The sequence below is a fragment of the Aquila chrysaetos genome, chromosome 1 (assembly GCF_900496995.4).
Source record: "Aquila chrysaetos chrysaetos chromosome 1, bAquChr1.4, whole genome shotgun sequence".
Taxonomy (NCBI): Eukaryota; Metazoa; Chordata; class Aves; order Accipitriformes; family Accipitridae; genus Aquila; species Aquila chrysaetos.
The window spans coordinates 1,701,981-1,846,159 of record NC_044004.1 but is presented as its reverse complement, the minus strand read 5'-3'; the positions used below and the strand labels follow the sequence as shown (position 1 = coordinate 1,846,159).

Genomic DNA, 144,179 nt, shown 5'->3' with positions numbered 1-144,179 from the left:
TCCTCTGCCCAAGGCTCTCTGCCACCACTGGCAGACCTGCAGGTTTTTTGTTTCTTCTCGAGGCATAGCTGAGCTCACTGGGTCCATATTCAGCACAGCTGCCCAAGCAAGGTCTGACCCAAATCATAGCTTAGTTTAAGCACTTCTGAGCTTTAATAACCTAAGAAAGCCGTCATGCTTGCCAAACCTACTTCATTTCTGTCTCAGAGCTGTCTTGCAATTGGCTCCAACGATGAGCAGAGTGAAATCCATGCTGACACGTAACTCATGTCTTTCCCTGGACGGCAAGTTTGCCACAACTTGGATCTTTCTAGTGGCACTTTTCTGAATGTTTTCCAAATGGTCAATGTGCTTTTTGAATCGAGGACTTCATATTCAAATAGTTATGTCAACAGTTTTGGAGAAGGATGGCATATTCGACCCTCTGGATACTCTCTTGTCACATGTCCAAGGTCCCTCGGGACTTGCCAGCCCCATCCCTGATCTGAAACAGCATCAGCTAGAAGTCTCTGTAAAAATAAAACAACCCAGAAAAGCCAGGGTAATTTCTAGAAATGCAAACCCAAGTCCAAATTGGAGTAGATTGGACAATTTCTGCACACTCTGGAAGAGAAATGCAAGGAGTGTTTAAGAAACAGTTGGGGAGAAAGCAATCAAGAGGAGAACAACAAAAAAAAAGAGAAGGAGATGTGGAAAAAAACCTTGGTGTGCTGGAAACAGCAGTGGTTTAGCTGGAAAGAGACCCCCCCAAGAGAGCAAACAGATGATGTTGGGCGGGAGGAGAGCGGAGGAAGCAGCATCAGAGAAAAAAATATAGCAAAGAGACTGAGCTGGGGAAAGAGAGTGAGAGCCACAAAACAAGCAGAGAGAACACAAAACAATCATTAATTAGAGGAGGAAAAAGACATAATGTGCAACAAATTGCAGAGAGCATTGGCAATTAGAGGCAAGGAATCCATTCCCTTCTGCACACAATAGACGCCAGATAAGAACATCCATTTCAGGATGTTTTGCTCAAGTGTTGCTGGAGGGCAAGTAGCCATACCAGTGTGGGCATTTGTGCTGGCACTGCCTGTGCAAAAGGAGGAAAGATTTGTCATGAGAGGGAACAGCTGGCTGGGTGGGGGGGTGGAACGCAAAGAGATTGGAAAAATGTGGGTGGCAAAGGATTTAAGGAAAGCATTCCTGTTCAATAACACTCTTGAGTATTAGCTTTAAGACCCAGCAACATCAGGCACCTGCTTCCTCAGTGGGGACCGCACTTGGAGCGGATGCTAGGTGTCCCTAAACCTGTCTTGACATCTACAGCAGTGACCTTCACTGCCTTGAACAATGCGGGACGATGCAGGGTTAGCTATCCTTATTCCGTCTGGACTCAAGTGACTCCTTAAATAACTTAAGTGCTTTGTGCTGGAAAGCACTACAAAGATTGAAGGAACCAGTTCTCCACCCCAACGGCTCTTGAACCAATCCAGGGTACTTTTCATAGATATAGAGATCTGTCCAGCTCTGTGACTCAGCATGAGCAAACTACCAACGCTCCCCAGTGGCTGAAACCAGCGCATCCTAAATTAACGCATGCAAGATCAGTTACCCCTGGGTGGTACCTCTTTAAAGCACAATAGCTCAATTGTTTTTGAGCATGTTGCAAGAGCTTGCTTCTGTCCAAGTTTTCTGGACGACTCCCAGCTCTGTTAGTCATCGTGGCCTGCAATGGAAGGTGGAGATGATGGGGAGGTTGTTCCTTCGCTTCCTGCCTAGCAAAGGTATTGCCAAGTTACAGCTCAGGATCTGAGCGTGGATGGTCAAGTACAGCTCAGCCCCCACTCACTGCAGGTGGGATTTAATTCGCTGATCTCAACGCCCACATTTAGATGTCTCCACGTAGTTAGCCAAGGGTCTGAGTACTCACTGCAGACTTTGAAATCATAGAATCATTGAGATTGGAAAAGGCCTTTAAGATCATCCAGTCCAACCAGAAACCTAACATGGCCAAGTTCACCACTAAACCATGTCCCTAAGCACCACATCTACAGGTTTTTTAAATACCCCCAGGGATGATGACTCAACCATTTCCCTGGGCAGCCTGTTCCAATGATTGATCACCCTTTCAATGAAGAAATATTTCCTAATATCCAATCTAAACCTCCCCTGGAGAAACTTGAGGCCATTTCCTCTTGTCCTATCACATGTTACTTGGGAAAAGAGACCGACCCCCACCTCACTACAACCTCCTTTCAGGTAGTTGTTTGTAGAGAGCAATAAGGTCTCCCCTCAGCCTCCTTTTCTCCAGGCTAAACAACCCCCGTTCCCTCAGCCGCTCCTCATGAGACTTGTGCTCTAGACCCTTCACCAGCTTCGTTGCTCTTCTCTGGACACGCTCCAGCCCCTCAATGTCTTTCTCGCAGTGAGGGGCCCAAAACTGAACACAGGACTTGAGGTGCGGCCTCACCAGTGCCGAGTACAGGGGGACGATCCTTGCCCTGCTCCTGCCGGCCACACTATTTCTGATACAAGCCAGGATGCTGTTGGCCTTCTTGGCCACCTGGGCACGCTGCTGGCTCATATTCAGGCGGCTGTTGACCAACACCCCCAGGTCCTTTTCGGCCAGGCAGCTTTCCAGCTGCTCTTCCCCAAGCCTGTAGCGCTGCGTGGGGGTGTTGTGACCCAAGTGCATGACCCGACACTTGGCCTTGTTGAATCTCATATAGTTGGCCTCAACCCATCGATCCAGCCTGTTGAGATCCCTCTGTAGAGCCTTCCTACCCTCAAGCAGATCAACACTCCCACCCAACTTGGTGTCATCTGCAAACTTACTGAGGGTGCACTCGATCCCCTCATGGGATTGAGTTGACTGGAGACCCAGTCAACAAAGTCAAGGGATCCTGGAGACCCATTCTGTTGACCAGAGAGGTCTAATTCTGGGGTAGTTGAGTGGATCTATAGATCTCCAGTAGTCACACAGGAGCTTAAACACAGGTTGCACACTTGGGCACCTACCTAGGGCAGCTGGAGACGAGGCAGGATGCCCTAGTGTATTCAATGGCAGTAGAAATGTTTAGGCAACTGAACCACACACTGAGTTCACTCCCCATCCAGGGCATCCAGTGCCATTGGAGATGGTCTTGGGTGTCCTATCTGCCCTCCAGCATCTCCTCTAAAATGAGTCACCCCTTGTCACACATCATATCTGCCACCCTTGAGCAGATGCCTTGGAAATCTTAGAGAGTCTGAATGGTGGGAAGCGCCCACATCTTGGGAAATGTGGATGACAAGGATGGAGTGGTGGGAGGCATGGAGGAGGAAGAGGAGATGCAATAAAAGAACAGGCAGGGTTGGCGGTACACAGGTTGCACCTGAGGACAGTGAAGAAAGTGGCAGGCATCGATGGCCGAAGAGGTGTTGTGGGGCTCAGGGAGTGACAGGGAGGTAAGGGATGGGGGAGAGGGTAGACAGGTGTCTGATCCTTGGAGAGTTTCGTAACCCTGGAGCCGGTAGGAAAGTTCAAACCCTTCCTGTGCTCCTCCCAGAGCTGCCATCCTCTGCAGGGTGGACATCCTTCTTAGAGCGAAATAAATAACCCACCTCCCTCACTTTTCGATTCACACCTCTCAGCTGCGTTCAGCGAGTTAAACACCACTGAAAACCATGAGGACTCTGGAAAAGCCAGATAAAACCCTGCCCTGACTAAAGCAGTGCAAGTGCAGGGACAGGAGGTCTCACTTAGGTGATTTGTCAAACATCTTTGAAGACATCACTACTGCAGTATTGGAAGAAAATGACTTTCAGCCTGTGATTTTTTTTTTTTAAAAAGAGCATCTCAGAAGGTTTTATCTGTGAGATAAATGGTTGAAGCAAAGGGCTGGGGAGTGGGAAGAAGGAAGGAAGGAAGGAAGGAAGGAAGGAAGGAAGGAAGGAAGGAAGGAAAGGAAGGAAGGAAGGAAGGAAAGGAAGGAAGGAAAGGAAGGAAGAAAGGAAGGAAGGGAGGGAGGAAAACAGTCTGGAGCACAAACCAGTTAGAGAATAGGCAAGAAAGCAATGCCAGAGGTAGAAACTATCTGAGCTTGGAAACACACCATGAGACAAGGCGCACTAATGGGGCCATTGGGGCAGTTGTGATTTATAACAGGCAGGTAGGAAAAGACTGTGGGTTTTTAACAGGACTGGGCAAAGAACATCCAAGGCACGGAAATGACCTAAGGAGCCTAAATCTCCTTTCAAAGTAGATGTAGGCACCTACGTTGTTTTTTCCTTCAGATTTTAAAGACCTTTTTCACTGGCTTTCAACAATGCAGGCACATGCCACAGCATAATCTTTAGCTCCTGCAGAGCTGAAGGAAAACAAACCAAATAAATCAAACAGTCCCTTTGAAACTCATTGGTTTGGGATATAACTGAGTAAAATATTTATCCCCCAAAAGCGGAAGAGGGAAACATGAACTGAAGCAAGGGGGAAAGAAGTAGACATGGGATCTGTCTGTTTGGTAGAGCCAAATGGGAATTCAGATCCAAATACACTGGTGTTTAAAAATGAACATCTCACTGTAATTTTGTTTTCTAGGGAGAGCTCTCCTATTTCATCTTTTCTTATTCTTGTGGTGGGAATTCATGAAATAGCCAGGAAAACTCTTACATTTCAAATATGAGTCTTATGCATTTCACTTCCCCCCCCAAAAAAACCCTTTCAACAATTAAAAATGAGAAGAATTCAAATGAAGCCAAACTGAAGAGCACATCTTATTTTGTTTCTAAATTTCTTGGCAAAATATCAAGTCTTTCCATTTAAATTTCAACTCTACTTTTGTATCAGTATTATCCTGGGGAGAGAGTGTTTGGAAACCCCAATTTTGTCAACCAGCCCATGCTACTGGGAAATTACTCCTTCTGCGCAGCTAGAACAGCACGCTGACACTGAGAAAACCTCCTACATTAGATGTTAGAATATGAACCTCATGCATGTACCAGATATCTGGTTACCATGCATCATTTTACCTCTTTTCTTGAATTTTTTTCAACTCCTCTATCAGAGATGCCATTCACTTTTCAGCTAAGTATTTCATTCAGGAGCAATGGATTCTTTTTTTGGATAAATATCTGTCACTGCCTCCTATCAGCAGTAATTAAAGTCACATGATGCAGCTCAGCATCACAGGTGATGAGTGGTTCGTGGCTGTTGTTGATGGGTAACAAATTCTTTTGGGGAAGGAGCTGACAGTCACTGTACTGACATAAACCACTGCCAGCTCCTGGATCCTCCCAGGATGGAGAGGCTACTGGGACCCACCATCACGTTGTTCCTGGGATGCAGCGAGTCATTTGCATCAGCAGGAGACATTGATGCAGGAGCTGGCAATAAAACCTGACTTACTAAGGTCATCCTCGCCCTCAGGGCAGTCTTTCCCTGGCCCCAACCTCCTTCACTCAGCACTGAGTCCAGAAAAGCTCTGTTTTATCTTGTTCAAAAGTCCTCTGACCTTCCAGCCCCATCTCACTGACCTCCCACACCGGCCACCTCATGCATCGCCATCCAACGCAATCCACCTCCCCCTGCCCCGGTTGCTTATCCCATCACTCTGGCTCTGTATTGGACAGATATAAATATATATCTGTCCATATATATATCTATATATCTAAGCTTAATTGCCTTACATATTCATGCAGAAGAGAAGGCTGCTGTGACACCCAGCCATTTCATCAGAGCTCAGCCCACTGCTTTCCTACAAGTGCCCAAAACATTGTGTCCCAGGGACTGTCAAAAGGAAAATTAGGCCCCAAAAATTCCCATTCCGCCAGTGAAAGGAAAACCTGGATGCATCTCAGAAACACTGATAACTTGCTCCATCACTGTTTCTCAGACTAAGGTCACACCCTCTCTCCCTCCTGCTGCAGCCAAGCTCCTCCAGCACTCAGCAATGGATAGACCTTATCCTTACCCATATCCTACTCCTGTTTGCAGCATAGACCTGTGTTAGGTATGTCCCCAGGTCATGGCAAGGAGGTGGAGAGGCTCCATCTACTTTTGATCTCAAAGCGTGTGAGACTCCCCATGGCCAAACTGAGGGGACGGGGATGACGTGACAGTCCCTGGTCACCCTACAAACAGTACTTGTTAAGCTTAGTCACAGTGCAGCCAAGGAGACTGGAAGGAGACTGGAAATTTATGAACTGCATTCCCTTCAGTCTGCACCATACATCCATACAGCATCCCATGCACCAGACACCCTTCCATCCCCGGACACGCATGCACAAACCACGCAACACAAACCAGACACGCACTCCTGCTTTCTGCCCCCAGCACTGCTAAAGACCCCAGCTCTGCCTCCAGAGCTCAAACGTAAGTCAGAGCATGGAGGCCAAGCAGCGGAGGTGGTGGTTCTTATTTTCATTCCAGTTCAGTTCAGCATCCTCAAGAAGCAAAGCCGCGCACAGGCATTGATGGTGGATTTCATACAAAGTAATCAGAACGCAATAATATTCTCCCCAGCAACCATCCTGGCAAAAGCCTGGGAGATGTTGACATTATTTGCATCTTTATTGTTCCTGAGGAGTAGAGCAATGATGTTGCCGTGTTTTGACTAAATAGACAAAGAGAGATGTTTTGTTGCTTCCTTGAGTGTGGAAAGATTAAGCCCAATTACACATTCGCTCCATCTCCCCCCCCCGTTCACATACAGATTCTGCCTTTGCCGAAATTGCAGAACCACCCTGCAAGTTATTTAAGGTGGACAATAACGGAGAGTGAGTATCATCTGCAAGAAATGGAGAGGAATGCCACCCGCCAAGGAGGATTATAATGATTTTGTCTAGATGGGTTGAGGGTGGTGGTGCAAAGGAGGCTCACACCATCCCAGGAGGCTCGACGGTCCCAGTCCCAGCTCCAAACAATTTCAACGTGCCAGCGTTAGCACACCCAGCCTGCGGGCAGGCTGGTAAAAGGAGCTTGCATGCTTCATCGCATCCCCTTTTGCACTGTTGCAGAAGAGAGGACAGCTTCTGGTCCCCAACCTGCAGGAGCATCCAAGCACGGCCCTCAGGACTCCACGAACCACCTCCACATGGAGATCACACGTGGGGCTGCCCCACAGCTACGTCTGCAGCACCTCCAGGGAGGCAGCGGCAAAAACAGAGGCAGTGCTGATCACCCAGTCAAAGATGAGCATCCATCGCCAAATCTGCTGCCTTGCAGTCCAGAGGGAGCCGCAATCCAGCACACGCCCTGAGCAGACCAAACCCCTCCCTCCAAAATTGCTGTGAGCTTTACAAAGCAGGTCCCATCCTTCCTTCCTCCCTTTTTTGCTGTGCGTGTCCTCAGACAACCCACACCTCTGCAGTTCCCTTGCCAGGGAGAAAATTACGATGTCACTTTGGCTGTCAGGCTTCTGGCTTGGCATCAGCAAATGGCCAGAGGAGGAGGAGAAGGAGGAAGGGCAGGGGGAGCAGGGAGGGCAGGGCGAAGGGGGAGAAGAGGAAAGCGAGCAAAGGTTTGTGCAGTAAAGTGGGCAACAGCTGCTGCTGCAAAATATGAATGGCAAGGAGCCAGCACGAAGGATGGATTTTACTCTCTGGCCTTCCCACCTGGAGGGAAGGAGGAACCAGTGGTTGAGGCTCTGGAAGAGAAAATTAAAGTCCAGGTGGCGAGGCTGACTGAAGGCAGCCCACATTAACTGGGCAAAGGTGGCATTTGGTCTTACCTGGCTTCCTAAGATAAATAACCATCCTTTGCCATCCTTAAATCTAGTTTTGGGGGTGCTAGGCAGTGAAGTTGGGATCTACATGCAGCCTAAAGCTGGGGTTGCAATAGAGTGGGATGGAGGGACTGAGTAGGAAGGACCATCCTGGGCTCAGGAAATTAATTACCACCCTGCGTGGCAACTCTTCACCTTTCTCTAACCCTCCAGATTGGGCATTTGTGCACAAGCAGGTCATGATTCCAGCTAGCACTGCTCAAGAGCGCAACCCTCACATGCACACAAAAACCACCAAGGGTTTTTGTACCAAATGGTGCAAGCTGGGATGGCGACTCCTCATCCCACCTTTGCAAGGGCTGAGGTCTGCCGGTGCAGAGGACCTCCCTCGTTAACCTGCCTCTCCATCCCTCTGCTGACACCCTCCCCAAAGGACCTTTCCCACGGTCCCCGCAAGCTTCCCCTCCGCCAGCTGCAGCTCCCCAGCCTCGATGGATGGAGATTACTTGATCTGCCGTGTAAATAGCATTCGCCCACCCATGCACCACGAATCTCTCTTGCTCTGAGCAAGGCAGAGCACAGTCCTACTTCTTTCCGGCCTTCCAGGTGATTTATTTAAGCTCCTGTCACCCCACATCCACAGCTTAGCAAACTGATCTAATTTTCCACAAATGCAACAGAAAGATGTCTGAAAGTGCAGCAAGAAGCTGACCGTCACTAAGGAAGGAGATGCAGAGGCAAGGACCGGCTTTAGTTCCCCATGGTATCAGCTTCTTCAAAATAAAAAAATAACACTAGGATGATGTTTATGGGATGGCTTTGGCTTTGGGCCCTCCAAGGATCTCCATTCATCAAGCAACGTGTTCCCACGTAGGGGAGGAACCCAGCACCAAACGTGAAGCTGGTGAGGAACCTGGAAGCGCAGTGGTGATCACTTGATACGGTCCAGTTGAGATGAGTGCAGATAAATCCTCCTATGGCAGAGGGGCAAATCTGGGAGAGGGATGCACTGCCCTGTAATAACTCACCCTGCAGGATGGAAAGATTTGAATAACAGATGGGTGGTGAGAAATCCAATTTTTTTGAGCAGGGAGCAAATGGGAATCGCTGCAGAGATGGCCCTGGGGTGCTTGCTTTGGCCATGGGGTGCAGCATCTCTGGGGTTAATGGTACCTGGAAGTTTTTTCCCCCCAGTTCAGTCCCTGAAGAATGACTGCTGTCTTCTGTAGATGGCAGATCAGCCCTCAGCAACGAGCACCGCATTTTCTGCTCCCACCACCAACACCTCCTCCCAGGATTTGAGAAGGCTTTCATACAGCCCATTTTTGTCATAAGCTACCGAGAAAGAAAGGTTAGTTTCTTCTCTCCCTGGGTTGCCACTGCTTGAAGGCTGCGCGCGGAGGCAGCAGGCACAAAGGCACCGTTGATGCCAGTTGCTTTCAAGTGCCACCAAATCTCAGTGGAAAATAGGGAATGAGACTCACTAATTAGACAGACAGTTAACTTAAACCCCCTCCACAATCCTGCTCTGCCAGGATGCTTTTGTTGCTCTCCTCAGGTGAAGCTCACCCCCGGTGTAAGAGCCTGCATCAGGTCTGTGCACAATTTCAACCTGAATTTGAAAATATAATGAGCGCACCAGACCCGCGCAGGCGTGGATTTCCCTCTTACCTCACAGTTTACCAACCCCTTTCCACCTCCGCAGGAGCTCTTGCCTCTGCCCAACCATTGCACCCGATCCAACAGTGAATTTTTAAATATCCATCCCATTCAACCCAAGGGACAGCCACATATTGTCACTCATGAGTGTTTTTGAATATGCAAAAACCAGGCATAAATTTCTCCTTCTCTGGAGTGGAAGTTTTGTGCTTGTAAATCTTAATCCTACTAATACTTAGTTTTCAGACTTCACTGGGTTTTCAGCACCTCTGTTTATGATTTCCGTGCTCTGAGCCTTCTGAAGAGAAACCCCATGCATTCCCCATGAGCAATGGGGAGGAATCCCATTCTAAATCTAAAGCTAGGATTGGGTCAGACACCCTTATTTTTCCTCTAAGAGGAGAGCTTAATGGTTTCCCAACTCCAGATACTTAGTTTGAGATATGTATTTGGATTCATACCTTGTGAGTTTGGATCCTCTCCTTTTTGAAGCATTTCTTACCGGTAGCAACAACAGCAAGGAGCCCAGGGACATCTGCCCTGTGGTCCCAGCGATCCAGCATGGCCAGACCCCAGCCACCTCCAAACCAGTAACCTTGGCTGGTGTGACAGCTTCTACGGGATGCAGCATGGATGTCTCTCCACTTGTCAAGGGGGGTTACAGCCTCGCAATGTGTTATGTATTAGGCTACTGGTTTCACACAGTCACTGCTGCACCTGCTTGACACCCAGGACAACCTTTATCTGGTGCATCAATACCTCTGCTGAGCTGTCTGGGTTCCTGGGGTCATTAATGGAGAGCACTCAGCATGGTTTAGCTCATGCTTTGGTGGGCTAAAATGAAGGGAAGTAACCACAGACATGTCTGTTTCCCCCCACTTAAGATAAATGGGTTCATGACCTGCTGGAGACAGCAAAAGCAACATCCCACCCATGGTCTTGGGTGAAGACACCCTGGAAGAAAGCCCTCTCCTTGTATTACAGCTCATCTCCTCCTGGTCTCCAGAGAGACATGGCAATAGGAGAACTCACACGGCTTTAACCCCACCAGCTTGTGCCACAACCACATCTGTGCCCACCAGACACATCTGTATCTCAGTAGGAACCAATGGGATTTAGACACATTAGAAAAATCACATCCCTTTTCTTTCTCACCAAAGCTAGGAATTTTACAGAAGATTTTCTTCTAATTGGCTTTCAATACAATGTCCTCCAAAATCCATGGGGCACCCTGGGAAAAGGATCCTGAAACGCTGAGCTCTTGCTGAATTTCAGTATCGAGCACATTCCCCAGGAGACTGCTCAGGTCTCGGAAAAGCTGGCTTAGTTAACACCAAAAGGGTAAGAAAATCCTTCCCCGCTGAAACAAGGCTTAAATGGCAGCATTTCTGCACTTCTCGGTGACATCAGGGATGGTGATTGTGGGGCAGGGGGGGTGGCAAGAAAAGCTCTGTGATTAAGTGATTGAACTGAAGAAAAACATTCTTTTGGACCTATCTGAAAGGTATACTTTTCAATTTTTCACTGGCAAATCATCTGAACAAAATAAGCCCATTTTGTTTACTTGGGAACTTCTTTCCATTTAAAATAAATAATTCTGTGTTTTAAGTTGAAGTGAAGCAAGTGAAATATTGTTTCAAACTGAGACATCAAACTGTTTGGGGGGGGGAAGTAAATTGAAGTTTTTCTTTTTCAAAATTGTCTGGTTTGGTTATTTCAAGCCAAACAACGAACCAAGATTGATATAAAACCACTGCATGTTGCAGGTGACCTGAAAGTGTATCTTTCAGCATAAAAAGTTCCAGGTGAAAATGTTTTCCTGGCTCCAGCAACAATTGATTCATGAGCAGAATTAGGATTTAAAGTTTGGGCCACACAGTTTAATCCGCTCCCCCCACATCCAGTCAAATCCTCTTTGAACACGACCGGGGTGGAGGAGAAGGGGGGGGGGGCAGAGAAATCTGCAGGGGAAACAAAAGAGCAGACATAGAAGACTCTGGTATCCACTTAACTTGAAAACAAGAAAGAAAGCAGTGTAAGACCAGGACAATTAGATCCTGAGCAACACAGACCTTTCCAAAAATGAAAGACAGCAGGGGGAATTAATGGGCATAAATGCAACCCAGTAATTAATTGATAAATGGCATTAGAGAGTTTTCTAAAGAGGAAGACTCCAACGTGACTTATCTTCCCAAAGGCAGAAGACAATTTCTCCCTCCTTTCACCTTGCAGATAAGGACAGAGAACAGGGATCTTTCAGTGTTGAAGCTTAAGAGGAATCTGGAAGTTGAAGACAAAAGAGAAAAGAAAAAGCCCCACGCGGTGGGAGGGAACAGCACAGGGGGCTGTTGTTATTAACCGAGCTGCCTAAGCCAGAGAAGAGCAGCCTGCAACTATTTGCCACCAAATAATTCCTCTTGCAAGGATGGGAGCAAAGTGAGGAGTAAAATGGGAGCGGGAGAAAAGTGAGTCCTGCTGCAAAGGCAATGGGATTATATCTCGTAGGGAAGAGGGGGACCCAGGGGCTGGACTGGCCCATAGCTTTCTGCATAAATCCCTTTGCCTTCCCCACTAGGCAATGGGGCAGGTCTGCAGTGTGGGACCACTTCTGTTTGCTGCAACTTCCCAGCCAGCCCCTCAACCATGTGCATTGTCCCCCTTGGACAAGACAAAGCCCAGCTGTGGGCTCTCCATCTCCTCCCCTTGCTGTCTCCATGCCAGCTGGAATGTCTCATCTGTGCTTCACCCCAGCCAAGATGCTCAGGCCAATGCCCCCTACAGCTAACCTGCAGGGTCCACCATCTCCCGAGACATCCTGCAAGCAGCTCCGTCGCCGCAGGTGCCCAACAGTGCAGCAATGATTTTTTTCAAGGCTGAATAAGCCTAATAATTGAGACACTTCCCTCCTGCCCTGCTAGACACTTATTATTAACAACCACATTGAATCCCTAGGCAGGATTAACTGATAGATGGGAACACATAAATTTCAGTGTCTAGTGTAGGTGTCTACGCTCCTGTCACAGCCAGTGGAGACCAAAGGCTCAGTTCAGTTACCTGAAGTTAGGCATCTTGTGCCATCCCAGATGCCCAAAGGTACGCAAGACACCTGCATCCTTCTGGAGCAGCCCACAGAGGGCACATGAGTTACACCAGGGCATCAACGTGAAGACCTAGATGACTGGTCTCAGGAGGCACAAGCTTCTCAGTAGATAATGGCTGTCTCCGTTAGTCTTTTTAACGTGTGCTAAACAGTGGTTCCTCTCCACGCCAACAAGATATGTGCACTGTGAGTTACGCAGCTTCCTCCAAAAGAGACAGGCCCGGCTTGGTTTCAGAAGGAGAGGCTAAATTTGGGCAGAGCAGCAGGAGAAAAGGAGCTACGCTTGTTCATGGTCAACCCAAATGGAGTGAAGAGGCACAGCTGTTTGCTGGAGCCCTCCCAGCCTTGGGGGCAGGAGGGTAAGAGTATGGTGAGGTCAGGCCAGATGGGTCAGCAGGGATGGGACAAGAGCCAAATTCCCCTGAACAGCTGTCCGTACCACCGTCCAGCTCTGTGGTTTGTGCAAAAGCCCTTCATCCTCACATGGAGGCAGCTCTGCACTGGTTCATAAACGCACCCATTCAGACTGGTCCTGGAGCAAAACCATTTGCTGCCACGGTGTCATCCCAGCAGAGAACTTGGTCCAGTGATTTCAGCAGAGCAGCCAGGTGAGACCCAAAGACTGGCCTCCAGAACCACCTCCAGGGTATCACAGACCCTGTCTCTGTTTCCCATTCCCTTAAAAGACTCCTTTGCAGGAGATGACCTGGAGGCAGGCACAAGCACAAGGGGTGCTGTGTGTCTGGAGGGTCCATTCTGATGGACCAGTCAAGGTGTCCGGCTGCCCCTGCCGCTGACTGGGGTCCTCTTCTGCCATTCCTGCAGGCTGTACTCACGCAGGCTCCTCTCCCGTGCAAGAGGCTTTTCTGTGCTCGGAAAGCAAGGTAGGGCTTTGAGGTGGCACGATGCATGCCCAGGTCTTGTTCCTACATGGTCGATAGGATTTAGCTAGGACATATTTCTGGTTCTGGGAACTAGGAAGACCTTGGCTTCCTCAACCCAGGCACCACCTCTGGTCCCATGGGCTGGTGATGGTGAAATAAGGTGTATGACTGGAAATGCATCAAGTATTTATCTGACACCCTGACTCTTCCCGGAGCATTTCCTCCACTCCCAGTCCCTCTGGGTAGCAGGCAGACAGAACAGCTCAGCAGCTATTCATTCTTGTCATGAAAATAGGTGTAATCTCCAGTCAACATGCCAAGCCAATTCAGCGAAAACCTGCACAATTGCCCTGAGCTGAATCAATAGCCCCCCAGCTTCATCGCTGGAACAGGTCACCCGCTTATCAAGGGAGAGCTGAAATCATTCATAGGGCGCTTGTGGTTTCACCGTCCTTGCGATGGCTTTCCTGAACTCTGTCCAAAGCAGAGACATGTCATTTAGATTCTATTAAAACAAAAGTGCACGTCCACACACGCGGGAGGAGAAGGAGGGAAGAGAAAAGAAAGAGGGAGCTGGGTGTCCTTGAGGTCATGTAATCTAACAAATCACGGAGAAGCCATTAGCACCATGAAATGACAGGAGGCAAAACAAGGCAGAACGTTAAGTGCCCGGCGCTACCAAATCCATCAGCTGCCCCTGTTATTCTGATGGTATGTCGGTGCAGTGTATAATCATCAAAATTGGTATTCTGCTGCAAACCATCCGTCTCGTGCTTTCACTCCAGGCTGAGTTTTGCTGGTCATTAGGGATCAAGGAGAAAGTACAGAGTCCACCTCGCATCAGTTCTTGCACAAAGTCTGCTCGGCCCTTCCTCATCGGCAGGGCAAGCAAGCAGGGTCCTAAATGCAATAACTCCCGTTGTGTGCTCGTAAGGAGGGGAAATAACTGGGACAGAGGCTTAATCAGCCCTGGAGTCATGAAGACTTCGTGTGATGTTATTCTGGAGGTGGGTGGTGGCAAAGCTAGTAATGTGTTAGATTTTCAAGGCCTTGGGGCTGGGGCAGCGTTCGGCTGAGTCCTTGCGTTGTTCGCAGACCTGTGATGGTAAAAAAGTGAATCGCCACCATCGGAGCCAGAACAACCCGACCGTAGCAGACGGTGTAACCCACACACATGCACATATAGCTGTCACTCAGGGGGCAGCGGCTGAAAGGGGCCCTGAGGAGTCTTACAAGGAGGGACTGGCTCTTACTCAGCATGGGACAAGGTTTTATAAGACTCCGTTGTTGAAGCTGGCAGGGATGTTAGAACTGACCAGACGCTAATCGCCATCACCACCAGTCTTCTCCTGGAAAGAAAAAGAGGAAAGGCTTGGAGCAGACACTCCAGACATCCGACGGAGGTCCTTTCCAACTAGCACCTCTGCAATTCTTGGGAATGGATGAAATTCACATTCTGCAAGCCAAGAGAGTGCCTTGTCTTATCCAGAGGGTCACAGAGCTTTGCAGCACCAGGACATCCCCATAAGAGGCAGGATTTGCCCTGGGGTGGTTGCCAGCAACCCCATGGTCATTCCCTGGCTCTCAAGGAGAGACCAGCATTGCAAGCTCTACTGGGTAGACGTCCAAGGACCTCTGCTTTCTGCAGGTTAGCAAGGTCTGGGTAGCAGACTTCAAACCAGATGTGAAGCTACCAAGACCATTTCACAGAAAAAAGGGCCGGCAGCTCTCAAAGCTCTTTTTACACCAAGCTTTTGTCTGAATAGTGTTGGAGATCTAGCACATGGACATTCAAAAGGGCAGTCATGCCACCTTTACCTGTGCTCTTCCATCCTCCAGCCCTGCCACAGGACATTCCCAGTGTGCTGCAGGGAATCATCTGGATGTTTGGGATGGCCCACTCTCAGCTCTGCAAGTCTTGGAGAAGATCCTGACCTCCTGCTGAAAATACAGCAGAGCTCAATTTAACTATAGTCCAGGGCCTGTTGTCTAACAAGACAGAGCAGAAAAGAAGAGCAGCCATTTCCCATCCCAGAAAACATTGTGGGTTTTGAAGTTCAGTGGAGAAAGTTCTCCAGCCAATTGTCTGGTGGTTTTATTTTTTTAAAGTATTGTGCATGTCACTCAGTGCCAAGGATTTCAAAGTGTGTCATTGTTGATTTTCTTTTGTCATTAACTGCCAGGTTTGGGGGGTGGTTCAGAGCTGAGCCGGAGGAAGATCGGAGGCAAAGCTGACTTGATTAAGACTGTGTTTTGAAACCTTTCTGCATCTTGTTTAAATTGATTTTCTTCTGCTTCTGCTCTAAAAGGGGAAGAAAAAAAAAAACAAAGAGATCCATCCAAGGGAACATCAAAGGGAACTGTGCTATTTTCACTGCTGATATAAAAACGAAAAACATGCAAAGACCAAACTGCACAACTGATGCTAATAAAGTGCCTGAGAACAGAGCCCTGTAGACACAAGGCACAGAAATGGACGATAATACCTTGACTCAGTCCCGAGATGCTTGCAACACAAGAGCTTCACAGGTGCAAAACCCTCCTGGGAAAGACACTGTTGCGGAGACTGTGTGGTGAAAAAATCAGGCCAGGAATGATTTGAAACTCAGAGAATGACTAAACTTTGTCTTGCAGTCATGGTTTTTCTTTCTGGAAAGTGCAAGCAGGGGGAGAAAACCCAACAAAATTAAGCAGAAGAAAAAATAGTTGAAAAAGCCACATTTTTATTAAGCCCAGGAGAAAATCAGGTTGTTTCTCCAAACTGTGGCTCATTTTAGATTCACTAAGCAGTGCCAGCAGGATGGCTTGGCAGGTTGGACTCTGGCCTTTGGTCACCTCAAGTCCAATGGAGACCAGGTACCTCTTGTCACATGTTCCCTGGGTGACACCTCTAACTCTGTCCTGCGTGTTTGACCTGATGTGTACACTCAACTCAGGTCCTGCCCCAACACATATATCTATGGCTGAAGACCTTTGCACAGCCGGAGCAAGTCTCGATGGGGCCACCATGTGAGAGCAGGTCTCAGGCTCTGGAGACCCTCTGTTTCAGTCCTACCATGGTAGGTCCTGTTCTGCAGCTGTAAGCTCTGCCTTGCCCTTCCCCTTGTGCTTTCTGCCCTTCTTCACGTTAGCAGAATCTTGCTGCAAATCCAAAAGGGTAAATTCACACTTTGCTAGAAAATTAGTCCAAAAGCTGTATCAAGCTGATCCAGCTGGGAATGGTAAGGTGACTGTTCATAAATGGAAGGGGCCTTGCAAGGGTGCTAACATTTTTTATTCCTCATATACATCACTGACCACAGGAATAACTGGCTTCTCATAATGAAAGTGGATGTTGGCACCAGGGACTCCTCATCTAGACATTTAGAGGTACCTCTTAGATCAGTCTTTTGCACTAATATTGTCTAAGATGTCTTACGGAATCTTCTTTTGTCATCACCCATTCTCTACCAACCACAGCCAGAAGCAGGAGGGCCAAAAATGGACCATCCTTGGTTGAGGAGAGCCACAGAGATGAAATATATTCCTTCTCAGCCCAGTCCCAAAAGCTGTGTCTGTACTGGTGAACTGAACAGTGCACTGAACTCAAGCTGCTGAATTGTTAGTCCTTCCTGACACACATTTGGCCTTAGCACAAAGCACTATATGATTCTTGCATGGGTCAGCCACTTAGGTGGCCCATGAATCATCCCAGCAGACAGTTTGCTGATGGCCACTTTGTTTTGAAGGTAGGAGAATTTAGTAACACAGATGAAGACTGCTCTGTGCCATTGGCCTCAGGACCCCCAAAACGTTCCCAAGCTCATTTTAATCTACACGACATGACCCAAGCTCCTTGTTCTTCAAGCCTAGGGACCACAAAGTGCATGAAGTCCCTCAGTCACAGGAGGCTACGTTGGACTGAAACAGCTTCTTTATTTATTTTTATGCAAATCCAATGAAGATAAAATGATCTCTTTATGAAAGAAATTTCTACCTATACCTATTTCTTTAAAGCACCTTTGGGTACCAAAGAAGTGGCAGTAGTAGCAGTAAACAGCCCTCTTTCCCTGGGCGAGCATCCCACCAGCTTTCCCTGCCCAAGTAGGAAGGGTGGTGAGCAACACCCTGACCTTCAGCGCTTTGCTGTAGGTGTGGGCTGGGAGGGTGATGGCAAACTCAGCCATTCTCCTGGGCACTCTCAGCCCCATTCAGTCCCTGGCTGGTCATGACTGTCCTCTGCAAACGTCTCATAGTTTATCACCAGTGGCCGCTGCGTAAAGGATGCCAGGAAAGAGGTTTGAGATGTGTTTCTCAAGGCAGTAATTCAGTTCGTCTTTGCTAATTAGGCCAGAACAGCTCCTCCTTCATTTATATATCTCATCTGCTGACAAGAGCTGGACACCTGGGTCTCATGCAGTGCGTTTGAAGCCACACTGTGGTGTTTCCACCCCCATTTCTACATTTCCCAACTTCCTAATTTTACTTCTTTGGAATGGTTTGGTTTCGTTTGATTATCTCAGCTGAGCACCTGGGACCCAAGCAGGCACGTTGCACGTGCTCTCTGATATCCAGGTACAGCCCTGCCTCCACTCACCGGTGGTCTTCAAACCATGGTGGACGGCAGAAGCAGTGTCTTTGCATGAAGATGCCACATCACCATGAAGCCACAGGGCAGGCCTTCTCCTCAGCTCCAAACGTTGTCCAAATTTGCACTGTTTTCTTCATTTATTTCTCTGAGCAAGGATTTAAAACAGAAAGGAAAGTTGGAGAGGGAGAGCTGCAGCGCATCTTGCTTTGTCACTGCTGACACAAAAGTGCTCCATCTCCAAGCTCACTTTGTACTTCATAGCACTGGGACTTGAAAGACACTCACTTCTTTAAGAAAGACTTGGAAATTAGAGAGATAAGACATCAGCTTTAGGCAACACTTCAGTGACAGCACTCAACAGGACCTCAGTCTTTAGCATGTGTGTGTATAATATTATAAATTTATTTCTCTCCTTCTCTCCATATATATAGAAATGTTGATGCAGTGAATTAAAATCAAGCTGTGCTTTATACTTTCATTTTTAATGGGACCATTCTTGGCTCCAAGGAGAGAGCTATCAGCCCCTGAACGGCAGGAACGGGTGGAGAGAGCAATCGTTTTCTGCCAAAGACAAATAAAGTAAAAGGAAAGAAAACGCACTGCAAGATGATGAATTGTTCAACTTCCTTGGCTGCAGGAGCCTCTTCATTAACCGCTTCACTGCCTTTTTTTTTTCCTTTTTTCTTTGGTTTTCTTTTTTTTTCCTTTGGCTCTGTGCATGCATCTGTCTGCCTGCAGCTCTGTGTATGCCCGTGAGCGTGTTGCCTGCCTGCGGCTGTGTTCTCCCAGTTCAGGTGTCCATCCCCCTCATCTCTCCAACCCCAGGATGCAGCATTAAATCAGAAACATAAAAAGAAGTTGATTTTACATTTTACACTAGCAGTGACACCTCGTGCTGCATCCCAGGGGACAGAGCCTGCCTTGTGCCAGGACATCCACAGCAAACTCAGTGCAAGCGTGGTGCACCTCAAAATTCAGGCTCCGGGGAGCCAAGGAGGACACTCCTTGTCCCAAGGTGACTTCTCCAGTGTGCTCAAGAAAAGCTCCCCAATTTCTGAAGCTCACTGGAAGCCACTCAATTGCTGGGGACTCTCCCCTGTCCCCTCCATTTCTTGGCCCTTCCACTACATCCCCCTTCATCCCTTGGAAACCCCTGCAGAGCCCAAGCAGGTCAGAAGCCCATGGACCTGCTGTGGGGCAGGATCTGGCCCCTTGCTCTGGCTCCAGCACCGCAGGGTGACTGGGCAGGACAGGGCATGGGTGGGACAGATGAAGGACTGATGGCTAAGTTTCAGAAACTGAGGGCAATCGAGGCATGGAGACAGAGGCAACGACTTGCCCAAGGGCAAGAAGATCTTGCCAGCTTCATCACGAGTGTGGTGGGCGACGGTGACCCCCTGAAATGGCCAAGGAGGTACAGTCCTGAGTCCCTCTGCAAGCTGAGCTTGCTTCTGCTCCATGGGGAAAAGCAGCCAGTCCCAATGAGCCCATTAACGTGCTGGGGCAGCTATTCTGCGGCTGGACATCCAGAGAGCCATGGTGTCCTCCTCCCAGCAAGCTACATCAGTCCTGCCTCAAATGCAGGACCTAACCCAGGCCCAGTGTCCTGGCCAGGTCTGCCTGTGACCAATAGCTCAGTCTCAGGGTGGAGTTGCCAGCATGGAGATGAAGATGGCTGTAGCCTCCCTCCCACTGTCACTCGAGCGGTTTCCCTACAGTGTCACATCTCCTTGGCCACCTCCAGGACCAGAATGGGACCAAATGAGCCCTCAGCTCAGCAGGACCTTTCTCCTGGGTTGATGCTGTGCCTGTCATATCATCTGGATGTTTAACTCAAAGGAGGCCAGCGTGTTAAAAGGAAGCCTAGGAGATGTCAAAACACCCCCCCACGCACACTCCTACACCCCCTTATCAGCCCTGGTAAGAGTGAAAGCATCCAAAAAGCCCAGAGGCCCCTACTAATTTCATCCTAGGCTGGATCGCGAGCTCTCAGCTTTGCTGTTTGCAAAGTACCTGGTGTGCAGGGACCTCGGAAGTCTTGGCAAGAATCCTGATGGTGATGAGACACAATAAGAGAAGAGCAGCTGCGCAGAAAAAGAGACACCGATGGAGATGACTCACTCAAGTTACCCCAACTTAACTTCTCCCCCATTTCATTTGCACAGGACCTGGAACATGTCAGTGCAGGAGGAAGATGGAGACTGGTAAATCAGACCAAAGCTGAAGAAAAACGTTTGTACCATGGGCAGAAAGGCACAGGAGGATGCTCCCTGGAGTGGTGTGGTCTCTGCATCACTGGAGGGTTGAAGAACATAAGGGCAATTATACCAGGACAGAGGAAAGAGCTGGCACCGGGCTCCATCAGGGATCAGGTTAAAATATGAAAGGAGCTGGGCTTTGCTCCACCCATCTTCTGAAATGCCTGGATCTTGTTGCTGTTGGAAATTGGATATCGGACTAGATGGACCAAGGGGATGGGCCCATCCTGTCTTCCCAGATGTTACTGGGAATTAAGAAAACGGTTGCTCCCTCCACCGTGTACAATCTAAAGCCATTTAATTTGATATAGATGCTTTCTCCTGAGCTAGCCAGGTTTTTTTCTTACTCATTTCAATCTTACAAACTCTGCCAAATGGTAAGGACAAGTACCACTGGATAAATGAGAAATGTGCATGCACAGAGACTGCTCAAACCACCAGCGAAGCATGAGCTTGAGCCTCTCAGCTTCAGCCCTTGCTCAAGACCTCACTGGAGGTGGAGAGTTTCAGCACACTTCTCCGTAATCACGGTCCCAGGTTCTCCCTTACCTGACAGGAGGGGAAATGGTGATGCCCAACTTCCCAGCAGATGCAGCATTTTGTGGACAACTTTGTCACAAGAGACATCCAGGCCAATGCCAAAAAAATGCAGATGGGCTGAAGCAGGTTACAGCACTCTGTGTACTCACTGTGGTGCTGGTCTCCACCTCAAAGTGCATACAGGGACAGACGTGGTATATGAGTTGGCCTGTACAGCAGCAAAGCTGGGACAAGCACCCAGAAATGCCATTTTCAGCTCTCCTACTGTTGTTTTCCAAACTGGCAGCAGATCCCTTTATAAAGGGGAAAGCTCCACTTGGACGGACTGCAAGCTCAACGAGTCATTAGAAGCACTCGGCAGCTTTCATGTCCAGCTCACGCTTTTAATGGATTTGCAGGTGATGGGGCAGGGGAGAAAGAGCAAGGAGAAAAGCTGCACTTGAGGAGCTGGTCCCTGGAAATCCCAGCAACAATTGAGAGACGAGGCTGAGCAGGGGATTTCATGGTCATCTGCTGCCATCTAGTGTCTTCTGGACACCCAAAATCCCTGCCTGGCTCCATGAATTTCTCTAACCAGTCCTCAAGTCTTGCCCATCCCATGGACCACAGGCCACGTCTAACTTTTGTGGATGCATCAAGGTGGACATCACCCATCTGCACTCCCTGTGACCATCTCAGGTTAGACAAAGCCAGCAAACAGACCACCGTGCATCACCCCTAAATTACGATCTTCTCGTACCTCCGCTCCAAGCAGGGAGCCAGCTTGCAGCTCAAGGGCAGAGGAGCTGGATTGGTCTGGGCATGTGGACTGGGAGGGCTGGTCTCAGCACTGCTGCTCTGCCTGGGGATGTGATGGATCATTCTGCACCGCGGCACAGCCAATCTGCCTCAAGAAAAATCTGCTGGTGCATGCAAGGACATCTCCCAGGCAGAGAAAGGGTCTCTGAGAAGGGTGAGAATATCTTTTGAGTACTTACTGTGCTGCTGAGCAGAGCCCTAGACCAGTACGTCTTTGCAGAATCCCTGAGATCACAAAGGGGGGTTTCTATCAATTCCTTTCTAGCCTGAATATCTCAAATTTAGACCCCCAATGTGCGTGTCCTCGCTCTGCACTGTTGGTGAAGTTGGGATAGCTGTAGAGGGTGAACTCCCCATCTCTCCCCACTGGCAATAGGAGGAGATGAAAGGGAGTGTGATGCCCAGACAGGTGACATTAATGGGCAAGAATTCAAGCCCAGGGACATTGCATCAGCTTGATGTGATCATTCAATTGCTGGTCCCACAGTAAGGTGGTTTTTTGACTGCAGCACTGTCATCCCTCACTGTCATTAAGCTAAATCATCCAACTCATTGAGAAAAGTTTTTTTCCAACCAACTTCATCATTGCAGCAACTTCTCCAAACCCTCTCCAACTGTTTAACCCTCTACTAACACCTATACCGGACAGTGGAAGAGAGGCTATTCACAGGCAGGGAGCAGGGTTTCCCCTCTCCAGGAGCTCCGTAGGCTCCTCCTCAAATCTGACCATGTCAGAAGTTCTCAGGAGATCGCTAAAAACAGTGGGACCTTGGGAAGGTTTAGGGACCAGTTCATTTATCCTGTTCTCAGAAGGTCATCCGAGGATGATCTCAAGAGGTCCCTTTCAACATAAATGACTCTGTGATTTCGTGACTTGTTATCAGGGTAAGAGGAGATGCTGGATCCTAGAACCCACCTGGATATCCACCGACCAAGAAAGGTACAGAGGTACCAGAGATGCTTCAGGGAAGGCCCACGTGCATGACCAAAGACTACAAAACAAAGCCTGATCATAAGAGAGTAAGGACAGCTTAGGTTAAGGTGGCCTTAACCACAACCTGCAATTAGCAGCCCATTTTGTAACACTGGGGATAATGAAACACCAGAACAGTTTCTTGAGGCTTGTTCCTGAGCCTACATCATGGATAACCTTTACGTTGGTTGGACACAGCTCAAAAAGATTTGTCCTAGGTCAGGTGGGATCTACCCCAGGGTAGTTGACATGTCACACACAGTTGGACTGAATGATCCCAGGTTTAAGGGCTAACAGAAGGGGCTCCAGGGATCTGTTTGCACCACTGTGGTAGGAGACCTTGGTGTCTAAAGGGTCAGGGAACTGCTGCGCAAGAAAAGAGCCGAAGGAGCCAGGGGACTGTACAAAGCCTTTGTTCTCATTTCAGACCCTGACAGAGCCGCATGTCAAGTCATAGGAAAGTGGCACGGTATAATACTGTGCAGGTCAACAGCACCTTTCATCTGAGGATTGTAAAGCCCTTTCAAGACATCAGTTTGTTAAACCTCACAACACCCCTGTGAGGTAGGTATTACCCCCCCCCCCCCATTTTACAGGTGGGGGGAACTGAGGCACAGAGAAATGCAATGGCTTGGCCAAGGCCTTTGGGCAAGCCAATGACACAGGCAGGAGGTCTTCCTGCTCTTGTTCCTGGCTTGTGGCTCCTTCCCCCTTTGGACAGCAGAGTGTTAGCAGCTCACAGAGCCACTGCTGGGCTTGCCCCATGAGCAAGGAACATGTAACGTCTATGGAGGGCTCCTAAGCCCCTTGAAAGCACCCTGGTAACCAGCTGCCACCAGCACTTCAGACATTAAACCGTTTCCCAGACAGCTTCTCCTTCCAGGTACGACCCCAGAATTGTCACTGTTTTTTCTTGTGCAATCAGGCAGGAGGCCAGGAGGAGCCTGAGAACTTGGATCCTTCATGGAAATGTCCCAGCACCGTATGGCACAGTCCAAACTGGAAACCACTTTTCTCTCGTGGCAAATGTCTCCCCGGAGACAATGCCCAGCATTGAACTCTGGTGGCAATGGGTGGTGGGGGGCTCTCACCAGGCCTGGAGGAGAAGGAGGAGGTAGCTAGAAGGATATTACACGGCTTTCGCTGCCACTGTCGTCAGCATCTTAAGTCAGTGTTGGATGTTCTCTTGACCCCAAGTCACCCCAGCCCAGCCCATGTGCAATGTCAAGAAGAAACTAAAGCTGGGGGGATAAATTGGCAAGGAGGCAATGCCAGGAGCTGCGGTGGAGTCTCCATCGTGGTAACCCCACCGCCAGCCCACCCCAACCCTTAGTTATGTCACGGTACCAATTTCCCCTCTCCTCCCCCCACCGCTACAGTTTTTGTGCTGAATACATATTCTGTCTTATAAAAATAGTCCTCTGGTATCAAAAGACAAATAAAACAAGAGAGGAATAAAAGACCCCTGTCGCCAGCAGCAGTGCAAATCAGGAGAGCCAGCTCAGGAAGGATGGACTTCAGGTGTCCTTGGTTTGTCACTTCTTCAAGGGAAAGGAGGTTGATTGGAATTTGATGGCTGGGACCGGCCTAAAGGGAGGAGAAAGAGAAAGGAGATAACTCATGCAAGTGCAGAGACCAAGCATCCACCACCTCCACCACAACCATCCTTCCACAGCTCAGACCAGCTGCTGCCCCTGAGACCAGAGGGGACCTGGGACTGTCATGGTCACCCATGTCCTCTCTCAAAAATACAACCCCAAATTGTATCACTTTGAGGTGTTTTCCTTTGGCATACCCTCAAAACCCTGACAGGACGCAAAGTCCACCAAAGCATGTGGTGACACCGGGCAGCAACCAGCAGTGAGAACTGTGAGCCCACCAACTGTGGGAACCATGTCCCTGAAGGGTTACTGCTCTCAGCTTCCCGAAAACAGTCAAGGTAGATCGTGCAGTATCAAGAGACGTCACCAAAACAACCAATCCGGTATGGATCCTATAGTCCTTCCTGGGAATTATGAAATTTCTTACCTCATCCATCTAGGAAAGAAAACAGTTCCCCGGCCCGCTCTTACCATGTTGGTTATGTCAAGTAATGAATCCAGACTAGGACGTGGGCACGTCCTGCTCCCTGGCACAAGTCTGGCCCTGCCAGTCAACATTTTTTTACAGGGGCACCATTTCAAGAGAGGATGGCCAGGGACTGTTCCCGGTGGGGAGCAAGGACAAAACTACACCATCTGGGGAGGGACCTGAGTTTGGCTGCCAGGATGTGCCAAATCTTTCTCTTTCGGGACCACAGAACAGGTCTGTTTTATCTACTAGAAGAGATGACCCATAGGGATTGAGTTACACTGAGAAATTTTGGGGCATATTCAGCCTCCTTGTGGTGGCAGCTACAAAGACATAGGAACCTAAAATGGTCCAAGAGCGTCAAAGCAGTAATCATCAAAGCAGACTGTCTGGGGATGAGGGACAACTTCAGTCCAGCATGGTGCCTACTCTCCGTGGCTGGATACAGCCCACAAGCCTGGCTAGCAGGACCGGATGGAAGAGCAATCCCCTGAGGCTCCACTGACCTATTTCCAGAGGATTTAGCAACATAGCAAGAGCTGAAAGTCATAGTGATGTCGTAAAGGACTTGGACTGAATCTCCCAGCTCCAAACTGGAAAGCCCCTGTCCTCCATTCCCTTAGACACAGGTGCCCAAGCCCTACTATTATTTGGGTACCCAGAGGGGCTACGTCCTGCTCACTCAAGAGCCTCTGGGAAGGGGGACATTTAATCCCCAGTCTCCTGAGTGCCAGCCCAGTGCTTAACCAAAGGCCATCCCCCCCCAAGTAGCAAAGACCATCCCCCCGTGGTCCTGCACAGTGTCTGTGACTCACCTTTGAGGTGGCATCGGTCTGTAGGGAGGAAAGACGGAAGAGACCATCAGTGTCCATCCCTTCGCTCCACTGTCCCCCAGCAGCTCACCAACAGCCCCCTCCATGCTCTGGGACAAGGGGCCATATGCACCCACCAAAGGATGGCATCTCCCTTAACCCATCAGGACCCTGTAAGACCCAAAGTCCCAGCCTTGGTCACCACTGGCCAACTTTGGCCAAACTCTCTGGGCTCCTGACAGGTCAAGGCATGGCTGCAGACCCCAGACACCCACAGGTACCTTGCTCGGGTGGGCAGGCTCCTGCACCATGCAAGAGGGAGCATGGGCACACCAGGTTTTATGTACGTAGGGTCCCCACATGGACAAATGTTTCGGTTGTGGTTGCTCCCCAGGTAGCAGGATTTGGGACATCTTCTGATTTCCTTTCTGCCTGTTGCTGCTGCCCCCAGATGCCCCATACCAAAGATCCCCAATGCCCTACAGGCCAGTTACTTCAAAGCTGGCGGGCTTCAAACTCCTCTGTAGCTACAGCAGCGGGTACGGACCCGCACAGCCCACAGCACAGAGCATTTCTCCTGCTCCTCACCAGCCTGACCTGTACATGCCAGCCATATCAGGGAGGAGCAGGAGAAACCCAGGTCACGGTGAAGACACCACGAGGGGCAGACCAGAGCACACCACAGTGACATTTGGAACGTCCCACCCAAATGTGACCCACAAGACCCCCCACTGTGTCCACCTGCAGGACCCCAGCAGTGGTGGGAGATAGCTCAACTCGTCTCTCAACTTACTTTAATGGCCTCGTGGGGTGGCTCATGGCACTTGTACCCGACACCTTGAAGTTGGTAGGAGGGACCATGACCAGCAGGGTCTGTCCATGTGCAGGAGGCAACTGTTTGGCCAGAAGAGGACTTCCAGGCAGCGGCCGACGAGGGGGCTGGTGCTTTGGGACGACCTGGGATCACAAAGTGTATGGGGAGAGACAACATCCTCAGAGGAGCATCCAACGACCTCCTACAAGACTCTCTCCCCTGCTGCAGAGCTGAGATGCTTCAAAGCATGTAACAACACCCAAACTACCTTAAAATATTCTCATTATCTAATGAGCTTTCTTCACCATTGCAACAGATTTGTCTCTTAGGGTGGTGTGACAGCTCCTTAATAGACCCCAACCCAAAAGAGCCACAGGCAGCCAAAAACCAGGGAATTTCTATGAGTCTGGAAGAAAAGCACAGCCAACCAGCAAAGCTCACCAGTGGGGTCCTCACGGGGCTGCAGGGAAGAGGTTTCTTCGGAGGCGGCAGCTTTGCTTGGGAGACAACCGTCTTGGTGGGGACCATGGGGGATTTGCTGACTGGTGGAGGTGGCCTGGCAGGCTTGGGGTCTCTCGGACGCGAAGGGATGGAGTGGGGAGCCGGGCGAAGAGGGTGGACAACGTTGACAGGCTGGGAGCCGGGCTGGTGGGCGTTGGGTTTAGGGGGGAATGCAGCTCGCGTTGCCTGCAGGGATGAGAAAAGCAGAAGTACGGAGGAAAATCTTAGGTTTTCCTGGGTCCTGAAAAGCAGATGTCCCCTCAAGGTCTGGGTGCTAGAGAGTTGCAGGAGGAGCACTGGGTATTTATACCGCTTTCTGGGACTGCCACTTTTACCATCCCGCCCAAAAGCTGAACACGTTTGCTCCTCATTAACCATATGAGAGCACACAGGGATGAGAAAGGTGTTGGGGTGAGGAGATCTGGACCAGGGTCAGCTCTGGTGAATCCATAGCAGATTTCCACCAGACTGAATTACAGAGATGGGAGATGTCATCCATTCTGCCCTGCTCTCAGCCACTGTGGCTGTGCTCAAAAAACCTAAATTCTTCCTAAATTCAGTCCCGCGCTTACCCATCCCAAGGTCACCAGAGCTGACACAACCAGCAGCAGAAGCATCTGCCTCCTCAGAGACCCAGCACAAAGTCATCAGCAGGATTGCAGAGCCCCTGTAAAGCTTTGCCACGGTGATGGGCAATTTCCCAGCGGAGGCTCCTGGCAATCACCGGGGTCTTTTTGAGCAGGCAGAGCTCAACAGGCTCACTTTTAGGAGGCACGTGTACCACTGACCAAGGGCTCACAGCGTAGACACAATGCAAAACCAGCACAGTACCAGTTGCTTGCCCAGTTGCTAGAGGTAGATGCGATCACCCACAAGTATCAAGTCCCAGGGAGGGAGAGCAAACCTGGAAGGCGAGTTATTACTTACTTTATTAGTGTGGCTGGAGGTGGAAATGTTCCGCAAGGTGAAAGCAGCTTTAGGATGGCCACCGTTTGACTTTCGACTGATGGTTTTGTTCCTGCCCAGGATCACAAACAAATCACAGATGGCAAAATAAAGCAACCATTTTTGCAACAGCTGCCTCCCAAAATGCTGCACGTCAGCGAGATCCTGTCTCCGTTAACAGATTGTTAACAGACAGTCTTGCAGTGCTGGGTGAGCAGGGATGACAAGTCTGTCTTGAGATAATGAGGGTAATGAAGGAGGTTGTTTGGTTCTGGGCTTTTTTCTCAAATTATTGCAGCGGCTCTGAGGTATGTGTGTGTCTGTACCTGTACTGGGAGGGGAAATAATGAGAATATCTAAATTCAGCACCTCTTTAGACCCCCTCCAGCTCTTGCAGCCTGCTAGGAGCAGATGGCAAGAAAGATCCTCAGTACCAGGCCACCTTTGTCATCATGCTCTGGGGTTGTCCTGTCCAACTGATCATCCCTGTCCTCTGCTCAGGGGAGAGCTGAGAGCCTCAAATTGTCCCAGGGGAGAGCTCTTCATATCTCAGCCAGGTCTCATAGCACTTTGAAACAGGCCCTGGGCACCACCAGCTCCCCAACAACTGTTCCTACCAGGCTGGACGCTGCCAGTAGCAAGAAAACAAGGTTTTGGGGTCTCACTGGGTCCTCAAGAGAGAAGGGATTTAGGACGCATCACCCACCTATATGTCTCCTGGGTCCTCCTCCTCATCTCCTTTATCCATTTATTCAGGAGCGAGTTCTCCCGTCGGTACCAAAAGTAGATGCTCATCATCAGGGCCGGGAGGAAGAGCAGGAAGATGAGCAGAAGGGTTATTAAGATGGCTTCATGATCTGGCAGGGAAAGCACAAAGATGAGTGGGGGGCTGGGAAAGCCAGCAGCCTCTTGCTCCACTCAATGCAAATGTTGGTCCCGTCTGCCCATTGCCAGCCACCCAAGCTAGAGACATCGCTGCTGATCACACCCCCAAAAATGGAGCAGTACCATCCTGTGGCCTCTGATAAAAACGGGTGGCCACCGAGCAACCAGAGCTGGGCACAGGCTGTGAATCTGCCTGAACAGACCCAACCCAGCACATTTGGGAGCAGAGCTGTCAGCAGCTTTATCGCCCCATTTCCCCCTCTCGTGGCATCACGACATCGCCACCAGCGTCACGAGACACCGGACAAGAAGTCGGGACTCACTGTCGCGCTGGACAGGGCCACTGTCCACGCTGCCGCCCAAGCCCGGCTTCTCACAGTAGGGGGGAGCCCAGCCAGCATCGCAGTGGCAGTTCTTGTTGCTGTTGCAGACCTGCAGAGAGTGAAGGAGGGTTGGAGACCACAAGGGATGTATGGAAATGATGGTCTGTATGGTGGAGATGACAGCAGACGGCCAATGGCAGGAGTCTGGGCTGAAGGAGCTTAACCCCTGCCAATATTCACCCCTTGAACATCACTTGGATCATGTCGGTGTTGCCCTCAAATCTGTGATTGCAATGTAGAGAGATACTTTTATTTCCCTGCTCTTTGCAGAAACCTTGAAGACAGGTATCTTACACCCTCAGTTTTCACACCAGTTAGTCAACACAAGCCTGACGCCCTTAATACATTGCATTAGGCTAGAAGTTTGTTAAACATCTTCCCCTTTGGATCTTCCCATTAAACCACAGCATTGTTGTTGCCTTATCTGACAAAGCCCTGCGTTCTGCAGAGGTCAAATCTTTGTAGCCTTTAAGCTTTGGACAAAGATGGCTCTTTCTATTCGCTGAACCACTGCCCTGCCTTTTTGCAGTCCCAGTTGTGTTTCTAACTCTTGCTTTGCTCTCAGAGGGAACAGGCACCTGCTCTGAGCTCTAAACACTCTCCAGTTCAAACTGGACCCTCATCCAAATTTTGCAGATGGTCCTTACATCACGAATGATCTTCTTCCTCTAACTTGGACACGGGTAAGCAAAGATCTCAGCTCAGTTGCACCCATAGCTGATGCATGAGAGAGTTATGAGAAGCAGATGCCCACTGCGTTGCAAGGCTCATCCCCAGGGGAGACACTTGGTTTTGCTTAAGAATCTGTGCTTATCTCAGGAGCCTGCTGTAGGTCTCAGGCAATAACTCACCCCATGGCCGTTGCACCGGGAAACGCACTTTTCCAGCTCAAAAAGGGAGGCATTCTGGCACCGGCGATCTTTGCAAACCTGAGAGAGAGCCAAGAAGCTGAGCTTAGAGAAAGACCTGAGAGAGGGGGGACGGTGATATTCTGGCTTCGCAGATGGGAGTCCTCTGGAAGGATGTTGTCTGTTGGAAGATGCAGGTTCGTTAAATCGTCTTGTTCCAGATCAACGCATTTCACTCCAATTTTCAGCACAACCCAGGAAACCTCTGCCATTCCCCTATCCAGGACGGCTCAACGGAGACCAGGGACCAACACTCCCACCCCCCGTCCCTGACAACCCACCTGGCAGCTCCTGGAGAAGGCATTTCCCATCTGGCTCTAAAACACAGGCTCCAGCCAAAAAAACTGACACTGGATTTCAAAACCAGCCATCCTTTCTCATGAAAATGTCGACATTTTGGCCTTCCATCCCAAACTGGGATGAAAATTTCACAATTAAAATGCCAAATAGCAAAGGCCATGTCTCCACAGCCAACTCTGTCTGGCACGCATCCCTGCTACTGTGTTGTCTACCAGGCTTCTCTCCTTCCTCAGCTGAACTGACCCTCTGTAAAGTACTAGGAGATGCGGGGGCTTTAAAAGAGACTATTACTAGGTTAGCAGCATCTGTTTGGATCTGTTGTCTTGATTCCTAACACAGCTTTCCCTTGGGAAACAATGTATTCGTAGGAGGAAGCTTCTACCATCAAGTCCCGGGACATGCAATTCTTGTTGGGGTTGCTCCACTATGCATTAAATCAGTAAAGAAGCATGGAGAGAAGAATTTGGTGGCCTACACACAAGCATCTAGTGATGTCTAGAAATGCCTTGGGTGAAATGTCATCAAAGCAATGTCTGCAAGCGTGGGGGGGAAACCACGTCCCATGGCCCGGCTGTAACACAGAGAAGAGCCAACATCCACATTGGAGCTGGGATAAGAGCCAAGGAGATGATCTCCTGTAGGAGACCCCAGCCCTAGGAAGAGGTACTCACCATCCCATCTCCACATTTCGTCCCCGTCATCACCAGCCCGGGGTCAGAGAGGTCTTCCTCATCGTCCTTCGCAGTGTACATGTAGGTGCCTCGGCATTTCACCTCCCGCCCGTTGAAGCGGATGGTGGTGTCGATGGAGACAGTGTTGGTCCCCTGGGGCTTCTTAGCTGAGCTCTGGCACTGGATCTTGCCACACATAGCATCCCTAGAAGTGGGGCGCAGCCGAGGTGAGGGCCATATGTATGTGGGTACCGGCCACCTCACCCTCCCTGCCCCATCACCCCCTGCCCCAGCGCCTGCTGGCTCATCTCCCTCTGAATTTACGGCTATGTTAGGTCGTGATGGGAGAGGCTCAGTGGGTTCAGAAAGGACTTAGATAACATGGACAGCGCAGAGAAATGCTGGAGGGAACAGGCAGGGGGGGTCCGTCTAACACCCCTGGTCTAACTGGGAATACTGGCGAGCACATGCTCCCTAAGTCGCATCTCCTGCTGATGTTGTCTTTGATTTTCCCTTCAGGCTGGGCTGGGAGGTGATGTACGGTGGGACAACCTCCCAGCAGTGATGGGGACTGAGCCCAGGAAGGACCTGGCGTCTTCCTCAGGTCCAAAATGAAGCTGGCCCCAAGGGTGATGCCAGCAGGTTGGGGTAGGACCCCGCCAGTTCCTTCACAGGGGTGGGCGGCAGGGGGCTGTGGGTGCAGGAGGAGGAGATGTGGCACCCACGGGTGCCAGCGCTGCACCCACCTCTTGTCGCACTTCACGTAGCGCCCTTGGCTGTCTTTGCCGCAGTTGCCATAGGTGTTGCCGGCCATGTTCACGTCCTGGAAACAGGCGTCCGGGGCTGGCCAGGCACCTGCAGGGAAGGAAGAAAAGTCCCGCGTGGGATGGGGAAATCAGCCAGCAGGGAGAAATACCGAAACTGGGAGCAGCAGCCGGATGCTTATGGAGAAAACACCATGGAAAAAGTCTCCCGGAGAGCTGCTGCTGCAGGTGCCTGCCCAAGAACAGCACAAGAGGGGTGAAATCCCCTTTTCTCTGGGGTCTTGCAGAGGATTTTGGTCCTGGGGGAGGATTCCCCGCTGCGCTTGCTGCAGCTTTCCTGGGAGCACCCAGAGGTGCTGGCTCTGTGTGCCTTGTACAGGGTGGGAGCAGCAGGGGTGTACCTAGGCGCGAGCGGGGTTTGGAGTGGGGGTATGGGGGCTGCAGCGTGCACAGGGGCAGGGTGCTGCACGTGGCTGCGCGTGGCCATATGTCGTGCGGGGACCCTACGCAAGACGGGGTCGTACGCGGCAGATGATTGCCATACGGAGGATACGAGCTATGGGCCGTATGCGCTTGCAGCATACGGAGTCACGAGCAGCATGGGGGCCATATGCAGCACGGGGGCTTGATGTATGGGCTGTATGCAGCGTGGGACCCATAGGCAGCAGGTGGATGGGCACAGAAGAGGACCACGCACCTGTAAGTGTGCGTGCACAGCACCCTCAGCCCTCCACGCCAGCCCCACGGACGCAGACCCCCAAACCTGGATGGGGACAGCACAACCCCTCCATCCACGACCCTCCAGCCCCACGGGCAGGGACCACCGGGACCCCACGGGCAGACACAGCGCTGAGACCCAACGTGGCTCCTGCTCCGGAGAGGGATGGCAAGAAGGCTGATGGGACTCACCTGGTCCCCAGAGCTGGACGCATTGCTGGTGGTGGGTCATGCACATGCCGTTGTTGCAGTAAGCCTCGCCGTAGGCGCAGGACGAGCCGTCCAGCAGGTACACGTTGGCCGGGCAGTGGGGTGAGGCACCCGTGCAATATTCGGGGAGGTCGCAGGATCCCGCTGCTTCCCTGCAGATCGTCCCGGCCACCTTTAACTGCCGCAGGAGGAGAGAGAAACATCAGCACTGAGTGGCAGCGAAGGGGCCAAGGCGGGATTGCCGCCGTCTCCTGGCACAGCTTGGGGCCGTAAACCATCTATAATGTCCCCCTGTGGGACTATATGGGGCTGTCAAGGTATAAAGCCAAATTTCTGGGCTGGACCCCAGCCACAAAGCAGCCAGCAAAGCCTCTCCTGCGGACACAAGTTAACGCGTAACCCTCCTCATTTGGCACCGGTGGGGGGGGTTGACCTTACGGACATGCAGCATAAGTGCCACGGGAATGGTGGGGGCCGTATCTCCCTGCCCAGGCCGTGGGTGGGTAGGTGGGTGGGTGGGCATGGTGGGGGGCTTACCTTGCAGCTCTGGCAGCAGTCACCGTGGGCACACTGGGCCCCCTCCTTCAGCGTGCAGTTGTGCGCGTTGCAGCATGGGTTGGTGCACTCCTGCGTGGGGAGAAGAAGACGACACCATCACGGTCAGTGATTCCATCCCTTCCCCATTGCTGCCACCAGCCCCTTCTCCACCCATCACAGCGTTTCTCTTCTCATTTTGCTAACGGGCAAACTGAGGCACAGAGGGGGATGAGGAAGACCTGAGCGCTCTAGGGTGAAGTCAAGAAGAAAGCCAGGACCAGGTTAAATGGATTTAGGAAGGTAGGACTGGGAAGACCCCGTGGGATGGAGTCCCTGTGGTGACCAGCACACCCCTTTCCCTTGGAAATACCTCTCTCCACGTGGTCCACGCTCTGCCACCCAGCAGCTGAGCTGAGCTGCAAAAGCCTCTGTGGGAAAGCGATGCAGGACCCGGGACCGTACCTCCACCTCCCCGCAGTCGCAGTCTTCTCCTTCCTCCAGAAAGCCGTTGCCACATTTTCGTCCCACTACCAGGTCCTTGGTGTCGGGCAGGTTGAAGAGACACATGCCACCTCCCTTCTGGAAGTAGTTCTCCAGCTGCCTCTTGCTGCAGGAGCTGAACACGCGAGGGAAGGGGTGTCTGCGCAGGGGACAGATGGGGAGGGATGGGAACCGGGGCGATCGGGACCAGGAGAAGGTGGAAAACCACAGTCAGAGCTGGGAAATAAGGACATGGGCAAACTGGCACAAACTCTTCCGAGAGCAGAAGCCACCATCGGTCAGATGCATCAAGACCGCTAACATCTCCCGCGCCAGCTCGCACGGCTGAGCACCAGACTAACAACCAGTGGACACCACACCGAGCCCAAATATTTTCCAGAATGGGATGGGGTGGACAAGTAGAGTGGCTATACGCTACCCACAAGAGCATCAGCCCTCCAGCAAGAAACTTCTTGGAGATTGGAGACCCCCATGGTCTGAACCTGAAAGCTCAGCGAGCACCCACACCTGCAGGCTCTGCCAGCTTGATGCTGGTGTAGGTGTCACCTCTGTGCTTCGGTCCTCTGCACCTGGGACACCGCAGACCCCCCCGTCCTAACCGCGAGGTGGGTCTTCATATCTGCAGTGACAATCTGCTCAGGATGTCTGCTAAATATGTGCCTGCTACCACTGAACCGCTGATGGGAAAAACCCGCTTGGGGTTATTTAAATACCTCCGAGGCTGAGATGGAGAAAAATCCTCTCAAAAATTAAAGAAAAATGGAAAAGAAACACAAAAAAAACCCCATATTAAATCATTCACAAGGCCTGAGCAGAAAAAAATAAAAATCAGAGCCTACAATGTATGAGGTCATTTCTGAATAGCTCAGCTGGCCTTTCCTGTAAGGAGCTGGAGAGAAACGGTGATCTTCTACAGAAGTTCTGAGCATGGTTCTTCCGTAATTTTGCACAAGTTTGTGGGTTTTTTTGTGTGTTGTACTAAGAAGGAGGAAGCAGATAATCAGAACTGTGCACCGTTCTCTGCTTCAGTGCTGGTTTCATTTCCTCCTAGCGCTGAAAAAAAGTTTTATATCATATTAGGACATCTCATTTCTGAGATGACACAGAGGGCTTTTTCTAAAAGTATTTTTGAAGTCTGGGCGAAATCTCTTGAGCTGCAGGGAAAGCTGTAAGTCTATGCAAGTTATGGGAGGGTGAGCAAGTAAATATAGCCATAAGATGGTACAAGAACGTGCAAATAGGGACAGGTTGCAGACAGTCAAAAATGTGTTTCTTCCTCATGTGGGGAAAAAAAATATTTCAGCAAAAATAAGACGGAAGAAATGTCACAGCTTGGAGAACTTTGCCTGCGGAGGTGAGCAGGGGCACAGCTGAGCTACAGCATCTGCTACTGCTTTGCACCACTGCTTCCAGCTCTGGTGGGTGAGGGCAGGATAATTAATTAGTAAGATAACTAAACAAACAAGTTCACAACTGCCTCGTCCCGGAAAGCCGGTGCTTTTCCCCACCACAATCCAAATCCACCTAGGCAGAGACTAAACCCCACGGGCTCAACACCGCAGTCTGACGGCCCTGAGAGCCACAGGAAAACAGCCTGGGAACACCCTGACACCACATTGTGGTTTTGGACTGTTTCTTATTAATCGGAAGAGTGGGTGGGTTCAAATAACAGGGAATAAACAGCTGCTTTTCTGCAGTGCAGGGAAATCTGGGATGACTGTATTGTCGGGAGCCGGAAAACCCAACGGGAGAAGGACTTTGGCAGAGAAAGTGGCACCAACCAGCCGAATTTCATACAGCTTTGGGCCAAATTAAAGGGTAAATGCAAAGGAAAACAAACCCTGGAAGGATGCCAGAGAGCATGAAAGCTAATGACTGCCACTCCGGAGCATCCCACATCCAGATTTAGTGAGGGTGGGGTGAGCGATGTAAGCTCACCCCACCGCAGCCCTGCGATGCCATGAGTCCCCGCCGGTGGCATGACCGGAGACCGGGCAGCCCTTGGCCCTCTGGTCTTACAATAAAGAATTTTGTCGTGCCGAATTGTGGGTTAGCACAGGAAAATGCCTTCGATTCCTGTAACGCATCTACCGGATAATATCCATTTGCTTCCATCCCTGGCTCTTTTGGGATGGGGCTGCTACCCCTCTGCTACCCCTCAGAGACCACCAGCCCTGCCTGCTCCCGGGCTCCGGGATGCGCTCGCTCCAGGGAATTGGGACGTGCAGGGCAAACTGGGAGGAGGACAACCAGCCGGGTCCCCCTTTGCAACGGGGCACCTCACCCACAATGGTGCCTTGCAGGACAGGACCCCCCCCCTCCCCGTTCCCCAGCCCACCCCACTGCAAACAGCATCCACAACCTGCTGGGGGGCTTAGGGGCTGCGTCCCGTCCCCACCGCCACTTACCCGGTGGCTGCTGCCATGACGCAGCCGCCTTGCTCTGGGGTGGCCTCCACGCAGCAGCCCATGCTGTCGTGGCTCATGCCGAAATTGTGGCCGATTTCATGGGCCATAGTGGCGGCTGCTCCGATGGGCTGCTCCGAGTGGTCCTGGATAGGGACGGGGGGGATGCGTCAGCACGGCAGCCGGGAGCGATGAAGAGGGGTGATGCCGCAGCAGGGAACGGGGTTGGGGGGATGGAGGGACCGCAACTCCCCTGGGATTGCAACTGGGTCCCGTGGGAGGGACAGAGAGAGGGATGGAGGAGGATTCGTGGCAGAAGTGGGGTTTGGTGTCCTAAAAGTCCCGCATGGGACTGTTGGGAAGCTCTTTTGCCGGAGCCAACTGCTGAAAACCCAGGGCCTTGGAAGGAGCATCCCAAAATCGAGAAACCTCGCTGCCCCCACTCCACCACCCTGCCTAAGAACCACAGGTCACCATCACCCCATCAGGAGGAAGATAAGAGTTATCTGGGGCAGAGATGACCCTACAAAACCAGAGAGCACAAGCAGGGGACATGCAGGGGTTATTCAATATGAGGGGCAGAAGCAACACAGGAGATCCCAGCTGCAAGCTGGGGGTGTACATGGTGCAGGCAACATTTAAACCAGCCCTTTCCCACCCTCCTTAGTTCTTGGCCGACATCTGAGAGGGGTAAGGGGCTACCGGCATCATCGTTCGCTCTCAGGCTGCATCCCAGGACCAACCCCGGATGGCTGGTCCTCCAAGCTCGTGAAGAACCCCAGCAAGATGGGGTGGCGATGGGGGTCCCCCAGGCCGGGAGAAGCAGCGGGGACCCCCACGCCCCTCTTACCATGCTGACACCTCCGGAGTTATCCACGCTGCACATCCCCTCCAGAGGGGCCATGCCGATGGTTGTCCCCCTGAACGTCTTCCCCCTGCCCAGAAAGAAGAACGGAGGGGCAGTTAGCAGCCCAGGGGTGGTTCAGAGACCCCGGTCGGAGCTGGGACCCCCCTGCCCCGACGTCCCCGGGTCCGTAAGGGTGCTCACGTCAGCAGCTGGGCGTTGTCGTGCTTCTTGCGTGACCTCAGCGCCTTCTTCCACTGCAGGAAGGACCACAGCGTGGCGTTGGCGTCGCTGGTCACGGCGCACTGGTCCCGCTCCGTCCACACCTCCAGGCCGATCAGGGCCACCTTGATATTCAACGACCTGTAAAACTGCAGGGAGGGGACAGGGATGGAGGAGACGGGGACATCCTCCATCCCTGCCACCGCGTTTCAGCTGGTGGGTCTCCGTGCTTTCCCTCGGCACATTTGTCCCAAATCCACCCGCAAGCATGAGCTCTACAGGCACAGGCGTGGGCACAAGGAGCCACGATGCCATCCATCGGCTGACAACACCTAAATGTGTCCCTCCTTGCGTCAAGGATGCCGGCATTGATCCCCATCACCACAGCAGGGCAAGAGCCAGAGCCCGCTTCGCTGCTGCAGCTCAGCCGATGGGTGGCAAAGCATTTTCCACCGCCTGCTCACATCTGCCAGCTAAACTCCCAGCCCTAGTGACACGGGGACAGTCCCTGAGGGCCACCACCAGGCTGGCCCCAAGCTCAGGTGCTTTCACGTGCACTGGGAACGATGGAGGTGGCCACGAGGGACCAGCAGGTCCCTCTCGCCGGCCGTTACCTTGTCCACGTAGTTTGCGATCTCCACGATGCGTTGCTTGGTGTGGCCCAGGTTGAGGTTCTGGTTCCTGTACTGCAGAGAGGCGGGGATGGGGAAGGGTCAGCAGAGGAAGAGTGGGGAGGGAGACAGAGAGGGGTCCCAGCTTTTTGGCAGGGGACCGGGTTTCTGCCCGCCCCCACCCAGCACTCACCAGTGTGTGATCCGCAACGATGAAGAGCTCCATGTATTTCATGGTCCTCCAGGCATCTCTCTTCGCCTGCAAGAGAGATAGCGAGGCTCAGAGGAGCGAAGGAGCGGGCAGCCCATGGCTCTGGGCATCTCAGGCTTCCCAGACACCACAGAGCTGCTCAGGAAGGACAGCTGAGAGGGGAAACTGAGGCACGAGGCGACAAGGAAAATCTGAGTGGCTACAGCGCGATTCCCAATGTCGCCTCCTATCACGTCCCGCACCGTACGACGCAGCACCGGTCCCCAACCCACACGTCCTCCCTTTGAGATCTCCTGCCCAAACTCAAACCAGGTAAGCTGCCCGCGCAGACCCCTCACATCCCATCCGCCTGCACAACCCTGCCCAGATGCCGGGGTGACGGGCACCCGGCCACAACCTGCAGGTATTTAGCAGGGGTGCAGCCAGCCCCACTCCCAGCCCTCTGCCCCTCCATGAGCAAAGGACCCCAGGATGGATTTACCCGGTGGTGCATCGGCTGGAAGAGCCGAGCGACGTCAGCGATGCTGCTCCCGAAATCGTCGCCGTGGCCGCAGGTCCCACCTCGGATGGGCAAGTGTTCTGCTCGGTGGATGATGTGGTGGCCTGGCTCGGGGGTCCCCAGGGGTTTCAGGTAGTAGCTGGCATTGCTGCTTAGCACTATCAAGCCCCTGGAAAAGGAAAGCAACCCCTGATGGCTCCTGTGGTTCTTTCACTGCGGCTCCCCCAGACCCTGCTGAGGACCCACAAACTCACTGCACCCCAGCTTGGTCCATACCCAGGGTGGGGGGCAGACACGAGAAATAGGTGTCTCTGTCAATACGACCCTATCATCTAATACATCCTTAGCGTTAAAACCTCCGTGCTGGTCAGACCACGGGAGCGCGGGCTGGCAGTTTGTGGTTGCAACGGTGCGAAGCTCAGTTCTGGGGTACCTGCTGCGGGGTGCGGGATCTGGCCTCCTCCAGAGACAAATTTCCTTGATGGCAGCTCGTGCTGCCAAAAAAACAGCCTCTTCCCCCCCCCCCCCTGCTGCCTGCCCCTGGGGTCGGATGAAGGATGGGAGAAGGGGAGCGATGGAAAAATCAGCCCCGTGAAGCACCTAGAGCTGGGCTTGCAGGACCATCGGTGCTGCTCCGGGGGGTCCCAGAGGGGGTCCCTGCAGAGAGGAAGGGGGCAGCCGGATCCATCCCCCTCTTCATCAGCCCCACAAGCCCCTCCCTGCCCTGCACGTCTCCATACCGTATTCCCGAGCAGGCGCTGAGGACGACCCAGGAGCCGCCGTAGCCCTGGACGTGCCCGTGGTAGTGGCAGTGGTCCTGGAGAGAGGCGATGGAAACCTCCATTAGAAACCACCACGCAGCGCTGGGCAGCAACAAACCCCATGTGCTCGTCCCAAAAAAAAAAAAAAAAAAAAAAAAAAACCACCCGTTTTGCATTTCCCAGCCAGGCGAGCGGTGTCCCTTCGCACCGGGGAAGGGATGGAGCCAGGAGGTTGTTGGCTCTGGCAGTTCAGCCCAGGACACAGACGGTCCCGCAACCCGGCTCGTTGGAAGGGTGACAAATGGCCGGTGGGGAGACGTCGGGAAGAGCGAGGGCTGCTTGAGTCCGGCGCTGCCTGTGTTTATTTCCCAAGGTGCTGTATCGCGGCCAAGAGATACAGGAGCCACGTGTTGCCGCATTCCTCCCACGACAGGCGCCGGGGATGCTGCCAGCGAAAACACCGCGCCTCGTCCCGGTGGGGTTTTGGCTTCATCCCAAGTGCCAAGGCACCCCGAAAAAAATGGTGATGAGCTACGCCCCGTCCCCCCGGCACCCACCGTGTGGTTGGGGGCCACCGTCACGGGCTGCCCGTCCGCGGTGTAGTGCGTCTCGGTGTAGCCCGGTGCTAGCAGCCTGCGGAGAGAGGAGAGGGGAGAAGGGTGAAGACCCTCGAGCTGCGCTGGGTGTCCTGGCTCGGGGACATGCCGAGCCTCCGTGGCCAGCCCTGGGTTGAGCCGTCTGCATGGTCCCTCTTCACAGCCCCCCTTTTGCAAAACTTTGGGCAGCAGAGCTGGTAGCGCGCCCGTCACCGCTGCGTCAGGGCTGGCCCCCCGCCCCGCGACCAGCGGTTGCCCACGGCCAGCGGGGACGTGAACCGCAGTCCAACGTCCCCCTTTTGCGTCTCGGCGAGGAAGGGGCTGCCCGTACTGCTTGGAGGTCCTGCTGGTCTGGGAGAGAGGACCTTGCACAGGAGAAGCTGGGCTGCCCACCCACCCCCCCCCGGCTCAGGGGCCACCTCGTCACCACCGAGGACGAGCAGCCAGGAGGGGTGACGGCTCTTCCATAGGAACCAAACCCCTCTCGGGTCTACCAAAGTCGCTGGGAGAAGAAGGGGTCAACTCCGTACTCGGGGAGGTTTGGGATCTCCGACACAGCCACCCCATCCGGACCTGGGCACGTCGCTTCGCCTCGGTGTCAGCACGAGCGTGCTACTCCTGACCCGACACCCCAGCAACAGGGCAGGGGGTCCCCAAAAAAAAAAAAAAAAGATCTGATTGTGAGAAAGCTCAGGCTGCTTTTAGCAAAGCCTGCACCCCCCCTATCTTCACCCGGCGTGCCTCGACTTCCCCCCAGCTGCCGGCCATCTCCCACCGAGGTCGGTGCCGGGGCCACTCGCGACGCAGCCCCGTCCCACACTGAAAAATTAGTTCCTGCCGCGGGGAAGAGCCGGAGCTGAGCTTGCAACCAGCAAGCGCGTGGGGCTGGGGGTCCTGGGGAGCAGGTGGTGGGGGGATTTAGATTGAAATGACCCCACGGGTGGTGGGAGAGAAGAGAAAGGGACGAGGGTTTCCCACGCTGCCGAAGGTTGCGTGACCCTGCCCAGACGCCGGGGTGATGGGTGCCCCACCACGAGCTTGCAGCCACCGCGGGGACAGCACGTCCCCCGAGGGACGGCGTGCGTGCAGGGGTCTCGGCCACCCAAAGAAGGACAAAGCAGGGCTGGGTTTACCCCTGCTGACAGTTTGGCCCTCGATTCGTGGGGTTTGGCCCCGTTCCAGGGGTTTTATTCTGCAGCAGAAGAAAATAAACCAAGCGGCCGGCCCCAGAATAGCCCTCCCGCCTCCTGGTTTCTATTTTGCAACCAGTTTAACCCCAAAAATGTCGCTGTGGGCACATTCCCGCCTGCGAGTGGGTGTCTGGCACCGGTAACTCCAGTTACAGCAGAAAAAGGAGACAGGAGCTCAGCCTGGGTCCTGGAAAGGGACCTGTGGGCAGCCTGGCAAGACAAGTGCCTGGCCAGCGTGGAGGAGGATGGGCAGCTGCCCGTCCAGGATGGGGACAGGGATGGGACAGGGATGGGACAGGGATGGGACAGGTCGGCTGAGGACAGCAGAGAGGCAAAAGCCTCCATGCCATGCCTGGGGAATAGGGGGAATTGGGAGGGTTGAGCCGATCCCCCAACAGGAGGACGGGCAAGTCCCAGCATGGCTTAGACCACTGGGATGTCCTCTCCAGGGCAGGCCAAGGACCAGGAGCCCCGGAGAAGGAGGGGCGAGGAGATGTCTATTTTTCTCCAGCACAAGGAGGAAAACATCACAAAGGATGGTTTTGGCGGCCGGCCACGTCTCCCAGTGCCAGAAGAAAGAAGATTTGAGGTCTAGCATAGCCTGACTGGCCCATGAGCTAGCAGTGCCAAGGTAGCCCTGTTAGCTGGCACAAGACAGCAGTGTAGATGGCCAGGGCTGCACTGGTCTCCACAAGCCAGTCTTGGGTGCTGTGGACTCTCCTGGGTGCTACGGATGGTCCTCATTGCCATAGATGCTCTTGGGTGCTATGGACTGCCTTGGGTGCCACGGATGGTCCTGGGTGCCATGGAAGTTCTTGGGTGCCATGTCTTGAGTGCCACAGACTGTCCTGGGTGCCACGGATTCTCTTGGATGCCACATACCATCCTGGGTGCCATGGGTGATCTTCAGTGCCATGGACTATCGCGAATGCCACGAACTGTCTTGGGTGCCATGGATGGTCCTGTGTGCCGTGGGTGCTCTCTGATGTCATGGAAAGTCCTGGGTGCCACAGGCGGTCCTGAGTGTCACAGATGCTTTCGGGTGCCACGGATGATCCCGGGTACCGTGAATGGTCCTGGGTGCTCAGCTCCCTTTTGCTGCCACCACCCCCCTCATCTGTTCCACTGTGCCCTCATCCGGAGCACTGCATCCTGCAATGCCCCACGCTCCTCCAGTCCTGCCAGAGGCACCACTGCCACCAGGGATGCTCTTCACCCCTCCTGGCCACACTCATCCCTTCAGCACGGCAAAGCGGTACTAAGTCAGGATTAGGGTCATGAGAAGACACACAAGCATCTCCAGGCCTGGTGCACCAGCTAGAAACAAGGCTAAGCTCTGCACATGAGCTTTGAACCCCACTGCCAAGCCCACCGTTGCCCACAGTCCTAAAACACAACGTGCACGGGAACCCCTCAATTCTCCTTCCCGCACACCAAAAGCTCCTCTGCAGGTCGCTGGGACCTGCTGCTCGGCAGGGTTGTTTGGGGGACACCGTGGTGGCTGGTTTTGTACCCAAACAGCAGCAGGAAAAGGGTTCTGCCGGGCACGAGCCTCCCATAGCTGCTGGTGAGAAGCAGAAGTGGAAGCAGAAGCTCGTCCTGCGGAGATCATCTTCCTGCCCTGCCCCACCACCGGGCCGTCTCGAACCAGGAGGGACCCGAACCCACAAAGGGACAAAAGCCACGAGGTCTCGGGGAGAGGGCCAAGGAGAGCAGGGCAGGAGATGGAGAGATTTCTCTCCTCGCTCCAGCCCCGGCACGAAGGGATGCCAGGCTGGGTGAGGGTCGCAGGGGACAGATGCTGCTGGCACCTGCATCCAAGCTGAACCGAAGGAGCCCAGAAAGAGACTACATGGAAAGGTCACCCAGGAACGGTGCCAGGTTGCCAACCCCAAGAACGGACCAGCAGAAGAGCTCTAGAGGTTTCCAAATCTCTGCCAGCAGTCAGCATTGCCCACCATGCGATACCTCCAAAGACCTCACAGGATCAGCCCTACCGGGCAGGATAGCAGCCCAAGATCTCCCCCCCATCCCGCTGAGCCTTTACCTGGCACGTCTCCATCCCCTGAGCACCCCACACCGCCTTCACCTGTGCCGGGTCCTGCACCGCGGCATCGAGCCAAGGCTGTTTCTTGCCCAACACGGGTGCGGGCAGTGGGAAAAAAAAAAAAAGAGCATTTCAGCCCAAACTGCCGCATCAGCTGCAGCTGGCAGGAAGCCACACCTGGTTGTCCCTTCCCTTGCGGGCAGCAAAGCCGGGACAGGGCAGCCAGGACACCACCGCTCCACCTGGGACCATGCCAGGGACACCCAGTGCCCCTTTCCCCACATCCAGCCCTGACACTTACTGGTTCCTCTCCAGCACCAGGATGAGCTCTCTGCCCTCGGCCATCACGGCCACCTTTGCCCGGGCAGGCACCGGCACCTACGGAGGAATCAAAGGAGGGACGGGGTTAGAAAAGACAGAGCCCAGGATGCTGCCAGCCTGTATTATTGTAGGAGCGACTGCTCCGTTAGCAACACAGAGGGCAGCGGGTGCAATGGATTTTGAGCACCATCCCTGTTTGGGAAAGCAGGAGCTGTTTTTCCAGTTGCAAAATTGCAGTGGGAGTAGGGAGAGCACGTGTGCCCCAGGGCAGGGGCAGGCATGAGTGGGGCCAGGAGGTCCCTGAGCATCCCCAGCCGCTCTGCAAGGGACAACCCACACCGATCCACACCACCTTCCACCTCCCAAAAGTTCAGTCCCTCAATTCAAGCTGGCAATGGACCACCGGACACCGGCTCCTCTGTCCATCCCTGTCCCCAGCACCTTCCTCTGCTCCCCAGCTCAGGGCACATCCCAGCCTCTCCTCCGTGGATCTGCTCCACCTATTCCATCCCCTGCCGCAAGCCCGTGGAAGGTGAGAAATAAACCCTCCTGCTTGATTTCCCATGAATTCCGAGCCTAGCAGGGGATAAAAGAAGATTCACGCTGAGATTCACACCGCAAGGACGGGGGTGAGACAGCAAATCCCAACTCCGCTGGCAGCTTCCCCAGGGAAAAGCAGCAAGGGAGAACTGATATGGGATACGGGATGGGGAGCATCGCCACAAGCATCCTGAGCGGGGTTTCTGTGTGCTCCATCCCACCAGGGATCCTGAGCCAGGGAAAAGGCTCTCATCCCCTGCAGAGGCTCGTCCCTGGGTGGGTCAGCACCTACGTGCACCCTTGCGGGGTAAGGAAATAAATAGCAACCGCCCGGGCACCGGATAACTGCACCGTTAAAAATACTGCGGGGCAGCAAGAGGAAACGATTGACTCAGCTTCCCCAGGATGCCGGCGGTTTTACTCACTCCCTCGCTTCGGAGGGCGTTAAATGGGAACCCTACACAAGGATCCACACCAGCACGGCTCGTCTCCACGTGACAGGATGGGCTGGAGCCCAAAATCACTGCCCTCCTCCGATGTCCCCACATCCCTTCCCCGGCTCCAGCGCTGGGAACACTAAAAGCATCGCCCTATCTCTTGTTTATGGCCTGGCCAGCATGGCTGGCTCCGTCTCCCTCGCTCGGTCCCTCCCCATCCATGACGGATGCAGGGAGCCCGGCGGGCTGCCAGCACTTGGCCCCACGCTCAGGGATCTGCCGCAGGGTCCCGGCACCCTGGCCGTGAGCTGGCGAGGTTTTCCCAGCTCCGGAGGGAAAGGGGAGAAAAAGGAGCCGTCCCCGCAACGCTCCGACTTGGGTCACTCTTAGCATCACGGGGTTTTGCAGCCGGTCACTGGGAATGCAGCGGGGTGGGGGTAAAGTTGGGTGATTCCTAGCTTGGGCTACAACAGAGGTCAAATCCTGCCGTCCCCTCTCATCCTGAGGGAGATGGCCGGCAAGGCTTTGCTCCTTATGCAACCCAGTCCCCACCCCATGGGTACTGGGGAGACTGGGGGACCTCCAGCCCGGCAGCCCTAGGGCCACGCTCCTGGGGATCATTGTGCTTATAAGGGGCAGCATCAGGGGTCAAAGCGTTTTTGGGGTGCAGGACAGCCATGTACGACCGCTGCTGCACCTCAGGACACGGATTTTGTGCTCCCAGGATGGGTGTTCCTGCAGGTCCACCCCAAATGGACCTCTAGGGATGGAGGCATCCCATTAAGCTGCTCAAATTGGCTATGGGGATGCTTCTGGCCCCAAGGAGACCCACGGGTCTGAGTCCTTACGGCCCCATTTCCCAAGGACAGGGAGATGCCGGTCACCCCAGCCTGCGGCAGCATGGGGAGGCGGTGACGGAGTCAGGCTGGCCGAGCCCCCCCTCCGCCTCCAGCACCATCTTCCCAGCTCCAAAAAAGGAGACCAGACACAGTATTTTTTTTTTTTTTTTAAAAAAAAAAAAAAAAAAACACAAACCAACAGCAAAGCAAGCCAAGACCGAGGCCCTGCCGCTTCCCGGCGAGCCCCTTCGGCACAGCCACGGTCCCCCGCTCCCGGCGAGGGGCCCTGGGTGATGCAGGGAGGAGGAAGCCGGGGCAGAGGGCTCCCCTCCTTCAGCGATGGTGGGAACAGGCTGTATTTTTAGAACATGATCTTATACAAACATCACTCCCTGGCCAAACATGGTCTGTATGGTTTTTTTCTTGCTGTTTCCCTTCTTTCCCCGCTCTTGCCCTCCCTTTTTTTCAAGCCTGGTTCTCCCCAGCTCTGATCTCCCTAACACCCACTCCCCACAGCCCATCTCCTCCTCCCCAAGTCCTTCCCGGCGTTGAATTCCCCAGCAATTACGCCCTGCCTCAACTTAAGGGCCTTTACTGGCAAAATGCTCTTTCCTAGCTGCCGTCTTAAAGGGACACATGTTTGTACAGGGTTATCCCGGCAATCACAGCTCCCTGTGCAGGCACCGTCCCGTCTCCCAGGCTGCCAAAGGCTGGAAAAGAAACCGCTGCTAATGGGACCTGTATCCGACCCCTGTGAGGTGATGCAGCGCAAGCTCTTGCCTTCCCCGTGCCTCAGTTTCCCCTGAGAGCACACGGAGAGGCAGTGGGAGCGGGAGACTGATCGTGGTTTCAGCTGGGATGGGCTGAAACCAGGTCAGCCCCTGGAGAAATAAATAGCAATAAAAAGAGGGAGAAGGAGGGCGTGAGCACCGCTCATGCCAGGCGGGAGTCAAATAACCCAACTCTAAGGCCAGGAAATGTTATTGCATTAATTACACACTCATAATTTTGCCTTGAGCCTAACCAGCAGGCAGTTGGGTCCCCAAGAGCTGCCTGCCAAGACATTGTGCACCAGGAATGAGCAGGGATCAGCATCATCTTGGCTCCAGCATCATCCCAGGCTCCAGCATCCTCCCAAAATCCAGCACCTTCCTCCCCCACCCAAAAGCTGCCACCTTCTTTCTCCAGCAGCCACAAAAAGGATGCACCGGTCCCTGCCACGGGCTGCAGGAACCACCTTCTCTTGGCCCTGGCTGGATGTGGAGGTGGTGGCCCCTCTCCAGAACACCCCAGCAAAGCCAGTCCCACCAGGGGCTGGGAGAGGCAAAGAGGAGCTGGGATGAATCTGTCCTGGCCAGGACCCAGCCTGCGAGCAGCCCAGAAGACCCACTGGGCCAAGCTCGAGTCTATTTTTCTTTTTTAATCCGCTGATCAGAAAAACCACAGCGATGTTTGCGGAGGAGCTGATGCCAAGGGGTTTGCGTTGCTCTTCGAGGGGAAAGACGATCTTTGTTTCCCCACGGCTCCCAGCCATCCTCCTCGCCCAGGCTCCGTCCTCCACCCTTGCTGGAAAGCCGCTGCCCTGCAGGAGAGCGTCTCTCCCAGGAGTGGGCTCAGAGAGCACTGAGCTCCTTGGGAAATCACTAGTTAAGCCAAAATCCAAAAGCCACGTTCAAACCACAGCCCGGCCATCTGCTCGGGCAGGTCCCATAAGCCCTGATTTCCTATGTAAGCACAGGCAAGCCTGGACGTAACAAGGAAGACGGGGATCGGAGTTACCGGGAGATGCTCCGTAGAGGATTTGGTGATGGGTTTTGCAGCTGGAGCATCACGGCTGAGCCAGGTCCTCCCCAGGCAGCTGGATCCGAGCAGCAGGAGTTAGGGTTTGAAGAACACAGCTCGGGGACTTCATCCCCTTGTCCTAAATGCACACCGGAATCGGGATCCGAGACCTCAAGGACAAGCCTCTCGCTCCAGCTGCTCACTGGAAAAGCATCCCGGGGCCAGCCAGCTCCAGGGGAGTCAGGGGGGAACCAGGGAAATCCAGACCCTGGAGGCAGAGGCAGGATTTTTGGTTGCTTTGAAGCAAACTTGGCTCAGGGACCACATCAGGGTTTGCTCAGTCCTGCCACACCTCGCAAAGGGAAAAGGGCTTCCCTGCAGGAAACAGATTGCAGGAGCGCGTGTCCTCGGCACCTGCAGCCCACCCCAAACCACGGGCGGTCCTCTCCTCCCTTCCTTCTCCGGAGCAGGGCTGTGACCCCACGGGTACGCAATGCTTCCCGGAGAAGGGCCCGTGCCACAGGGCCGGAGGATGCACGGGGTATCACACCCCAACCACGACCGGAGGGGATGCTCCAAGCCTTCATCAGTGAGGATGAAGGGGATGGCCACGTCCCAGCTCCAGGACAGGGAGACACCGGCTGCTCCAGGGACTCAGCGGACCGCCGGCAGTGTGAGGGGAAGCGGTGGGTGGAAGGATGCTCCATCGGTGCCAAGGTGCGTTCCCGTACAGGGATGGGGTACCAGGAGAGACCCGGCGGGAGGTTAAGGGGCTCTTCTGCCTGGGTGCTCCTCAGCCCTCGTGATTTATGGAATCACAGAATGATTCGGGTTGGAAGGGACCTTCAAAGATCGTCTAGTTCCAACCCCCCTGCCACGGGCAGGGACACCTTCCACTAGTCCAGGTTGCTCAAAGCCCCATCCAACCTGGCCTTGAACACTGCCAGGGATGGGGCAGCCACAACTTCTTGGGGCAACCTGGTCTAGCGTCTCACCACCCTCATCGTAAAACATTTTTTCCTTACGTCCAGTCTAAACCTACCCTCTTTCAGTTTAAAACCATTGCAGCGAGAAACCACGCTTGGGAAAAAAGCAATTACAAAGGGAAAGAAACAAGACAGGGAACACCACAGGCAGCACGACAGGCTGGGTGAGTCCCCAGGGTGGGCACAGGGGACTCCCGTGCCTCGGGGCTGGATCCTGGTGGGATGAAGGGCTGGAAAAACCCACGGTCAGCTCCGGCAGCCTTCGCTCCGTGCCCTGAGCCGGGAGGAAGGGGCAGGAGGAGGAGGATGCCAGCAGCAGCGGGGCAGGATCCCACCCCAAGCCAGTGGTGACAAGGGAGCTGTTTGCAATCAGGGTCCCCACGACCTCCTCCCCGGCCTCTCCAAAATCATTTCCATGTGTGCCGGGAGCTGTGGAGCCCGCGGGGAGTTCAGCCCCGAACAATAGGAGAGAGGAGGGTGTAGGGGGGGGGAGGCAGGGTTCGGCCCACCCAGCGCCGTGCCAGCCCGCACACGATGGGACTGCAGGGCCACCACCATCTCCTCCTCCTCGTCCCGCTGGCTAGACCTCGCTCCCCTGGGAGAAGGGAAAGGAGATGTGGTGACGTCCCCCAGGACCGTGACACGGGCCACCCCGCAGCATCCCGCCTGCTGCGCGGAGGAGCAGCCCCCGGGGAAGGGATGGAGGAGCCTCGGAGCGGTCACCACGCTTGAACCCATCATTTCACACACTCAGATGTCGTCTCCTTGCAGACTCCCGCCCTGAAAACCAGCCGTGCCCGGACAAACAGAGCAACGCTGGCGGCAATCACACGGTCACATTTATTTCCAGGATCTTTGCTGGAGGGCAGAAGGAGACGGGGCGGGGACGGGATGGACTAAATCGATCCTAAAAATACACACACCAGCAGTACCAGGGCTGGTACTGGGCTGGTTTGGGGCTCTGTCTGCAAGCGGGGAGCCCGCTCACCCGTACCCCATCCGTTATTTGGTTGCCACCGTCCTTTCCCCACGAAGCCTCCCTGCTCCCGGCTGCGACCACCCTCCCTCTCCCCTCCTTCCCCCTGCTCCGAGGAACAGGAGCCTCCTTGTTTCGGGCTGGCTGGAGCCAGCGGAGGCAAAGCAGATGCCAGGAAACATGCCGGGACCTGCACAGCTACCCTGGTCCTGGCCACTGGCCGTCCCAGCCCACCGACCCTGGAGTCCCCCGTCAAATTCCGAAATACCCCCATGCGCCTGCGATTTGCACCCACCCAGGACAATTTCGGGCAGCGGGGCGTTAGGAAGAGTATAAATAAACCTCCCGCTGCCACGCATTCCCCATCTTGAGCGCCCTTCAACCTAAATATAGACCGGCCCGGGGCTGCTAGGAAGGGAGGGGACATTTCTACATTTCTGACCGCAGCATCCCCAACGCGATGGGCTATTTCAGCTACCAGAGAAGCACAATTCCCAGCGGCCGGCACCGATGGGAGCGACGCTCCCAATTCCCCCGGGAAAAGGCATCGTCCGGGCCCTCGGAGAAGGCAGGGCAGTGCAAAGCCCCTCTCCGGTTTCACTGCCGGGAAGCAGGGCTGACTCCTTCCCTTGCCTGGAGCAAGGATTTCTCACTCGGTGGCATCTCAGGTGGCTTCAAAGCTGCATCCTCAGCCCCTGCTCCAGGGAGATGCCACCAGAGAACGTCCCTTCCCAGCACTGAGTCTTCTCAGCAGCGAATCTGCTCGGCCCCAAAACAAAACGGTTTTCCACAACCATCGTGCTGGGAAGCTCGTCGTGCTGGGAAGCGATTTGATCTGCCCCGGAGGAGACCACCAGCCCCCGAGACCCTCCCAGCTGCTGGGTACGAGGACCAGCTGCCGCGGCCGATGGGCAGCTGCGGAGCTGGTTGACCCCAGAGCCGGGCAAGGCGCCAAACCCAGGCAAGGGTCACCGCAAGCATCTCATAAAGTGGATTTGGAGACGCTGGGGGCGGCGGGGAGGGTGCAAGAGCCAGCACAGCAGTCCTGGGAAGAGATGTCTTCTCCTCCCCACAGCCCATGCCCGGCTTCTCTGCAGTTTTCCCAAGGACATCGCTCTTAAATCCTGCAGCACTTTCCCTTCAGCTAATACTGCTAGTCTGTCTATCCCGGCCAAACCATCAGTCTGATGAATTACCTCCATCTCCTCCCTCCAAACTGCCCAGCTCCTTTCCGCTCACCCTATAGCTCTTGGCCATCCTTCCTAGTGCCCAATAGTTAAGACCACGTTTAATTAACTCGCTGTTGCATCCTCTGCTTTCCCTGTTCATCACCTGAACAGGGCGATGGGTCCTATAAACTCGACATCCTGATCATGGGACCCGCAAACTCGACATCTCCATCCGAGTCCCACCACGAAGACCTCCGGGTGCAGGATCTGACCGCACAGTGCAGGGGAGAGGAACCGTCTCTGCCCTTACCTTTTCGTCGAGGCTGACGGCTCGTCTGGTACGGCCCCTGAGGAGCCAGTGTGGGGTGACCCTCTCTCCATGGGACGGTGGCCCTGGGAAAGAAAAGACCTGGTGAGCACGCAAACAGACCTCGCAAGCCCCTGAGAGCAGGAGCTCCTCTGCAGCCACATCAGGAGAGAAATGGGGGTGAAGGAACAGAGTTGAGGACTCCGGCCAACATCCAGGGCCACCTCTTAGGTGTTTCTGGGGGATGGACACCAGCACGAAGCCAAAGCTTCGCCCCCTCCCCAAGCCAGCACTTTCATCGCTGACCCAGCCTTGCTCCTGGAAGCCTCCAAGGAGCATTGCTGCCCACCCAGGTCCCAAACCGGTGGCCTAAATCCCCTGAAGCCCACCCTGGCCCACCTCGCATCCCAGCCATCACCAACCAGCCCAGGCAAACCCCACCGAGCACCCCCAGAGCACCCCAACCCCGGGGCGAGGGCAGGGGCTGCGCGGGCAGCAGGGCATCCTCCCGCTCGCTCCATCTCCGAATCACACAGCTTTTTGGTTTTTTGGCTTTATACTTTTACATCGTCATTTACAGGACGGGAAAGCGTGGTTCAATCACCCAGAAATCGAGCCGTCATCTTTCCAGCCAAAGCCAGGCTCAAGCAGGGAGCAGAGGAGCTAAAATAGCTGCAGCACATTACGGGTTTCTCTGAGCCATCCCAACTCCCCCGGGCAGAGCAGTACAAGCAATTCCTTGGCTCGATTAGAGACGGGCAGACTTTCTAAGATTTTTTTTTTTTTTTTTTTTGTTTTGTTCCTAAACAATGTGGCTGTATTTGATTGCAGCAGAGCGAGCAGCTACTGATGACTTAAGCCTGGACAACAACAGAAAAAAAAAAAAAAACCAGAAAAAAAAACCTGAAGATGCTGCAGAGAGGGGATAAGGTCTAGCAAAAATGTCAAGGGCTGGACCACCTTGCCAAGCCAAATGTTGTCAGTGAAAGCTTGGATCTAATAACCTTCCCCAGCAAAGGGCAAAGTTATTTACTAAGGGAGTGGAATAACAGGGCTTATGGCTTTATAATTTTATATGCTTGTTTTGGTTCCCTATGCAACGATCTGGGGGGATTTGGCTTGAGCAAAGATGAAGTTATTGAAAAGTAAAAAGAAAAAGAGATGGAGTTATTGGTTGGGAATTGCAGACTGAGTGTTTAACGTGATCGAGCTACCCAGCCTGGCCACGTCTGTCCCACCAGGCCCCGGGACGCGCCCGGCGCTATCGCACAGTGGCATTTAATCAGCTTTCATTATATATAGCATATAATCAGATTCCAGGAATAACTGCAGATAAGGTAGTGGCATGATCCCAGTTTCCTTCTCCTCACCTCCTCCAAAAGAGTTAGCGAGGCCCTCCAATCCCCCAGCCATGTATAAGCCTCATTTTCTGATGGGGAAACCGAGGCACGGCCACGATGTGACTTGTGTTCAGCCACAAAGGGCAGGCGGCCCCGGCAGGGTTTGCTGCCTTCCCATTACAGAGAAAAGGGGGAAAAAAAAAAAAAAAAAAATCTTATTTTTTCTTTGCTGGCTGCTGCAGAGGGAGAAGAGCAGGGAGACGCTGCCTCTCCCGGCTTGCTGCAAAGCCCGTCTTTCTCCCACGCTGTCTGGGGAGAGGACGGGACACGAGGGGCAGCCGTTCTGCAGGGATTACTGGGCTGGGCTTTGGGCCACATTGTAAAAACCTCTTGGTTAATATATTAAGCTTCTCGCTGTTTTGACTATAGCTTTTGCTGGGAATCAGAGAGACTCAGAGCATGAGATAGGGCCTTAAAAATCTAAGTCAAATAAACCCAAATGTAGTGCAGAAGGGGGTTTCCCACCCCCTCCCCTTCTCTTTTTTTTTTTTTTTTTTCCTGGAAAACATGTTCATTCCCAACCCTTTCTGGGAATGCTGCATCAGGAAGAGCATTGCTTTGGCGTTTGGGATGTTTGCACCAGTTTGGCCGGGCAGCCCCGCATTTGGGGGATGCCCGAGCCCGAAGATGAGCCCCGCAGCGCCCAGGCTCCAGCCGAAGCGAGCAGCTTTCCCGTCTGCTTCTCCTCTCCCCTGTAATCCAAACAGAGGTTTCTGGCTCCCACCACCCTCCCTGTTCCTCTCCCAGCTGCGCGGCTCGCCCAGGTCTCTCTTGGAGTTGCTGGAAAACTTATTTTCAGCAGCAGCAGAGAACCCAGCAAAGCTCAAAAGTAAAAATATAACAATAAAAAAAAAAAACGTGCTTTGCTTGGAGAAGCATCAGCCCCAGCTTCTCGGTGGGGTTGTGGAAGGAATTAGGGACGGAGAAGAGAGATTACAGGAGTCTGAACCCAACCTGGCAACCTCCTCCCTCCTATTTGAAAAAGCGATAGGAACCTCTGGGGAAAATAACGTACTTCCTCAACAACAGAAAAAGCCAAGTTTCACCCCAAAACATGCATCAGCAGCACAAGCCATTGCCAGCTCCCTTTCAAGGTGCCACTGCCCGGAGCTGGGACGGTTGCAGGGACCTAAGGGAGGAGCGGGATGGGGAGACGAGGGGTGTCTCTGCCGTTCAGGGGGTGCTGGGGGGGGGGGGGAGAAGCCGAATCCATCCCCTCTTTTGGGGGGGGGGGGCGCTGGCTGGTCCCAGCCCTCCCATCCCAACCGGACCATATAGAGTCATAGCGCAGAGTCCAACCGCCCCAGCGCTGGGATGGGACATGGGGGACCCAACGAGAGGGGAGATCTGGGGGGGGGGGGGGCATATCCCCAGCAAGGCGATGGAGCCAAAGGGAGACAGAGCTGCCCCCCCACTCCCCCCCCACCCCGATCCACAGCCACTTCTCCCCTGCAAACCCCCCCAGGGTACCCCCACCCGCACCCCCCTCCCCACGGGTTCCCCCCCCCCCCCCAGCCCCTTCTTACCTCGCCATCCAGAAGCATCCCCCGGCCCGGGAAGCAGCAAGAAGACCCCCAAGAAAAAAAGACGACACCCCTTAAAACCAACCGAGCCCCCAGGGCTGTAGGGTTTGCGGGGGGGCCGCCCGGCCATGCCGGCTCTCCCCGGGGCTTGTCACCGCCTCTGTTCGCCGTCACCGGTCCTGCCTTCCCTTTTTATGTTCTCGGGTCCCCTCCCCTCCCACCGGTTCCCCCCCCCAGAAAAAAAAAAAAACCCATTCACTCGCCCCGGCCGGCCCCCCGCTCGCCGGTGGCCGGAGCCCCCCGTTCCCAGGCACCCGGCTGGGCGACGGGAGGAGGTGGGAGGGATTGGGGGGGGGGCTGGAGGGAGGGGGCCGGCATTGTTCGCTTTTATTTATTGCTGTGTTTCTTGGCCCAGCCCGGCCGTTTAATGAAAACCAGACCGGCGGTGGAGGCTGCTCCCAGGCTCCCTCCGCCGGGGCAGCCCGCTGCAGCCGCCGAACCCCCCCTGTCCCGGTCCCGGTCCCGGTCCCGGTCCCCCCCGGGCTCCCCACCGCTCCTCCAGCCCCTTTCCCCGGGAGGAGAAGCGAGGGGGTACCGACAAGCTGCCTGCACCAGGAGAGGGGGTGGGAAAAAAGGCAATTAAATAAGCCCATCCATCCCACCGAGGCGAGACGGAGCAGAGACGCCTCTGCGACCCTCAATAAAATCCCTAGTTGTTATTATAATTAACGTGTTTTGGGTTTTTTTTTCCTAACAGGAGATGGGTGCCAGCATCCAGCCCCATCGAAAGGGGGGGTGGCACAGCTCACCGCCCCACATAGCGAGCGTGGGGGACATGGTGCTGCTCGCTTTCCTTCTTACACACACAGAGCCTTCCCTGCTCTGCTTCAGCCCTTTTGGGTCCTTTCCTGGGGTCAGCCAACTCTCCTCATTCATCAGTCAGGATTCGTCAATAGTTAGCGAAGCCCTAATAATAATACCGATTAACACTAGTAATTGTGAATGATTTTACTTTAAAAAAGGGGGACAGCTGCAAGACACCCTTACCCGAAATGCTCTGGGGACCTCTGCGCATGCCTGCCCAAGGTGACATTTTGGAACAGGAAGGGACAGGGGACTCTTCTGGGGTTTCCCAGCACAAAAGGCAAATCTAAATAGCCCAGCCCTGGCAGCAGCACTCAAACGCGTGTCGAGGTCCTGTTAACGGGGCCCTCGGATGCAACAGGCAGATGCAAACATCTGGACAGTGTTAGCGAGTCTTCCCCAGCTTAGCAGCACCTTCAAGCCCCCATAAGCCTCGGTCGCAGTGTTTCTCAGGTGGCTTAATGCCATTTAGCAATACCTTGTTCTCACAAGCTCTCCCATGCATCTTCTGCCCTTTTGGGGTCGTGTTCTGCAGAGGACCAGGAAGGATTCCTGAAGCTTGAAGATGGTGACCTGCTAAAGCTCACCACGGTGGGGCTGTGCAGGTCCCACCAATTCCACGAGAGGACAAAAGCTGCAGAAAAATAAAGGCACTCCAAAGAATAAACCTGTGGAATTGTGGCGAGAAACAGAGGGCACTGCCATCCCTTCTCACATCCAGGCAGCTGGGTGGAGAAGTTCAGCAGAGCAGCTGTAAATCAGCAGCCTGGCACACAACTAGGAGAGATTCAAATGCCTGACAGGGCTTTCAGCCATCAGGAAACCATCATCGGCAACGTCCAGAGGGACGAGGCTCTGCAGAGCGCCGCGAACGTCTTTCCAGGAAAGGGCAGGTGGTGGCCAGGACTGCCGCAGAGGGGTGAGCCAGGCGCTGGGATGGAGTAGGGACCGTAAGCCAGAGGAAACCCTGGGCAGCCGAGAGGCTGGTCTTCCCCCAGCAGCCCATCAATCCCAGCGTATCTTCACCATTACTACATGTTACGTGACACGTTTCCTCATTCCTCCACTTTCTCAGCCCGTGCAAACTACTCAAAGTAGCGCAGCCTCGGGGCTAGGTGAAGGCAGAAGTCTCTCTGCTTCCCACCGGCACAGGGACCCCGAGCGTAGCCGTTGGCCACAGAGAAAGATATGGGGATGGCAACGGCTGGTGGTTATCTAGAGCAGCTTATAAAAGGCCTTTTTGTGCAAAGGAACAGGCATCCTTCCTCCTGCCTACAGCCTTGATCACTTGATATCTCTGCTGACAAAAGCCCACAGAAGCTGTGGCACCCGACCACGGTCTGCAGCTGGGTCACGCAGCCTGGCAGCTGAGCCTCAGATCGGGGATTTCTGCGTCCCGGCGTAAGCCAAGAGCAGCACGTGTGAAGCAGGGGCGGGGGATCACTCACAACCAGGGAATTAAAGACAGGGAGAGACCCTTGATATCTATTTTAAGGGTGCTCCTGTCCTCCCAGGCACTCGTTCTTCATAGTCACGAAGGAGGCAACCAGCACATCGAGTACGCAAGTATAGGAGGTGTGCGCAGGAAGATCCTGGGCACCCGCACTTCAGATCTTCCACCACTGCTTCATCAGCACAAACACCATGGTTCTTAGCCTGATACGGGTCCTTCTGCGAAGGACAAGGACAGTTGTAATGTAGTAAAACAGCTCTATGCCGTTCATAAAAACTTGTGCCCTGATAGGCCAAAATAAAGGTCTCCTTCGACCAAATTTCGCATCATCTCCTATTAAAATGACTATTCAATCTGCACACAATGCCACAGGAACTCAACTCCTCATGCACAGGCGTTCAGGAGGTCACGGCACGTAGCTGGCGTGCTACCTCCTCCAGATCCAACCGGAGAGTCCGAGAGGCTTACTTACCCCCCTCTGGAGGAAGGCCAGGGCCAGCTACTCAGCAGATGACTCAACGAGACTTGGCAGAGGCCAGCAGCAAGCCCCCTACGGCAGAGTGATTCACGGGACGTACCGAATCGAACTCGGGTAGAGGAGCCAACACAACTTTGGGAAAATGAGCTGGAGTCTCTCCTTTCTTTTGCATCATGAAGACAAGTTTGAAGTAGCTTCTGATAAAGCTAGAAAGCGACAGGGCTGCAGCACAGGGGTACATGAATAAAATCAGATTGTATTAAAAAAAAACCCTTTCTCTATCAAGACCTCTTACAACTGTCCTCATCACCGTGGAATTTGAGTGCCTTCCAGTGTGTTAATCAACATGGCTTTCATTTGTCATGCGGAGGTCATTCACCCTCCCGCACGGTCTAATTTGGCCTGGAGAATTCAGTTTATCTGCTGATGTAGGGAGAAAAATATTAATAAAACTTTGACTTTCAAACCTTGCTTGTGTGAAAGAATCGTGCCTTTTCCATTTACAGCAGTTCAGCTGAATTCCTTCCCCAAGCCTACAACAAGCATGTCCAATGACTTCATGTTACACTTTTAAGCTTTACAGAAGTACAGCCGCCCAGCTGGCCAACTAATAAATGCAACATAAAGGAAGCAATATATTAAGATCTACATTACTGGATTAAAGTTTGATCTGGACTAATAAACAGCCAGCCAGGAAGGAATTTCTTCATTAGGGTATTGTTTCAGGAAAACTGAATTATAAACCAGGATGCTCTCATGGATAAGCGGAAGCGATTAGCTTACCTGCTTTTGCACAGGGCAGATCTCTTTCTTCAGTCTCCTCCTCTTCAAAGTCATTCAGTTGTGCTCTTCTACAGGCACAACCATGAACAAATTTACCACCGACAGAGGCAGACAGCAGAAGTCCTTCTGAGCAGCAGTCCTCCAGGAGTCAACCACTCTGGACCAGGCCCTATCTAGACAGATGTACGGTAACACGACTATTTTTAAATCATCCTTGCCATTCATTTCCATGGCGATCTTTCCAGTTACCAGCAATGAGAGAACGTGTCCCAAACATCCACTCAAGCTCCATCACTGCCTGATGTGGCAGACCTCCAACTTGAGAATGGTTCTCCATAGAAAGGACTCCAAAAACATCCACCAAGAACCAGAGCACTTACCACGTTATTATAAAAAGTCCATCCGGATGGAATTTACAGCACAAAAGGTAGAACTAGTGGAAATGGTCAGGAAAGAGGAAATGGAAGGTGCTTCTGGAGGGCAAACAAGCCTCTTATTTTAAAATAAGGAACTTTTCAAAACATAAGGTGGCTTTTTTACACCCCTTTTCTCTGCCCTTTCCTTGCCTTGTCCACCTCACCCACACATCCATCACGCTTCCCACCTCAAGTTCAGTTTGTAGACAGCATATCTACAGGCAAACCAAAGCCAAAAACCAGTCATTATATTTACCTGATGATGAACAAGGTACAAATGAGCAATGATCAAAGCTGCTTTCAGTTTTGAGAGACAACAGACAACTGTGCTGCCCTTTCCATTTTTGAGGTAGCAGCTACTATAGCTGGCCTTTTGGTGAGACTCAAACATGCATTTGGCATCTACACAATCGTCATTGTGTGGGGTGGGCACGGCAAATGCTGATCAAGGAACATTTCTGGTTAACTAATAACAAAAGCCTGCTCCTGTAGGGTTATCTAAAAAAAAAAAAAAAAAAAAAAAAAAAAAATTTGCCCTCTTTAAACTTCCAAAGATTTGCAGAACTTACCCTAAAAGTCTTTGTGTAGCAGTGGATTAAGAAGAGATGACTCCACTCTGGAATCAACACAAGACAAGCATGATTTCCTGAGTTTTTGGAAAGAATTTTTGCATGTTGGAACCAACAACTCCAAATGTCAACAGCCTCCTTCCATAGAACTATAAACACTGGATGCTTTTCACCCAGCACAAGCTTTATCTGACCTGATGACAACAAGCAATGGTAGTGGAGTGGCTGTGAGTCAGCTTCACTAGCATCCCTCACGAAGAAATCAAGAGAGGGATGGATGATAACACTGTTGGGAGTACTGAGGAGGAGACCTGCCTCCTTTAAACCTGGCCACATGGGACCTCCTTTTCAGAGGTTCTGAGAAGTTGCAGCTCCTCCTGATTTCACCTGGAATTGTGGATGCTCCCTCCTCTGGGGAGAAAAGTTAAACAATCTCATACTGTTCCTCTATAAAACTTTCTTTCTGCCCCCTCTGTGTGCAAAGAGAACATTTTTCTTTACAGTATTCCAGAAAGCAGAGTGTAAACTCTTTGTGCAGCCCGAGACCAGCGTAAAACATCCAAGCACAATCTTCAGATCACACGTTCTGATATATCAAAGCGTACCCAAACAGAAAATTTTTAACAGAAGCAAACACTTCTCCCTTCACAAAGGAAAAACGCTACAATATTATTACCAAATGAGGAATTAGAGCTACTTGCTGCTAAATCTCTCAAGCTGCAACTCCAGCAACTCACATCAGACTGTTAGATTACTTTGGTAGTTAGTGAACATTTTTAAGTGAGGTAAACCATAAAAAAAAAAATTTGCTGCAGTTCTTCCTTTGTTTTGAAAGGTTTTACAATGTGTAGTTCTCTACTTAGATGAGGATGGGTACTTCAACCAGTTGAAATGGACTGACTCTACCTTTCTTTGATTCGCAAGGTGCTTGATTATTGGCCTCTATGCTTTTGTTAGGGAGCAACACACAGGCACACTACGGACATTTAAATAAAAACAACCCTGGGCTGTGTTATCTCACTGTAAGAAAACTTCCAAGCATCCCCTGAGGCATCAGCAGGGCCCTTACGCTCTCTCACTTTTTCATCAGTTGAAAGCTTAAAAGCATATTTAAAAAGCTAACGGGCTTTAAATGAGCACTCAGTGAGGCAAGATCTTGTCATGACTCCAATACAACTGACTTTCTTGTCAAAAGGAGAAAGTCTATTCATATGTGTATCAGAATCACATGAGAAATCTCAGTACCAGCAAGTTTTAGCACCTTCTGCCTCTACAACATACAAAGCTGCTTTCTAGCCCCAAAGAGCACTTCAAAAGGCAAAGCAGCAACTTGCATCCAAACTGATCCCAAGGACAAGATACTGGAAGGAGCAAATAGGTAAAAAAAACCCCAGATTTTGAAAAGTGGAAAGGTCTAAAGATATAAGCCATTTTCTGAGCTGATTTATCACAGCCATGTGATACTGTATTATTTTTAATCTGCACCTTTAACTTCAGACTTCTGAGGCCAGATATGGCCTTCTGACATATTAGATCACGGTTTTATGGTGGTTGGGTTTTTTTGCATGCTCCAGATAAAGTATAAATCTTACACCTGGATGTATTCTCACACTTGACTCTGGGGTAGGCTATAACAGCTACTTTAACAGCATGTGGTACCACCAGCACAGGACACAGTTTGAAAAATAGTATGCCAAATCTTTGTCTAGTGTAATTTAGTGTAGTTCTACTGACCTTCAATTATTTCCCATAATTTGAAGATCTGATTCATTACATCTCAACATGAATTCCAGGGGTAACTGGCAGAGCTGTACCGTAGCCACCGCTGGATGGCTTAGCCAAGGGGTGAAACAAGAAGTTCCATGAAATTCTTAGTGAACACAAGAGGTCAAAATCTGAGTTGTGCCTCACCCTCTGCAGAAATGGGTGTACCATTACAGCTGTTCCTTGAACTAAATTGCTATGAACACCTTATGCACGGAAAATATGAAACCACTGTTCACACCCACTTAGTTTTCCTCAGACATCTTTTCCTGTTTATTCATTATATGAACTCAATTGTGATAAGAAAATGAAACTGAGACTTCAGGCTTCTACCATCAAGAACCACAATCTTTGTATTTCATCTTTTGTCACTGTGATGCTGGTTAAGTGTACAAGCGAGTATCCTGTCAGAATGCATCTAATGAATTGAAAGGAACTCTCTCCCAGGCAAGGCTTAAAAATTCCCAACATCATAAAAAGTTTCTCTAATTAGACTTTCCTGGTCATACGGAAAGATAGCAAACCAAGCGAAAGGTCAGTGAAGTCACAACCCCTCCACTCCTTCAGTGCTAATAATGTCCAGTTTAAACAGCCATTACAGTTACCTTGTAAGCTCTTAAGTTCTGTGCAGGGTAGAGTAAGAGGCAATTATGGCCCGGTTTCTTTAGATATTTCCCACGCATACAGCGAAGACGCATTTCATGATTGCTGCAATAGTTACTACAAACCGATCTGATGTTATTTATTTAAGGGTTTTTTGCAGTACAAAACATTACAAGTAAGTTTTCTACATCGAGATAGGAAATAAAAAAATCATTGTTAGAAACAATTTAAAATAAATATATAAAACTGCTATTCCAATCAGGTAATTACATATGTATTATGAACCAAGTACTTCCAAACTATGTTTACTTTGGAAGTGCATTAATACCACTACAAAAACCAGCCATTTATTTAAATATCAAGTGATTGATTCTCAAATATGGCAAGATTATGTTAGTACAAAAGTAACAAAACTGAATACCCCAAAACATACACTGCACAAGTATTTACTGCATTATCTTTTTTGCATCACAATCTCGTTTATGCTGCAAGTTTACTAAGTACGGTACACCTTCATTTGAACAGGGGATCTTTATCAGTTCCAAGGCACCTTCCTCCCTAAGACACGGTTGGTGATTTTCTGAAAGAAAAACAAAGCGACAGAGATGAGTATTATTCCTCTAAAAATCAAAAACACTAAGCATGAAGATAGTGGAAGACACAGAAAGTGTTTTCTACAATAAACAGCTGAATAAATCAGGACTCTTCACAGCATTCACCAGCCATGACTGAAGGGGAAGAGATGAAAGTCTATACAACCCTGAGTAGCCTGAAGTAGGTGAAAAGGGAATGTTATTTGCAGACTGCTCTAAAAAAAAAAAAAAAAAAAAACCAACCCCAAACCCACCAAACCAAAAAAACAAAACCCCCCAAAAAAACCCCCCACATCGGGGGAGGCATCATAGAAAATAACTGGTAATAGATTAAAACAAAACAAAACGTTGTGCGTAGAGCCAGTCTTGTGCAGTTAAGCTGCGGAACTCTGCCCTGCAGTGCTGCGAACACCAGATGTTTACACTTCACAAAGCAGGTGGACAAAGTCATGAAAGAAAAAAAAAAAAGCCACCACCAATCTGAAGATGGATTCAAAGCCCCTTGGATGCAAATCACACCAGACTGTTAGAGCATCTTTGAGAAGTACTGCTAACGCTGGCTCTGTTATGGCATTCTTCCCCAGGCACCTGCTAGTGTGACCTGTTCTTATGGCAACAGGCAATCCAGATAATGAAACACCACATCATTCTGCTAGCTGAGCCGGCAGATCACTGATGTTTTGAAGTATGGAATACATATTACGTGGCTTTAGAGAAGTGTAGGATAAAGTAAGAGCTTTGGGTAACTCGTGTATTACTAACAGCAGTGGCAATGATACAGCCATTACCTGACGAGACCTTTTGCATCACACAGATGAACGCAACGCACAGCTCAGCTCTTTATACACACACACAGAGTATGCAGTATATCCTATATACACATAACTATATATAGTGTGTATACCAATACAGAATGTACTCTGCTTACATACATACATATAAAAAGCAGCAACGCTGCTGACGTGAATCTCAGTGTGGAATCTGTCCCCAGTACTTCACGAAGTAGGACTCAGAAGGGCTCAAAATGCCTCACACCACAAAAACCTCTGACCAGTCCTTACAGCTCACGAGCCCTTCTGCAATCTAATAAGCAAACCCAGCCAGCAATTAGATGCTATCTCCCCTCTTTGCTCCACTTCCAGGAATTGACTATAAACCAAAAACCCCTAACGTGTTGCTGACATGAGGGAAAATGTAGCCAAGGGGATGGAAAATAAACGTTAAAAAAAAAAAAACCTTACTGTAAAGCAGCAAGCAAAGCGCAATTCAGTTTAACACCTCTAGAAGCATGTGCTTTTTCCTTTGGGGTAGTGACACCTTGTGGCCCCTATCTATCTTGCATAGGCTCTAAAGGACATGTCCCATCCATAAACAAAAGTGTTTAGTGTTCCTGAATGCTAATATCTTTCTTCTTTTTTAAGGGGTAGAGGGAAGTACATAAATTAACAACTTTGCTATCTCCTTTATAGATGTTTCTCCCATGCTCCCTATTTACAAAATTACAAACTTATTACATCTAATGGGAAAGCCTCAGTAATGGAACGAATTTGTATCTAATAAAACTCAAAATTCGTTTTCACTTCACTGGGCTTGAAAGTTCTGATTTATGCTGCCATCAGATCAGAAATCTGTCTCAACCGTACAGTTTTTAGAATTAAGGGGCATGCACCATTCCCTTATCTGACTAGTATAATTTAATGCTCTATTTGAAATTAGAAGTACAAAAGCAAAGGGATACTGGGACAGAACATCAGTCCAGACCCATGTGCATCCTGTGATAAAAATAACTTTGCTATCTTAATAAAGGTAACTATTTAACAATTTGAAAAATTAAGAATACCTTTGCAACCCTCAGTCGCTTTCTAACACAGGAATTTTGGTAAGTTTCCAGTTACGTATGAGCCCATACTGTTTCCTCCCGAGAATCTCATCCTCACTCAGTGCTAACAAAACTGTTATTTCATTCTCTCTTCAATTCCCACTGCATTGCCCCACAGTCCCACTGTAGCACATAAACGCCTTAAAACAAGCACTGACAGCCCTTACTTCTCAGGTGTCCTGTGTGAGTATTTTCACTTGTACTTTACAAAAGGTAAGTGAACTTTGTTCATACATATTCACTAATTTGGGGCCCTATTTTGAGCAAAATAAACTTGGTTTCATATCATCCCTCAACCTGGACACTAATTTTAGATCATTATCCTTGGTTCCCTACAGCTAACAAAGAGTCACACGCTGCCTCCAGAGAGCAGCATGTCCCACATAGTAGCAGTTGTTGCTCACACTGGAAACATACAATTTTGTTTGTTTGGTTACTCCTCGGGATACATTTTTAGAAGCTGGTGTTCTTTTTTTTCCTCTGAAGTATTGACCCATAAATTATAGTGATATACAGTTATACCTAACATACCTCTAAATTCTGGTGTGAGGATTTCACTTGTAAGTGATACTTCAGCAGACACTTGTCCATGTTGATGTACATACAGGTATGAGTGTATGTACATGTTTAATTCATTGTTTCCTTTCCTTCCCAATCATGAATCACCCCTAACCTGTGAGCCCTTGACACCCTATAGAAATGGCATGCACACTGTACTGCTAGCTAATTCCATCCTCAGAGCCAGCTGTACTGCTATTAGTGAGGCTTACACCTAGTTTTACTTTTACATGTCTACTCTTTTGGTATCAGCGACAGAAACAGAAGCAACCAGCATCCCAGCGCTATATTACATCGTGGCTGATATGTAATAAACTTAGGATATAAGCACACTTCACTATTACAACAAAGTGTTCAGTTACAGGTGCTGGGAGAGAAGTGTAATTGCTCAGAATCTCCTTCACTAAGCCAACTGGTCTGGCAGTTTAAGACATCCTCACTTGCCCAGCCGTTTCATTAATGCTCCTCTACCAGGTATTAACGTTTGCACGGCAGAAAGTCAGCCAAGAAAATACATGCGTAAGCCTCAGACACTGCAGAACAGGATGCCTCAGCACACACTTTCACCAGCAGTTTAAGCTACTAGGCTGCACTCTGGAGTGGCTGGGGCACGAGTACATCCCTTCCCCACTAAGATGACCAGTGCTAGCCTGTCAAAATCCAAAGCGTGAAGGACAAAGAAGTTTCATTAGGGACAGGTCATGCCACTAAGCACTGACCTGGGAGTCAGAGAATATGAGTACTATGCCCAGCTCCACCACTGACCCCACAAAAACTTGAGCAGGGCACTCGACTCTCTCTGCCTGCCTCTTTTCCCAAGGATATGTCTGGATACATGCCAAATGATCTTGGAAGGAACTGTCCCCTACTAGGTTTGCGTAAGGCACAACAGGACTCCTCTAGGTGACTGCAATTAAAATAAGAGTCAGATCTATTCCAGAGTGCTGATCTGCTGTTCTACATCAGCAGTTCACAAACTTGCCACTATGAGAGATACTCAGACCACAGTTTGGGTACAGTGCTACAGATCATTTAAATGATACAACCCTAGATTACATACATTTTCAGTCTAGCTTTTGTACCAGCCATTTTCTTCTCCTAATACCCTGTGTCATCTTTGGAGTCATTCCACAAAATCTGTGTTTCTTTTTTTCATGCATAATCAGATCCGCTTAGAAACTGATGCTCTCAGCAACACATTAGCCAAATTCTAAACAAACCATTCACTGTATTTACAGCTACTTACTGCAGCTATTCTGCATCATCAAGGAAGACAAAAAGATTACAATATTTACTGCAATGAATCATCATCCCTCTTCCAATCAAAACCACACTTGTATAGAAAACTTCTGATCCGATTCCCTCTCTGCTTCCAGCTGACAACTGCCACCATTCATTAACTCTTAAGACCTTACTGTACCAGCATCTGAGATTCTCGGACGAGTGAAAAAAAAAAAAAAAAAAACGTGTCCTGAATATACCCTGCAAAAGTATAGCATCAAATTCAAGTAATTCTAGTGGTAAATACCCACAATCAGATTAGGAAGGTATTCTGGATAATACATTGCATTACAAGCCCTGACTTTTAAAATCCAATTACTGCTGTTCCCAACAAATAACTAACCCTATTATTCCAGCTCTGGTAGGACAACTCAGCCAGGAAAGAGTTGCAATGCTAAAACTGAAGTGCAAGCTTAAGATCCAGATGAAAAAAAAAAAATCAGTTTAAATTTTTAATGCATGTCCTTAAACCACTGAGGCTTATAATGCAGTTTATTGCCTGCTGCCAGAGTTCTCCTGAAGGCTACGTTTTATGGTATATGGGTTAGTTAAAGAGTGAGAAGGTAAGAACCTCACTGTTTGTTGCAAACTGTTGTTTCTCATGTTTTAGTTCTCATTAAGTCTTAAGAGAAAGCTTAAGCATATCGATGCCTACAACAGCTCAAGAAGTGATACACTGGTCAGTTTTGGAGATGCACTTCTCAGAGGGGACAAATGGGACTCCTCTGTTTTATCAGGACATTTATCAAATTACTGTGTATAAACTGATACCACTTGTTACACAGAAATACTAGATAATTAGATGTGGGCGCATGGGAGGGCATAGAGACTGAAGACTCTCTTCCTTGTTACTTATTGCGCTTAACACAGGCGAGTCTCTAGCACGGGGTTCTTCAATCTTTCTATCATTAATTAAACCTCTGTTTAACAGACAGATGCAAAGCACATGTTGCACAACTTGGACAGCCAGGAGGAAGAGTAGCAGTTGTTAGCTGGGACAGAAGCAGCTCCCTGCAGGGATCTCACTGCTTCATGGCAGAATGAGGCAGGATTCAGCAGTCTTAGAGTAACTCAGCAAAATGGGTCCTGCTGTTTCCTTCTGCTCACCAAAATCCTGGAGTCCTCACCCCACCTTTGCTCTGCTGCTGGTTGTGTGGTGAGGCCCCAGCACAGAAACTGTTCTTGAACTGCTGGATAAGTGTGGTTCAAAGTTAGTCATACCCACACTTAGGGACACTGGTTTGTTCTACAGCTTGCCAGACAGAGGAGATCCTTGGCTGATCAGCGCCGGTGCGGTAAGACCATGCTATCAGCTGAACAAACACTTAACAGTGAAATCCACAGCCCCCAAAGTTAACAAATTACCAGCAGGACTGTCAATTTTCCACTGGAGCAAAATTAAGAATGATGACTCCATGCTTTGTTAACCATGGTTGCGAAGTGAGCTGTGAATTGTGTAAGCTAAATCCATTTACAGCAAGGGTACACAACAGCAAAACCAGCAGCCTTCAAGTCAAAGAGCCTGTCCATGAAATATCTTCTTTAAATATGCTCCACAATCCCTCCGTTCTGCCCTCAAGACTACGCAAGCCCTTTTTTGTATGCTTTAATCAGGACCATGCTTCCTTGTCTTTTTTCCATACAGCATGTGTAGGTACTGGAAGGATTTCAGGTTAGGTAGGGGGATTTTTTTGTTCCACATTTTGCTAGGCTTGACTGCTTTGACCCTGATTAAATGTTAATATATCCTAACCACCTAGAAGTTGCAAAAGAATACCACAGAATTAACATTTAGTAAATATTACTATAATGCTTGTGACCTCAAGAAAAAAAAAATTCTAAAATGTTTTAGTATAAATATTTGACCAGAAGACCTACCGCTTTGTAAAGCTGTGCTTTCAGGCGGTATGAGTTGTATTCCATTTTTCTCTTCTCTTCCTCTCGCTTCTTCTGCACCTCTGGCAGCTGCTCATAGATCCTTAAGTGTAAATACAAAAAGTCAAAAACAGTGACTTTGAAGGAAGGAACTTACTGACATAAAAAAACCCCATCCTCTGCTTTATCTTCACATTCTGTTAAAGGCTACTGGCCAACCACATCATAGAAACATTTATTTGGGGGTTTACTAGTGTCACACAGGGAAAATATGGAATACATAGCAGTTGTGATACCAGAAATTCCCACATCCCATAATGCCTTTCTCTTACAAGCAGCACCTCCTAAAAGCAATATTTATGACATTAAAGTGACCATACAGCTGATATGATTATCGAGCTGCAAAAGGTAGAGCTTCAGTATCTTCAGTACAGAATAGCCCCATTGCTTTGAGAGTATGCTGATTCTGAGTAACATGTTTATCCACCAATAGCAATATTTTTATCCCAAGAATAACCTGAGTTAAGCTATTTAGGCATCTTTTCAATATTTCAATATTCAACATTGTTGCCCTGTTTAGGCGAATGCTTTGTCTTCTCCAGTGCTGAACTTCTCCCATACCAGAACCAAACAGCAAGGGATGCTTTGAAGTGAATAGAAGGTGACTGGTGCTCAGTACAGTCAGAGCGCTATTCTAATCTGTTTTACATGCTACCATCTCGAGGAGGGACCCGAGAGCTAGGATGACAGTGTATTGCTCACACTGACATCCCCAAATCTTCCTTTAAGATCATAAAGCTTTACTAATTTCATGACAGTGGTTGCCAAGAAATATGCAGCTTCAAAAACATTGTGGTTTATGGGAGGTGGAAATGAATGATGTCCAAAAATTTCAGTCCTGTAATATTTAAAGCAAGACAGAACTTTTAGAGACTGTTTCATTCTTACATCAGTATAGTATCTTTGCATAATTACTGTTGGCACTTCAAATATTTTTAAACACATCTGTGCCTTCAACTTGTATTATCTGAAATGACTTCAACACACTCCATTTTGAACATTGCAAATCAATACTGCCCACCAGCCAGGAGGGGCATCTTTGACAGTTGTCTTGGTACTAATTCCAGCAGGAAAGTAAGTAAGACTTCAGACTGGCAAGAGAAGCAAGGGAGGCAAATGTGTATCAGTTTGCACGCATTTGCTATTTAGTCAGTACAAGTTAGGTGTCATTTGTATGTTTCAAAGGACAGAAGGACAAGAAGTTAGCTGGAAAACAAAGTAATAGGAAGCTGTATGATAACACATAACTAAGTAGGCAAAATCAAGAAAGCAAGGAATCAAATCCAAATCTCAATTAGTACTGAATTTTACCTCCTGTCTACTTCACCAGCACCAGCTAGGGAGAGCCATACACATTTATAGCTTCTACAGTCCCCCACACAAATGTGTTTACCAGTCCATCAGACTTCACAGTGGAATTGATAAGCAAGCAAATACACATCCAACACCAAAAAAACAAGAAAACACAAAAAAGCAACTGCACTCTTTCCAGTGACCTACCTTCCTGTGTATCCCTATTTTCCTACTCTGTCTGCAGCTGTTCTTAGGAGGTCATCTTTTCTAAAAATGTCACTACCCACATTACCACTATAGAAAACAAGAAATAAATCACACTTTTATGTTTATTTTACTCCTCTTATGCTTTGCTGGAAGGCAGCAGAGGGTGCTAGGTCTCTGCACGTGTTACTGGATGGTGGGGAGGGATACCTCCAAGATTTGGGGTTTTGCTTTATTACCATCTCACCATTCTCTAAAGGCTTTTGCCATTCTAGGGTTCCACTCAAGGAAAGATCAGGATTTACCCCTGACAAATCATCCCACCATAAAGATGTTTAAAGCAAGAAGTTGGCAATGCAGAATTATAGATAAATTAATTGAAAATTGTTTTCATTACCTCTAGCTAATTTGCCATGAGAAATTCCATTTATACCCTCACAGAGAAAAAGAAAAAGCTTCTGCACTCATTATAGGTGTGGATTTCAAAAGAATGGTACAGAATAAATTACTTCTCAGCTCCAGCTGAGAGCTGGAGTATGACAGCAGCAAGAACAAAAAAAAAAGAAAATCACCAAGTGTGACTGCCTGAATCAGCCTCCATAGAAGTCCTGCTGACTTTGGTTATTACGAAATCAGAGTTTCTTAAAGTGTGAGTTCAGATACGTCTATGGCCCAGTCCAAGTGACCTGAACCCAAACCCTTCTACTTTGGCTCAAACATGTGGACATGCATTCCTTGGGGAAACTGGCGTATTTACTGTATTTACCACTTCTGCCACCTCTCTATTAACGCCCTAAAAATACTTTTAAATGCCAAAGGCTACTGAAATAAAACATTATTTTTGGACTCTCCCAGCATATATATCAAGGGGTTTATTTTATATATTGTGTATTCCAGTAGATATTTTGTAGAATCAGTGTAACTGAGGTTGGAAGAGACCTCTGGAGGTCACCTAGTCCAACCTCCTGCTCAAAGCAGGGCTAACTTCAAGGCTAGAATGGGCTACTCAGCCCCCATCCTCTCAACTTGTGGCTATTGCCAAGGATGCAGGCTCCGCCACCTCTGCGCAGCCCTGCTCCACCACTTCACCACCCTCCTCGTGAAAAACTGATTTCCTGGTCTCCAGTTAGAATTTCTCCTTGCTCTAACACATCACCACTGCTGCTTGTCCTCTCACCGTATGCCTCCAAGAAGACTCTTCCTCTGCCTTCTCTAAACCCTCCTTCTGGCAGGGAAACACCACTGCCAGATCCTCACCTTCAGCCTCCTCCTCCCCACGCCAAACAATCCCAGCCTCCGCAGCTTCTCCTCATGCACCAAGTGCTCGAGCCCCCTGACTGTCCTGGTGGCCTCCACCAGACTCAGGACACTCTGCTGACCTCTCTCTTGTGCTGGCAGCCCAGAACAGGAGACAGGATCCAGCTGTGGTCCCATGAGCGCCAAGCAGAGGGAATATCCACTTCCCTCCACCTGCATGAAATGCAGTGTGTAGCTGGCCTTCATCCCTCCAAGAGCATGTTGCCGACTCGTGTTCAATTTGCTGTCCGCCAGCTGTCAGGCCCCCAAGGTCCCTTCCAGAGGGGCCACTCCACAGGCAGTCTGTCCTCAGACACTGCCAAGGGGGGTGTCCCTGGTTGGGGGGGGGGGGGTGGTTCTGTCCCAAGGAGAGACTTGGTATTTGTTATTGTTGAACTTCATGAGATTCCTCTTGGCCCTTTCCTCCAACCTGCAGAGATCTCTAGAAACTGCAGACCTACTCTCTGGCATACTGACTGGTCCTCCCAGTTCAGCATCACCTGCAAACCTGCTGAGGCATGCTCCATCCTATTGCCACTACCGACAAAGATGCTGTGGAACAGTCCTGGCCCACAGAACTGTCCCCTTCACATAGCACAAATCCTCCCTGCATGTAGCATGGATGTTCCAAGACTTCAATGCAACAAAGCACTTGCTTATACGCTGAAAACCCAAATACTTAGAAGTATCCCTTGCCTCAAGGTACACTCTTGACCTTTGTTTTGTTTTGACTTTAAATAACTTACAGTATTATTATATTTTTATGTAACTTTACAAGTTATCAGAGACAACTTCATGAGTCTCTAATTTACTTTTAAGTATTTATGCTGTTTCTCAACTGGTACTCTTCCAAACTACCTCCTCTTGACCCCGCTACCATTTCAGAATCTAGCTGCAATAAACTCCATTTTTTATTATACCTTCACACGGTCTCTCTGTAGCATAGATATTCCAAGTGTTTAATACATTGTTAGTGTGCTGTGCACTTTGCATATAAATCACTTGAGTCAAAAATAAGGCAAAATCTATCATAAGGTCCTTTTTTTTCAAAGGGTAAAAGCCTCTGTATTCCTTTGAGGGTAGTTATTTCTTACATAAAGCTCCTTTTATTTAGTGAAATGATACCTCATTTTCTGCGCCAGTTACCTAGTTTGTTAATGTTTAAAACTATACAGACTCTCTAGTAGCCCACACCCTACATTTCCTCTCCTTTCGGGATCCAGCACTTGCACAGTTTGCTGCAGTGCTTGGATTGCAGATACTGCAGTAGAGTACTCAGGTTTAGTTACAGAAATAATTTTTCCAAAATTATCTCATTTCTCGGATTTTCTAGATAGATGCTTTGTCCCTCTGATAAGGTGCCTACACCTTGCCCTGAAAAAGCTGAGTTACCCCCAACGCCCAATTCTTTGACTGCAGATACAATTCATCCACCTTTCTAACCCATTTACTCAGGTCACCCATCTATCTGAAACAGTTTTCTTAACCTTACCGTTTAGATCTTTGAACCATTTCACTCTTTGGAATTGTTCTTCTCTTTTCTCTAATCAGAAAACCTAAATGGAAAATTTTGAGATAAGAGAATGGTGAACAAGTCTACTTCTCACAAAGAATACTATTGCAACAATCTGACTCCTTTATAAGTTATGGATTCTTATAGACAATACACACACCCCTAAGTATAATGTGGAAATTCATTAATTCCTACAGAACAAAGAGCAGAACCATAAAGGTACCTCTGTCGGACAGCATGTGACTTGCATTCCTGTAGCCCTTTCTTTTCTCTGGAGGATTAAACAGCTCTTCTCGTTCAGACTGCAGTACACTCTGTATCCTCCTTTCCTCCATTACAAGCTTCAGATGCTTCACACGCTCTCCAGAGCGGGAGATGAAATCAGGGCGATGCACTGCAAGAGCCTCCTAAGATGGGATGACACAAAACAAAGTCTAAAGTGGCCAGACTGTCTGCCTACAGCTGGATGGGAATAATCCAAATATCTAACGCCATTACCAAAGCATGGAAAAAATCCCATCAAAGTAGTATGTGGTATAATATACAAAATCTTGTATCCTTAATGCTGGGTAGATCCTCAGAGACCTTGTTTAACAAACTACTTGTCAACAACCAGAAAGTTAACTGGCCAGAGAGAAATATCATGGCTAAAATAATTAGCAAAAGGGACACAAAATTCTTCTCAAAAAAGTTAACAAAAAGTTGAGCCCATAGGATAGAAGATTCTGTAACTTATTACAATCTTCCTTATTATAAATCAGCGGGCACATCAACATTAGCAATTTATTTAGGATCAGTAGAGGCATTTTGAAAGTGATCTCCTGATATCTCTGTTTGCCACACTTCAATTTCCATCACAGGGCAGTCTCTGAGCTCATGAACAGATGCAACTGAACTCAAAGAAACTTCAGAAGTGCACCTTAGTTAGCACTTCTTAATTTACATTTCACTTGCTGTGGACAATCTCTTTTAAAAATATTTCTGTACACTAAATCTGTATCTTTCCACAGATACTTACTTAGAGCAGTCACACCTATCTGAAGTACACACACATGCATATATGGTGTACATGTACACACACATACACTGTTTGCACTGTATGAATTAAAGTTCATTTTAATCACGTACTATGTACATCACACAGTATTCTCTCTGCATGGAAGCAAGTATGACTTGACATTATGTCAGCTACATTACCTCTAGTTCCTGAAGCCAAAATTTAAGCCCTGAAATATTAGATCAATTCAAATCGTCTTGTGGAAAGCCAGATTACCATAAGAAAATGGACTAGTGAATTTGTTGGTTTTCCTGGGTTTTGTTACGTTTGTTTTGTGTTTGGGGGGTTTTTTGTTTGTTTGTTTGTTTTTTAAGCAGGAGCAGTCTGTAACATGGTTGACTTCCAATGATTATAAAGGTGAAATAATAAAAAGAAGGAGCAAAAAGTGTTTCCACAAGATTCAGCATAACTCTTGAAATCCTACCGAGATCTCAGCAGCCTTATAGTGCAGCATGCCTTTACCTGCAGCGTAAGCTTCACAAACGGCCGCAAGGACCTGTTCGCAGCATCTCTTTCTGGAACTGCTGGCTGAATCATGTTGCTGTGCTGATGCTCTTGCCAGTTCTTCTCTCGGAGAGGCTCTCTCCAAGGCTTTGTGCTGGTCAATGGTTCAAACCAAGATGGACCGGGACCAGAAAAGGAATTGGAATGGTTTTCTTTCCTAGATTCAGATTTCAAGTCTTCTGCTTGGACAAACCATGAAATCCCTGTTAAAAGACCACAGAAGAGAATAAAGATTTATAGACAACACATGTGCCGATTTTCCATCCCCATCTATGGCCCTTTATGCCTGTGCTGGTTTTGGCTAGGATACAGTTCATTTTCCTCAGAGTAGCTAGTATGGGGCTATGTTTTGGATTTGTGCTGAAAGCAGTATTGATAATACAGGGATGGTTTTGCTATTGCTAAGCACTGCTTACACAGAGTCAAGGACTTTTCTGCTCCTCGCACCACCTCACCAGCAAGTAGGCTAGAGGTGCACAAGAAGTTGGGAGGGGACACAGCCATGACCAAAGGGATATTCCAGACCATATGACATCATGCTCAGCAATAAAAAGCTGGGGGAAGGAGGAGGAAGGGGGGAGGTATTCGCAGTTATGGCATTTTGTCTTCCCAAGTCACTGTTATGTGTGATGGAGCCCTGCTTTCCTGGAGATGGCTGAACACCTGCCTGCCAATGGGAAGTAGTGAATGAATTCTTTGTTTTGCTTTGCTTGGGTGAGCAGGTTTTGCTTTACCTATTAAACTGTCTTTACCTCAACCCACGAGTTTTCTCACTTTTACCCTTCCAATTCTCTCCCCCATCCCACCCAGGGGGAGTGAGCGAGCAGCTGTGTGGGGCTTAGTTGCCAGCTGGGTTTAAACCATGACAATGCCCAAGGTCTTAGCTAAAGCAAATCAGTGGCCTAACACTGCAATAAATACTCACTTCAGTTTAATAACAGTGCAACTCTGTAGCACACATCTGTGGCACTTACAAAGGAATTCCTTTGCCAAGTGTCAGAAAACCAGCAAGCCTTTATCAAACAACACTTTTGAAAAAGCACAAAATGCCTTAGTTTGCAAGTTTCTCTCTATAGAAAGAATAGTTATTTATCAGCAATTACACATTTTTAAGGCGCCTCTCTGCTGTCCTAAGCCCTATGGCTTTTTATAGATATTTCTGAAGATCAAATGCATTACATCTTCCAAATGTTAAACATGTATACAAGAATTAGATTACTCACAGTTTACATACATGATGGGATTTGAATACATCAGCTAGTACTCTGAGCAGATATTCTAAATTAAACTGGTATGAGAGAATGATTTGTCCCTACAGCAACAACAATGATGACTAAGGAAAATATTTTTAAACATTTAATTATCACATTGTGAACACTGACAGGGAATTTAGAAGGGGGGGGGGGGGGGGGGGGAGTAAAGGAGGCTACACCATCAGCCCAAAAATGCAACTCTACTAAAAGAGGGAGAGGAGTCTAGTTCTTCTGGCACCTACTCCTGAAAAAATGTGTTCTTCGAAGCCTCAGTACCTGAAACAGTAAGTACAACTTTCAGTGACCAGTTACTCAGAGCTTAACAAAACCTTTTATACCGTGCAAATCAAAATTAAGTATCTGTACGATTCCCATCTCATTCATCTTCCCTTGCCTTATTCATTGCTTCCTGTTTACTACCTTTACTGGCTAGGTTGCATCTAACAGCTTGATTGAAAATGCCATCATAATAGAGCACTAGAGAGTTCACTTGACATAGTGGTTTTGTTTAAAATTCATTGATTAAAAACAGAGTAAGAACTGACTGTACTAGTGACAGACTACTCTGTGTCCTAGCTAATCCTCCTCACATATTATGCCAGTTGCTGTCAAGATGTACAGCTTTTCTGGTCTGCGGAGAAAGTGTATTTTGGACTGACCTTGTGGTACATGCAGCCTGCTCCTTTTCGTCCTTTTCTCCATGAAAAAATTGCCTGGCTGTCCCTTCTGCTTACTCTTGCTTCCTGCTGCCTGATGATCTGTGACCATACCATCTGACTCTCCAAAATTACCATCAACACAATGCCAGGGTTCCTGTGGCCATTGATTTGGCTGGCTAGATCTTGGGGTAGGAAAAGTCACACCAACATCTCGAGTATTTTTCTTAGTTCCACTGTTCACAATCTCCAAGTCTCCTGTAGTTGAAAACGAAGCAGTAACATCTTATTCCAGAGCAGCTGGAAGTACTTCAACATCAGCATGAGTGACATGCATAGTTCAGGGGATGACCCTCATTTTTTACTTTGAGGCTGAAGGAGCACTTTCTTTACCCCACCTTCAAGAGGCAAAATCTTTTATATTCCCACTTCCAATTCAAGGAGAGTTTGCAGGATTGTTACTACATGATAATCTGAGTAAAATTAAAGCGGTGTAAACCAAGTACCCCAAGCAAAACAAGCATGTGCGTATATATATACACACACTGGGGGGAGGTGGGGGTGGTGGAATTAAATTTGAACCAACTATGCCCCTGGCTGGGGACTTGAGTTGACTTTTGGAAGAGTCAACTTCAAATCTGCTGCTGAAAGACACAATGGCAGGTCAACATACAGCTTTACATTTTGGACAAGGGAACTGCAGGTTTTTCTGGACCTGTTAGTTTACCCAGTGTGTCCCATCCAAAACTGTGTTTTAGGTGTAAAAGATGGGTTTGCCCACAGCACTACAAATATTTAACAGAAACATATGAAGCGTAAGGTGTCAACTAACATTCAAAAAGTCATAACACAATCTTGAAACCAAGCCATGAAAATACTCTTCTGATTCAATCCACTTGCACATGAAAACAAACCAGTAATAAATAAGTGGTATGTCTGATGAATAAAACAAAGCCATTACTCAATGTGATGATGCTAAGTTGGCCTGTAAATGAAAGCAATGAAGAAACTGATAACTGCCACCAGAAAAACCCAAATGCAGAACTGCACCAGTCCAGGATCAGCCCATGTTTTAAATAGAATATAACATCCAAAATATTACCAAGGTGAGTATGAAACACTGCAATTGCCTTCTGAAATAGCATATGCCTACAAAATACATTCTGTGAGTAACAGATGTCTTGCAGAGAAAACAATATATAAAAAAATACAGTTAGTCCTCCCCCCCCCCCCCCCCCCTTTGCTATTGAAATGGATCAGAAGCTTAGGTCAACAAACTTATAAGTAAGTGAGAACACTGGTTACTAAAGCAGACCAAGAAAGGAAAGGAAATGGCTTATTTCAATTAGAATATAACATCTTTCTCTCCAAATGCTTTTAGTGAATTTGAAGAATGCTGCTTGTACATACCCATCACCAGAAACATGCACCAGACTCTGGAGAAAGGTTTCCAAAGAGATGAAAGGCAGAAGCAAATACAGAAAAGACAAGTCTGGAATTCAACAACTCACCTGCTTGGATACCTTTGTTTAGCATCCGTGTCCGTCGCTTGTTACTAAGAGCAGAGCTTGGCCCCCAAGAACTGCTGCTTACAGAAGTTGATCCCGATGAGACTGCATTCTAGAAAAAAAACATGCAAGAGAATAGAAATTCCTGAAATACTGACAGAAATGAACAGAAAGCGGGTTTTAAACAGCAAAAAAGTTATAGTTATCACTCTTTTACTTGTGCCTTGACTCTATTATTATTTAGATGTTTATCACAGGCTGATCAGTGTCTCTTATTGCTATGCCACACAACAGCCAGCCTTGACTTTATCCTCATGCACCAATGCGCTTTCAGCATCCCATTATAGTAAGAAAAGCATGTTATTTCCGTAGGCAAGAGCTTGCCTGTGATAAGATTCTGTACGGTGCTGAGCATCCTCCAATTCATTTGTCCAAAGTTCATGGGACAATGTGGCCTGTCAAGACAAACTTACAAAGAACCTTTGCTATGGCAAGATCATTTGTTGGCTGTACTTTCATGAGAAACTGCAAAGTGTGAAATATTTCTGCTTTGGAAAGAGGGAGAATAAACATCTAGACTGAATCCTATATTCCCACCCTCTCAAACCAAAAGCCTTTAAAGGCTTTTGCTGGAGGGACAAACTGTCTTGAAAGATTAACATGTTGCTTTGTAAATTCATAACAAACTCCAATTCTGTACCATTGGCATGAAAGAGCAGAGTCATTTCCAAACACAAGAAGTTCTATCACCCTGTGATCCTCATTACACAAAATTCTCCAGGTGGAGAAAATTAACAAAAACAAGAAATAGAAGACAAGTGCTAAGAGCATGGTTTAGGCAAAACACTAGTTTCACATCACCACCACTCACACAAACAGAAGTTCCAGCTGCAGGGATGTAAGCAGCACAACTTTGTTATAGTAAATTAATTTAAATTTTAGGACATGTTATAACTTTACCGCCATTTAAAAAGGAGTATACTCTGTAAGTGTAAGGCATCTGGTCCACAAGCTTTTTGGTTATATAAAATACAGAGAAGGTTAGTGCTTTATTAACAGCAATTAACTGACAGTGCTTCCCCAGGCTTCAAATCCAACAGTGCGGCACAGACCAATCTCTGCAAATCCATTGAATTTAATTTTTAATTATGAAACAGATTTTTTTTTTCCTTGATCATAGCAATTAGTATCCTGTTAGTAACTCATAATGCTAGCCACGATGGAAATGAACAGAGGCTTTTTTTTATTACCTTTTTATTGAACCTCTGCTATCACCACTTCAATGCTAAACATAATTTCATTTCAACATTAAAAGGAGGCAATTTTTACTCAGGCATACTGGCAAGAACTCTTTTTTTAGTTTCATAAAACTATTACAGCTCTAGTAGAGTGCACTAGACAGATGTAGTAGATATGCATCTTCTTTCAGAGAAGAGAAGCAAATTTGAATATGTGCTCAGCAAAAGGGAAGAGTATAAAGCAAGGAAAAAAACCAAGATAACCCATTTACACACACAAGCATATCAGCCCGCAGAAATAAATATAAGCAGCTATTCAATACTGAATATTGACATGCATATTCCTATTTGGACTAGAATATTCAGTGCAGTGCTTTCAAAGCCCTTCAGCAGTTGAATAGCGTAACCTTTAGCTTTGTACCTGCTACCAGATGGCAGCTTGAAGAGTGCTTTAGAAATAACAGAAACTGGAATAGATAAAAACCTTCTGGGATGGGTTCAGCATCTATAAATAAAAAAAGCTGTAACCAAGTTTTCTGGAAGCAGAGCTGACAATAGGCTGTCATAAAAAAAAAGAGCTACAAAATGCAGCACTTGCCTGAAAGATTCATACAGTAGCCTCTCTAGGAGTAGAGCTCCTCCTATAAACGAATGAATATCTGTCTCTGAACCACTGATATTTGCAACAAACAAACAAACAAAAAAATCTTGATTTCTGTTCAGCCAAGCATCACAGACGGTACCAAAACTTGGATTTTAAATTTAGCTTGCCATTTTGCCATCAATTTTCTCTCACTCCTTATTTGAGGTGGGTCATGTGTCCCTTTATATGTATTTTTAAAAGGAACACTACACCAGCAGATAAAAGATACTACTTTCTAAAGCCATATGGGCTCAATCCAACATCAAGCACTGGGAACAGTAAGCCTTTACTCCCATGTAAGTATCACTGCAATCAGTTACCTCATGGGTGATTTTAACAGGCAAAAGACTACATGTTGTTTTTAAGGTCCAAACAGACCTTGAAAGATTAGTCTTATGAATGGAATATGGAATAAAATCATCTCTGAAATATTACAAACATGCAAGACATGTTGGATCCTAATTTCATTGTTAGATAGTCAGTGTTCTGATTAATGGTCCTAATGTTGCAAAGTTTATGACAATTTTATTTTACCTTTAAATAAATATTATGAATAAAAATATTAATAAAAATATTTTTAAACCATTCTTAAGTCTTGAAAAAGACTGTTTCTCCCCCAGACATGCATTCATTAGCTTACGTGACAGACTGAGTTTGAGTTCTTTCTATTAAAAAAAACTAACTCATTTTAATGAAATCTATTAGTAATGATGACAATACCACTTTCTTCTGGTAATATGAAAAATAAATTATTTCTCACTTGTTCCTATACTTTTCAGCATTAATTAATATTACAGAACACCAAAATTCTGTAATTTCTTACGATAATCACCAAACCCATGCCAAGGCCCCCTTTCAGGAAATTAATTTTCATTTCTCCTCCAAAGGGCAATGGCCAAATTCAACTGAAGTAATCAGCTTAACTCCAGACTTTTCACCTAGAATGCTTAGGGACGAGACTTGGTATTTTAATATGCCTAAACTACCAAATACAAAAGTTGAAGAAGCTTACAACCAACACTCAAGCAAGACAAAATTCCAACATTTAAAATAGACAAACAGTAAGAAAATTCAAATAATAATTCCAATTTTTATGAAATTGTATTTATCGTTGCCCAGATATATTCAGGTAGCAATAGGCAGTCCAAATCTACAGCCTCAACTTACCACCACTGTCTTCAGGATTGCTGAAGCACAGAACCTGCAGGTAACTAGAAATCAGATACAGCAGGATCTTGCTTCCCAAGACAAATAAAGGAAGAGAAAAAAAGACAAATAAGAACAAAGGGAAAGAAAACACAATTGATGTTTTAAGAGATTTTGAGCTCGTCCTTATTCCTGGAAAAGCAGAGAGACTTGTTTGAGCTACTTAGACCAAAGACAGAAGCCTACGATATAAACAACACTCTCTGGGAAATTTTAAATTATTCTCCAAATAACAAACTCTGCTACTGTACAGCAGTTTAAGAGTTCCTGTAACAATTAGTTAAAATTGTCTTTTGGTCTAACTGACCACATACCTGGATCTCTTTCCTTTTCCTGTGTCTCTCAGAAGTAACCTTTGGATATTCTACACCCACTGCTTTGCCACTTCCCTTGTCCCACTTTTCAGAGCGACTTTTCTGGTGGTTGATGGTACAATAAAGCTGGGAGAGTCTTGGTGACACCCGCACTCTTTCATGCCCAAAAGCCCTGATCAGCCTGGCAGTATCAATGGTGGAAATGGAACTGCTCACCTCAGTCTGAGTAGCAGTTTCCATCTCTGTTTGGGTCACCACATCTGATTCTGAGGTGGTAGAACTGATCGTGGTGCCATGATCTGTACTGAGCCTTGCCTCTGAAGAAGTGTCACTAGGAGTTTCCAGGTACTGCTGGTGCTCCGAAATTTTATTCATGTGGCAGATAATTTTTTCTCCTGACCTATTTTTCCCAAGCTCAACAAGGTTATTTTTATCACGGGTGATACGTGGTCTTTCTTCAACATGGGTTGCATTAGGCTTGAAAGTACTTTCAGACCTGCTCTTCTCTGGCAGTCTTATTCTCTTCTGTTCTCTTCCCTTTATTTTCTTTTCAGATTTTGTTGGTATTAGTGTATGCCTAATGGGATTCTGAAGGACCCTGGCCAATCGATCGAGGCGTTCAACAAGTGACAGCTCACCGTTACTCCTAAAATCATGGTGCTGGTGTCTCTTCTGGCACTCCAAAAACTTAATCCAGAGTTCATCTAAGCTACTACTGGACTGGGTTCTCTGTCTCGGTGGTAGGTCTTTCTCCACATTCTCATTTAGGCAAGTTGTTTGGCTACGTGGCAAAGGATAATTTCTAGCTGCCTTTTGTTCTGCTTCTCTTCTGCCACGTTGAAGTAGCTCTTTCCCTGATGTTTCATTCCCCAGAGACGTGCTAACATTTAGATCCTCATTCTTGCTGTAATCTTCTTCTGCAGTGAGTGGAAAGAATTCATTTTCACCATCTTTTTTATGACGAACAGAGAAAATACATTGATGACGATGTGCTTTTTTCCGATTCTGCAAGACAACACTTGAGGAAGGTCCAGCATGTCCAATACCAGAACCGTCTTCTGACAGCTCGCTGTTAGACAGGAAGTAGCTCTCACACACAGGCATTGGATGATGAAGGTAGAGCGGTGCAGATTTGAAGACTGAATGAGTGGTTTTTATGGACTTTGAATGATCTGTGTGTTCTAGAAGAGAAGAAAACACTTTAATTTTTTGTTTCTTTACATGGAAGCAAGTAGCAAACAGCAAATCTTGAACAGGATAATTTTCATCCTAACACTTTCCAATCGTTTCAAAGGATTAAAAGCAGGGGATCAGTGTACCCATTCCCAAAATGCAACAAACTTAGAAATGAAGTTTCAGCATTATTAAAAGTACATAAATAAGATTTTCTATCATTTGCAACACGGAATCCAAGAGAATATTACATTCAATGGAATCTGAAGGAGAAATCTAGTTACACCACAGGTAACTACTCTGACCAAAATTTGGACTGAGTCTTTATTTATATTTATGGAAACTCATGGCAGGCAGCCGCAATTCATTTTGCCTCTTTTCAGACAAATGCCCAGGGAGTATAAGTGTTCCCTAAGGCTATGCCTGAACATTATCTCTCAACTAACTCAGAACAGCACTATATATAAGACAACCAATACCACTTCCTGTACAGCTCCTAGAACCATCTCTGATAGCATACCAAGATCTAGTCCTGCTTTGCTTTCAAGCTCAGATGACACATTTTAGTTCAAAGCAGTAGTGAAATCCCCCCAGAATATGCTACTATCTGAAATTACAAAGGAGTATATGCAGAAATCCAATTATAAACTCATTTGCAATAGACATACATTAAGTATGCATGCAGCATGTGCTCGCAGGAATATATTCCAAAATAATTTTAAAGCCATTTGTAATATACTGCGGGGAAAAAAAAAAAATCAAATTTAAAAAAGTAAAAATGTGTTTCATGCTATGTTCTTTGTATAATGGACTGAATTATATAATGATCCATGAAGGCAGAAAGTAAGAATTATAGATGCTAGAGCCCGAAGGATTTCCCAAGTACCTATGCTTACTGCAAGATATTCCATGCCATTTTAGCCAAGTATGTCATTTAAAGATGCCTTATAGAATAGTAATAGCTTTAACATAAATAAAGTCAATACAAAAAAAGAACAGTCCATTTACTAATGCCAACACCAGCAACTAGGTAATGGGGAACTGTCAGCAAATGCATATCAAGTGCCATTAATGGCAGGAATCTCACTCCTACTAGTTTTTCTCTAGCTCTTTGACATTCCTCCCAAGTTCGTTTTTTTGTTTGTATTTTTGTTGTTTTGTTTTAAACAGTCTTGTTTCCGTGATTGTGATCTACTGATGAAAACAGAACTGGAAACCAGATCTTCTTTTCTTCATCTGAGCAAGCTTTGCTGCCATTTCAGCAAAAGGATGGCAAGTCCCACAGTCAAGCCTCTCCCTACCCCAGGAGGAAAATACCTACCTACCTCATCAAGAATCACAAGCTATGTAAAACCCCAATTCCACAAAGGAAAAAGTGATGCAAGATAAGCTCAGGAAGGTTACGACTGCATGAATTCATACTGTTAACACTGCCTCATAAACCTTACTTTTATTTAGTCACTTGTTTTCCTTACATTTCATACATCTCTTCCCAATACAGAGACACTTCAGTGTAATGTCATGGTCATGAATAGCATAACCAGACCCAATCCCACTAACTCTGAAATTGGAGGAATTTGTCTTTCCATACAAGGTCAATGTTTATATACTCATGTAAGAGGATTCCTCCACATACTCCTGACAAATGAGATCAGGCTTGGGAACACTATGCAGAATTTGTGCTATTTCTGTATTTTTAAAAAGTTACCAAGAAAATGGAAGGAATGCAAACAGGCAAATAATAAAAATAAGTTTACATAGAGAAACTTTTTTTTAAAAAAATACATAACTTGCATAATTTTAAGCTCTAGACAAGCTCTGTGGGTAGAGGTAATCTTTTATTAGACCATCTAAAAATACAGTTGAAGAAGTCAGAGAAGATTTTAGACATGCATGTCTCTTCAGAAGGCTTGCTTAAATTTCCAACTGTACTGGCTGGTTTAACAAAAGATTATTTCTATTTACAGTTCTTTTCTTGCCTGTGTCTTTAGGCCAACACAGCTAGACAAAAATACTATTAGATAATTTTATATTAACACTTCTGTTCCCCTTTCATTTTTATCCAGGCTATTCAGAGAGAGAGGTATCCATCGCTCTCTGCTCCAACACGGTATTTTGTTTGTTACTGCAGATTCTTGTTCAGAGAGCTCACTTCCATACCCGCACTCTTTCTTCAGTTCTACTGCCATGACCCAACATTCCTCTTCTGAGTTACTCGCAGTGAATGAAGAAAAGCATTTTTCTATCTCACTCCACTTGTATCCATAACCTTGCACTTTATAAATGCTCACAGAGAATTATTTCTTCCATTAGAAAAACTAGGTTGAGACAACATTGTCTTTATTGTTGCACTAGTTCAACTACTGGTCCTACGTACACTTACCAAAAAAAGTAAAATGAACATAAAATAATGAAGTTTAGTGCATCTTATGCAATCATTTTAAATTATCTTCTGGAATTAAAAATTATATTCTGGAAATACCAAAATGTCTCCATTCTGAAGAGAAAACTTTCCAAGCAAACCCCTTCTAAAGTGAAGAATTAAAATCATCAAAATGGAATCCCTATCAGTATGTCAGCACTGCTCTGTAGGGTGACCTTACCCCAGGCATACTGAACTGCCTGCTTAAAAAGGACAACAATAATCACACTCAGGTACTCCATAAAATCTGTTTCATTAAAGGTCTTCAAATAACAAGTTTATATGATACTAAGAAAAATAAATGAGCTCCCAAAAACCCTATATATGTGACTGCCTAGAAGGGAGCAGGAAGTCTCTAACGCAGAATCCATTATGCTGTTCATGTGTTTCAGGTCCCATCCCTCATTAACAGCCACAATTACATCCCTTGCAATTTGCTCGCTCTTTGTTTAATATAGCACATGTTGCAAAATACTGTACTTTGCAATCAACAGCTTCCCTGAGGAATTAATAGCTGCATTTAGGAGAGATGGCAACCACTGAGCAATTGTTTACAGTTACTTCTGTCCAGGAACACAATGCAGTTCTCAAACACAAAAAAAATCCTCATCCCTGCTCAGACTCAAGGAAGTTTATCAGCCACTCAAAATCACAGAATGAGGTTTTGTACAAAAGGAGTGTCCATCAGGACTAATTTTAGCTACTGTCATGAGATACAGTGTCAAAATCATCAGTTAGCACAGCATAATTTCATTTTGTCAGCATTCTCAACAAATAAAGCCTTAAAGTAGGCTACTATAGTAGTAAACCCTGCCCTTCATCCCTCAGGAGTACCATCCAACAAGGTTAATGGAGGGGAAGAAGAAAGAGACATCAGTCAAATCAAATTAAAATTCAGTTAAACACCAACATTGCAGAGATACTTAACATGACATCACGAGACATAAGTGTATTTGTGAGCAGGAACACAACTCCAAACCAACATACAGAGCCATCCCACCTACTTTTATTTACCAGGGAATTTCTGTCATTTTCTACACGGCATCCTTTCTACACATAAAGACGACTTTGCACTTCAAAACTTAAGAGTGCCTTAAAAAAAAAAACCAAAAAAAACCAAAAAAACCCACACAGAAAACAACACACAAACACCAAAATCCAATCCCCACCCCCACAAACCCCCCAAAAAATCTTACAAAGGCTCCAATAAGCACTGGGGCCACTGGAATGCTAGCAAATACTAACATCCAAGTATTTGGTCATTCAGGAGAAGCAGAAAGATGGGGAAGAGTAAAATGAGACAAATTCAGCATCTTCAGGCAGACTATCAGCAATATCATGAGACCAGAAATCATGGATCCTGAAACATAATTCTTTTGCTCTACTTTCTTTCATGTGTATGAAAACAACATGTAAAATTAAAACACACACTTTAACTACCTGGGGAAGCTTCCAGTGGTATCATTTGCTCCTCAGCCCAGGCTAGCTTGGGCTTGGTCCTCTTACTGTAGTTTCCTTCTTTATGCTTGATAGCCGTACTGTCTGGAGGATTATCATCCCTTAAACCGAGCACGTTTGCCGGAAACCTTGGAGGAAGAGCATCATTTGACCCTGCAGAGAAAGAGAGCAATGAGTAAAAAGAGGAAGCAGGAAAAATAGATACAAAAATTTCACAACAAAGACAACGTCTGAAAGAAAGTGTATTATCCAAGCATTAGTACCAGTATATTCACCAACAGCAGTGATCCCTAGTGAGCAGTTCTAGTGACTAATACAGCAGCAGTAGGTATTGTGCCACATTGTCTTCCATAATCTTTCTTGACAAGGTTCTTCCCTGAGAGGTAGATAAATTTTACCTATCTACTTAAAGCGGAGAAGAATACAAGAAAATGAGCATTAGACAAGTCTACCACGAAGCCAGACGCAGGACTTGGAATGTCCAGACTCCCTCCTGCTCACATTAAAATTCCAGACATTTTCACTGACTGATGTAAATAGCTATTTTCTGAACAGCAACGGAGAAAAAGTGGAAGACTAGAGTAGGTCTGTATAACCTCTAAACAAGAATTCAAGACAACAGGAGCAGAGCACTCTTACTATCATATCACTGTCTCCTAATGTTAGAAACCTAAATGGCCCCTAACTGATTTATCATCCTTGTCAACACCACCTGGTTACATTCAGTGGACTTACTCAACTCAATTTCCTTCAGTTACTACTTGTGAACTAGGAAGCAGCACGAAGTTTAAAAAACAAAATTTATTTTTTAATTCTGCTGTACATTTTCTACAACCTTGCACTGCCTCACATGCATATTGAATTTTTATATCTAGCATCATAGTTTCTGCAAAACAACAGACTCTCATCACATTTGTTTTTCTCATTTTGACCATATTACAACAGACTGGAAAAAGGTAATGAGCAGAGATGCATAAACAATTACAAGCACAATTTGTGGCTATACTAACTACCCTGTGCCACTTACTGTGACTGTTGTATCAACCTACTCCCCTAGGACACATCTGTCAGGAGCTGGACATCTCTGTAATATTAGTTCTGTCTACAAATAACTTTGGATATCAAAAAGCTCTGACTAAAAAAAACCTGCGGATAAGACCTATAATGCTTAAGTGATGTGTTCTTTATGTATAGGAGAGAACTGAAAAATAACAGCAGGCAAAGCAAAAGAAATTGATGAATCACAGAGCATCCTTTCCCCTGGTAAATAAGAAGTGGTTTTTACTGGGAGACAGGAGGATGTGCAGAAGAGGTGAATATATATTTTAAGCCACAGTTATGAATTACATTGTTTATAGAAAGGCTTTCTACACTGGAATCCCCTAACATGGAGGAAAAAAATACAGTACTAAGAAAGCTATTATCTGAAATGCATGTTGCATTATGCAGATATTTCAGAATGTACACATACCAAATTAACAAAAAAAGGGGGAGAACGTACATAAATAAGGAAACTAAAAAGAAGGAGAACTGGTAGAGATATGAAAGAATGCAAACAGAATAGTAATTCCCAGAGGAAAGTAAAGAATTATCAAGCTGTAAAACATTGAGCCTTGTTTCTTTTCACTGCCAGAATGGAGTACTAACATCCCTTTCATCAAAGAAATTGAAACCACAGCCTTCAGTCAGGGCTTATTCATCTTTGTGTTATAAAGTGGTGTGAACATGAACAGACATTTTTCTATTACAATCAATGCACTTACTCTAAACTGCTAGGACAGAAGAGTTCTGAGCTCTGAGACAATTCTGCATATGAAATAAATATATTTTGATCCATGAACCCCAACCATCATTTTGCATTTGGAAGACCTAAGATAAATAAGTACCTGAGTGAGAGCTCTCAACACTGGTTTCTGACCCAACTGGAGAAATTTTAGATCCTGCCTTTAGATAAGGAACATAATACATCCCAGTACTTCCAGAAGGTTTATATGGCAGCAATAAGGGCTGATCTGTGGGGGGTGGAAGGCAAAGCAATTAACAGAAGTCAGGCTTTCATTCTTTAATGCAACTGAAGATAAAAGCAACAAATCAGGACCCAAGAAGACTGCTGAAGATGTTCACTGTAGTAAATCTGGAGAAATACCCTATTCTTTAGGAAAATAAATTGCAATTATTAATTATTTAATTAATTTAATTCTTTAATACCCACCCAGTGGTTAGAAGGTTGACTGTCGCTTAGCTAGAAAAAATAGCTTACTTACCTATTCAATATTAAATTTGTGACTAGGGTGACAAACACTAACTTGAAAAAAAAAAAAGAAAAAAAAAACAAAAAAACCCTCACATACCCACATAGCTCCCAGCTGATCCATGTTTAATGAAATAATTTTACATGAGCATGGATATCTGTCCCTTAAGTCAATAAAAGCAGCATGCTGTCATAACAGAATTCCAGCAAATGTTTGGAGCAGAACATTCACTGACTTCTAACAGCAAAGAGAAGAGGTGATCAGATAGCTGAAATATTTTTTGCACTCTGATATAATGAATGAATCTGCTCTCTCAACTCATACTATTTTAAACACCTTGAGAATAGAGATACAAAGCCTGGAGCCCAGGAAAAAAATCACGAAAACTACACAAGTCTACACACATCAGTAGTGTAACACACCACTGTGGGAAACCACTGCGCAACATCCACATTCTTCTGTCAACAGATTTTTAAAAGCCCTGCACGTTTTTCTATTTCATTCTATTGAAAATGGCAATGTGCATATTTTCCTCTTAGTTTTTGTACTACCTTGACTAGAGAGTAAATCAGTAATCGATATATCTCTTGATAAACTAAGCAGTAAACTAAATCAAATTATCTAAAAACAAATGTCAGAAAATTTTCTTGAACCAGACTTGTACACAGCAAATTCAGTTCTAAATAAACCTGAACTGAATCACAACTGCATTGATACAATTCCCTACCCACAAGACTGCAAAGCCCAAGTTTAAGGGTTGGGGGTTTTTTCCCCATATGAGCAACTTTAAATATCAAAATTATCTCAAGAATGTTACTTCCACAGAAAAGCTGGGGTTTTGTTTTTTAATACCTATAAATATCTTGAACTTGCATAGATGAAAGTTTACATACACATACAAGACACTAATTTGCTCACCACCCTGCCTTGGGAAAGAGGAAATGTTAAGAGATGAAGTTGTATTGTTAGGAAGTTCATGTGCTTTCTGGAGAGACGACTGGTAGACAGCATTTTCACTGTCTCGTGAATTAACATAAATTTCTGCTGAAAAGGTTGTTTTTTCAGGACTTTCTGTTGTTATCTGAGTGGTAGCATCAGAAGTACTTTTCCCAGTTTTTGCAGGAACTACAGAGTTGAAGATATTCTTCAGACTATATCCCCCTGAACCCAGAACAGTGACTTGTGGTCTCTCACTGCTTTGCAGAGGCAGCTCTTGCCCTGCTGCGCTTGTAACAGAGGAAACCACTAGGCAGGGATCTGCTGAAGACACTGGCATTGGGAAAGATGAAGATCTTTGATCTTCTGGAATAGGGTCAGCAGCTGATAATTTAGAAACAGCTTCTATTAAAGTTTCTGGAGTTTTTAAAGACACTGGTTGAGTATTAACTTCAGGTTTATCCCACGATCTCATCTCTTTTTCAGTATTCACATCACTATGCAGCTCTGAGTTATTACACTTTGAGGAAAGAGTTACGTGGACGCAAGACAGTACTTTCTTAACTGGTGATGAAGGAGATACAGAAGTGGTGGATAAAATCTCATCCATAGATGAATGGCGAGACGTACCGATTTGCTCTCTCGCAACCCCTTTCTGAATGAGAGGTACTTCATCAGAAGAACTTTTCTTCTCTTCTTCTAATAACTTAATATGGCCCTTCAGCAAATCAGCTTGTATGGCTGGATCTGAACCTTCTAAGCTCTCACGCAACTGGATGTGTCCAGGTGGGCTGTTTTTCTCCTGCTGGTAAGCACTTATAGAATGCGGTTCATTAAACCTATTCATTTCTTGACTGAATCTTGTATCACAATCAAGCTCCACGAGTCTGGCACTATGCCTGCCCAATTCAGTCACATGTTCAGGCAGAACATCAGAATTTTTTGTGCTAAGGGTCTGTCTTTTATCAGCATGGATGCTTACAGAATCCTGATCTGACAAACAGTCTGTTTCTTGATAAGCTCCAACTTTGTTACTGTCAGCAGAGACATGATGAAACCTGTCTTTCTCAGCAGTAAAAGCAATCTCATTAGACACTGAGCCAGCAAGCATTGGACTTGAAGGAGGACAAGTCTTAGATCCTTCCCAGTGGTGTTTGCCATGGCTCTGTTCCTCAGTGCTAGCAGAGTCAACCTCCAAAGGCATTATCCCATCAAGACCATCTCTAGTAAGACTACTGCTGAGTGCCATGGAAGTCAATGGTGACTGCAAACGTTTTCGGGATGAAAAGGTGATAGAAGTAATTTGCTTAGCCATTTCTTCAGAACACTTTTCCACAGACAGCTTCTTCTGAGCTGGTAAATGGACTTCTCTTTGCATATTGGAAGCAGCTGCAGACCTCACTGCACACTTGTCCCATTCCTTCTGCAATGGTGGATGAACTTCAACAGCAGCATCAGAACGACTAGTTGCAACTGTTTGATGTTGGTTGCAGGTAGGTGTTTGAACAGTACTCAAAGATTTAAACTGCATATCCTTCAGCAGGCAACAATCGGAAGGATCAGCTCTATATAACGGCACAGCTTGTCGTAAGCTCGACTCTAAAAGGTCCTTAGTCCTGATGGCTTGTGTTTGTTTGTCAGTTTGAAATCTTTTGTCACTTGGAGCTTTTAAACGCACTATGTCCTGTTCCTGATTATGGCTATACTCAGAAGCAGCCTCCAAAACACATACCCGTGGATCCTGAAAAATATAGAAGAATTCACATAGGTTATGTGGACAACTTCCTGCCCTCACCAAAATCTGGATTGGCGAATTCAAAGAATAACTAGTGCTGTCAATAATCAAGAGTCTGTCATCATGAATGAGCACATACTTTCTCTTGAACACTTCTGTTAATGGAACCAATTAAAAATTGGTCATATTTTAAGCACCAGGAAATTAGCTAACATGGTTTTGATGCTATCACAAACAGCAGCAGTGACATCTCAAATAGAACCCTTTAGTTTTGTGAACTATGAAGTTTTACTCTGTTACTTAGCCTAAGTTGTAAATACCTCTTAACATCACTCCACTCACAGGAAAACAAGAATAAAACTTTCTTCCTTTCTATCAGTTGGCTTCATACACAGTTGGACATTTATCATAAACCCTGTTCATAATGTACTGGGAAAAATTACTATCTTTGAATGAATATTTATTCACTATCTAAGTTCAAAGGGATTTAGGGAGAGACAAACACACCCCGCTAAAGCTTTGTGATTTCAGTGATAATTTTATTAATTAAAAAGATAGCCAATTAGCCACACAAAATCACAGAAACACTGAGGTTGGAAGAGACCTCTGGAAGTCTCTAGTCTGACCTCTCGCTCAAAGTAGGGCTGTCAACTTCAACATTGCAACTGGTTGCTCAGGGCCTTGTCCCCATCAAGTTTCAAAAATCTCCAAGGATGGAGATCTTGTATACAACTTAAGTACTTGTGATCTGTAAATTACTGATGAAAGGCATTCCTTCATAGCTCCATGGAAAAACAAAACAATGCAGAAACCCACATTTACTTCCAGTTATAAGTACTCAAACCTTAACCAAGTATGTAACATTAAGTTCTGGCGACCTCCAAGAAATCAGGTAGCAGACACACACTAAAACTCTTTGGGTTTGGACCAGAGTCCAAACAAACTCCACACTATCAAAGCGTTGCATTACGTGGCATTTTAGGGCTACAGGGATACTTCTGCATCTAACATTTTGCTATGCCATAACTATCACCATATGAAACAGAACTCAATATAAAAGGTTTTCCCTCCACTTGAGTTGTTTAACTCTAGTGTTTATGAAGCAGAACTAAAATGAAAAGAACTCAGTTACATGGGAATAAGTGGGAAGAAAAGAAAGCTGTTCTTTACAAAGCATGAGAAAATACTTAATTAGAAAAGCTTCAATTTTCCATAATTGATATTTCTCTTTTCCCCTGAAACAAGTATGCCAGTTTCCCTCTCAGACAAGAGCTGTAATAAATCTTTTTATTTTTATCATCACTGCCCACTGCTGACAATAATTTAAAAATGACTGAAAATAATCAGAGCTTTGATTTGCTCTTTAAGGTAAAAGATAACTTGTAAAAACTTTCCAATTCTCAGGTGAAGATCATTTTTGTTCTCCCATCAAAACAGGTATGCTCGCCACAAATGCTATTTTTTTGTTTGGAAAGCTGGTGACAATGCTGCAAAAAAAAGGTATTCCTACCAACAGATAAGACACTAATCCTCCCCAAAACAAGGAAGTTCACTGTCAGTTGTCTTTGCTCATAAAATCTTTTCTAAAATAAGTTACACTTACACCTTTGACCATGCAAATTGTCCCACATCTTTATCATCCCCCAGTATCAGAGCCACTATATTTAGGACTCTGCTATTTGACTACACATATTCAGACATCCCTGGCATGTATTTTACACAACAGTATAAAATGCCGTGTCTTAAATTACCTGCCTGTGGGAATTTAGGAAGCTGAAACTAATAATTTACTTCAGTATTAACTTCTGTCCTGGTTTCTTTGCCTGATTTTACTGACCATTCCCATTTTCAGCATGCTCTCCAGCCCTCATTGCTTCATCTTCTGTACCTCAAGCCCCATTCCACCATCAAAAAAAAGTTTTAACAGCAACAATCAACAACAATTTATTATACCAGGTAAATAAAATTAAAGCAACATATGCTATAGCCCCTCAGCAGAATCAGACAAAAAAAATCCATACCCTACTCTCTGAGCATACTCATCAGATGGTGTTGCCTTTCAGCTGCCTATTAATAAGGCAGATTACTGACACTGCAGTTAACTGGAAAATTCCCAGGGCTACAGCACCTGCTTGCTAAGGAACCTACACCTTCTTCTGGCATTTTAAAATGTAACCTGATTTCTCAACACACATTTTGCAGACAAAGCACTAGGTATACCATACAGAGATAAAAGGTACAGGGTTCAGCAAATGGCTCTCGTTACTTGCCAAGCAAAGTAGAAATAAATGTGTCTAAATACTCGATGAAGTTTGGATATTCCAAACTCTTCTTTCAACTCATTACAAACAGCAGATACTAACAAGGCACATTCATTGTCTGCAGAGATTTACCAAGATCAACAAGACACACAAAACGTGATCCTCTCTCTCTGACTGGCTCACCACCCTCATTTCCCTACTTTCTGCAACTCCTCATGCATGTGGAGGGATCAGGAGGTAGGGATGGATAGGACCTTTGCTTCCAAGCCTTTTCTCATTGCAGCAGAAGCTCCCGAATGCTGACAGTTGATCTTTACAGCAACTTGCCTGACTGGTGTAAGGAGAAGGTAGTTTGAAAGAAAAGAAATGCAAATACTTCTAGATTAAAGATCACGCTACAAACAAGGGAATAAAACATCACACTCCCAGATACATGCAGAAAACCTGTTATTCTAAGAGTACAAAGAGAAAGCCTGGCAAGTACAACTGGGAAAACCTTAAGTTACCACTCACGGTAATTTATTACTGTCAGCGTTGATCAAAAAACTGCCACAGATTTTGCCCTGAAACAAATTAAGGCAACTACTCACCTGATCTGTTAACACTGCAGCTCCAATGAGGGGCAATCAACAAAACAACTGAAACACTAACCTTTGGAAGTAGCCGTATCAATTCTAGAGAAATGAACATTTATCTACACACTGAGATTCCCCTCACGTAGATACGCACTAACTAAAACAAGTATCATAGTTAGTCCCATTCCTGACAAAATACCACACCACATTTCACACAACATGCTAGAAAGCAGCTCCCTCTTACATTATTTCACCCCGATTCTTTTTGACAGAGCAGGTTAGCATCAGAGGCAGTATCATGGTTAGTGAACACTGGAAATGGACAAAAGACAAATAATTTCATCAGCATCCAAACCTTACAACCAAATCATTAGAGCTCATGTTAATATATGTTAAACTATAGGCCACCAGGCATCTTTAGAGAGAATTTCTTAAGTGTGGACATTATTTTATTAATTTATCAGTATGTGCACATCCTTAATTTAAGTGTCATTAAAAATTACAATACTTCCATTGAGGTGCAGAGTGCAAATCTGAGATAAATGTACTGCCATGGAGATGGGCCAGATAAGCTTATTTAAAAAAAAAAAAAAAAAAAAAAAAAATTAAAAAAAAATCTAGGCTACATTTATTTTTTCCTACTGATTGGAACAACTGTGAAAACAGCAGAGTATATTTCAGCAACAAAGTGCAACACAGGTCCCTGGATGATCACAGCCTCAGCAACTAGTTGGAATTTGGAAATAAGAATCAGTCAAAAACATTTTTGGTGTAAGTCACAAAGTATAAACAGGTATTCCACAACAGATTTTCCATCCTTTCTACATCCCAGATGTCATTAGCAGCAAACTATTTCAGCAAGGTCTGGATTATTATTCCAAAGTAGTACTTTTCTGTGGCCTTATCTATTCTAAGCAAGTAAACTAGTTTATTTGGCTTCCTGTATTTCCTATACCCAAGAGGGACAACAAGGGACTGTAGAAGAATGCAAGGACGCAGAGCAGACCTGTGCAAGGATAGGGGTGCTCCTGAGAATCTCTTCCCTAAACCATGTACCAGTTCAATGGCCTGAAGCAATACACAGCAACTCCTACTACTGAAAGCAAGCACAGAAGTTGCTATAAACTCATCTTCCCAAGCCTTTCACATGTTTTATTGTGCTTGTTATGTGTCATCTTTCCAAAAAAGATCTGCATGGCATATGATCCACGAGAGATTGCAGTGCAAATTTATAGCTACAACTCAGTGAACTTCCTGAAAAAGTGAGAAAGTACAAGGAGTGGAAAAATACAGCATATAGTGGAAGAATACAGTATACAAAGGCGGAATGCTCTTGGGTAAGTCTAGAGATAGCTGTTTGGCACCCATAAAAATACAGGTGGGGTAACAAGGTCCTCAATTTAGAAGGAAAATTCATAGGTTTAATATGCTGAAACCGTATTTACATCTAACAGCAACTCAAAACCCCTCAATCTCAACTGGAGGAGCAAAACAAATGTACATGTACAAACAGCACAAGAAGGTAGTTAAATCTGAAAGACAATGCTCCTGGAACAAATGACCACCTACAAGTCTTTGGCTTTTCCCCATTATTCTTGAAATTCTTCTTATCTGGAAAGACCCTAATGATTTCAGTGGAAGAACCTTAACAGGGCTGATTTCTGAAGCCTAGGATTGACTTTTCATATGTTTTTCCTAAAAATCCCAACAAACATCATGTTGTTCATGGCTCTTTGTGACTGAAGAGTATCACCCATCCCAGGGTTAAACTCCTCAAGCCTACCTAAAGGGTAAGTACTCCATTGCCAGCTTACCTGCTCAGGCAAAAAACAGATCTCTACAGCCATACCAGCATGGCCACAGATGTAGGAATTATTCATCAAACAGTAACCTATCTATAGGAATGTCTTGGCAACGCCCTGCCTCCCTTCATCACAAACAAGTTTATAGGAGAGTGCCATCAGTTTATCCTAAATTTCACAAGACCCATCTCTGGACAATCTCAAATGTCACATTTTTTAGGCCCCTTTACCAAGCATTTGCAGTTAATAAATCTGCAGCCTTTGTCTCCTTTTCCTCCTGAACAATCCCAAGGCACTGTACTTTCTCTTGCCATAAATGGCAAATTAAGACCTTTAGGAAGAGTCGGTATCAAATGAAGTCAGTATGAAATTTAGGAAAAAACCCTCCATGTCAGAAGTTCCATGTTTGCCATCTATTCCTAAGCATTTCTGTCAAGCTTTAGTGTTTATTAGAAAAACGTAGCAGCAAGAATATTTCTCTCCTTGTGCAATGGAAGAGCTACAAAATCAACAGGAAGACTCCACAAATGAAGTGTACAGAAAACAGATTCACTACACAAGGTTTGTCAATTTTACAGAAGAAAAAGCAAAGAAAATACAATTCTGAGTTACATTCATGAGCGTTGCTTGCTATTAGAGATATACCTTCAAAATTAACTTTTCATATTGAATGTTCCCTTTTTTGGGCCACTATTCAGCTGAGCACTTGAGTACATGTTTGGAGCCCATTTATGTGCATATGTCCCAATCACCACCTCAAACACTCTACTCAGCTAGAACTTGAGAAATCATTATGATGCTTCTTTTTTAGAGCGTCTGTTAACACATCACCAGTGACAAACAGCTATCAAACAGATAGTCAAGTATCTCAAAAGATGGAACGAACTTTAGAATTAAAAGATCACTGAGAAGAACTCTCCCAAGCTGTCTTGCTCCTTCATTGCTTTTTTTTTTTTTTTTTTAATATATATAGACAAGCTTCACATGCTTGCTGTGGGAAACAATAATATATCACAGTGGTACATTTTATTTCTTGAGTTGTCACCTACAAAAACGAGAGGCAGAGTCTAAACTTTCCAAAAAGAACACTCATCATAAGCCTGCATCAGAAGCACTAAATAAAGATGACGGTCTGACGAAAGAATTATTTGCTTGAGTGCTAGGAACAGTTTGTCTTTCTCAGCCTTTCAAGTTTAGTAGAAGGAAAATATCTTTTCATAATCTTTGATCTGTTCTTTTTAAGTCAGCGCATTGCCAGCTTTCCTCTATAAATTCAACAGGTATTTTACAGAACAGTTTCCATTAAATTTATAGTAGATTATTTTGTCAGCAACAAAACTGACTACATTTTTTTCAGGTAAATAGTTTTCAACAATCTGTATTTTTCAGTGACATATTGATTTGCTTGAAGAGAAAAATACATTTATCTTAAGTGTAACAAAAAAACCCAGCCACCTTCATTCTGCAAATTCAAAACCATTTTTTATCTCAAATTAAAGCCACTGTAGAGCAAAAATATTTTCAAGATGAAAGCAGAAAGTATGGCTGACCTAAAGCAATTTCTTGGAATCTTGGTTTGCAAAACTATGATTAATTTTTTCTTACTCTAAATTGGGATAAAACAATTCAAAGCTGACGCTCAATCACATAAAGGTAAAATACTTGGTTCCAGTCTGTAACAAGTTAATGTTAGGGACAAAGCTGTGATCTAACTAAATCTAAAAGTTGAGGAAAAAAGCTTCAGGGCCTCTAGTTTTCGATGAGTAGATTGAAGCAAAAGTGTATTTGTGTTTTGGTTTTCCTTCTTTAAGAACTGTCTGAATATCTAAAAATAAATACAACTGTTAAAATACTTTTTTTTTTTTCCAAGCTCCCCAGTCAAAGATTAATTAATTACATCAATACATGAATAACTGAGAAGTTTGGTCTGATGGTTTTTGGAAGGTGATGTCTATATTACCAACACTGTTTATTCCCAAGAAACTATAAACACAACACAGACTACTCTTAAAACGCTATTTTTCATTCTTGCTGATGCAAGGCTTTTAATTAAAACAAACAAACAAAACCCTATTGCTTTTCCTGGGAGGCAGGCAGTCTACCGACAGGAAAAAAAAAAAAAAAAAAAAATATTGCTAAAGCTAAGGGCATTTGCTGAAACACCAGATTAAGAACAGATTATAAGTGTATTTTCAAATGCAAGTTTACTACATTCTCCTCAGAAACTGCCCCAACCTTTAGCTCTGCCTAATTATCCAGTCTCTCTTCCATCAGCTCAGGGTTCTCTATCCTGCACACATGGATGCATCATCCATCCACTACTCATGTTATACAAGCATCTCCGCATTTTTCCAGTCTGTTCTTTTAATCAAAATACTCTTTAAGAATAGTACCCTACCTTGGGACACACAGACAGTCCCTAGAAATCATGACATAATTAGACTGGACACCAGATGAATGCTGAAAATGGATATTTAAAGTCAAACCAAAGGTAATATACTCCTGCTTAGACAAATTCCAATCCAGATATACTATACATTAATATCTGAACTAGAAATGTTCCAAAGGAGATATGCAAAACATGACAACAATTCAATGTCGAGTTTTCACAGAAAAATAGAGCTGTAAGAGACTGAAAGCTCATCTAGTCTATATCCCTGCCCCAAATCAGCATTAACTACACTTAGATTATTCTTTGCCGATACATGGCCAAGCTCTTCTTAAAACATACTATGATTAACACTCAATAATCTTCCTCTCATCATCCTTACTGTTAAGGAGTTTCTCTTCCAATAGAGCTCTTCATTGCGCTTGAAGTCCATTACCTTAGATACAGTCAACACAAAGGAGGAACAATTTACACTCTTCTTCCCTGAAGCATCCTTTTAAAAATAAATATCACACTCCTTTGTAAACATTTCAGAACACATAGGAAGTAACACAACAAATACTGCTATTATCTAGACGATGCTGCATTGTACAGTAAACTCCTTCGACAGAAGGACAAGTTTACAAGGCACAATCAGCACACGTGTAAATACTTTGTGAAAAGCAGAACTCATTAAGCCAATCAAGAATCATAAGCTGCGTGCACCTTCTCACCACAATAACACCAATTCTCCCATCACGTCATCACTGACCACATATCTGTCCTTCATACCTTCCTTCAGAACATCTTCAGTTGTGCATCACCACCCACACACCCCCCAAACCACCCCCCCTCGCCCAAGATGTTTAACTACTGTCTGGGGAAAAACAAAAAACCAAAAACCCACCACAGCATGTGCCGTGGCTGATCCTAAAACATACATAGGAACTGACTAAGCTGAAACAAGCATCTCCACTAAACAGAGCTCTCATTAGTTTGCATCCACCTCTCCCTGTCTAGCCACCAATCTCCAAAAATATTGCAGGAATTTAATCCATCATTTTAAGATCACAAGCAAGACAGTAGCATTTATCCCCCACTTCGAGTATCTTCTCCAGAGCAGCTGGTTTGTCTGTTTTGTACCTTGACTACTGCAGATTTCTTGGCACTCAGAAGCAGCTCTGCCTTTATTTCCTCGATTCTTCGTTGGTTCTTTTCTGAGTCTGACACAGAATCCTGAGATTGGCTGGCCAGTTTTAGCTTCACCCATGCTACACAAAGAACATAAAACAGAATTCAGTTTCCTTTCCATTTTCTCATATTATGTACAATAACAGTTTTATAACTTAAAATCAAAACTTTGCTATGCACTTCTAGCTACCACAACTGAGGGAACAAAGACCACTATCAAATACCAGAGCTCATGGACTGACCTGAAATAGAATTTAAAATGGTTCTTTTGAACATTTCTTTGGAAAGATGGATCCAGGACCCATTGCCCAGTTCTGTCATCTTTACAGTCCCAGACTCAGGTAGACACTCTTTCACACTATCCTTTCCGAAATTCTTAACCTAGCACATGCCTAATAGCTATGTGGACAAAACACTTTCTCGAGTCATTGTTAGGCAAAAGAAGGTATTCAACTGGAAAAGTCCAATTCTATCCCATTCTATCATAAGATGACTAAAAACATTGATCATTTAAGCCCTGTCCCATTAAGGCTTATCATTAATAATATAACATAAACACCTTTAAAATCAGGGGACAGACTCAGCTGACCTCAGAGTTCCTCTTACATCCATACTCCTTCATGTCAAAGTCATTTCAAAACAATCCCTTAAACATATACCTAAATAAAGATTTACCATTCTAACGTAACACTTGATAAAACACAACTGAGACATTTTATTACCTCGTGCTTTCTTCTCCTCTTCATCTGCACTCTTCAGAATTTGTGTTGTATGTATCACAGGTGATCCGTTTCTCAGAAGGTTTTTGACACAGGCAGCTAGTGAATCTCCACTGCTACTGTCATTGCTCTCTCGCATGCCTCCTGCTTTGCTTCCAGCTACACAAGCTTTAGACAACATGCTCTGGAAGCCTCCTGCAACATCGACAACACTGCGCAGAGGCTCTGAGGAAGAAGGATTCCCCAACTCTGAAGTTCTTCCAGAGCTGACTTCGCTACTTCCACTGCTGTGAGTAAGACCCACAAAACCAGGTTGATTTCTGTCTGTAGTTACACTACTACAGCCTTCTGGCTCAGACCTTCCTACAGATTTTCCTGTCCTCAACTCTTTGGTCATTTCCTTCATCATCTCTTCAATATTGCACAAATTGACTTCAAAAGAATTTTCCCATCTTAAATTGCCTGTGTTAGAATTCAGAGGCTTTATTACTGACCCTTTTTCCTGCATACTTCTTTGGGTCATAGTCTCATCCCACGACAGTATCCTCTGACACTGAGGGATGTTGTCTTTCACTAGCCTGCAATCTTCAGGGCCATCCTCCTTTCTAATCAGAACTGGGGAAGACTCGCCAGTTTCCCTAGAAGAGGCAGTGGAAGAGACAGGATCACACCACCTGTCAGCTATACCCTCTACCTCTGCCAAAAGCTTATGTATTTCTTGCAATGCATCAGATCTAATCGAAGAATCGCTTTCTTGACCCTTACTTCTCTTACTACCTACACTTGAAGTTTGTGATCCTCTATCACCTTCCATTTCATTTTCAACTCCAGCCAAAGAACTGTCAGTCCATCTCTGCAGGCTGCTATTCACATCTTTTGACTCATTTTTAGCTAGCAGGTCCTGAACACTTTTTGCAACAGGCATGGGACTCTCTCTGTCAGAAGGGCAGTCAGGTGAAACAGTCTGCAGCTGCCAGTTTGGTTCAGTTAGTTTGGAGACAGCTGAACACTCTGCCTCCTGTCGTGTAGAAAGCAGAGCAGTTATCTCCAGTTGGTGGCATGACATACTGCACTGACTCACTGGTTTGTCTCCAAAAGATCTTGAGAAGCGGGGAGAGAGTTCACAGGGTGACAGAATATCAGAGCCAACTTCTGAATTCATTGGTATAGCCATACTGAGAGTGGAAGTGCTGGAGTTAAAACTTGTTTGCGTAATTTCAACTGCTGACAGCAATTCACCTACAAAGAAACCGAAGATTCATTAAGATTGGGGCTCCAGAAAACAGCTGCATCATTGAAGACTACTTTTTCTTGTACTAGAGGGCCTGTAAAGGGAGGGAAGAATTCAAATATTGGAAAACATTTAGGAAACTGTTTTTAGAATAAGACTTGAACTAAGACTTCCACGAGAATTGTCTACTGAAAGAAATCTCTTAGACCATTTTGGATAAGCATCAAACAAACCACAGAACTTGACTTAAATAACTTGCTTTTAAATAAATGCTTAGACTAGATTTTAAATAAATGTTCTTAGATAAATGACGTAGTGGTGCTTAAATGTCCAAATGAACACTTGCATTATAAAAGTATTCCTGCAAGAAACAGGAGAGCTGCGGGGCAGTATTTCCAAAATAGCCTTTTGGAAAAAGGCAAAGGACACACTATGGATAAGCTTGTTGCCCACTATTGGTTAGAAAGGTCCAAAAGCAGACAAGATGCACTTTTAGTATTTGGATATATAACACCTAATTGCCTTTTTTGTTTTAAAAGCCAAACTTAAGTGAAAATGCTGTTCTTAAATCCATGCTGGCAGGTACACACAACAGTGAAGAGCCAGCTCCCAAATATGCCTGCCAACAGCTATTTTGTTTGTTTCAAACACAATTTTATTTCATGGCCCAACCCTGTTATTTTCAAGTACAGTAAGTGGTCCAGAGGCCAGCTGAATAATATCTCTGTTGAGGACAACTCTACCACTGTACCGATTGCCAAGTCATTTCAGTTGCCAAGTCTCCCACAATGATTAAAGAAGGAAAAAATAATAAAAGAAAATAAGCAAGCCCAACAGGCATAAGAGATGCATTTAATCACTTCTGGTCAGAAAAACAGGTCAGTGCAGGATTCTTGAAGTCACAGATATTCAAAGGGTTAGACAAGTACTTGTTGTGAAGAGCCTTCAGATCTGCTCTTCCCCACCGGGTACAACATGTAAATGCCAAAACAGAATATGCTAAGGAAAATACACATTTGAAGTAGTTGCAATGCACATTTTCACATTTTAATGACATACTACATGGGCATGCCACTGAAGAACATCTTAACCCTAACTGAGCACACTGTTCTTCATATAGAAATGACTCAGTATTTGTTAAAGTCATATTGGGGTTTTTTGTTTGGCTTTTTTTTTGATGGATTTATGAACAGATCTGGTCAGTTATAAAATGTATATAAATTTTTGTCACACTGAACACACCAAGAAGCCTCAGAAAGAAAGAAAGAACAAGACTTATCTCTCTCACAGGAAGAAAAAGTCTGGTAACCTTTCTTTAATCTTCAGATACAAAACATTTCCTTCTTAAGAACTCTTGTAAAAAGAGAAATAAAACCATGTATTGAGTTTGTGTGGCAAGGTTTTGGTAGCGGGTGGGCTTACAGGGGTGGCTTCTGCAAGAAGCTGCTAGAAGCTTCCCCCATGTCCAAGAGAGGCAATACCAGCCGGCTCCAAGATGGACCCACTGCCGGCCAAGGCCAAGCCCATCAGCGATAGTGGTAGTGCTTCTGTGGTAACATATTTAAGAAGGAAAAAAAGTTGCAGCGGACACACAGAAACAGCAGCTGGAGAGAGGAGTGAGAACATGTGAAAGAAACAGCCCTGCAGCCCCCCAGGTCAGTGAAGAAGGAGGGGAGGAGGTGCTCCAGGTGCCGGACCAGAGATTCCCCTGCAGCCCGTGGGGAAGACCCTGGTGAGGCAGGCTGTCCCCCTGCAGCCCAGGGAGGTCCACGGTGGAGCAGATCTCCACCTGCAGCCCGGGGAGGACCCCACGCCGGAGCAGGGGGATGCCCGAAGGAGGCCGTGACCCCGTGGGAAGCCCGCGCTGGAGCAGGCTCCCAGCAGGACCTGTGGCCCTGTGGAGAGAGGAGCCCACGCTGGAGCAGGTTTGCTGGCTGGACTTGTGACCCCGCGGGGGACCCACGCTGGAGCAGACTGTGCCTGAAGGACTGCAGCCCGGGGAAGGGACCCACACTGGAGGAGTTCATGAAGAACTGCAGCCTGTGGGAAGGACCTACATTGGAGAAGTTTGTGGAGGACTGTCTCCCATGGGAGGGACCCCACGCTGGAGCAGGGGAAGAGTGTGATGAGTCCTGACCCTGAAGAGGATGAAGCAGCAGAGACAACGTGTGATGAACTGACCATAACCCTCATTCCCCGTCCCCCTGCACCACTAGGGAGGTTAGGTAGAGAATCCGGGGGTGAAGCTGTGCCCGGGAAGAAGGGAGGGGTGGAAGGAAGGTGTTTTGAGATTTGGTTTTATTCTCATTACCCTACTCTGGTTGATTGGCAATAAATTAAGTTAATTTTCCCCAAGTTGAGTCTGTTTTGCTCATGACAGTAATTGGTTGAGTGATCTCTCCCTGTCCTTATCTCAACCCACAAGCCCTTTGTCATATTTTCTCTCCCCTGTCCATCTGAGGGGGGGAGTGATAGAACAGCTTTGGTGGCCAACTGGCATCCAGCCAGGGTCAACCCACCACAAACTAAAAAAAACATAAGATGTCATTGCACTGGCTAAAAGATGCCATGAAGCCACGATTCCTTAGTAAGAAAGCATGTTTTCAAAGGTTTTAATGCTTACTTTTCCAATGCCAAATATCTCACATCTGAGATGAGAGAAGATCAACTCATATGAATGAAACAGAGCATCACAAGAAGAAACACACTTGATACTACCAGGCCAAGAGCAACCTAACAGGTGAGTCTGAAGTTCTGTGTTCTCAAAGGCTTGCACAGCACAAGGTCTTCCTTCCCCATACCTTGTGGCTGCAGAGCAGCCCTTGTCAGCGTGTCAGTGGAGTCCTTCAGCGTTCTAAGCTCTGAAGGGGAAAATTCAACTTCCCTGATAGGTCCTCGGGGTACAAACGGCTTCAGTATAGTTCCAGGTGACTGATCAATGCCAAGGTTGCGAAGATACATCTGGCAAAAGAAGAAATAAGTAATACATACAGCACTCTTGCCGAACGTCAGTGGATTCTGAAGCTGCACATCTTCCACATCATCTTAAACACAACTTGCTTTAAAACACGTTGAGCCTCAGTCATGTTCAAGTCACTCTAACAGTTCACCCAAAACACTAAAGCAATCACATATGAGAAAACATCACCAGCTTATTCTAATCTGTGGACCATGAGTGACAAGCCTTTTTTCTAGCTAGTACGTCTAGGCCTACATAATGGGTACCTCACAAGCAGAACAACTGACAAATCCTGCAATCTATTCCTCATTAATTTATGTTTGGCAGCAATTCAGAAATAAGTTGTAAGAACGGTTCTGGTGGTGATAGCTTGTACTTGCACTCACCAACAGTTTTTTCCTGGTGCTTTCCTGACCTTTCCTTCATCATGTGCCAAAGATGGCAACTGGCAGTAGCCTGCTACCACCAAACCAGTGTCCAGCCCTTTCCACAGGATCCAGAAACGATGGAAAAGGTCAGCAAAGAAGAGGCCACATATCTTGTTCTTGTGACAACAGCTGACTGCTTATAGTCTTTTTACTCAAATCCATGCTCTGTACACTGCATGAGCAAGAAGTCTGATACTTCAGAAGAGTTTGGTAAGCTTCAGCATCACCTGTTTAAAATGACATTTACCAGCTGGAAGGAGAACACAAAGGTTTAGTTTAAAACTGTTTTCTCCCCAAATGATTGCTGCACAGAAAACATTATCAGACTTTGAAATTCAAGCTAGGCAGCAGGCAAGTTCCTCACTCTTAAGGACAAGTTCATTATGGGCTAGTCTTCAAGGCAATTAGTTGTGAACCCTTTTGCCAGAGCTGGCTAAAAAACATCATGAAACAGCTTTTATGATGTTGCTGTAGGGAATGTACTGGCCAAGGGGTAGAATCACTTTCTGCTGTTGATAGTTTTATGAAGAAACACAGGTAGTCTAATATATAATTCCCCATCTACTCAGTGGCCCAGCTTGCAATGAACAAATTTCAGCAGTACTTCAAAAACTCCCTGGCTATGAAACCATTTCTGGATACAACCTACTGCATTGCTTTAAGTCTATAAAACGTAGAATACTCAAGTGTACAAAGTCTGTATACTACCAAGACTTAGTTTTACTAGCACAGCTAAAGCAGTAAACCCCTTCTCAGTAAAGACAGCATAAAATGCATGCCTTTGTCCCTTTTCCATCAGTACAGAACAAATACACACAAGTACTATTTTGCATTTGTATACCACATATATATATATATAAATTGCTATCCAAGTATAACTTCATTAACATTAAACAAAGCAGTTAGTTTAGAGAAGCCAAACAAAAATCGTACTCAAAACCTAAAACTTTGCGATATACTAGAGAAAAAACATAACGAGGATGAGGCCAACTCTCTCTGTGCAACATCCAGGAGATTGTCAGTTCAGACACACACAGCATCATTCCCTGCATTAATATATCATAGAATCATAGAATGGTTTGGGTTGGAAGGGACCTTGAAGATTATCTAGTTCCAATCCCCTGATATCAAAAGGATATTTTGAAAGCTGGAGGAGTCTCATGAAGGTAAGAGCCTACCAAAGGCCATCAAGGATCTCCTGAGAAAGTAATTTCTTCCCTTTTAACAGAGCATCTAAGTTTACGTACAGACATTATATGCAGAAAAAAAAAAAAAAGAAAAAAAAAACACAAAGTTTGCCTTGATTTAATCACCTGTAGGGCAAAGTTAATTTCAACTCATCTACACTATGTCCTAAACTAGCCAATAAAATGAAATAAATTACCTTATAGATCTTAACCAACTTTATTTCCTATGATTTTATTATAAACCTACATATTAATAGCTATATATGTGACCTAATCTCCTTTACCTTGTCAGTGATTTATGAGAGCAGAATTCCTCAAAACTAGGGCTGGAGAACGTGCCTAATTATAGTCATAAAAAAAGAGGAGGTAAACAGACAACCTTTACATCTCATGAATTTCATTTAAAATATCCTCTCTACAATATTTATATTTGTTTCAACATGTATTTGCAAAGACAACTGAGAGAAGAGTGCTTCTAAAACACAGTTCCAAAGACCTAATGATTATAGGAGTCATCTTGTGCGAGGAACAGCCACTTACTCAGAAGATAATTACATGTTTATCATTAACATAAATCTGCATTTAATTTTCTCTGACACTCAACAGCTATTAGTATAGTTAACATGGCTGCCACAATCTGCCCTCCATTCTCACCAACCATCCTAAAACAGGGAAGGGAGGAAAGAAATCTGTATTAGCCAAATAAGATATAAAGGAGGAAAGGTATGCAGAGGCTTCAAACATCCTTTACGAGCAATATACAAGAATCAAGAACTTATGCCTTAGATACTGGAACAAAGTGAACAAGCAAAACGAGTATTTATAGAAAAAAAAGCAATTTGATTTGCCAAGGAGTTCTGTGTTGGTTTTGCTATTATTGCAGAACCGTGGGTGTGTGAAGTTCATCTCTCTCTTCTGCAGCCTAGCATTTCCTTAGTCAGCAGTTGAGTCTCAACCTCATGTTTGGATAATTATAACCTGATCTTTTGAAAGAATCTGGAAGATCAGAAATGGCTTATCAATGCTCTGCTAAAAGAGCTATAACCAATTTATTTAGAAGTCTGTCAAACAGATTTCACTTTTTAGCACTAACACTATGCCCTGTTCTTGTGTCCTTTATGTTCCACCACCATCAGCCACCAATCTTTATATATCTCTTGCATTCCTGGAAAAAACAAAACAAAACAAAATCTTTCCCATATCCACCCCATGTTAATTTCTTTGCCCATGTTAAACATTACCTAAAAGTTATTTTTTCCACCTCTGTATTTAAGATAAGCTGAACTAGTATCATGGATGAAATTCACCAGTAGCACAGACCAGCATAAAACCATGACATTTAGTCTGTAGTGATGTAGACCCTACAAGAATCTCCTAAAAGAACGGTGGAAAAAAAAAAAGGGGGGGGGGATAACTCTGAAACCTGAGTTTAAATTAGAATCAGTTTTAAAGGGTCCTTTAAGATTTTTTTAGGCTTACATAAAACACATATTTGCTAGTAATTCTAGAAGATGAACTTGACAGGTTCCCAACACGACTGGATATCGGAAACTAACTATAAGCATGCTAGTGTCTCATTCCTGTGATACCTTCTACAATTCTGTCCTACTCACTCTATGACAGCCAAGTGTACTCTCATCTCTTCATAATCAAAAGGTACAGAAGAGTTACAAATTTTTGTTAGAAACTAACTTACTGGGATTCTTTCTTCAATATTAAGCTCTTCTTTCTCTGGAGTTTCCAAAGTAGCTGCTCCAGTGGGGATGAAGTTATCTTTTGCACTGGTGAAGAAGCACCCGGAAACCACTGAAGGGCACCCTGCAGAGCCCAAGCTCCCCTGGCTACTTTCTGCAGAACTAACAGGAAGATTCAAACTATCTGGGGAAATAGCACCAAAATTGTCCATGCTGACATGGCCAGCAGGAATATTTAGGTTGTGAGGCTGATCTTCAAGAGCATCACAATTCTTCTGGTCATCAGTTGGAGAGTTTCCATCCTCTTTAAGGAGCTGAGCAACTCCTTCAGCAGAAATTAAAACATTTGGGTGTGAACTTTGTCCTGTACTGTTACTTTCTGCATCTTCACCGCTAGATCCAGAAACAATCTCAGCTGTAAACTTTTGTATCATGGAGCCTCCTAAACTATTTTCAGGCACTCCTAAAACATTACTTTTTTCTTCTAGAGGCTGCACTGCCTCTGTTGAGTTTGCTGGCAGAATAACTTCAACCAAGGACACATTCCTACTGGAAACATTTACCACATTGTCAGACTGAGATCTAGTAAGAGGGTGGACAAGCAGTAAGCTTTTATTATGAAAACGCAAACTTCCCAGGGAACCTGTCTCTCTAAAGGAAGCAGCGACATTATCTTTGCGGTCTCTACTGCTTCTTTGTATTAACAAAATATTGTTTGAAGAACTGGCAATTGCACTGTAGGCTTTCCTTCTAGGAGAAACTCCACCTGGGTCACATGAAGTCACTGCATCAGATACCTCCTCTGGCTGGCTCACGTTCCAAGCCCCTACCTTCTCCATGAAACTAAGCGATGGGAGAGACTGAATTCTTCCAGTGTAGGGATATTTCAATTTTAAGGACTCAAAATGTTCATTGTTTTCTTTCTCAGCATATTGGAGTGAATGCTGCTTCTCAACAGATGTAGGTGTAGTGGTAGATGAGTTCCCTGAAGTTTCTTCATTTAAGCATGAAGGAGAGGCCTGAATATCTGATTTAATCACAGTGACACCAAGTTCTTCTGCCTTAACATTTTTCTTTAGAAGTAACCCTGGAGTAGACTGATAGCTTGGATGAGCAATATGTACAGAGAATGAGCCATCACCTACAAGATTAAAGGAAGGGGAAATGCCTGTAACTTTGTGTCCCCTTTCTATGGAAAAATCTGAAATAGTTAATTCACTCCTGCTTACTCCAGGTTCTACTTCCACTGGGGCATCCTCATTGCATGAAGAAGGAGCTTCCATGTCAGTCACAACTAGCTGTTTAGGTGCACAATCACTGGTACTTGTCATGGTAGGGATAAACTCCTCTTTCTCAAATCTCACTGCAGGAGACAGTTGTTTCTGCTGATGATCTAGGAAAGCTCCCTGGAGTGCCTCAGTAACAGCCACGAACTTCAAGCTTTCAGAGCCATTTAAATGCACTCCATGTTCCTTCGACGCTCCTTTGCCTGTTCCAGAAGTCTTTGCAGAAAAAACATCTTGAGCATCTGAATTTTTACAACTGTCTTTCCTCAAATCATCAGATAAATTATTAGACAAATCAAGCTCAGGAACCTTCTTTTCTTTTTCCAGCTTCTCTAGCTGCCTCATGCACCCTTCTGACTCACTCTCAGCCATTTTTACCTTTTCCTTTTGCATCTCTCTTTCACTTTTTTCTGAATTCTTAGTCAGTGCTGTTTTACAAGAGGAGTTTTCTGAAGATGAGAACTCATCATGCCTCAATAACCCTTTTTCCTTCTCTGAAAGCTCAAAAACAGTGGCTGGTACATTGCTGTCATGGAAGAAACATTCATCTTTTACAGATACGCTGCAGGTCTGCTTTGCAAGAGAAGTTTTCATTTGGTTCAGTCTATTCGCCTTGGTTAGCATCACCTTTGAAGTGGAGTTTGCTAAATTGCCACTTGTGTGGAGAATCAATGCCTCCTCATTAGTACCATTTTTACAGTCTTCATTTGCCTCCTTGCTCACAAGTAGTTGTCCAGAAAAAGAGGTTTGCTGAGACAAACAACTGGCATCACAAGGTTCCACATGTCTGAATGGAAGAGGATGCTGGGACAAAGCAAAGCAGTCACTGGGTGCAGAGTCTGTGTCTGTCAGTAACACAGCTTCACAGATGTGCGAAGGCTTTGAATGCTCCTCAGATGCACCAGAAACATCAGGAACTCCTCTATAAGAGGCAAGAAAAGTAAGTGAATTTCTGATCATATTTTTTATTTCAACATCCATATTCTCTGCTTTAATATAAGAGGCAGAAGTAGAATGTCACTCAAACAAATAACTGGGGTTTAGCAACATACACATAAATACATCCCCTGAACAGGCCAAAATATGAAGAAATGTAAAGAAAGTCCAAACAATATCAAAAAAGCCCTACTGCCCTATAAAATAAAGGTTTGAAAATAATATTAGTTTCTACTTAGTAATACTGTCAATATTTTTCAACCTATTTAGGACTAAGGTGTTTTTTACTAACAGGTTGTTTATTAGTTAAAATATAGGAGTTGCTTACACACACACATAAATTTGCATGTGATTTTGTTTGGTTTTTTTAAATATAAATCACCTTCTTCAGTTTCATTATATCAATTATTTCTTTAAAGGATATAAAATAAGCCACATCTCAGATGAACACAAGCAACAAATTCCTATAAGCTTCTAATATTTTTATTGTGGATTTTGAATTAATAGTTATTTTATATGAAAGTGATCATCAAACCACAATCAATATTACTCCATGCAAGTAGATCACCAGCTCTGATGGAACCAAGTTCTGATCCACAAAATGAAGTCACAGTGTATCATCACAGTGCAGAAAAGACCTTGACTCTATGTAAGCACTGCTCAGCGATAACAAAAACATCCCTGTATAATCAACACTGTTTTCAGCACAAATCCAAAACATAGCCCCATAGTAGCTACTGTGAAGAAAATTAACTCTATCCCAGCAAAAACAAGCACAGACTTTTACTGAAATACCTATCTTTATATATTCATACTTCATATAAAAATATGTATTTTAAATTAACACATAACATATATTACTCCAGTATATACAAAACACAGTATTATTACATGTACATGTCTGCATGTATTTACTACTGTAAATGCAAGCTGTATTTGATTTTTGTCCCCAAAATTTCATGAAGTTTGAAATATTTCAGAGTCTAGGAAAGCTAAAAAGATGTCTGAGAGGGTGGAGTTCCTCATTTTCCCATTTTCTTCAGGTACATTAAGATGACAAGTTCAGAAGAGGCTTCTTCTGGTTTTCCCTTGTTCAAACTCTTTTGAAGGCAAAATAAAAAGATGAGTACAACTCTGACAATGCCTTCTCTCTATACAAAACAAATAAAGAGTAAACCACACCTTTGTCTTATTTCTGTGACCATAAAACTGTAATTATTTAATTACCAGATGTAGGACAATTCATGGCCGCTTGGGAAAAAAGGTTTGCATTCTGTCATGACACCAGGTAACTTTATCCTACCTTAAGGGAATAAAATTCATTTCTGATTGCTGGAGAAGCATCTCATCTGAAAATCTTTGGCCTTGTGTTGAATACATCAGCAGTGGAAGACAGGGAGAGAATTGACTGTCTTGAATATCTGTTAAAAATAACAGTAACACGGTAATAAAAGCTTGCCAGGCAATCCCTCTTTAAACTGCTCTGCCAACAAATACAGCCTTCAAAATTCAAAAACATGCCAACTGCAGTGAAAATTATGTAATCCCATCATTTAAATCCTCTGCTGAAGCATGTTCCCTCATGTATTAAATTCAGCTTTCTTATCACGTATCAAATTCAGGTTTCTTCTTGTCAATCTCAAAATGCTACACAAACACTGACATCTCTAACTTACCCTCTTATCCTTAAACTTCTTTTTGCGCACATCCCTATCCTTTTCCGCTCGCTAGTCAGTACCTCCCCTGGTGATTTCCATGCAGTCTGTACACGTCGGAGAGTGTCCACAGGGCTTCTACCAAGATCTTTAAAAACCAAGAATCCCCACTGATGCCTTTCCCAGTCTCCATTTTTCCATAAATTTTGATTATAGAAAAGGCTGCATAGGTTTTTTTCTTTAGGGTTTCAAGATACAAGTAATAAACTTAGTCATCACAATTATACCAGTACCACTATCTACTACTGTAGCAATAAATTTAAGTTCCCATCATATATTTCTTTGTTCTTTGAGGTAGTTGGCACTTCTTTTTTCAGTTTGCTGCTTACAAAAACAAACAGAAATGTTTTATACCACAAGAAGAAAAACAACTAAGCTGGTATCTGGTAAGTGTAAATGACTACATACATGTTTGACGCATGCAAAAAAAACTCCTTCCAATAATTTGATAAGCAAGCTTTTTTTTTTTTAAAGCAAAAAGCTATTTGTCATCAAGAGTATGACTTCAGAACCAGAATTCACATTCATTTAATTTAGGTTCATTAGTTTTCAACCATCTCAGACAAGCTATACTCTGTATCACTTACAGAAGCATAATCACATCAGATAAGATCACCATTACGTACAAAAAAATCAAGTTTACATTACGTCAACTTTATCCTGAGGCTTTCTACAGCCTGTATTACATCACCTGATGAGTGGTATCCAACCACAAGACAACTTTTCTGATTAATTTTTAATTTAATACTTCCAATTAACTTTTTTTTTTAATTACTTTAGAACACTATGTACTGAGAGGATAGTTATATTGATAGAAATAATTCTACATCATACAGCAAAGCTGGCTCAAAATTTGGATGCCCTCTAGTTCCACCTCCTCAGCAGCTACAAAAATAATAATACGATTGCTATACAGTTTCAAAGATTCCCTTCCATCTCAGCAGCTGTCTCCACCACATGGCCAGCCTAATGTCTCCTAGAGAAAGCCAAACTTATACTTTAGCATCTGTAGTACAGATGGCACAAACATGCTATAGCAACTTCAGTGGGGAGTCTTTGTTTTTCTAGCACCCAGTACCTCTTTAAAGCTAAACTCTCCCCCTTACTTCATTAGATAAATACATTGCACTAGTCACCACTCCATTTCACTTTCATCTTAACTATTTCCAATACCAAACATGAATGAAAAGTAAGAAAAGCCAACTGCTTTTTTGCAAGTTTATAGGAAAGGATATGTATCTTAAAACAATAGTTACTAATAGCTACTCCTGAGCAACTTGACACAAGGAGACATTCAGAAGAGGCTCCAATGTAGACTGGTGAGCACCTGCACAAAGCTGGATGAAAAAATAATTATAACACACATGTAAGTCTAAAAAAAGTCGAGGAGAAAATGGCAGCATCAGCATAGAGGGAGCAGGAGCCAAGGAAATAAGGAACAAGGTCACGGATGTCTCATTTATAATATAACAGAGCCCTGAGGCACCTTTATATTATAGGGCACAACCAAGGTTGTGGTCTAATGTACCAGACTGATTGGTATTTACGTGATTTTAATCACAATTTGAATCATGATTTAAAATCATGGAACAGGAGACTGATCTAATTCACTGTAATCTCCTTAGCATTTATTTAAAATGTACTTTACAGAAAACAAAGAGGTTTGGTTTCAGTGGCTGATACTGACTTAGAACCAAATAGAACTTGCACATTTGATTTGTTATTCCCAACCACTAACTGGGAACAGACAATATGTACAATGCATTTATTCTGTTTATAGTGTACATTTATTCAAACAATTTTTTGTTGTTATACTTGAAAATACTGAGAAGATTAACCATAGTTAATGCAATTCTGTATCCAAGCTAAAGATGCAAAAACACATATTTTGAGAAACATTAAGCAAGTTGGAATCTAAACTATCTTAGCTGTGTTAGATGTACTTTTTTTCCTCCCAAATCTTGTTTTACATTTAAAATGATATTAGTGAACAAAGGCAATAGTAATCGCAGTTATCGAATTAGACTTGTCATCTCACATCATGATATACTTCGTGTTTTCAGAAGTGGCATCTCATTTGTATTCATACAATAGAAAAGGAAAATAAGCTTTCCTGATTTTCAGCTTAACGTCTTCACTTTGAATGAAAATGTGTTTTCAAGCTAAACTGAAAGTCAGGAGCAATTAAATAAAAAAAGTTTTCTGCACAATAAAGACTGGGTGTGCTGTCTTTGTAAATGAAGAAATGAAAAAGACTGAGGGAGGAAACCAAAAATAATTGAAAAAAAAAGCTGTCAAATGCCATCAAAAATAGATCTTGGCAAACAATTTTTTTTTTCAGTGCAACTACACATGTATTGATAAAATAAGTGTGCATATACACATATATATACACACACACACCCCATAAGTCACAACATTTGGCTGATAAATCAACGTTTTAAAGATATATCAACAAAAATTTAAGTACCACTCAACATTTGTATTAAGAAAGTCAACCCAGCACTCAAACAGATAAAAAATGATTTAGCATTCTCCAAGCAGAATTATAAACAGGAAATCCTCACTGCATGGATATGCATCTAGTCAGCCCCTTCAAGAGCTGTTCTTGTCCCTACCCTATTTGAAACTTCAGAAATCCCTAAGTTCTTACAGAGAAGGCACACAGACGAGGCAGATTGCCAAGCAATAAATATCTCGCTGCACAGGCCATTGATAACAGGGCAGTCTGGGTCACCTGGCATCACAGCACGGCAAAGCATAGAAGTTTTAGTATAACTGAAGTCCAGCCATACGTTGGTGGGAACGAAGTGCCCCAGCAAATCTAACAGAGTCAAGGACTACCTCAGAAAGCAACAACTCCAATGAGGACTTGGAGGTCATGACAAACAAACCACCGATAGGAGGCCAGTGCAATACTGTATCCAAAATGGCACGCAATTTTTCCATACATCGAAAAAGAAGAATAGTGAATAAGTAGTAACAAGGACTATTCTTTCCAACCTCCTACTGAAACTACTATTGAAATGGTATTTGCAGGTTCTGATGACCATAACTCTTGTTTTTGTAAATATCACAGGAAGATCAGAGAAAACAGCTAAAAGATTGAAGAAACATGCCTCATCACAAGAGCCTCCTGGAACTAAATCTGTTTAGTATAATCAAAGAGAAGATTAAGGATGACTTGATTACATTTGTATGTACGTATGCAAGAACAGAAATTTGGTCGTTAAAAGCATTTCAGTTTGGATAATATGTAACAAGAATCCAATGTAAAACACTGAAGCTATGCAAATGTAGGTGACAAGACACTTCTGAGTGCATCAACACGATACAATATAGCTGGCTCTCTACAAAATGTGCAAGGCAGTTTAGATATATCATTAATAGCTTCAACAGTTATTCAAACAGCACAAATGAGCCTTGCTTCAATTCTCTCTTCCCTCTGTCCTCAGCCTTTTGCATGTATTCCTGAACAAGAGACCCTGAGTTCTCCATCTCCACTTGAAGCAGTAAGACTATACCTCAGCAAGAAGGGAGAGCCCCAATCTCTCCACCCCAGCCCAGAGATGTGTTCCTCCCCCCAGGCAAGAGAACTCTGATCCAACTGAAATGTAACCATCTCCACTTCCAATCCTACCATTACATTTCAGCCTGAACAGCGAGCTGATCTGATTGCACTGATTCACATAGTGGGTTTAGCAGAGGGGATGCAGGAGGAACAATTATGCAGGACAAGGAAAAGCCAGACTCTTCCTTTTCAGCAGTAGACTTTAGCTGACTAAATATACCGCAAAACTGTACCCTCACGCTAGCCTCCATTTCAGGCAGCCTTGCTCCCCTGGCTTCTCCAAAGAGTGTTCTGGTTTTGTCGTGTAGCAGAGAACTGCCTTAGGCTGACACTACCTTACCTTCCCCAGAGGTTTCCAGTCGGAGGAACTGTGGTGGTGATCACTGACTTGCAGCAGCAGATGACTGACAAGGCCAGGAAAGAAGAGCGAGGAAGAAAGGAAAACCACCCCCCCAGGAAAAAAAAAAAAAAAAAAAAAAAAGAGAAGGAAAGAGAATAGTCAAGATTCACTGCAGCCCCATCCTCCATAGAAACCCTCTCTTCCAGCTTGCCCCCTGCAGCAACCTGCAGAGATGACCTGTAAAAGCACCCTTATGAAGTTCAATAGATGACATTTAACCAGGGCTACAAAACTATTTTTTTTATATACATAAAATATAAATCCAGCCATGTCACATGTTCTACCTCCTCTGGCTTTTTCTGAACATTTTCTAATCTTACAGCACATGAACTCTAATGTTTTCAGTAACTTACTTTCTTCAGGAGGCAGAAGGATCATCGCTATCATATTCTAAATGCTTATGATGATTTAGGGGCTCATTACACTCAGACATAACCTAGGTTTTGCAGGCAGAGAAGCAGGTGCTCGATGCTTAAAGCAGCAAGTGACGTCAGTACAACACTCTTCGAGCATCTTGTGTCAAAACAGTAATTCTTCCCGCTGTCGCTCTGAAGGTCAAAAGCTTCCTCACAGTTGAATTCACTGAACAAGCAAAGCTGGGCATGCTACTTTATCTTACAGCCTGCTGACAATTCTGAATGCCAGAGTCAAATTGCCATTTGTGGAAGATAAAAAAGGAAGGCAAAACAAAAACAAAACCTTCTTGGCTTTGTCAATCTGTTCCACAATGTAGCAGGAGCAATTTCAATACAACTGTCATTGTGATTTCCCCCCCCCTCCCTAAATGAAATTCAAAACACTTTTTGAAGAGAAGAAGGAATAAATTAGTATTATAGCTTATGTTTCTCCCTCCCCTCTCACCTCTCCTCCCATATCTGGAAATTTAAGTGCATATACAAAAAAGCCTGTAGCTACTGGCACACTCTCTAGAGAGCAACAAATAAAATAGCAGCAGTATAGAGAATTCTTACATCTTTGTATCATATTAAAAAGCCTTATGCTTTCCCTTTAATTCCAGTTGTATTTAAAAGGCAAACCTTGACAAATATCAGGAAATTTTTCTTGATGAAATGGTTTCCAGTTCTGCAAATGATAATAATGTGGACAAAACTCTATAAAATATACTAAATACAACAAACCTACACAGAGGATGTAGGCGAAGACAAAGCATACCTAACCTACCATGTCCTTTCACTTTCTAATATGTATCTTAAACCTCAATTTCCTACATGGCAAAACAAAAAAGGGGATTTTATTCAGTATTAACCAACTCTAGCCAGACAGCAACTCACTGTGATGCACACATGGCTTTTAATTACAAAGCTGTCTGTAGGCCCAAACATGAGATAGCCAAGGGTGCTTTTTATTTCATAAAGGAGAAAATCTCTTCAAAAACATCTCAGAACAGAAGCAATTCCAAATCCACAGCAGCTAGCAATTAATTCAGCCGTACCAAGCTTGTCTGCCTGTGTTATGCTAGAATAGAACCTCACCTCATCTTCTTAACACAGTCTTTAAAAAAAAAAAAAAAAAAAAAAAAGGGGGGGGGGGGACAGCCTTAGGGCAGCAAGGGACAGGGCTTAGTGTTCAGTGTAGACTAAAAGCAACATATTAACTCTGTATTACTGTAAAAAGTGCTGGTCTTTCTTTTAATGCTTTTGTATGACACACAGGATTTTTAAAGTTCTTTCATCAGATGTATTACCTCTACCGAAGCTAACCTCATCCCAGATTCTATCTGCCTTAACAGATAGAAGTCATTTTCTGCCTTGTTTTTCTTCATGGAAATCCATGTATATTCACCACCATGAAGTTAAAAGAGAACCATATACAAGAAAATCCCTAAACAAGTAAAACAAGAGGTTCAAGCAGAGAAACAGCAATTTTTTGAACCAGATAATCCAAGTTAGCAAAACCAAATTCAATCTTTGAAGAAAGTGTAACAGGAGACACAAGGGAGAGTTGCAGCCATCAGTGCAAGACCTACAGTGGAAGGCATTGAGCCTTGGGCCTCAGAGGGGTTCAGTATGAACTAGAACCTCTGGATCCAGATGCACCAGAGATGTTCTCTCTCCCCTTAGAGGCTCCTTCACAAAGGATGGATCAAAGCATTATCAAAATAACCACAAAAACTGATGAAAATGAGCAAGAGCTGCACATTGCAATAACAGCTGAACTCATCAAACCCTCAGGAGTTGTCATGAGGGTCTACCAGGCTATTCCTAAGGCAATTTCAACTCCATCCCCTCAAGCAGTTGTTAACTTCAGAACAAACAAAAACCCAAAAAGCAACCTACATACACGTAAGATTACACAAGCAGGAATGGCAAGGAATTGCTACGGAATGGCAAACTCTAAGTTGAACTTGCAGTTAACTGGAAGCAACACAGGTTTATTTTGAAATATCACAAGCAATCATGTTATTTGCCTGTAATAATTTTGTTTGTTTGTGAAAAAAACCTAGCACAATGGTGCAGTGAAAGCAGCTTTAGAAGCACCTTCATTCAGGAATTTCAGTTGCATCCTGGAAAAGCAAGTCACAAATACAATAACCTAATGGGCACCATAACACTTGATTTTGCAGTGATCCTCTGAGGGATATCAATACAAAAAGAAACACTTTAGGCTTAGTAACAGCATTTTTAAATTATGCGTTTCCAAGGAAGTGTATGCAAGTATATGCACAAAAGGAGTCTAGGTGGTGCGTCATAAAAGTGAAGAAAAAAGAAAAACAAGAGTTATCAGCAGGTAAAAAGTTAACAGATAACATAACAGTAAGTTACAGTATACTTACACAATGGTCTGCACAGGAAAATTAATAATTCAGTTGGAATTGAGACAGAGCTAATTTTGAAAGCCAGAAGTTAACATACAGTGCATGATCAAATTTAATGTTAGAACTAGCATTTAAGAGTTGAAAATAAAATACAAATCTATGCCTAAATGCAACAACTGCTAATTTCAGAGTGGAACAAATGGATAAGAATCATGTCTTTGGGTCTGGTGAACAGTTGTTTAGCATAGTAATTTGGATGTGTAAGGAAGCAGAAATGCAATAAACAGAAATAATGCAACTAAGGCAAGCAAGGAAAGTGTTCTAGCTTGGGTAACTAAAACAGCTGTTGATAACAGTCTTGGCTAGTTTGGTCTTCTATAGATAGCACAGAAGAGAAAGTAAACCACTTCAGCCGTATGAGTATTGTTAATTATACATTGCTTAGTTCTGCTTTTGCTGGTTTTGGTTTCATTAAATGCACACATACAAAAAGGGAAAGATGTAATTCTTTACAGATTAATTGCCATAGCTGAACCTTTAAGTTAAAAAGCAAGAGGAAAATATGAGCAAATAAAGGTAATAGAGAAAAATGGATCTGATAAAAGTTGGCTTTATTTCCAAGAGAAACAAGTTTATCTATTGGGGACAGATGTGTTTCCTATGATTAACAGCAACGACTGAAAAAAGTAAGCATCTCCATTTCCACCATTTTGAGGATTATTAGAAATTTTTACAATGAATCAGCAATATGGTTTGTGTCTTAAGATGCAGAGAATAATGCTGCATTATAAGAGAAGTTTTCTTTTTCAAAGATGTACTACTACCAGTGGACTAAAAATTATACAACCAGAATTGACCAGAATACTCCGACTCCACATGGATGAAAAGTTAATGTAACCAAGAACAGATAAAGGTGAAATATTAAATCTTGGAACTTCTCAAACCAATCTTGAACTAAACTGTGATGATTAGATGTGAAAGGAATCAATAGAAACGCTTAGCTTTTCTAAAGTAGAGGTGTTAAAACTGGAAAATATTACTGGCAGTAATATAAATTGCACCCAAATGCAAGTGGTAGCAATAAGGACCACTAATAGAATATTAAACACTACAAGTAGTGGTTTATTGCCACAAAAATATAAATAATCACATAAATAATCTGAACAGTCATGGGCGGGGCAGGGGGAAGGCAGGGCAGAGAGAACACCAAAAACCGAGTGTCTAGATTGGTGTAAATTCCAGGCATGGAACAGAATACAACCATGTCATTAGAAGAAATAAAAACCAGGATCTTTTACATCAAAAAATAAAGATGACTGCCAAATAATAGATGCACAATCCCCACTAGCATTACCGAAAATAATCCATCAGTCACTTTGGATACCTAAAGTGAGAGCTTGATGTATCACTAATGGTGTATTAATAGAGCTAAAAACGTATTATGAAAAATGGAGTTATAGCAAATTCATCTGTCCTACATGAATACAGCCTGAAGAATGCTGTACTTGAATGCAGCAACAACTACTTGCATGCAAGTACCAATTAGCAGTTAATGTTTCTCTCATCTATGATACTGGAAACAGCTGCATGCATGTTCTTTCCCTGTATTCAGGCTGGTGGGGATGACATCAGAAGACTGAACCCCATGTGGAAAAAACAGTAATGTCCTTCCTGTATATATCCAGAATGAAACATATATAGCATCCAGCCATATCATGCATTAGCTAATCAGAATTATATAATGTGGAAGAATGCTACACTGGGGTTAATATAGCTGGAACAAATTTATTGGTGAATCACGATAAATAGAAGAAGAAGCTAAAGTACGAGAAAACACCAAGTCAGAAAACTCCATATTATGTTAGAAAACCAACAGCTATTATGATTAAGTGATGCAGAAACCCTATTCACCACCTGTGTATTGTTCTTAAAGGATACTCACAGCTGTATTACAATTAGGTTTTTAACACCCAAGAGGTTTTTTTTTTTATTTCAAATTGCATTGTTAATGATAACACTTATAAATACATCAACACATTGCACACAGGTTTTCACATCTTAGCACTATGATTAACAATACTGAAGATACCACACCAATTGAAAAAGCATTCTGAGACCCAGATAACCAATATATTGGAAAGAATAGATTTCCATATTAATGTGGTACATTCCAATATGGGTATTGTCCAAACCCAGAGAGAAATGTAAGGACTTGTCACAAAGATATTAATATTGATATGAATGAAGAAAGAAAGTGTGTATAAACTTGTGTTTAAGCACCAGAACAGAGGCCTCATTAGCAGAAGGTCCTGTGCTCTGACAATGGGAGGATAAGGTTGCTGCATTTCATAGGCACACCTCCTTTTTCTGTTAGCCCAACAAGACAGCGGACTACAGCAAAGCACCACCCCAGGTCTTGATAGCTAGTATGCACAGGCCACGGTGTTACAGCAAGCTAAACCACTTGGGGGGCGGGGGGAAGAGTTGGTGCTTGTGAGTGCAACAGCAAAAGTGGGTAAACATCAAGTTAGACATTTTGTAAATAATTACCACCTACCCTTCCATGTAGTCTTTGTTATGCTAACTTCCTACATAAGCAAATCCCTTTATCTAGATAGTTTGGGTTAAGTCTAGCAGCAGTACAGTACTTCTACCTATAATTCCTCAGTTTTTCCTCTTATCTGAAAACAAATACATATAGTGATTAATTAAAGAGCAGTAACACTTAGAACATACCTTTGTAAAGGGATATTGAAAAATTTTTAAAACTGTATTTGGAGATTACTTTGTCTATAAAGAAATCCTATAAGAAGCAGTGAAACACAGATGCAGTACACTGTAGTTTGAATATATAAGGAAGGGGCACAAGTATGCACACACTCCCACCAAACAGTTTTTCATGTTATCAATACAATTATATCTACTTTACTATTTTGAAATTAACAAAGATTTTTGACTAACAAATTAATACAGATTTTAAGGACACAGAGAACTATCACCTCACCTAGAGAGAGCCCCAAAAATTTCTAACTTTACTCAGGTTTACTATTAATTCTAATTAATTCACTATTAAAAAGACAAGACTATAGCTTTACCTGAGACCAAAGATAATCAGTTCACCTGTTAAAAGATCCAGGGAAGGTATACAAGCCCTCTATTTCATTTTGAAGACAGGCTTTGATGATAAAATTACACAGAATGTATTTTGTAAACACCAGTGCTCACTAAAAGAAGTAAAATCCAAGTTAGGGACTGATTTAAAAGGAAAAGTGAAATCCTAGTTGTTTAGCAGTTAAACAAAAGGCATCTTTGAACATACCCAGCAGTAAGCCATGTGCTGTATCTCCAGGAGACTGCCTTCTAGATGCTTCTGCTGAAGGCAACACTCCTTCCTCCAGCGTAGGGAACTCCGTCAGGTCATTTCTATTGCAAGTCAGGCCAAGCTTTGTCTCTGAGGCAGCAGTTAAATGGCTGGCATCCACTTCTGCTGGAAGTTGATACCATGACTCGATTTCCTAAGAACAGGTGGGAAGAAGAAAGTGCTCAAGCATTAAGAAAGTTTTAAGACATATATCCAAAGGAAATAAAGACTAAGTTGTGAAACAATGGAATTATTGCTTCTAAATTGCATTTCCTATACAAATACTCAGTTTTTAATGTAAAAGAATTATGATGCACTATGAACTGCTCAAGTCCACAGTCAGTTCTCACTACTGCCTAAGCTGTCATCTCTCTCTCTCTGATCACCAGCCTTCCATCACTTGTCTGAAACTGAGCTCCATCTCCAAATCCTGCCACTGCAGAAGACTTTTTCCAAACCAGAATGAAATCTCTCACTTGGAAAGAAAAATCTTGATAAGGACAAATGCTTCAGTAGGATGCTGGGCCAATACAGTTCCCGACACTGCGTAGTAAAGATGATTTGCATTGTACAACTGGGGATTAACAAGCAGAACAGTTTCTAATTTGTCTTTAACGAAAGTTTCTAGTTACAGAAATTCTGAGTTCACACAGACAATGCCTGACAACCCTAGCCAATTCTTTGGCATATTTTAAGAACAAGACTTTCAGTTAATGTTCAAATGGAAAGAAGCATCTTTAGTTCACATAATTCATTGAAGAATTTGCATTGGGATTACTGGAGAAGTAATTAAACAGATAAATTTTAGTTACAGAAAAGGCACAGACCAGTCTTCAGTGCAGAGAATTAAGAATATCAATCATTTATAAGGCAAACCATTATCATCAGGATATATAACATTCTTGCTTATAATAACATATACGTAATTGAAAGTGTCCCACTGAATTGGTAGAAGTACAGCACTATCCCTACTCAACAGCTGCAAGCTCCTCTAGCTTTTGAAACACTACTAAGGTATTAAAGGCTACTGTCCACATCAGAATTTTGCTATATGAACTATAATTTTTGCACAAGATTCTTATAATCATTTGGAAATAAAATTTTTGATCAACTCAGTCTTTTCAAAACACCTGTGATCTTATGCAGTTCTCAGAGTAATTAAATATTTGGCAGCATATCCATCAGATAGAACTACTATGACTGTATCTCAATGTGAATACAGTTTTCCTTAATCACATATGGAACATGTCATTAAAACTAAGGTCTAAAAGTAGTCAGATTTCACATGAACTGAAGCATGGCTCTGTACTAACATGTAAATCAGCTATTTTGAGGTAGACAGATGTGACATTTTAAGAGGCAGTAGCAGGACCGCGATTACAGCAAATTACAAACTGAATACAGATCAAAGATACTGTTGCAGAGAAGAAAACATTACACTGGAAAATATACTAGGTTTATAACCAGAAAACAGAAGGGGGGGGGGGGGGGGGATATAAAAAATTAAAAAAAAAAAAATTTAAAATCATTGAACTACTGAGGATTCTGCTTTGAATGACAGAAGTCAGAAAGCTTTGTAGCACTTGGATCAGGACTAAATGACTTGTCAGAGCTCACAACAGTCCTGTTTTTCTGCTGTTCCAAGATAGAGAAATGCAGACCTTTACAGGGCAAGGACAGTGGTGATCTAAATTACACAGATAGAGCACTTTCTATTATTTTCAATCACATAATTAACCTGCAACCACAAGCAAAACAAAGCATAGTACAAATACCCAATTAGTGGCAGTTTTCTGACGTATTGCTTCTCCTAGGGAGATCCCACTGGTAACTGATGCCTGGGTTTCGCTACTGCTGCGGCTTAATGATTCTTCGTTCCAGCCACGATGTGGTGGAGTTGTCGCAATAGGCTAAAAGAAACAATATGTGCTTTTAAAACAGAAAATAATTTCTTGCCATTTCAACATATGTATATATTTATTTAAGTAATAAACAATGAAATATATAAAACACTCAAGCCATCCCCAACGCCGAGAGTTGAGTGTCTACCTCAATGTACTTAGACAGTGACCTAAATTACATCCACAGCCCCAAAACTTAACTAAAAGGGGCAGGTTCATTTGCGACTTCAGATCCCAAAAACCAGTAAGCATGCTTGGCTAATGTGCAGAAAATCATTTCCAAGGGCCAGAAATTTATTTTTTATTTCCAGCCCATGTAGATGCAGCTCTGAGGAAATCACAGAATACCAAAAAACTCATCACCTTGATCAAAGTCAGGTTCTGGCATTTGTCCTGTCTGGTTGGGTTTTTTAATAGTTATTTATTTATTATTTTATTAAAAACAGAAGGTTTTTAATTATATCAATACTGTAAACTAAATTTTAAAGGGCATCTTATGTAAATACATTAAAGCAGCTCTAGGTTGATTTCTATATTATAATTTAGCAATACCTGACATACATAGAGGGGATGAATTGAAGTTAAATTGGACTTCTGCCTAGAAAAGCAGCTATAACATTTTTTTTTCCCCACGAGATAACAGAGGAAGCTGTTCTGCAGTCAGAATGAAATTTCTTTTCTGTAATATCCCATGCCTGAGGTCACAGCAACTGTAACAGCTTTCTCCAGACAAGACAGACAGCCAGGTTCAAACACAATGGTATATAATTGTGAAAATAGACATTTCTGGAACACCAAGGTTCAGGCCAAACAAAAATGTTCCTGGAAAGTAGTTAAAAAAGACCTGGAGACTAGCACTGGACAATATCATGTAATATTATTAATACAGCAATTTAACATGAAGCCTCAACCAGAAGGACTTGTAGCTCCCCCACCTCTTTAATACCTCTCCCTGTCCTCATCCTCTTCCTCATATCAACTCTAGTTCCAGTTTAACTCACTAATAATTTTTCAAAAAGCCAAGCTACCCTCAGAGGTATTTTTTAGTGACCAAGCCAGGAAATGGCAGGATCTGAAGAACACTGCAGTGTGCCAAGCAGGGGCAGGAGGAAGCTCCCCACAACCTACTCCTGTACTGTGAATTGTGTATCTACTGTCTGGCAGTATCTGGCTGCTGTGAGAATTACAATGGCCCATAATATGGGCAAGTGACATGTGAAGGGCAGAAGTAAAAGGTCACAGACTGAGAAAAGGAGAGGGCCAGTGAAAAAGAACCAAGTGATTTCCCAGAAGCCTACCTTCTACATGAATAATTATAATACTTTTGGATATGTGCCTTCAGTTATGAAGTTCTCCAGTGACAACTGGCTTTTTTTTCTTCTTCCTTCTTTAAATAGATTTCCTGATAAATTGGTCTGATACTTATTTGGAAATTTCCATTCAGTAGCACAAATCTACCTTGATAGACTGAGCATACCCTTTGCAACCTTCACCACAAAATAAGCAAACCATGAGAGTTTTCATGAAGACATTAATTACATTCTAAGAGATCAGACACAAGCTTAAAGTCCAGAACACAGACCTGTTTCAGTGTAAAAGAAACATGTAAAATTCAGCATTTGAGATTGTTTTCTTTAAATGTAATATTATTACCTACTAGTTTAGCTAAATTGGCACCTGAATTCTGTTTCATTCTTCTTATGCACTAAAAAGCTGGAAAGGATGTGAATAAAAGCTTAATTTTTTTTTTAATTTATTACAAGACTGCTAGTCCATATTGGAACTTAAGAAAGGTGAGTTCACTCTTGACTATTTATGGCACCTCAGTTGTATGTGATTCTTATACAAAACATAACATCTTCAATCCATCTACAAAAAATAAATTGCAGCCATCACAAATGAATCTTTATCCATCTCATGTTCCTAAGAAGCCATTAATTCTGCCACAGAGATAGTGGATCTACAAATTTCAGAGATAAGCTGAGGAAAGCCCCTTCAGTTCTGACTCACCTGTTCAAGGGACATCTGAAATAATCACCCAGTGGCTGGGCTGTCACCTACAGAGAGAAAGTTTGGGCGTTCCCTCTAATCCTGAATTATCAGGCGTTCAACCTTCCAGTGAATAGCTTATTTTCACCCTTACTAACTCCGAGAACATGCAGAGCTGAAGGTAGGCTGAACTTCTCTTGCCTTTAAACATTTGGTCAAGGGACTGCCAAGACCCACTGGCAAAGCACCACACACACTCCCATTAGCTTCAGCCCCAATTCTGCCCATGAGCAACAGGTAACCCTTAAACTCTTCCTCCCTGGAAACTGCAGCCCACTTCACTTGTAAGATGGGATTCTAAGTCAAGATTTTTCCTTTTACCCCTTAAACACCCAGTTTTTCCTTTAAAATAAGCCACTTGCTCAAATGTCCAACTGCAAACTAAAGAACATCATTGGGGCAACACCTCTACACTTTTCAGGCAGTTACAAAAACCTCAACTCTGCATAGTAATCTCACAAATTTTGGCTTCTGGAAGGACAACAATTTCCAGAATTTCAGTACCATATGCCATCTTAAAACCTTCCACAAAACAGCATCACTGAAATAAAAACATGATGTAGCTTTCTATACAGGTCAGCGCTGTCAAGTAAATTACTTGGAATGGCAAGAATATTTTTGTCCAAGTTTAAAAAGCTATAGCACTCAAAAGGAAGATGTTTATTACTGATCATGTGCAAATCACACCTATGAAACTAGGACTCAACCAGGCAGAAACTACTCTTCCAAATTAATTCCCTGCACAAAATAAGTTTGTTTGGGCTTTGTATTGGGACTAAAGGTAATAATTGTAGCCTGTATGCATATATTCAATCCCTATTGCATTTCCCTACTTCCTATTGTTCATTCTAATTAAGTCATTAAAAGAAGCAGCACTGAAGTGGACTTGACAATAAATCTGAATGCAAAGCATTCAAATAGCTATTTGGTAATTTAATTAAGGCCTATTATTGAAAATTTGGGTTTACAAAATGCATCTTCAGAAAAGGGCAATTTTATTAATCAAGCTGGAAATTAATAGCGTTAGGTACTGGAAATCAATAGGTTAGGTACTGGAAATCAATAGCGTTAGGTAAGGGACCCATACTGTGATTAGAAAACTAATTCCAAAAAAAAAAAAGTACTGATTTTATTTAGATAGGCTGAGCATAGCTAATTTAAGTGGGTGTTCTAAAGGATATTAGAACAAATGGGTAATGACAGCATTCAAGATCACACAATGAACGAAAGACTGAACAACCGAACTGTGCATGTTATTCTTCATCCTCCCCTTTAAAATTACCTCCTTCAGCCTATGGTGTGCAATTCCTCTCAAAATCATTTAATTACTTGTATACCTGTCAGCCACTTAAATTATAATCCTTTTTCCATGCTGCAGCGGTTGCGTCGCAGACTTCCCTCTCTCTACCCACCAGCATGCCAGAGGAACCACTTCACATGAAGAGAATTCTTCAGTTTCCAAAGACTACTGATTAACTTGCTTTCAGAAAAAAAAAAAAATTTGACTGGCAACCTAAAGAAAATATCACCAAGATAATAATTCCATTAAACCTTATAGCCAAACTTTGAATTTGAGCCTTTTCCCCATACAGTTTCAATGTACCTGAGTGACATACTGTCACAACACTGCAAGAAAAATAACATGAAAAACATCATCTGAACAGGTTTCTTCTACCTGTAGCTTCATTTCTTAATCTTTTACCAAAATATTTTATTACAGAAGGGGGGGGGGGGGGGGGGGGCAGAGCACAATTCACTATCAACTAAAGTCAGCAAGAATCTTCCTTGGAGAGAGAATTTAATTTGAACAAGTCTTGGGCAAACGGGGATAAAATGAGAGTATAGAAGGATAAAGTACAACTGAGCTTCCACTTTGTGGAAATTTCTCTCTCAGAAATACTTCCTCCTTCCAAACACTCCCTTAGCACTTACAGTTTTCAAAACCTATTCACTTCACATCAGAATTTGGAATAGGTTCAACCAGTCTTATTTTGGGAAAACAGAGCCAAACATGTATCATATGCAGATTTCTCAAGAAGAAATGCTAATGAGTTATGATGCGATTACTACAAATAGCAATATTCTAGAAGATTCAGAGTACAATTATATCCAGAGCTACCAAAGGCTCAAATACTCAGTCACCCAGAAGAGCAGGAAGGAATCAAATTAGTATTACTATTGCTAAGAGCACTTACATAGCGCCTTGCATGTAAAGGCCCAAAAACATTTCATAAACACTGATTCACAGCACTACTTTAGAATGTGCATGATAAATATTTATCCTCCTTTTACTAGGCACAGAGAACTTAGTGTACAACAATATGGCAAATCAGCAGCAGAGCTGATTCCCTGAGTAGTCTGATCTGACCATAATGCACATCTCTTACTTGATGCTCTAAAATTTCATCTGTCTTTGCCTGTAGGTTATGAGAGAAAGTCAAAAAGAAGAACACCTACAGCATCACAAGCCAAGGATATAAAAGCATGAATAAGAACATGAAATGAGATATGAAGGAAATATTTGTATCACAATTAGGTAACATGATACCCTTTACATGAAATATTAAAATAGGTAAGTAGCTGCTGTCATGGTCACAGTGATGCTATAGCATCATGAACATGAAAAGTGGCCTGCACAGTGCCATACTGTAGAAGAAGGCGGCAAAACTGTAGAGAAAACATATTTAGAGTCAATTCCTGTTAAAACATAATTCAAATGATTTTGCAGTGTGCACCTCTCTGATCTAAACAAGAAGCATACTTCTTTTGTGTTTAAACAACCAGAAAAAAATACGGCAGAAAAGCAAGAAACACTCATTGTTAGTCTCCCAACTCCATCCAGGTTTACCAGTTCTGATTTCCAGCTGCTGTTTGTCAACATTTCTTATCAAAATGCCCATAAACTACTGATCTGTCTGCAATGCTATTGGGGGGCGGGAGGGGAAGGGGATTTGAATTGGGGCAGGTGGGAGATGAAGCAGGACCCCCTGAGAAAGGAATAGACTTGTAATTAGTCAGGAATTCTCCACTGAAACATGCTCCTCAGAAAACATCAGTACCGTTCAACCCAAGCAATCTCATGTGAAAAAAAAATTACCATCAATGACTGATTCTCCCAGGAAGGCAACAATCCTGAAAAACCAGCCACCCAATAAGCCAAAAGCTCTACAAATCCAGAAGCAATCCTACTGCCCCACCTTCAGAGCTGCCCACCTAGCAAATGCTCAGTGAAACCAATACATTTACCCATTCCAATACCACTATTTAAATCATTCAACTCTTGCACATCATCAAAAGAACCATGTCCACACTTCTCTCAAACTGTATTAGTTATACCAATGCATTTCATAAAATCCTCCCAGAAAAACCTAAGACTTCTTTGGAGTTTGCTCTTTCAAAATTTCCTTCAAAGCAAACAAAAAAATGCAAGCGTTACAAAACTGCATATACCCACAACTGCATACATCCAAGTTTTATGCTCCGAAATCAAAGAGAATTAAAAGCCAACCATGCCTGAGATACTGAAGTAATAGGAGGACCTTAAGGAAAGATGATCACTTCCTGAAGTCAAATACTTCCCACACAAGTAGGATTCTCCTGCTAGCACCAGAGCTTGATTTGTGTTTTCACATAACAAATGCCCCAGCTCAAAGTGGCAGGGCTTAAGGCCCACACACTCATCAGCTGTAGTTTCTAACGCTTGCGTACATAAGGCTGTGCCATGCCTTTAGCAGTGCTCTTCAAAGGAACCTGACACAGCATTGACAAAACACTGTAAAGGAAATAATCTCTCCTTTTCAAAGACAGCCGAGTCACTAGGACCTCATGGGTTAGCAGCTGGAAGGAAGCAAACAGGCAACAGCACATTCTGTTTCATTATTTCATTTTAATCCTCATACCAAAAAGCAATATTAAAGAAACAGCACAATGGAAGAAATCTGCCACATATTAGCACTCTGTGTACCACGGTACAGGGTACATAACAAAGCAGCTGCAAGCAAGAAGTTAGGATTTAGTAAATTAGTATAATCATCTCTGAGGGCTTCCATGTAATTAAACTCAAATGACAGAAATTGAACAAGGTTTTTCTTCCTGAAATCCAATACATCAAAAGTTAGCTTTTGTTGCTAAATACATGAGAGGAAAAGACAAAAATAAAGGTGAATAACTACAACCACCCCCACATAACACAGTGCCATTAACTTAAATGGTAGGAACAGCAGCTCCTGTTCGGCATCCTGAACTGATGCTACATTTCATAGAAAGAAATACGAACGTTTCTCAGTTTTGAACTGCTGAAAGTTTGAGTATCCAGGCTTAGCTCTCCATACTTTATTCTGACCCACAGACCGATGAAAATATCCCAGTAAAAATATCATACAATAGAACACAGCACAACACAGAAGAAGATGTAGACAGATATGGGAAAGAAAATTCCCTAATGAGTAACTCTAACAATCTGATCTTCCCAAAACATCAGAAATACACTATAATTTCTTCCAAACATGTCATCAGAGGTACATGGCCAGGTTAATTCAGTGTAAATCTGTGTTTCAGTTTCCTTACCCATCTGAACATGCAGCTGCAAAATCATCAACCCTTCAAAAACAGGCAGTGGAGTTCAGGACCAACTCTTCCAACATCAGTGAGCAATTACACCAAATTAAGGTGATCACGTAACAGCACTAGAGGTAGATCCCACTCTGAACTTGCCTTTGCTGGATTTCATCTTGCTAACTTCAGGACTTATTTTACCCCATTTTCTCAATAACATTTCCAATTCTGATACCATTTTCCAAAGCATTTATCGCTTTCCCCAGCACAGCCTTATCTACTTATTTTCTAGGTCTCACCACCTACTAATCATGCAATTCATCAATGAAAATACTTAACAGGAATGAGCCAGGGAAAAACATCAAAAAGTGTACCTGAAATGCCTTCCAAACTTGCTGCATATTTTCTTAGTTCATCCCAAGATCAAAAACTCTTCTGAGGTCACGATACAATCATACTCCACCACCCCTTTAGCTACTAGGTCACTTACCCTCTCAAAGATGATAATTAAACAGGTTTGAAATCAATTGTCCTTAACAGTCACACTGTGTATTTTATTAACAATTTATTTCAAGTGGTTCTAAATAGTTTGTTCTAAATTCTTGCATTTCTGTGCTTTTATCACCTACTCCTAGTGGATAAACAAGCATACAATATAAAAACCACAATTAATGAATAATTAAATAAACATTTTATATTTCAGACAAGCATGAATTTGACTGTCTGTATACACAATTAGTTTTGAATACAGATGCAGAAAAGTCCCCCTCCTACAAACCCCAGGCACATTTGCTGAATAACTGGACCCAAAGGATGCATGACTGAAATCCCTTCGCTGGAGGTTTCTTCATAGCTACACAACTTGTACTACATACTAAAAGGTTCTAGTTTTTGTTTGTCCATTAGTTTATGTTCAAATTGCGTGTGCTAATAACTTTTTAAAAATATAAAAAGTTGTCACAAATAATACTTAAAATCAAGCTTTCCAGCCTGTAGCATGGCTTTCTCCCCGGTCTGAGATGCCTTACAAAGCAGAAGCAAGCTAAGGTGTGAGCTCCCTCCCATCACCTGTACCGACAATGCAGTGCAAGCCTCATGCCACTTGGAGTCAGCAACCCACTGCTGCAGGGCAAGGTCTTCCCCAGCTGTGGGGAAGGAACAAAGGAACATGGAGAAAGAGGGATATATTTACCTGTTAAAACATGGAATTGACCACTGTGTCCCTGAAGATTAAATAAATAATTTGACCAGAACACAAAGAATGTAGGTCCCACTGTCTTAACCTACCTGCTCATTTCATGGCGCAATTATCAGCTTGTAATGAATGGTCAAGGAAAAGCAAAGCAACTGTTGTGCAAAAGCACTTCAGAGGCTACATGCAAACTCAGAATTCCCTTACAGATACATAAATGCGACTGCACTTCACAATAACCCAATAATTTCATTTATTGTGGCTTTATAGTCTGTATCAACCCTACTTTGTGTGTCAGAACACAAAGTTAAAAAAAAAAGTCTCATTCAAATGCAGAATAAGTTTTTACATCAGAGATTTTTTTTGGTCAGAAGCCCAGTGCCACAAGTTGTATGAAAATTGTTAGCATTTAAGTCCAGCTACTGAAACGAATAACAAAATTCTCATTGTCTGCAAATAGTTCAGCACTAGAAGTTCATGTATGAACACACCAGTAAATAATAGAGATTTCAAAAATATTATTCAGAAAAACCTAACAATGATTTGGTGCTGTCAGGTGTGAGAAACATGAATTATTTAATCTGTACCTTGTTTTTTTCAATAAGGACTGGTGTGCTAGCAGTACTTTTCAGACCCACACCATTCCCTCCTGGCATGAAGGCGCTACCACCCAGTACATCAGGCACTGTGTAAATTCTGAACTGTTTTATTACTTTCGTGAAACAAATATTGGGCTTTAAAATGGCCACGAGAGATCAGAACCAGCGCAGCAGATCTCAAATACAAGGGAAGATTCATGACACAGTAAACTGTTGGGGATGTGCTGAAAGCATTCCAGAAAGGTAACCCATATATTTACACAATATACACTGACACTGCAAAGATTGCTAGCACATCATTTTGAATCTCTTAAAAACAGTAGTTTCCACTGTCAAGTTTATAACATCAACAGCTTTATGAAGTATCCTAAAATGACAAGTGGAAAATTAATCATTGCTGATCTGCAACAAGTCTGCCTATTTTTTGCTCGGTTTCCTAGGAAAGTAAGGCTTCCAAGGCTGACCGCACTCTCTGTTCCCAGTCACACCTCAGCCGTGGGCATTGTAAGGCAATCTGAAAGCTGATTACTGTAATACACCTTAATGCCTGAAGCGGAAGTTTATTCATGTAATCGCAGTGTAACTGATGTTGGAAGAGACCTCTGGAGGTCACCTAGTCCAACCTCCTGCTCAAAGCAGGGCTAACTTCAAGGCTAGAATGGGCTACTCAGCCCCCATCCTCTCAACTTGTGACTATTGCCAAGGATGCAGGCTCCGCCACCTCTGCGCAGCCCTGCTCCACCACTTCACCACCCTCCTCGTGAAAAACTGATTTCCTGGTCTCCAGTTAGAATTTCTCCTTGCTCTAACACATCACCACTGCTGCTTGTCCTCTCACCGTACGCCTCCAAGAAGACTCTTCTTCTGCCTTCTCTAAACCCTCCTTCTGGCAGGGAAACACCACTGCCAGATCCTCACCTTCAGCCTCCTCCTCCCCACGCCAAACAATCCCAACCTCCGCAGCTTCTCCTCATGCACCAAGTGCTCCAGCCCCCTGACTGTCCTGGTGGCCTCCACCAGACTCAGGACACTCTGCTGACCTCTCTCTTGTGCTGGCAGCCCAGAACAGGAGACAGGATCCAGCTGTGGCCAAGAGGAGAGAATATTCAGTTCCCTCCATCTGCCAGTTATGCTTTTATTAATGCAGCCCAATGTGTGGCTAGCTTTCATTGCTGCAAAGAGTGCACTGTCAACTCGCATTCAACTTGCTGTCCACCAGGTCCTCAGGCTCTTCTCTGAAGGGCCACCAGTCAGTACTGGGGTACGGAGATTTTCTCAGTGAGAAAGACTCCGTTTTTTTCATAGCTAAAGCTCATGAGCTTCCTCTTGGGCCATTAATCCAGCTTGCCAAGGTCCCTCTGAATGGCAGCCCTGTCCTGCAGCATATCAACCACTCCCTCCAACTTGCTGTCATCCACAAACTCAATGCGAGTGCATTCACACCATCCACCTGGGTCACCAGTGATAACATCACACAGCATTAGCCCAGGGACTGATCCCGGCGGAACACCACCAGTCAGATTTTGAACAGCTGACGAGCCTAACTGGGTAGTAGTTCTTCAGGTCCTCTTTCCTGCCCTTCTTGAAAAAGGGCATACCATCAGCCTTTTTGCAGTTATTACAAATATCTCCCAGTCCTCACAACCTTTCAAAGATGATAGAAAGGGGCCTTTCGTGACATCAGCCAGTTCCACCACCCCCTCAGATAGACTCAGTCCAGCCCGATGGACTTGGGTATGTCCAGTTTACCTAAGCAGTCACTTTCTTGAACCTCCACCACCCCAGGCACTACCTCTCACACACATGCTCTTCTGCTAGGCACACAGAGCAAGAAGGAAGATCTAAATGAAACTACGGGTTTATCCCCTTTTGTTGCAAATTATGCTAGATTCCTCTATTAATTCAGAACTAATTATTTTGGGTTTCATAGAAACATAAAATAGCTCAGTTGGAAGGGACCTTGAAAGATCATCTGGTGGAACCTCTTGTGGGAAAGGGAGCCTAGATGAGAGCCTAAATTCCAATTACAAGAACATACTAAATTCCTAACATGTTAACACTGCTACAGCCACTTCAGCAATCTAACAGCTAATAATCAAAACTATTAACTTCCTCCAAGCATCAAACTCTTCTCTACTTATTGCAACTAAAGACAAAATTCAGTTTCATACAACATAGCTTAGCCATCTTATTTTCATTCCTGTGCAAAAATCCCTTAACTGCTTGCTGTCCAAATCATAACTCCAATATGAACACTTAACAGTGTTCCTGAATGCTTTTATGTAATGAGAACGTCAACTACTTCTTTACATTCTGAGCTTTGGACCACTGAAAAAGAACTGAGTATCCCCTGATTTTTAATTATTTCTTTTGTTTGTTTAGATCATACTTACAAGGGCTGTAATTTGTATTGTACTGTCCCCTGAGTTTTAAGAAAATGCTCATTCCTTTACCTTTTCCACACTAAATTACCACTGAAATAAAAGGTACCTCTGTCAGTAGGTACCTTAGTCTGATGTTTATAATTAGCTTTAAAAAAGGAAAAAGAAAAATTCCTATTAATGATGGACTTTCTGGAATGTAGCCATCAATTTGCAGCATTTAAGAATGAGAACCAAAAGCTTGATCCTCCTGGATTTTATTTGTAATACTTACACTTAGCTAAATGTAGAATAAAAAAGTTTGCAGGACAGGGCTTAAATCATCCTCATAATCAAAAATAAACAAGGAGAGGAAACGGACAAAGTATTTTCAGCAATAAAACAAGAAATAGCATAAACAGTAAAAAGCATCACTACGTTGGTTACAGAATTTCTTCTAACTCTTACAGTCTGATGCCAAAAGTTCCATAATGTCTTTAAATTATCATAAACTGGCACTTTGGCTGGAAGATACGGTCCCAGTCTCTCTCCAGTAAGCAAAAGCTTGAGGTAAGAGCTGAGTAGATGTTTCTTAAGCCAATTTTAACCACAATGAACAGCCCACTGCCTAGCTGCACTGGTTTGCTGTCTGTTGAAATAGGTGACAAAACAACACAGAAGCAACAACAAGTAACCAGGGCACAGCAGCACAGGTCACTTCTTTTGACAGGCAAGCTGGGACTTGCTGATTTATAGTGCAGTCGTGAAACTACGGCCTTGCATGTTACAAGTTACAAACACAGGTTTTCAGTGTTATTCTCTCTTTGTCAATTGAAATTATAGCTAAAGTAGTCTCTTGCAACAGAAATATACAATAAAGGTGTAAAGCAGCCATACTACAACAGACAGAAGATCTGCCTGGCCTACTATCTATCTGCACCTGCATCCCCTTGACCCAGAAGGGCAGCAGTACACTAGCAAAAAGCTTGGCTCAGCTCCACCTGGTATTCCCAGAGCTGAGCTCTGGTTGTCAGAGCAGCAATTAAACCACAGTGCAAAACAAACACAGAGAAGGAAGCAATGGCCACCGTAAAACAACAAAACTTGACAACCAAAAAGGATCAAAATAACTGCAAGGCTAGAATGGACTACTCAGCCCCCATCGTTTCCATGATGAATACCATGAAGGCAAAACAAGAAGCAGGAGGCAAGTTCACTTGTCTATAATGTCACATACAAGTTAGAATCATAAAGTTCACTGTGAAATTTGTCTGTAAATCAGCATTCAAATGAACTTCCTTTCTACTTAAATATATACAAGAATACACAGTAGTGCAAGAACCGTCCCTTCTATCCTGTGACAAATCAGCCTTCCTGAATACATACGGTGAAGGTCCTTCAGCAGAAGGTTTCTGGAAACTGAATTCAGACTACACTGTCTTGAGTTCCCATATTCACATCTTCGTTAAGGCCAGACTTGCCTTTAACATGTCAGTTTTATTCACATGGCTGTTTCCAGTCTTTGTTTTAGTTTCTATTATTTTTCCTGATAAGATTGAAACCTGTACCAAGACGTGGTTCTTCGCAGGGAATGTTTGTAAAAATTGATACGGCATCTACCACTGGTTGTCATTTGGCTGTTGCACCTCCAAGTTCCTTCAGAGCTCTGGGATGAAGCTCTGGAGTGATCGCCATCTTGTGACTTTTCATTTTGCATTGTTCTCTTACACCTTTCTTATACGGAACTCTGGATGTGACATCCATAAACATCTCCAGACCCAAGTGTCCAACATCAGCTGTTCACATACCCTGCACGAAGACACCTCCCAACAATTTCCAAGAGTCAGAACTTGTGCAGGTGCTATAAGCCCTTTACACTTCTGGAAACCACCATGAGAACAGTGAGACACTTAAGACCAGATGCCAGAACAGTGCAACACCACAGGAAGGAAGCTTCCCCATGCTCTCACAAAGGGCAAGTTCAGGAAGATGTTGATTCCAGAACATGGGGGTGGCAGGATGCGATGTGACACCCACAACCTCTGGAGATCTCTTCCCCATCTCCAGCATTGACATGAACACAGCAAAGTGCACAGAGCCATGTATGAGCCCTTCTAGGGTATGAATGGCTCCATGGAGCCACTCCAGCCACACTGGCCCTGACTTCCCAGGAGGGTTAGTGACCAAGCCAGCTGCACCCACACCTCTCCAGGGCAGAATAAGGCACAAAGGAAAGAGGACAATTACACACACACACTCTCCTCCCAGGAGAGGAGGAAGACTCAGGCCAGTTACAGCCACCCTCCTCCCAGGGGAGAATGCAGGGGATGGAGAGGGATCAGACTGGTCACAGCCCCCCTTTTCTCCGGGGCTGGAGAAGGGGGGGGGGGGGGGGGGGCTTATGTCAGTTGCATCCCCCCTTTTTTCTGGGGCAGAAGAATCACCCAGCGATAGCCCCTTCTCGGGGCAGAAGATGAGATCAGGCCAGTTTCCCCGGCGGAAAAGAAGCAACATGAGTGAACCAGCCTGTCACACACAACCCCACACACAAGGCCGGAGGCAGGGTGAGGGACTGCTCAGAGCTCCTACCGCCTCCCTGCCACGTTGCCCCCAAAGGTCGCCTGCCCCAACCGCACCGCAGACCCCCTCCATACTCACAGGAACCCGCTCCTCCTCCTCCTCTTTCTCCTCCTCTTCTCCCGGCTCCATAGCAGCAGGCAGACCGGCAGCCCCCTTTTCTCCTCACAGCGGCCGCCCCGGGCTGGCGGGCCGGCGCGAACCCGCCCCCGCCCTGCTGCGCATGCGCCGCCGCCCTGCCAACCCGCCCCGTCGTTAGGGACTCGCTCCGGCCCCGCGCATGCGCCGGCGCGCGCGCCGCCGGCGGCCGTTGGAGGGCGGGGCGGGGCGGGGCGGGGCGGGCGCCGCCGAGCGGCGGCTGAGGGGTTTTGGCGCGCAGAGTCGGCGGCGAGTGCCCGGATGGGAACGCTGCGGGGTGGTTCTCCACACACACAAACCAGCCTTCAGCCCCAAACCCCTCTTCCCTCCCGGCTCTCAGAGCTGCCCGCTGGGTCCGAGCGATCTGGAAGTTAGGCGAACGCTGAGGGGAAGTTTCTGTAAGCCGGAGGTTTTTCGAATGAGCGTGTGGTGGCTGCGTGCTTTTCCTGTGACAGGGAGCGGTTTCCCTTGCTGTCCTGTGCCAGTCCGCTTGTTGAGGGGTGATAGCTGACCATAGCGAGCTTTGGGGCTTGGTGATGAGCATACCTTAAAATCTGGCGGCTGACATTTTGAGAGAGTGTTGGTGTTACCATGGAACGAGATGCGATTTTCCTAGGTGGGAAGTCCGTTCAGCTTACTCAAAACTCTCCACCTGGAGAGGTGGTCTGTCTGTGGCGGTATGTCAGGGACCGTTTTCCCAGTCAGGTTGGCAAAAGGGCTGGCCTCGAGTCTGGGGGAGACACTGCTGCCTGGGCAGGCAGGGAAGTTGAGATGAACCTCTGCAAGGACCCCTTTAGGCCTGGGCGTCAGTGGGCTCCCTGCAATCGTTCATTGCTTCCCTTCGGGTGCCATGAGGGAAGGAGGAGCTCCACTTTTCCCCCGACACAGCCTTAATCCCCTCCCTGAGGCATTCAGTACAAGTACTAACATTTTATGTTTCAGCTGGTCGTCGGCAAGGGCAAGGAAGGAATTTCCCCCTAAAATCACAATCGTCCAGCTGTATTCTATTTACTTATCTGTCCTCTAAAGCACAGATGACAGTTGAAGCCAGAGCAGCAGAAGATGCAGATCATTGATCTGGTGCGCTACTGACAGTCCTTCCCCCACGGCTCGAGAGGTATGGAGGAGTGAGAGGAGTCTCCAGGGTCATTGACTGCCACTTCACGATCTGTGTTTCACAGACAGAACATCATTTAATCTTTCATAAGGTTATTGAGCTCCTTCTCAAAAGCAATTAAGCTTTTCTGGTGTTGGTATAAGCAATATATCCAGCTGTCCATATGAATATAGCTCCAGACTGTCCACCTCTCTGCATATAAGACAATAACTGCACCAGTTTTCATTCTCTAGTAAGCAGAGGGAAGCTGAAGTAGACTGAAAAATAAAGGCGCTTCCATAATATTTTCTGTCTCCTGAGTTATTTATTCTCCTCGTAGCAGTTATCTGCCATGTAACCAGCGTAACATCTCCCAAAAGGCAGCGTATGTTCATTTTCGTCTGCGTTGATTCTGCAGTGAATTGGGTGTTATTTTTCAGCGCTAGATAAATCAGAACACTAAAGTACGTCAAGGCAAACATTCCTTAAAATAATTAAAATGCTGACAAGAAAATGCAGCTTTATATCTGAACCCATCTCCTATTACAAATGCAATTAAATTTGCTGGTCTCAGCCTATCCTCATCCTTGTTTATGCACATCCCCCAAAATCATCACCTAATAATTTACAAGTGAGGCTTAAGAAAATAACACATATCGGGCTGCGTGCCTGGGGTGACTGGGTGAGGAAGAGAAGAGGCAGCAATAAAAAAGTAAATACTGCTGCAAGAAGCAGCAATTCCACGCTTGCTTTCCCTGGGAGGTACGAGGAATAGCCTGCTTGATTTCAGTGCCATTTTCCCCTAATTACAGCGGTGCAAGGGAGAACAGAATTTAGCCCGTATGTTGTAGCGCTAATAACAGTTCCAAATGTCATCTGTGAGAAAGCTTGCCATTTGCTTTTCTCTGCTGCAAGTGACTGAAGGGCTCCTCTTGTCATACAATACAGAAATTCTGTCATTCCCTTTATTTTTAGAAGAGCAATTCACAGGCAGAGAGGGGAGGAGGAAGGGTTTTTCTGAATGTTTATCGCTTACACATCATACAGGAAGCTGTTCACATTCTTTATTAATTTTCTAACAATATCCAGAGACTTACTCAGTCTGAGATGTAATATGCTAAAATCCTTTCCAATAAAATGTCACTTGAAATGAAAATCAGAGAGGAATTTTAAAAAAGCCCATCACTGTGGAAGATTTTCAGAGAGCACCAGGCCTGACCAGCCCTGCCTGGTTCAGCTTCCCCCAAAACTCAGTAAAGCCCAAGGGTTTTTAAAGGTGAAATATAATGTATTAAAATACAGTGATTGATTAATGTGCTAATTCCAGAGGAGACTATAAAATACAGGTGTCCCTCATGACTGCAAATATCTTGGAAAAAGGAATATTTAAACAAATCAGGTCCTGGCTTGTGCCAATGACACATTAATAGCAAAGCTTTTGAGGTGGGGATTCTTTCTATCCAGAGTCAAAGCACCGAGGCGACAGAGGACTCTGGATGTGACCTCAGTGGAAGTGTTTAATAAAAGCAGATATACAGTACTGTGAATATGACGACCTCTTAGTTAAGAGTCTCTGTCCCTTACCACAACTGATGGTACCAGGCAGCCTGAGAGGATAAAAAGTGATCTATGAATGGTTGTGATACCCTCAGCTACTGCACTTTTTAACCGACCTCTTGGCACGCCAACGAAATACTAAACAGTTTTTCAAGTATTTTGCTGAAGATCTAATTGAGTTTCCAGGCTGTCGGATTTGGATGCACTGAGGTAGTTGGAAACTCATAATTATTGGGATCTGGTCAACAGGATTCTTCAGCTGTTCTGGAAAATCTCAGCTATTTCAGTGTTTGTGTATTTCAGTATCAGGTATCTCAAGAACACTTACAGCTGACGGAGCCGGCTCCGCTCTGTCTTTTCCTGGTTTGTGATCGAAAAAATTTATGTGGTTCAGTGGGAGAGACCCAGGTAGTCTCTTCATCTAGTCTTGGTTAAAAAAAAGTGAGGGAAAAAGCAAGGGAGTGAAGATAAAGTGTGTCAGTGGGCAGAAGGGTGGGCAGCAAGGAGAAAGAAAGTGCTCATACACGAGACTGATTAGGTAGGTGATTCAATTAGTGAAAGGGCAGTGGGAGTGCTCCGTTAAAAGAACAGCTGAAATATGTATGTATTAGTGCAAATGAAGGAGTTCAAATTGCGGATGCAGGACATGAAACCAGGTATTAGGAATAACGACGATAATAATGAGTTAGAGCTCATGACTAGAGCACAGGCACCAAAGAGTCAGTGCCGCTCGGGGAAGATGGAAATAAATGTATGAATGGGGAGGCTGTGCTACCTGCCGTGGTTTACTAGGCTGGAGAAATAGGAGCTGGAACGGGTGGAACAGAACCAGTGTAGGTCAACATGACTTTGAGGAAAGCTGGAAAAAGATTTTTCTCCTTGCTGTCTGCGGTAGCGCTAACAATCTGCCATGATTACTGAAATACTGTCAGAGAAAGCAGGAGGGTTTATTAGCTGATTCTGTCTAAATCAGATTGAGGGATAAACAGAATCTGGGCTTAACTGCTGTTTCTGATCTCAAAAGAGCAAATCAGGATTAAACAGAGAAAACTGTTTAACGAGGTAAAATGATCTGAAGGACTTGGGCCCAGCACTACTCCGCCAAACCTCAGGCACCTAACTGGGGTATTTGAGTTGGGACAACGGTCGCCTCGCAGTCCCTAATGAGGTGTAGGATCACAGAATGGTTTGGGTTGGAAGGGACCTTCAAAGATCATCTAGTCCAACCCCCCTGCCATGGGCAGGGACACCTTCCACTAGAGCAGGTTGCTCAAAGCCCCATCCAGCCTGGCCTTGAACACTTTCCAGAGATGGGGCATCCACAACTTGTCTGGGCAACCTGGTCCAGTGTCCCACCACCCTCATCAAACCCAGTAAAAAAATGATGCAGCATGCCTAAGATCCACTCTCTGAGGGTACGTGCTTCCTTCCAGTGACCCCAGAAGGTGCCTGGGATAACTAAACACCTAAGCTAGGTACTCTGGTAAGATGCCCAAAATTAGGTTAAATAGACCCAAGTTTTGGGGACTTGAACATGGAGAAAGCTTGAAATTTCTTTCTGTCAAAGGTGCGCGAGTTGCTTAAAATTTTATTCCATAAACAGGGAGGGAAACCCTGCATCAAAAGGCTCCGGACCTGGGCGAAAAACAACCTCAGTGAGAGTCCTGGGAATAAACAGGGACGCTAAGAGAGTGATCAAGAGGACTCATCACCAAAGAAAGCTTTATCTTAGGGGTCAGAAAGCTTAGGATGCAGGTAGGACTGTGAAAGGGTAAGCTGGGGTGAGAAAAAGAACCCCAATGCCTTCCTCCCGAAGAGTGAGGAAGCTGAGCCCCCGATTTCAAGCAAAAGGAGAACATTTTAGTCAGCCTTTCTCCAGTGACCCAAAGTAGGCTGATACCGCTGCTGCAAAGTGTGCTGTTTATTGCCATCCCAACCGACAAGCAGACAGTGCAGCTCCTGCAAGTATCGCAGTCACAGATTCAGGACTGGTGTCTTGACTCACATCTTATGCAATCCTTCTCCTCACCAGGAAGCGAGAAAGAACCTATTAAATCTGCCCACACAGCGTCTCTAATGCCTGAGCTGAAAGTGGTAGGAAATTATGATAGATGTATGGAGCCCTTCCCCAGGTTTCAGGCAAATCAGGGGAAAGTTCCTTCGGAAAATGTACAGCTAATGGATATTCCAGCTGCGATAATGTTTGGAGGTCTAAGTCTTTCTTTAATTAAATCAGAGGTTTACGACTGAACGCTTACATTTCTGGTAGGAGTCTGTAGGGAGTAGCCTTTGAATTGGTAAATCAGCTGCCTGAATAAACCACTTGTCAAGCTAAAACGTTACGTTCTTGGAGTTATGTGCTAGGTTTAAACAAGAAAATAAGTAAGTGAATTTAGTGGGGATGAAAAATGACAAACTGGCAGTGCTGGAAACTGGAGTCTTTCTTTTACCCACAGGTTCAGGACAGTTCCTGCAGTACGCTTTCTGTCTGTGCCATCCCATCAGCGTACTTCTGCTCTGCCAGCAGAATTGTTTGCACTCCATCACCCATTCAGAGCTTGCTTTCTCTGCTGCATGGGTCTGCCAGAAATACATTCATCTCTGCTAATTGTACTGGTGGCTTCGGACACAGGCTTCGGACCTGGTTGTGCCAGGGCTACCTAGTTCTTCAGACTGATCTCCCTGATATAATCTCTAGCAGCATCAGGTCTCTGAGGCTGTGCCTGTGGAAGCCGAGACATCTGTTTTATGCTTGAAATGTGGAGGAGTCTATCAAAGTTTTCAATCTGTCTTCTTCAGTAGCAGACTCCTGAATCTGTCCACCAAACCAATGCCCTCACGCCTTGGCATTCAGGTATCTGAATCACAGACCAAGGGTGAAGTTCAGCTGACAGATGACTTAAACCTGAGTTTAAGTCTCTACACAGAGGTTTCTACATGTGGCTTGTGAGTTTAAACCCCTCTACAATTGGTGGCAATGCAGGATGGGATGCAGTTGCCTAAAAATAGCATCTAGTCCATTCCGAGGTACTTACACATCTGCCTGGAGCTGGTGGTGGGGGAAGTCCCTCACCCTTCTGCAATAGCAGCTTTCAGTGATTCCTGAGGCATTCAACTGCCAAAACATGGCTAATCTCCTCTAGGGTCAGTTGAATCAATCCTACACTTCACTGTGCTCAACTCTTGTTACCTACCGACCGGCATCTAGTGCCACCTGAGATGTAGCAGAGTGCCCAAGGCGTACATGCAGAGCTGGTACATCCGACACCAGACCTATGGGAGACCTGTGCCCTTGTGGAAATGGAGATGTGATACCACTGGGCATCTCAAGTAGCACTCAATGCCCGTGTTTGGGCAACAGAATTGATCCTCAGATTTTAATGGACCGTAAAGGGAGCTTAGACACCTCATTCAAATGCAGATGTTCACATGTTCCCATGCTCCTGTTTCAGGAGAAAGAAGTACAAGACTGGGGTCTTGTACTTGCAACTCTTAGTCAACTTTCACACTCTTGAGAGAAGCCACACACTCAATACTCTCAGGACATATTTTCTCTGATGGCAATTTCTGAAGCAACCTGCTTTCTTTCAGCATTGACCATAAACCCACAGTCAGTTTTTCCATGACGTCCAGATGACCAGTGTTAATGAATTGTCTTCTGTGCTGAGCCATCTCACCTCTATCTTGTCTCCACTCTTCATTCTCTTCTACCTTTGACTCTTCTGTCCTTCTTTCCCACTGCAAGGTTGTCCACTCTTAGCTCATCCGTGATACCAGTTCTCTGCTCCCATGTTCAGACTGCAGAGTGTTTGGGGTGGATAGGCAGCATGGTAGTTACCTAAAGTTATATTCCTACAGTACAGACTTCTGATCTGAACTCGGGTGTGTAAACTCCCTTCCTAATCTGTGGGGAAAAATCATACTCTTCTAGGGCATGAGTCGGCTGATCTGTTTTAGATCTCTATTTTAGGATGAGCTGAAGCATGCCCTTAAAGTTTCTGTTCTTCTGTGTTGACTTTAAAGCGAACCCGGGGTGACTTGCTCAAATGGAGGTATCTGTGCTATGAAAGTCTATCTTTGGTCTGATGAATCGCAACAATGAAGAGCAAGGGTGACTTCATCTGTGATAGTGTCATTCTTTTGAATGGATTCACTCAACCTCAAGTTCTGCTACCTGGCTAATACACTGTTAGACTCTTGCACTGTTCAGTCCTTGAGGTTCCCTTTCTTCTTTGCTTGCTTCTCTCCCAGGACAGCATCTTGCCTAATACTCCAAGAGTTTATGGACAACATATGTTGTGACCCTTCCCTATCTCTGTGCTTCCCTGCCCTCCATCTGCCTTTCATTCTTCTCCTTCATGGTCACCAATGTAGGAGTTTCCTGATCATCCCCACACTTGCCTCAAATATCTCACGCTGTCTCGTTTGCCCTCACTTTTATCCCATCACCTACTCTGTCCTTACACCCTCCTTCTTGGCTGCTGATTTCTCCTCACAGTACACTCATGCTTTAGGTTCTGTCATCTCCAAAAACCTCCACTCTGACACCTGTTTGCTACCTCCATTCCTTCCCCACCTTGCCTTCTCTCTCTACCTCTAAGCTCATTGAACACACTGAACAATCGCTGCCACAGACTCATAGAGTAGTTCAGGGCTGGAAGGGACTTAGCAGATCCGACTAGACCAGGTTGCTCAGGACTTTGTCCAGTGAAGTTCTGAATATCTCCAAGGATGGACATACCAAACTTATCTTGGATTATTCCAGAGTCCATCCCTTTCAATACCTAGGAAATGCTCATTCCAGAGTCCCTCATGACTTCTTTAAAGTTAAATCGCAAAACCAATACTTCATCCTCACCTTCCCTGACCTGTCAATCAATTCCAGAAGTTACACTGACCTTCTTGAAGTCTTGTCCTTCTCTGGCATCTTTCTATTTCTCCAGCAGATCCTTCACTATGGACTTTGGAGAATATTTCTCTTCTCGCTCCCGGGCTCTCTGTGTAGGTCTCACGGAGCTCTATATGCTGTGTGCTATACAGTCTCCTTGTTACAACTCCTCTGGGAGAATCTCATAGACACAGACCCAGGTACTGCCTCTGTGATAACGACTCGCAGGTCCAGCCCTTTTACTCCACCTGCCCTCCTCAGTCTGGAGCAGAAGCCCAGCCTGGGTTTGGTATCCTCATGTTGTGGATGTCAATTCAAGCTCTGAATGACTTCTGCCACCCCTCCTTTACGTTTCTTAGCAGGCTATCACTCAGACCTTGCATTTGGGCCCCATCTTTGGCTTGGGTCTTCCTCTTGGTCCCTTCACTCAAGCTGTCTGAATGTCTCTGACTCTTTCCACCTGAAGGCTCTGAGATACAGCCGTCCACATGCAGCCATCTCCCATCCCAAATGCCGCGATATCCCTTTCTCTGGACTTCACAGCCTAACCCCACCTGTACTTACCCAAGCAGTGGCTGCAAAACCTAAAATTTTGCTGCTGGTGCCCTGCGTCCTCTGGCTCCCTCCTCTCCGTTGCCTCTGACTCGAAGGCTTGCTCTTCATTTTCAAGGCCTTTTTTACTTACTCTCGCCTTTCATCAGCATCAGGAAGCCAGCTCGCTCTGCCAGCGGTGCCAGCCTTCGTCACCTCTGGGCTAGCATGCAGACAAGCACCTTCATGCTCTTTCCCGTGGCACAACCCGCGTTTTGCTGCGATTCCTGCAAAAAGCTGCCTAAACAGACTACTGGGGTGCTGAGCTGACTTCCCGTCATGCTGGCTGACATTGTATCATTGTTTTCTTGCTTTCCTCCATCTGTCTGTTTCCATCTGTTATATCTTGCCTTATCCTTAGACTGTAGCCTTTGCGAGGCAGGGACTGTCCTTTTTATTTCTGTGTCTGTGCAGCGTGGTACAGCATGGCCCTTGCCTGTGAGTCGGGCTAAAAGACACTTTAATGATAAATGTTCCATAAAATAATAGTTTATTTTATTGAACCCACAGCAATGTCTGCCTAGCCTTCGACACTCACGAGAAAGAAGAGAGGCCTTGAATTTGTACAAGACTTGACCACCCCAAATCCTCTTCAGGGGTAACAGGAGACTACCTCAGTTTTAACCGTCTCATTGTCCTTAAATTACTTCTGTTATAATTATAAACCTCCGAAGGAAGACTAATAACATGCAACTGTAGTTCATTTTCAGACTTGGCTAAGAAAAGGCTGTAACCAGACTGAGCAATTTTAATTTGAGCAAATTAAGGATTTAAATTTAGCATGGTAACTAAAATCCTACGAATCATAAACCATCACCCCATGTTAACTGCATGATCATCTTCTTCTCATAGTTTGATATTATAAAGCATTCTTATGTCTAGGTTCTTGACCGGTCAAAAATCATTGTTACACTATTAGTCATGCAATAAATGTCTGGGAACTTACAATGCTTAACATTCTGCTTCTTTTTTACTTCATGGAAGGGTGGTTTTTTTATTACTTTACTATTAAAGTACAGTACAGTACTATTTTTGGATAGAAACCTTTAAAATTAACTGAGTTTTTATACTTTGTAAAAATAAGAGACCTACATAGAAACTGTCTATTTAAATGCTCATTCTTCGATTTAATATGGAGTACCAGAAGCAGCAAAAGATTTTGCTCTTAATCATATTAATGAACTTGATTATTTTAGGAATACATGCTGCCAAGCAAGTTATCTATTTTA

General features: G+C 45.3%; 3 protein-coding genes across 6 annotated transcripts; all 3 read right to left on the bottom strand.

The window, feature by feature from the left end:
- Positions 1-22,864: 22,864 nt before the first annotated feature.
- ADAM33 (ADAM metallopeptidase domain 33) lies at positions 22,865-53,359 on the bottom strand. Its single transcript, XM_030025347.1, has 24 exons — positions 53,155-53,359; positions 50,232-50,314; positions 43,173-43,249; positions 39,596-39,671; positions 39,018-39,094; positions 38,260-38,446; positions 37,761-37,826; positions 37,571-37,642; positions 36,939-37,105; positions 36,741-36,825; positions 35,894-36,036; positions 33,447-33,624; positions 32,985-33,074; positions 32,430-32,625; positions 31,503-31,611; positions 30,757-30,961; positions 29,729-29,806; positions 28,818-28,926; positions 28,316-28,466; positions 27,592-27,682; positions 26,605-26,850; positions 26,143-26,306; positions 25,353-25,370; positions 22,865-24,054 (listed from the first exon to the last, which is right to left on the bottom strand). The coding sequence occupies exons 1-24, from the start codon at positions 53,279-53,281 to the stop codon at positions 24,003-24,005; spliced, it is 2,847 nt and encodes a 948-aa protein (XP_029881207.1). The 5' UTR covers positions 53,282-53,359; the 3' UTR covers positions 22,865-24,002.
- A 6,836-nt stretch (positions 53,360-60,195) lies between these two features.
- LOC115343219 (Alstrom syndrome protein 1) lies at positions 60,196-104,012 on the bottom strand. Of its 2 annotated transcripts, XM_030018954.1 has the most exons (15): positions 103,994-104,012; positions 101,937-102,096; positions 97,908-99,143; positions 97,138-97,265; positions 87,236-88,994; positions 85,952-86,077; positions 84,048-84,218; positions 79,013-80,193; positions 75,615-75,723; positions 74,107-74,361; positions 72,153-72,397; positions 70,857-71,040; positions 70,613-70,676; positions 66,271-66,370; positions 60,196-60,661 (listed from the first exon to the last, which is right to left on the bottom strand). In XM_030018954.1, exons 2-15 carry the CDS (start codon positions 102,094-102,096, stop codon positions 60,617-60,619), a joined length of 5,763 nt encoding a protein of 1,920 aa, XP_029874814.1. In that variant the 5' UTR covers positions 103,994-104,012; the 3' UTR covers positions 60,196-60,616. The 2 variants fall into 2 exon arrangements, with proteins under 2 accessions (XP_029874814.1, XP_040978810.1); XM_041122876.1 differs by lacking the exons at positions 79,013-80,193; positions 84,048-84,218; positions 85,952-86,077; ... (3 more) ...; positions 101,937-102,096; positions 103,994-104,012 and adding an exon at positions 77,271-77,697.
- Positions 104,013-116,734: 12,722 nt separating this feature from the next.
- Positions 116,735-134,884, bottom strand: LOC121232379 (Alstrom syndrome protein 1-like). Of its 3 annotated transcripts, none has more exons than XM_041122900.1 (4): positions 134,762-134,884; positions 121,224-121,358; positions 119,407-119,602; positions 116,735-117,758 (listed from the first exon to the last, which is right to left on the bottom strand). In XM_041122900.1, exons 1-4 carry the CDS (start codon positions 134,810-134,812, stop codon positions 117,649-117,651), a joined length of 492 nt encoding a protein of 163 aa, XP_040978834.1. In that variant the 5' UTR covers positions 134,813-134,884; the 3' UTR covers positions 116,735-117,648. The 3 variants fall into 3 exon arrangements, with proteins under 3 accessions (XP_040978834.1, XP_040978839.1, XP_029874846.1); XM_041122905.1 differs by lacking the exon at positions 116,735-117,758 and adding an exon at positions 118,043-118,768; XM_030018986.1 differs by lacking the exon at positions 116,735-117,758 and adding an exon at positions 118,043-118,542.
- Between the last annotated feature and the right edge of the window lie 9,295 nt (positions 134,885-144,179).

Excerpts from the sequence above, each read along its gene's own strand:
- ADAM33 (XM_030025347.1), bottom strand. The coding sequence starts at position 53,281 with ATGGCCGGGCGGCCCCCCCGCAAACCCTACAGCCCTGGGGGCTCGGTT. Across the intron at positions 33,075-33,446 it reads GCGACTGCGGGGAGGTGGAG|GAGTGCACCAACCCATGCTG; the intron begins GTACGGTCCCGG and ends CTCCCCACGCAG. Across the intron at positions 31,612-32,429 it reads CGTCCAGCTCTGGGGACCAG|GTGCCTGGCCAGCCCCGGAC; the intron begins GTGAGTCCCATC and ends CCTTCCCTGCAG.
- LOC115343219 (XM_030018954.1), bottom strand. The coding sequence starts at position 102,096 with ATGTATCTTCGCAACCTTGGCATTGATCAGTCACCTGGAACTATACTG. Across the intron at positions 88,995-97,137 it reads AGAAATCTGCAGTAGTCAAG|GATCCACGGGTATGTGTTTT; the intron begins GTACAAAACAGA and ends TATATTTTTCAG. Across the intron at positions 70,677-70,856 it reads TCACATGCTGTCCGACAGAG|GTTTTCTGATTAGAGAAAAG; the intron begins GTACCTTTATGG and ends TTTTCCATTTAG.
- LOC121232379 (XM_041122900.1), bottom strand. The coding sequence starts at position 134,812 with ATGGAGCCGGGAGAAGAGGAGGAGAAAGAGGAGGAGGAGGAGCGGGTT. Across the intron at positions 121,359-134,761 it reads AGGAGGAGGAGCGGGTTCCT|CCTATTGCGACAACTCCACC; the intron begins GTGAGTATGGAG and ends TGTTTCTTTTAG. Across the intron at positions 117,759-119,406 it reads AGCACATGGCTTACTGCTGG|GAAGGACATTACTGTTTTTT; the intron begins GTATGTTCAAAG and ends GGATATATACAG.